Source organism: Nuphar pumila, chromosome 3 (genome assembly GCF_984573655.1).
Source record: "Nuphar pumila chromosome 3, dmNupPumi1.hap1.1, whole genome shotgun sequence".
NCBI lineage: Eukaryota > Viridiplantae > Streptophyta > Magnoliopsida > Nymphaeales > Nymphaeaceae > Nuphar > Nuphar pumila.
The window spans coordinates 112,045,484-112,189,662 of record NC_143251.1 but is presented as its reverse complement, the minus strand read 5'-3'; the positions used below and the strand labels follow the sequence as shown (position 1 = coordinate 112,189,662).

Below are 144,179 nucleotides of genomic sequence, written 5' to 3'. Positions count from 1 at the left end.
TTTTGGAGATTTTTCTTTTATGGGTACATTCAGATGGTTGTGTTAGAGATAAACCAAATTAGTTAGAGATCTTATCAAGATCTCACTGTATTTGTTAAGATTGATAGATAAATCAAATACTCAACTATGTGGTTGCTGCTTTGAATGTGGATAAACCAAATGCACAACTACATGGTTGCCATTTTGATAAAGATCCTTATCTAAACCACATTTGGAAGTGGTTGAGTTTGTTTATTGTAAAAAGTCACTGAATGAGTGCTATTCAAAATGTTCATAGTTTTTTTTTATAAAGCATTGTACGTAATAAGTGAATATCATTCCTCTCACTAAAATTTCATCCATTTTTATCCCAATTTTACAATCATTATTTAACATGGTTTTTCTATTTATCTTGATATCCCACTGTCACATTGTGCACTCCATTGAACATTTTGTTTGCTCGACTGAGTATCAGTCTATTGATGTTATTCACTTTAATAATCGTGTAAAGATTGATCAAGTACCATTTGTAAAACTGCATTTCGTGATAACAACTGATCCAATTGCAATGATGGAGCATATTTAATGCAAAATTACCTAAAGAAAAATGGATGGAAAATTGTGAATTAAACCAACATCGAAGGGGATTCATCAATGGAGTCAGCCGTTAGCCCATATTTTTGTATCACTCAGACAATCTAGGTACATTGTTGGTATCCCAAGTTTTAAGCGGGGATAATTATTCGACATGGAAACAAGCAATGTGTATGGATCTAAGTGCCAAAAACAAGCTTGATTTCATCGATGGATCGATCTCAAGATCGAATACTTATTCTACTTCATTTGCGGCATGGCAAAGGTGTAATGATATGATGCTTTCATGGATTTTGAACTCAATTTATAAGGATCTATCTTCAAGTATTATATATTCAGAAATTGCATTTGATGTCTGGAATGAACTTCATAAGCGATTTTCTCAATCAAATACACTGCCTATCTATCAAATTTAGTTTGATATAATTAACTACAAACAACATCAATCATCCGTTGCCATTTATTTTATGAAACTCAAAGTAATGTGGGATGAATTAGCTTCACATGTCTCATATCTGACTTGCTCTTGTGGAGCAATGAAGGCAGTACAAGACATGTATCAAAGAGATCAATTGAGGCAATTTTTGATAGGGCTTAATGATAGCTACAACTCTATTTGAAGCCAGATTATCTTAATGGAATCGATTCCATCTGTCTCGAAGGCATATGCCCTCATCATTCAAGAAGAGAGGTAAAGAGAGATGCAAGTTGTTATATTCTTGCTCTTGCTCTTCTTGTTGGATAGTAGACACTCGAGCCACCGATTATATAGTTTCTAGTTTAGATTTGTTATATTCTCCATGACCCATTATTTGCCCACCAATAGGATTACCTACCGGATTGTCTGCTCCAATCACCTATATTGGTAGTATAACCATCAATTCACAAATATGCCTAACCAATGTCTTATGTGTCCCTAGCTTCAAATACAACTTGATATCTATTAGCAAATTGACAAAAGATTTACAATGTAATATTTTCACCAATAAGTCTTGTATTTTTCAGGACTGTCACTTGAAGTAGACGATTAGAGTGGGTAAAATGCAAAATGACCTTTATATGTTTGAAATCAAGACTGGAGTCACACTCTCTAATTTTAGTTTTGCTCATCTTTGACATTATCATCTTAGGCATATTTTGCATTCTCGTTTTTACTATCTTGTTTATTCTAATAAAATAAATTCTTACAAGTTTGATGAAATATGTTCAATATGTCCTGTGGCTAAACAATCGTGTCTTCTATTTCCAAATGGTGTTATTGAATTTACATCAGTTTTTGAACTCATTTACATTGATTTATGGGGAGAATATCAAACTCCATCAGTATCTGGTGCACATTACTTTTTAACCATTGTAGATGATTGCTCTCACTCAACTTGGGTTTACCTAATGCGTTATAAATCCGAAACCTTTTTTCTTATCCAAGATTTTTTTGCCATGATTAAAGGCCAATTCAAATTCAAAAAGTTAGGAGTGATAATGGGAGTGAATTTTTTTCCAATAAAATGCATACATTTTTTTGCAGCCAGGGTATTTTTCATCAACATAGCTATATATACCCCAACAAAATGGAGTGGTCGAACGCAAGCATCGAGACCTTCTCAATATGGCTCTGGCCTAGCATTTTCAAGCAAATCTTCCTATCAAATTTTTGGGGGAATGTATCATGACTGCCGCCTATTTCATAAACTGTGTCCCTAGCAAAACTCTAAATGAACAAACTCCTTATGATATCTTGTTCCACAAAAGTCTTAATTATAAACACCTCAAAGTTTTCGAATGTATATGCTATGCTCACAATATAAACCACTTCCACAAATTTGATAGTAGAGAGGAAATGTATTTTCATTGGATATCTATATGGCCAAGCTACATATCATTTGTATGATCTTGAGTCTCATGTTACCTTCACCAGCAAAGATGTGATCTTTCGTGAACATATTTTTCTATTTCAATCTGATACATGTGCACCACCTACTGATGGAGATGTTGTCCTACCCATTACTTTCTTTGATTCCACACCAGATGGTCCATTTTCAATCCAAGAAACTGATACTACCACTCATGATGACATTATGCCAAATTCTCTAAATCAAAGCATGCCGAGTTCACAATATTATACTAATCTATCTGAATCTATTTCTCCATTTCCAATCAATCCAACTCCTTCTAGTTTGTCCTAGTCAGAACCACCTATTTTTGTTCTAATCAGACGATCCTCTAGGGAGAGAACTCAATCTACTCATTTCAAGGATTATAAATGCTACATTGCATTTTGCTTGCCCACATCTATGAAAATTTCTCTCCATCTCACCGTACTTTTCTGGTAGCCATTAACAAAAACCCCGAACCTTAGACCTTTGCCCAAGCTGTAGGGTGTGCTCATTAGCAGGAAGCAATGTCAACCGAAATTAGAGTCCTAGAAGACAACCAAACTTGGAAGGTTACACATGTTCCACCAGGTAAATGTTCTATTGATTGTAAATGGGTTTACAAAGTGAAGTATAAATATGATGGGACCATTGAGCATTATAAAGCATGTCTTATTGCCAAAGGATATACACAGATAAAGGGCATTGACTACCATGAAATATTTGCTCCTATGGCTAAGCTACTCACTATTTGGTGCCTATTGGCAATAGCTATTGTAAAAAATTGGCTTCTTCATCAATTTGATGTCAATAATATTTTTTTACATGGCAACCTTGATAAAGAAATTTATATAAATAGCTAACAGGGGAACAATGAGTTTATCGGCTCAACAAATCTCTTTATGGCTTTAAACAATCATCTCAAAATTGGTTTGCAAAATTTTTGAGTTTTCTTAAAGGAATTGGTTTTACTTAATTTAGAGTTGACTATTCATTGCTTTCTTATTTCATAAAGCATGGTTGTATTTTTGCTATCGTATATGACGATGATATTATCATTGTTGGAGATGATACTTGTGAAAATTGATCAACTAAAGGTCCTAAACAATGCATTTCGTATTAAGGACCTAGAACTACTCAAATATTTTTTTGGGAATCAAAGTGACAAAATCTAGCAAGGGCATTTTTTATCATAAAATAAATACACATCCGACATAATCGGAGATCATGGCTACTTGGGGGCTAAGCCGTCGGTTTTTTTCATAGAGAAATATATGAAACTTAATTCAAAAGGAGAGCCATTGAATGACCCGAGCATCGACTAGTGGGTCGGCTAATATATCTTACTATGATATGACCTAATATAGCCTATTCTGTCAATATCTTAAGCCAGTTTATGCATACATCAAGGAGGCCACATCTTGAAGTAGCACAAAGGCTTTTGCGATATCTCAAGTCCACGTCTGGCCAAGGCATACTGTTGTCATCCAACAACGAGCTCTAATTATCTATTTATTGTGATTCATATTAGCCATCATGCTCATGCTCAGAGATCTACCTCATGTTATTGCATTACGTTGGAAAAGAGTCCAACATCTTGGAAAACAAAGAATCAGACAACCGTGTCAAGATCGTGAGCTAAGGCAAAATACAAATCGATGACTCTTATTGCAGCAAATCCGGTGTACCGTGAGACATAGACATTGACTGCCATGTCGTCATAAGAAAAAAATTGAAAATGGCTCCAGTTTGTTCTCGTAAATTTAAGCTTTAAGTGCAAGTTGGGCGTCATTAATCCCAACTCTCTAACTTGAGGGAGAGCATGCTAGAGATAAACCAAATCAACTAGAAATCTTAAATTTTATCCCAAATTTGCAATCGTTTGTTTTTGGGTGCCTTCGTTTAATTTTTTGGGATTTTTCTTTTGTGGGTGCCTTCGTTTTTGTTCCGTCTTTGTTGTTGTTGTTGTTGTTGTCTTCATTGATTGAGCACCATGGTTGTTTGTGATTTTGTGGAACCCGAGTTTTTTATTCCGTTTGGTGGGACAACTGGTGCTGTCACTGTAACATACATAATTCTTCTTCTTCGTTTATTTTGTTTTTAATTTTTGGGGAATTTGGTCAAAGATTTTTTTTTTCTGTTTTCTTTTGTGAGAACAAAGCCCCAATTTTGTTCCCTGTTCCCTGGTCCCGGATGTGATTATAAAGGCAAATCATGTTCTGAAATTTGTTAAATTGGTGGAACGTGGTAACTTTCATGGCTCGTGTTGGATGTTATCAAGTTGCATGTTCACATCATATCTGCACCTATTTCTTTCTATAGTTCCTGCCAGATAGCTATTCTGTTCTGATGATGCAGTGGTGAGAAAACAACTCCGGAAGATTGGCCTAGCTTTCTTGAGATCAAGGGAAGAGTTCGAGTGGATGCCTTAGAAAAGTTTCTACAGGAACTTTCTCATTCAAGGAGTCGTGCTATCATGGTATTTTGAAAGATTTTCCTTCTTTATTAAGTTCAGGATTGCATTCTAATTTTATTGTCAACAAGACATGCTGTTTGTCTGTTGAGTTTTTGTCTTTTCTTTTGTTTTCTCCTCCAAAGGAATTGCTAGCGATGCTTGTTAATTGTGGCTCAGTCCTCCCAAGCAGTTTTATATATGGCATTTTGGACGATCATTTCTTATTTTCATATTTCCTTTACCATGTCAACTACTATCATAATTCTATTTTCTCTTGGATAACATAAATTTTCTTAGTAACAACTTCATGCATTTTCTAAATGATTTAATTTTAAGATGGTTTCTGTTGGTTCTATTATTTGCTCGTTTGCAGTTAATCTTCAAGCTTCCAGTTTATTTTTTTTTCTTTCTGTCCTTTTCTTTTTCATTGCAGCATTTTTGTCAGAGACTGAAGTTATGTCCCCCGACGTCATGGATAGGGATGATTTTACTACACTTGTTTCAGAACAATGGAATACAAAACCAGTTAGCAACAATTGGGTCCTGTTGTCTGTTTGGTGTTATCTGCCAGAAAGCACTTCAGGACCATTTTGAGAAGAAATGTGTGTAAGAAATCTTGTAATTACTCTAATGTGTGTAAGATGTACAAATTACTTAGATTATTTTAAATAGCATAAATTTTCAAATGGGTCATCTATAAAAGAGCACAATGATAGGATAAGGGAACTTATTGTGCATTGCAATATAAGGTTAAGGACGAATTTGAATTATAATGCGTTTAGTTTATCACTAAGTCAATTTCTGCAACAAATTGTTGCTAGTGGTGCACTAAGAATTGCAATTGAATGTGTGGAAAATGAATGATGTTTATCAATTATATGTGATTATTATTTCATGTCTGCATGATGCATTGCCCTTACTAGTTCCTATATCTATATCTAAGGTTATATAGATCTTGGTTGGGCAGGTTCCAATCCCAAATCTGATCAGTGGACAGCTAAACTGGGTAGTCAATTCATTAGGATGATTAGAATTGTGTTAGATTACTCACATGCCAAATGCTAATTGTATGTTTGTGATTGATGGTTTGATCTTTGTTTTGTGGGTTCTTGCTTGTGTGTGTTGTGAGAGAACGTGGATGTTGAGATTGATGTGGTGTGTCAAACTAACCTTATGCCTTCTACCCTGTTACCGCAGATGTGGTGCATCTTGCCTTCAGTCTCTGGTCTCTCTCTCTCTGCTTGGGAATATTGCTCAACAGAACGTGCTTGTTGCAATTGATGTGGTGAAGAAAATGTACTTTGCACAGGTAGACTAAGAGCTAGGTGGTTCAATTCATGGGATATTAGATGAGATCACTACGTTGTTATTAGTATCTGTATGTTGTTTATTGGTGATTCATGATAATATATGGGTATATCAGAAACAATGTGTTGTCTGAACTCCTTGAAGAGCATATCAAGCCATTGCAACGACCACAAAGTTCCTAATTGGTACTTCTCTTTCTATAGGCAGTAGGGATGTCAATGAATCAGATTTTATCCCGAATTTGATTTGGTTTAATTGCATTTGGTAAGCCAAAACTGTATCCGATTATAACCAGATGCGATTATGGTTTTGTTTTTTTTGCTACCAAATCTGACAAATATCAGAATTTGACTGATATCTGAATCGGTTCATGTATAAAAGCAAGGACCGTTATCTTGTAGATAATGTGTTTATTCAGGTTAATGAGTTCAGTTTTGGTTGGTGTCCAAGGTCAGCAACACCTATGCCTGGAGGTAGCTTGACCTGATATCAATTCACCTGAGTTGGTTGGCACTAGCTAGTTCGGATCGAGCCAATCTGGCGGGTCATTGATCCTATATCAATTCACCTAAGTTGATTGACACTAGCTAGTATTCAACAGCCATGCTTGAAGCTGACATATGCTATAGGCTGCATGGTCCCATGCAAAAGAACTTCACCTAAGTTGTTCTCAATGTGTTTGGATAAACATGAGAATTCTCACATGGATTCCATGATATAACGCACTGACATGAAAATTCTCAATGGAATTCAAACAAGAGAATTAATTCTCTTTCTTAACATTTCTCTAGAATGAGAATTCTCTTCAAGTGTATCCAAATGTAACCTTAAGATACGTTTGAATTCCCTCCACTTGCCACTAGGGATGCTAGCATATCAGGTTTTGGGCTATTGGTGCCTGTTGTAAGAAAGGTATCATTGTTGAAAAAGCAAAAATTTTCAAAGAGTTAGGCCGAATCACCATCTTATTATCAGATAGTGGTAATAACTTACAAGTTTGATTAATTCATTAACTAACTAAATCTGAATCCAATTAGGCAAACACAGTAGCATTCAGTTAATAATTAGATTCACACGATTATCATAAATCTTTGAATCCAAATCTGAACTTGAACACAAACTCAATCCCAATTCAATGTATAGACCGGCCCATTTGCAGGGAAAACATGTTTGATTCGCTAATCAGGTCTGGATTCTATTCAATGGGGGTAACGCTTTGCAAAAGAATTGTGGTGTCCTCCGGAGGGATAGAGCCTTCTAGGCATGGAATCGATTTTCCGGCGTGTTTTTACCTTGATATTTCATGATCTCCTATAATTTTGAACCTGAATTTGGATCCATTTGGGAAAGATCCGATTAGATCAGATTCAGCAATGCCTGGATCAGAACTGTGTCCGCGTCTGACCCGTTTGCATCCGATTAGCCACAACAGGGCTGTTATGAAGACCTGTTAAAAGCCACTGGTCCCTGTCCGTGTGCGGACCACCTGAGCCTGACGCCAACCAAACTAAGAACAGCCCAATTTTGAAAATGGTGGTAAGGACCAATTTAAATTCGGTGCAGACTGCAGACATTGTGGGCAAGTCTATATATATCCACCGCTGACCAAGCAAAGGGTGAAGATAACTCTCATGGATTAGGCAAGTACCTCACATGTACCATACATAAGAATCAACCTTTGGGGAAGACATAACCGAATGTTTTCTCTCTCTCTCTCTCTCTCTCTCTCTCTCTCTCTCTCTCTAGGTTGTATTATGTGCAAAGGAAAACGATTTGGCATTTTCTCATAGTTGGTCTCTGTCTCTCTGCTTTGTATTACGTGGACCACATGCACATACCCTGAAAATATTGTGAATTTTAAATTTGAAAAGCCTATACAATCCAGGATAATTCTTGATATTTTTGAAATTTTTCATATTTTAAAAAAAAAATCACGATTTTACTATGGAGTCAGCATGATATTAAACCTTTAAAGTTTTTATACAATTTTAGATTTTTATTTATATGTTTTATAGTTCCTTAAGTCTTTAGATTTTTTATTTTTCATGATGTCACTGTGATATTATCGTGATAATAAGACCTTTTATTTTGTATAAGTTTTAATATGCTTTACAGTTACTTACGTTTTTAGATTTTTTTTTTATATGCAGTTATTTTCCTGAGATTCTTCAAGAGAAGAAAAAACTTTCTAAATTTATGGCGAGACTTTTCCTCGCCAAATTTGTGACATTGCTGTGTACTGCAAAATTAAATGGCATACTTTACAACCCTTATTGAGATTTAATTTTCCAACTTTTCACTTTTCGTTTTTTAATTTTTTAAAATTCTAAGTGGATCAGTTTCTTGGGATAATGGCCACCCGTTGGCAAAACCCTTTAGGTTTTCCTTGCCCACCCGAGAGTACACCCAGCTTCGACCTTGCAGTAAGTTGTGACCTCTGATCAAGTGGGTTTTGAACTTGTGACCTCTAGGGGTGACAATCGGGTCGGGTTGGCGGGTCAGCATACCTCAACCCGAACCCGACCCATTTATTAAACGGGTCGGCTGTGGCAAACACGAACCTGACCCATTTATTAAATGGGTAACCCGACACGACCCATCAACCCGCTTAATAAACTGGTTGGGTCGGGTTGGCGGGTTGGCATACCCCTAACACGAACCCAACCCATTTAATAAACGGGTTAGGCGGGTTGACCCGTTTATTAAACGGGTTTGTTTTTTCCCAACCCGAATGCGCCTAAGAGGCGGGTTGGCAGGTCGTGTCAGGTTTTGCCACCCCTACCTCTGATCAACTTGGTTACATTCACCAGTCGCCCCTACCCGATGAGCGTAACCCTATCAATGCCTTTACATCTCTTTGGCTGTACTTCTTGTCTTGTATGGTAGGGAAGGGAGGAGGCCATATTTTCTTCGTCATTAACCCCTCAAAGGTAGGTAGGTAGGCTGCTCATGGGTTCGAGTCAAGGAAGGTGGCCAAGATTGGGAAAGGTGGTAACTCGTCAACTACTTTGGGTGAGACCCACTAGACTTTTTTTAAAACCCTCAGGATCAGAGACCTAGCTGCGCTGGCTCAGCCTGCCGTATTTACAGTCGCTATCCAGCTGACAGTAAAACTCTGTGGGCTTACCCCTTGCCCTCAGGGAATAGACACACTTCTGCTTGCGTATAGAGTGACACCCATTGGATTTGAACCTAGACCCCACCCTGCCTAGCAGCTTAGGTCCCATCCCACTATGCTAAACCCCTTTGGGGCAGCATTTTAGTCCACTTGGTGCAACTTCTTAGTCATATTGGATCTCATAAAATACTTTGGGTTAGTTAACATTTATAATCCTTAAAAGGGTTATACTTCAAAGAAACCCACCATTCTATTGATGCATTTTTTTTTCATGTGCACATTTTTAGAGCATTCCACTCTCATATCCATCAGGTTATTTAGTCCTTTTTTTTTTCTTATTAGCTTATCCAACCTTGAAGGTCTAAGCCAGGTCATAAGCAATTCATCATGATCATTATCATCAAGTTTTATCCCGACTACATGGAGAATCACAAGCAGTGAATCCAGCTTTATATAAGGCTATACACATAAACAAACAGGTTTCACACATAACTAAATGTCCATCATCTCCTCCCGGGAGAAAAGTTTAATTGTTTTTATCTGTATAAAACATTATGATATCATTAAACTATCATATTCTGAACCTTGGCCCCTATAAGGTATCCAGGAACTCTATATAAAACAAGAAAGTTATTCAAGACCCATGGAGTCTTTTATACAACATTTTCATGCTGAGTTAACAAGTTTAGATCCTTATGTCTCATTGAGATTATGCAGGATCTTATTTTCCCATCACATTATTTCACACATTCCATCGACATCTGTTCCAATGATCCACTCTGTCCAAGATGGTCCAACAAGCCCAACCGAGTCCAATCATGCTTGGTTAGATTTGTCCTACTTTATTAGATCTGATCCACATATCATCAGATCACATGAAGCTTGATTTGGTTCAATTAGGTGGCCCCAAGATTATGACTCCAATTTTGTTGTGATCTAGTTGATTAGATCACTACAATGATGAGGGTCAATAGCGGAGACTTTTTAACGGTGAGCAAAAAAACTCATCGCTGTTGATCAAGCAATAACGGTGAGAGTTTTGTCCCCACTAATTGATAGGTAATAACGACAACATAGATATCACATTGCTACTACTCTACTAAGGTCATGAATGTCGCCGTTATTGCTTCATCCATGTAATAGCCTACAACGGCGAGTTAATGCTCACCGTGATAGGCTATAACGGCGAGACAAGAATGTTATAACCTATAAATAGCCTATAATGATGAGCCAGAGATATTGCCGTTACAAGGTATCTAGCTGTTAAAACAACCTCACCATTATAGGCTACCTCGCCACTATTAGTGTTCTTAGTTCTCGTGACCTATCTCACTGGTGTTGGGTCACCCTTTAATGATGACCTATAAATGTTGCCGTTATTGGTAAACAAAGATCATTTCTTAGTAGTCTATTCATGGGTTTCATACATAGCTTTAGCTCCAAGTTAGTTCAACTAGGTTGAATCAGGCTAATTAAGGTTGAATCGGGCTTATTAAGCCTAATTGGGTCCAATCTGGTTTATCTGGGTCAAATGGAGTCCATAGTGTGCAATCTGATCCAACTTTAGTGGATCCGATTCAATCTACCTGATTAGATTCTCTAATATGTTCAGATTGACATGAAATGCTGGATGATCCATTCTAGTTAAGTTGACCCGATCTGAACATACCTGGTCTGGTGCAATTAGATCTTAGATCTTAGCTTATATCATGTGCCAAAATTTAAGATATCATGATATGAAGCAGGACAAATTACATTCATCATTTTGATATGACATTTGAAAACCATGAAAATTTGGGACTAACGTAAACATCGTCCTTCCATTTTAAATGTAAACCAACTTTTCTTGTAATTTTAAATTATGAGGGAATATTCAAAAAAAAAATTATGGCAATTATATACTCATTTTCAAGTTTGAACACCTTTTCTATGAAAGTTGCAATGTCTAAATATAACTCTAAAATAGCCAATATGCAAATTTAACAAGCTTCACCTGCTAAATAACAAATATTTGCAAGATATTGCACCAAACTGTAAAAGCCGCAACTCGAGACCCTTATGTTTAGGCAGTGTGTGCACAATTTCTTAAAACAGAAAATGAGGTACTATAAGGAAAAAATGATATGTTTTTTGAAATACTTCATAATTTTTGAAATCCATCCCATGTAAACATTTGCAAATATTTGACTTTTATAGGACTTTTTTACCCTTCGCACAAGCATACTTCTTGAGGTTTACAGGCTATATTGATACTCTCCTGGTATCACAAACTCTTACTAATTAAAAAGTAGATTCACATTTTTTTTGCGTACCTCACAAAGTTCGTATAACCAAATTTGCGAACCTCTTGTTCAATTAAAACCTGGTAACTTCACAAATACCATATTAAATTCACATATATAATATAAAAGTCATGAGATATAGTCTAAACTTTCTATTACTAAAACCTCATACTTCTCAAATACCATACTAAATTCGCTTATATAGTATGAAATTTGTGAGATACCGTGCAAACCTCCTGTTTCTGAAATCTCATAACTTCGTAAATATTAGACTAAATTCACATATATAATACAAAATTCATGAGATACAGTACAAACCTTATATTATTGAAACCTCGTAACTTCGCAAACACTGTAATCAATTGGCTTATATAGTACAAAATTTGTGAGATACCCTATGAATCATTACTAAAACCTTGTAACTTCACAAATACCATACTAAATTTGCTTATATAGTACAAAATTCATGTGATATCATGCAAATCTTCTTTAGTAATTGATCCTTATGGAGATCTGCACAAATTTTTGTATGTGAATTTTCATATATTCGCATTCTTGCTTAATCCTATAAAGATATTTTTGTTTATTTTATTATTTTTTATTTGTTTTATAGAAAGAGCCCTAATCCTTTTTTCTCTAGAACCCTCAATATTTTTTTTCTCTCTTTTTGGCGATTCTTATAAATTTTTTTTGTTGCATTTTGATGAGGTTGTGGTATCCTTCACATCGACTTTTTTGGCTAAGTTGAAAGGTGAGTTTTATAAAAATAATATCATTTTATTTTAAACTTTTTTCACTTTTTCAATATTTTTGTATTGGTGTAATAAGGATAGGGTTGACTGTGTACATACATTGAATAGGGGTTAAAGAGTTATTGTAGGTAGTTATATTAATTAAATGTATGAAGTGTATACGAATGACCTTTTGTCATATAATATTTTCATTAGATGAATGATATGTTTGTGGTTGGTGTAGGCGGTTAATGATGGCTTCCGAAAGGATTAAACTATACTACCATAACACTGATCACACTAATTTGATATCTAAATTGATCTCTAAAAACAATAGATTTAATGAATTTGTGTCTTTGATGTCTCATAAAACTGGTTATGCGGAAGAGTTATTAAGCCTTCAATATAGTTTATTCTTCAAACATAGATAGCCAACAGTTATGAGGAGAAGTTTTGAATTATGAAGATATAGAATCAATGTTATTTAGTGATGAAGTTTGCTTAGTTGCTTGCAAAACTGAACAAGAAGCTATTGGTTGTGAAGTTAAACAAATAGTTAAAAGTGATGTACAAGAAGCAGGTCATGAATGAAATGATGAGAATCCTATAGAGAATGTGTATATATCTCATGAGTCATTTATCGAGCTCAGTCTTTTGGCGAACATTCAATTGTCCCAAACAATGAACAATATTGATGTCCCAAGCATTGAGCTCAGGCATGTGGAGGCCATACAATTGCTAGAACCGATTAGGGATATAGATTATTGGTGTGCAAAAAATAAAAAAAAATCATGAACAATTGATGTTGTAAATGATAAGAGGATCACTATAAAAGATGTTGAACCACGTGGGAAAACTTGTACTAGTGATCTTGATCACAGTTATGTGAATGATATTCAGCAGATGGTAAAGCTAGGTACAAGTTGTTCAATTTGTAATTTATGCTTGAAATGTAGGTTTAATGATGGATGATATATTTTTATGGTTAATCTTAAAAGTTTGAATTAGTGGTAGCAACAATGATGTGGATAATGGAGAATCAGATGACATCGATGATGATGACTACACCATGTTTGTTGAGTCAGACTTATAAATGATAAAAGAGGAGCAAGACACTGCTGGCATTGAACAAATAATGGTGGTTAAAAACATTGCACAAATGGCAATTAAGAAGTTGAACCCTTGGTATGTTGTATAAGCCGTATGAGCATATTTTGGGTAGTAAATCTGTTTTATGTTTTTATACTAATGAGACATGATTGGATAGATTCTCATTCAATTGATTCTCATACAATTAAGAGCGATTGAAAATCAATGAAGCGGAGGCATCTCAGTTGTATGATGAGTTATGTAACAAAAAACTTAATGATTGTGAACATTTTCAATGGCTAACAACATGCTCTGCAAAAGGTTATAATCTTTAGTACTATCATGAGTTTTTGAAAGATCATGTAATCAGGAGTAACTATAAAGCAAAATTCATGAACAATTACAATAACAAAATCACTATTATATGCATGAGAAGGAACTCACAAACTATGGTTAATTGCCCCCTAAAGATCCATTGCACAAAGGTGTACAAAGCAACGTTCTTTCAAGTGAAGAAGTATGAGCGAGAATATACATGATAGATAATTAAGCAACCTTGTAGTAGAAAAAGTGCATTCCAAGTATTATTCACAAACACATGCACGATAACCTGAAGATGACTCTAAGAAAAATAATGAATAACTTAGTCGCAAGAAAGGTGTAGAGGTTACTTGTAAACAAGTATGGTGTGGATGGAAACGGATGAGGCAAGTACTATATGGCTCATTCAAAGAGTTATTCAAGATGATTTTTTCTTATTTGAATCATTTGATGAAAGCTAACCGAGGATTGCTAGAATACATTTTGACCGATCGAAAAGATCCATTTAAGTACCTATTTTTATCCTTCCATCCATGCATTGATGAGTTTTTGAAAGGATTTTCTCTAGTTCTTATGGTAGATGATACATTCTTAAAACAAAGATATATGGGTATATTATTGTTGGCTTATAGTATTGATCCTTGAGGTGAGATGTTTCTAATAGCATTTGCAGTTGTGGATAAGAAATCAAAGGATTCATAAGCATAGTTTTTGGAGCATGTAAAAAAAGAATTCATTATCTTCAACAAATATAAGAAAGATTATAATTTACAGTTATCTCAAATAGGCATGAAGGTCTAAAATATGGTGTCCTTATACATGGCTTACATGTCATATTAGATATTGATAGAAAACTTTTTTAAGAAATTTGATTTACCACTCAGTGCACTTTAGTGGAGTACAATTCAAACTGTCATGAGACAACAATGCACTTATTTTTTTTTTAAATTTAAGAGCAAGACTTAACCGTATACAATTATGTTGCCACTGACATAAAAACAAAACATTGGGATAACAACCACTTTTTAGCAAAAAATATGGGTGTTTAATGTCTAATATAATAGAGAGCTCCAATGTGTGAATTCTCACCATACATGACAAGCTCTTAATTCTTTTTATCAAAATGCTTCGTCTCATGTTGATGAATTTTTTTTGAGAAAATAAATAATATCAGGTGTTGTTGTCTCTAAGGTCAAAGAAAAGGTATAGGCACTTAAGAGAAAGACACAAGAACTATGTGTGCATGTAGTGCATTGCCACTGACGTCGGTACAAAGCTTATGAACAATCTCACTATTAAAGTGGTGATCTTGAGAAGCAGTTATGCTCCTATCAAGAGTGGCGGGTTAACGAGATTCCATGCAAACATGTCATCACATGCTTTTTGCATAAGGGCAAGCTACCAAAGGATTACTGCAACAAGTTTTTCAAAATTAAATTGTATTAAGCTGCATATAATGCATATTCATTCCTTCCAATGGCAAATAATATCTCACGCATCGCTCCATCAACTTTTATTCTTGTCTATCCACCAAAAGTAGTTCATAGAGCATGATGACTTTATTAGACAAGACAAATATAGTATGCTTGTATTTGTAATTTAGTTTGGACCCGGATCCGGATCCGGATCCAAACTCCCTTTGAGTAACATATGTCCAGCATATATTGGATTGACATACTTGTAAATACCTGTAACTTATTAAGGTTACTTGTAAAAGTCATGTATTAGGTTTTGTTTTATATACTAAAAGGAAGAGGTCACGTATTTTCCTTTATGAAAAATGTGACCCGTTGCAGCCTCTCTCTCCCTTTCATCTCTATAGCTTCTTGATTATAGATTTTGGGAAAAACTAACAGACCTAAGGTGAATAAATGAACATAACATAAGGATATTGTACCATACTAATACATATAAGAACGTCAAAAAACTAGTACAATAACATTACTTATTCAATAATATGCTTATTGCTTTCACATACTTAGTAGGCTGAATGTTATGTTGCAAGTTCATTTTTTATAGGGTGGTTTGGCTTCAACTGTTATACCCATTGGATGGTCTGGCCCATAGAGGGTATTCCTCAACAAGAAAATGAGTAATTACTTTGCATATGTTTGTTAACTCAATTTGTACATGTACATGTTCTTGATTTGCTATATGATTGTTACATATATAACTATGGTATATTTGTCCTACTGTACATGCAATACTTAGGCAGAAAGAAAGAATTAAACTTTATGTAGGTATGTATTTATATGTTCTATTTTATTGTGGTTTTGGTATATAAGCTTTAGTTAATTGTTAGATAATAACTATTTATTTATAATGATGTAAGAGTCTACACGAAGCGTATGAACAAATTCTATAAACACATTATGGAAAAGATGACTTTGGAGGGTGCCAATGAGATGATTGAGGAGGAGACAAAAGCCAAACAAAAGGGAGAGGATGAGGAGACATTAGATAATGAGGTGTTGAATGAAAATATATTAGAAGCTGAGTTGTGGACAATTTTGAGGAGTATAAGTTGATTACTGTCGTAAAAACATTGGACATGAATTTAACAAAATTATCAAATATTGTATGTAAATTTAATGAAATTGTTCTGTGAATATACTTTATATCTAGGTTTAATGTTTCTATAAATTTGTATGTTTAATTTCATTATATGGAAGATGTGCATATTTTGTATGTTTAATTTTATTTTATATTTAATGCTCAGTAACAAAGGGCATGCCCAATGTTTGCGATATTTCTGAAATCTTTAAATTTGTCAAAAAAACTGCATTTAAAGAACATATTCGCAATGACCTTATTTACAAAGATAGTACCTTATTTGATATACTCATTTCAGAGTATCAACTTCAAAAAACTTCGCAATGTGTCACCACATATTTGCAGATCTCCTTAAGGATCAGTTACTTAAAGGAGATCCACACAATTCTATATGAACTTCATACTATATATGCAAATTTAGTGAAATATTTAAAAAGTTTTGACATGTTTCAGTTACAGAAAGTTCATAGATTTGGTTATGCAAACTCCGTACTATATATGTGAATTTAGTAGAATATTTATGAAATTTTAACATGTTTCAGTTATAGAAAGTTCATAGATTTAGTTATGCAAACTTTATACTATACATGTAAATTTAATGAAATATTTGTGAAGTTTTGACAGGTTTCAGTTATAAGAAGTTCGCAGATTTGATTATGTGAATTTTGTACTATATATGCAAATTTCAAAGGATATTTGCAAAGTTTTGATAAGTTTCAGTTATAAAAAGTTTGTGCATACACAATTCACCTGTAATATTTAAATTTATTTGTAATAACTAAAAATTTACAACAAATACACAATTCACTTATAACATTCAAATTCATCTGTAATATTCAAATTTACTGCAGATACATAATTCTCTTGTAATATTCAAAATTTTCATAGATACACAATTCACCTATAATATTCAAATTTACGTCGAGTAATCATCAAATTTATAGGTATATACATTTAAAACCTATAACATAATTCACAAAACTATATACATTCATTCACAATTCAAAGTTAATTTGTTACATTTAAAGTAGGTATATACAATTCAAACTAGTTAAACTGTTAAATAAAAATTCAATTTATAACTATATTTATGATTATTTATAAAATACTATTTAATTAATTACAATAATTTATAAAACAATCAAAGGTAGAAGTCACTGATGTGGATGCGTATGATTCCCTTGTAGCTCCTCAAGTGTTACGACCCGAATTTTAGAAGATGGGGTAAATTCGAGCTCCATGATCCACACACCTTTCCCTATAAGTAGTGAGGGTCGTCCAAGCCTAGGTAGAACCCATAAGGGTGATGTGACAATTGAGGTGGTTTCAACACATGTTGAAGAGTCAAAGGTCATATGCTAATATGAAGGCAGAATAACCTGACATGTGTCACAACCAGTGTCAGTACGCAAGGCCCATATAGGGGGCGTGAACCAAAAGACCAGCATTGGTCATCCCCTATTTTTAGAGGCTTCCTGATCCTTCTTGAAATTAATTAGTTATAGTCTTAATTATTTAAGAGTTTTAATTAATGTAGGAGTCCTGATAGAGATGAGCTTCTAGGATCCTCTCTTATTAAGTTTTATGTTTTTGGTAGGATTCTTTGTGAAGTTACAGTTAGTTTATAATTTGACTTTAGACCTCCACTCTATAAATAGAGGGCTGGGGATACCCTTTTATGTAATAAAATAATATTAAAGTTTTCTTAGAACATCTCTCTCTCTCTCTCTCTCTCTCTCTCTCTCTCTCTCACACACACACACACACATTTTACTCTCTCCTCTCTATGATTCACGTGAGGCCAGACCTCTCTAGGCCGGTCCTTAATTCTTTTTAAGGGCCCAAGCCTTTCTTGTACCCTTGTCTTGCAGTGGAGTGTTTCCTTGCCTGTGAAAGCTAATGTTGGAGTCCTGTCAATTATGGTTCTACTAACCAGTCATCCTCCTAGTTTTGTCTTAGGTATTTATATACTCTTTAGACCCCTAATATATCTTGGAACAAGTTTCTAACCTTCTCTAAAACCGCTTAAGCGGTTTACACCAAGACCACACCTGAAGGAGCAATGCAGTTCCATCCTGCAGACTATTTTACCTTTTCTAATCTCCTATACATACTCAGACTAGATCTTAATACATAGACTCCTTTAGGACCTCCCTAGACCTACTACACAACCTCTGAAACTGATCCTAGCCTTAGCTATGACCCTACCCGCATCCTGAACCTGAAATACCAAAACTACACCTTGCTAATTCGTTTGAATTTGTAGTTTCACCTATTTGACCTCATCAGCCTCCCCAATGACCCAACTTGACCTCTCTGACCCCTATCATCTATATCAGACCCATACACATATTTCTAGATTCCTCTAAAAGCCCTAAATCACATCCTTTCAGATCTGGATCAATTTTTTTTTTCTATTCTCGTATAGAGCAAAGTTTTGACCTACCCGATTTAGCCATTTCACCTTATTTTTCTTGTACTTCCCAAACCGCTGAGATGTTTCATGGCATAAATCCTAGGGTTGCAAAAAGCGACCACAACATCAAGGGCCTTATTATTGTTAGAGACAAGGTCAACTTGAGTCTGTATAATGGACTCCTTTGCTTCAAGCAATTCCTTCAACATATAGATTTCATCCAGTACCAAAGCCAATTCACTTTTCGCTCCACTAAGAGTCCTTATGTGCTTTAGACTACTCTCTCTAAGTTCCTTTTCCTCAATGGCCTCTTTGCTGAGGGACTACTTGAAAACTACAGGTTATCAACAACTATCTCATCATCATAGGCACTTACCATGGATGACAAGCTGATGTTTTTGCCATCGTTGTCTCAACCTTCAAGCTTGGAGAGGAACATCGTGGGGTAATCCTTCGTCTGATCCTTCATTGTCATCGTGACGGTTCTGCTAAATGTGCTTCTTCTGTTAGTTTTAGGAACTACTCATGTGCTTGAAATAAGTAAAACTGGTATATGCAGCTTATTTGATCCTCTAAATCTTCTTACTACGAATACTGCAATCACAATTCATTTTGCTGGAATAAGTCAAACTAATCATTAAATTACACAAAAAAATATGATTACTTAATTATAATGATTTCTAAAAACATGTTTTACATATGCACATATATATGACAAATTAATGAATGTATATATTCAAACTAATTATCCTAAAAATATGTTTCACACATGTATGTATGACAAATTAATGAATGCATATATTAAAAGTAGTTATCTTATAAACATGTTGCAAACATACACCTTAAATTAGCCAATGAATTACAATACTCAACATAGTTATCTTAGAAACATGCTTCACACACACACACACGATGAATTAATGAATGCTTATATTCAAACTAATTATCCTATAAACATGTTGCAAACATATATCTTAAATTAATCAATGAATTACAATACTCAATGTAGTTATCTTGCAAACATGTTTCTCTCTCTCTCACACACACACACATATGTGTGTGTGTAACATTTTAAACATTGAATTACAAAAATCAAACTAGTTATCATAAAAATATGATTTACACACACATAAATATATAACAATTTAATCAATGATTGAATGTCAATTTGATAATGACCGCAAAAATCTTGCAAACATGTATATACAAAATAACACCCGTGTGCAAAGTACTTGTCCATGAGCGCCAGACCTTGTTCTCTGTTGTGACCTCTTGCTCAGACTCCTCATGTCCAACCTGGACATCAACCTCAAACTCCTAAGGATGATTCTCTGATCCCTTCACATCCTCATGTTCACTCTCCACTGCAGCCTCAACCGTTAGCTGAGCATCTGATCTTGCCAAAGGACCCTCACTCACCTTCACTTCCTCAGGACCTTCGACATTAACCACAACCATAGAGTTTACATCCTCCCCTTGTTGAGGTACCTTCTTCGACGTTGTAAAATATCATTTCTCTCTATTCTCCACACTCTATATCTACATCTCATCACTGTCATTGCAAGTGACATCATCTCTAGCTTCCTCTATTCAAGCATTGAGGTTAGCAACAACTTCAGAGTGAGCCAATGGGTCAAACTTCTTTACCACTGAGTCTCCCTTCCCCTCCTTAGATACTTTTAGGATGGGAGACATGATTATAACCACAAACTCTTCTACATTTTATGCAGGTATTAGTTGTTGTTTGGCCAATATTGAAGGTGTTAGCTATTGCTTCTTGTTATTTTTAGATTTATGACTCGAAGAAACTGCACCCGACACGAAGACCTGGTCACGCTGGCACATCCGGCCATACCCATAGTCGTCGTGATGGCAACGTAAAACTCTGAGGCTAGGACCCCTGCCCCCAAGGCCTATGTTATGTGTTGGCTTGTGCAGAGAGGAGATGCCCGTGAGAATCAAACCATGACTGCCTGTTTAGCAGCCAAGGCCCCACCCCACTATGCCAACCCCCCTTGGGGATGTTGCTTCTTGTTTGATCATAGTTTTTTTATTAGTGGCACTGCATTTTTTTTTTGAAAAATATCATGCACCGAGGATTTTGGCCACGACGCAGAATCCCTCTTTACCCCCACGTATCAACCCTAATTCGTACTTCATAGTAAGAAGTATCATCCAGGTTATAAATTTTCTCCTTTGGCATTTTCTGTTGTATTCCAACACTATCAGATGATGTGGGTGTGGACCCCTTTGAGACACTCTTCTCAATAGCCATAATGTAACAAACAAATTCAGAATCTTCTACAATATTGAATTAAGAAATATAGGTAAGCAGACAAACAACAAAGACAAGACATAAGCTATTGAAAAAATATTTCAAGAAACAAACAGAATAGCCTATTGACAATACAAAAACTTGAATTGTTAAGAACAAAAACAAACAAACAAACAATGTTTCCTAATCATGTTTATAATACAAGATACACAAACAACCAAACTGGAGACTAGAGGCGTATGACTGGTTAAGAAACTAGTTAGACAAACAAACACTTATATGCAAATGAGTTAGGGCTATTAAACATGGAAAGATAACATGAAAACTATGCAATTTTTTCACAAAAATAACTAACTCATGCCAATGTTTCAAAAAAATAATTCATTCAAGTCGTTTCAAAAAACAATTGCTTCAGCTGTTAAACATGCACTTGCCGAAAAAACTCACCGTTGATAATTCTAAAATTCTCAACGATGAACTGCCATCGATGACTCACCAGAAAAAACCACCAAAAAATTAGTCGCCGATAATAGTGGCAAAAATTTGTTGTCAGGAAAAGTACATTGGGGACTAAAAAAAACTCTAATTTATGTGAAAATGGCCCTGGGTTGTGGACAATTAGTTGTTAGATAATCAAAAGGTCACATTTAATGATCGTATGAGCTTTTAAAAGAGAAGAAAATTCACATTTTATTAATTCTCGATATTTGTGCTATTTTTTAAAATTCACAAATGTCATAAAATTCACATATAAGAATATATTTGTAATGACCTTATTTGTGAAGTTAGTGCCTTATTTGCGAGTCATTTCAAAGTACCAACTTTGTGAAACTTCATAATGTGTAATATGCACATATCTCCTTGATGACAGTTATTTAGAAGATTTGCATGGTTCTATACCAACCGACCCTATTGTCTGGACAATTTTCTTAGTTCATGAAGAGCTTCTATCAAACTTAATTATTTCGGGTCTGTACCATGAATATATATATATATATATATATATATATATATATATATATATATATATATATATATATATATATATATATATATATATATATATATATATATATATAGAGAGAGAGAGAGAGAGAGAGAGAGAGAGAGAGAGAGAGAGAGAAGTTGGACATCGGTTCTGGTAGCTGATGGGTAATCGAGTACCTGACCTGGAATGGACTGCATTTTGGTTGCCATGGAATTTGAAGCCGGGTACAACTCGGCACTAGCCTGGCCTGAGTAGTAAACGGGCATGGTTCAGGACCAGAGGCCGATATGACCTGAATCAAGTAGGGATTTCAGTAGGTCAAGGTTGGGATGCAAACAGATCTGTCCGGATCAGATAAATACATTGGAAAGTTGGATATCGATCGGGTCGGGATAGCCAAAAAATCATAAAAGTGTCATACTAGATCCAGTCTGTTTGCATCACTAGCTAGGAACAGGCCTGTGTGGCACTAATGGACTTCGGTTCTGGTTGGATTGGGCTGGTCCCCATAGAGATCAAATTTTGAGATGAAAGGGTCAGGCGCAGATCTGGGCCAATATGGATACAGCTCCAAGTTCGCATCTGACTAGTGACTAGTATCCGGATTCTGCCTATTTGCATCTAATAGATTAGGGTGGATATGTGGCCAAATTGGACTAAGCCAGGCCCAGTTAGATTGTGGGCGGATTCTGACTGGGCTCATGCGTAGGTTGTGTCCCAATCAAGGTGACCAATAGTGTGATGTACTAAAAAATATCTCTGAAATGAATATTTTGATATCATGATATTTCAAACAAATTGCAAAATCATCATTTTAATTAATAATATCAATTTTTATCTTGATATTCGTCTTTTTCTTGACAAAATCTTTAAAATATCTATTTTATCTCACATATCCCCAATTTTTTATTTTTTATTTTTAAAATTGTTCGTTACTTAGATTTTTCCTGTTTGAAAAACGTGCCGAATAATTGTCGATTTTCACTTGTGTCGCTATGATCTTAATTGTCTCAAGGTCAAGCACTTCTATTATATAATTAGTGATGATAGGGTGCTTCGGGGGCACCTACTCCCTAATTACAACCGTCAGATCAGTTAAGATCCAACGGTTATAATGAATAGTTAAATAGTACATGTTTTTCAATTATTATTCAAAACCAAGTGTTTAATTATAGGAAGGTTGGTCATCTCCAACGCTTAAATGCCTCTCTATTATTATTAGTAACTGTCTTTCTCTCCAGCTCATTCGTATAGGGATGAATGATGCTTTATCATGCATTTTTTTTTCAGGACCATCATGCATGCCTATGTCATGGATGAACTGAATCAATTATATAATTAGTGATGATAGGGTGCTCCCAGAACACCTACTCTGATTACAATAGTCTACTAAGATCCAACGGTTATGATGAATAGTTAAATAATGCATGTCTTTCAATTATTATTCAAAAACCAAGTGTTTAATTAGAGGGAAGGTGGTCATTTCCAAAACTAAAAATAAATGCCTCTCCATTTTTATAACTCTCTCTCCATCTCATTCTTGTAGGGATGAATGATGCTTTGTCATACATTCTTTTTTTTTTGTTTTTGCTGGACCATCATTCATGCCTATATTATGGATGAACTGGATTCATTAATTATGCTCTGTCATTACAACCTCTATGTTTTTGTTTATGAATGATACTCTATCATGCATGTTCTTTTTAATTTTTTTTTTCATGGACCATCGCACATACCAATATCATGGATTAACTGAATGGATAATGCCATGTAACACATGAAGATGGCATGCAAGATAGACCATTATTCATGATATAAGCATGCATGATGGTGCAGTAAAAAACAAGTTAACAGAGCATTATCAATTCAGTTAATCCATGATATTGGTATGTGCGATGGTCCATGAAAAAAAGAAGAAAGAAAGACGCACGCATGATAGAGCATCATTCATGCAGCTCATCCATGATATAGGCATGCAAGATGGTTGAGCAAAAAAAAAAAGAGGATGACAGAGCATAAATGATCCACTTCACCCATGATATGGGCATGCATGATCGATGGTCCAGCAAAAAACAAAAAAAAAGGAATGCATGACAAAACTTCATTCGTTCCCTATACGAAAGTGACAGATAGAGTTATCAATAATAATGGAGATGTATTTATTTCTAGCTTTTGAAATGGGCACCCTTCATCTGATTAAACACGGTTTTTTAATAATAATTGAAAGATATCCACTATTTAACTATTCATCATAACCGTTGATCTTATCATATCTAATGGTTGTAATTAGGGAGTAGGTGCCTATCATATATTTTAAATTGGGATAGCATTTGCTACCCGCGTGGTTAAGAAACCTCAACTCTGACCTTATGGATGCGTTCATGTAATTCACACATTAGTTTATATATATATATATATATATATATATATATATATATATATATATATATATATATATAGAGAGAGAGAGAGAGAGAGAGAGAGAGAGAGAGCATATTAAGTCCCATTTATCATTCTGCCCCCATAGGTTTTAAGTGTTTTATGATAGATCTGAACCATGTTTAGCATGCTCAATTTACTGGGAATGGACTCTTAAATCATGTTTTTTTTTTTACAAAAAACATGTTTTTCTGAACAGAAAAAAACTAGAACCTTCATAAACATTGATTTTGGATCACCAGCCGGTTCTCACTAAACAAAACCTATAGATCACATCTAGGTGTTAGATGTGAGAAAAAAATATTTAAAACTATGATTTTTGAAGGGGATGAAAAAGAGGCCTAAAGAAGGCATTTCTCTCTCTCTCTCTCTCTCTCTCTCTCTCAGAAGCAGTGGCGTAGCTAGGATTCATGTGAAGGGGGGAGGGGGGGCCAAACAGGGGTGTAGCAAAAAAAAAAATTGGTGTGATAGTCAGGGGTTCGGGGGTAGCGCCCCCAAAATTTTTTTTTTGAGATAAAAAAAATGGCTACAATTATTAATAAAAATCTATTTCATATGAACAAATCAAACTATTTGCTGCAGTCAGGGCTGCGCTAGGACTGGACTGGGCTAAGAAAATGGATAAAAATGGCTGGAATAGGACGGCTTTTTAAAAAAAAAAAAAATTAACTGTTTTAGCTCTCTCTCTCATATATATATATATATATATATATATATATAAAAGGAGCAGTTGTGGAGTTGTGGTCTATACAGGAGACTTTTGTGACATAAGCTGTGTCCTAAGCAAGTATATATATATATATATATATATATATATATATATATATATATATATATATATATATATATATATATATACTTGCTTAGGACACAGCTTATGTCACAAAAGTCTCCTGTATAGACCACAACTGCCCCTTATATATATAAGGGGCAGTTGTGGTCTATACAGAAGACTTTTGTGACCTAAGCTGTGTCCTAAGCTAGCAAGTCCCTTTCCACCAACCAACACTAGCTAGAGCTGGTGACGTCCAATGAGATTAGCTGGATGGTTAGGTTTATGGGTGTTCAACAGTTCGGGTTTACTCGGACCAAACCCTATAGAGTCCCATTGGGTCGGGGTATGGTTTCTTTTATAGTAGACCTGATTAGACTTGGGTCTGAACTCGATGCCATACCCAAAAATCTGATCTAAGTCTGATTCCACCTGGGTCCGAACCAAACCCGCCCCGTTGACACCCCTAGTTAGGTTGCACTATCATAACCGAGGCATCTCGAGTTCGAATCCTAAGAGGTTATCTCTTAGCTTGCCTATCTGTCAAAAAGAAGAGGTCTGGACTTGGGTCCAATCGACCCACAAGAAGAGAAACATGGACTGTACACGGCAAAATAACATTTTTTAAATCTTTTTTCCATTGAACATTTATGGATCCTAATCAGAACTTGGGTCATGCCCACGTTTGGTATGAAATTTCACAAACTATACCCAGCTTCATATATTAATTGGACCCTCTGGGTCTGACCCTGTTTGTATGCGTTGGTGTCAATGGGTCCAGTATGCCCAATCCAACACGTACCAGATCCAATTGGATCCAGTTTTGGTAATTAAGAAAGTGGATTGGTTGCCAATCCATGTCTGGACCACAAGGTCTCTGATTAGCATATGGAGCTGGATATCGGTTCATGAAATTTCATACCGAACCCGAGTGCCCCTAAGTTCAAGATCTCTAATTTTTAATGTAAGAGCATAAAAAGATTACTTTACTGGGTAAGACCGAGTTTTAGTTTATGTTATCCTGTTTGGTTTTACCTATGGAAGGTCCATTTGGATCTGGATCTAGATCTAGACCCAGTACCTGGGGATGAAGAACCAAACCAATGACGCGCCTACTTGCATGTAGGTCAACGGTGGGGTTAGATCCATTTCGGTTTAAGTGATATCCAGATCGGGAATGAAACAATTTACCTTAGTCTGTGGTGACTTAATTAGTTTCCACTTTACGGATCCAAGTCCAAATTGGGTTCTGACCGGGAAAAATCGAACCAAGACAAGCTGTTAGGTTGTTAGGTTTTGATACTGCCCGGCGGCACTTTTCAGTAGGGAAAATGTATGCCATAATTGTTTGTACATACAAACGTCTCTGGATCAGTATGGCGCAGGTTTTTTTGATCCAATATTAGCTTTTTAGTCTCATTTGACCAAAAAAGTAAAAGAAGCGTTTGTACCTGCAAATGACTGTAGGAAATATGGTCCCTTTTCAAAAGAGCTTGAACCTTGAATCCAACCTACCCATAGAAAGTCACAAACAGATTCGAGTCAGGTTAGATCTCAACCGTTGATAGATCTCCAACCATTGATAATTTTATCCCATATACGACCAAATTCGAATCTGTTTAGTTACATTTGTTAAGCCAAAACAATATCAAATCACAATTGGATGCATATATGGTTTTGATTTATTGCTACAAAATCTGAATGTGATGGATGTCCGAATCCGTTTACATGTAAAAATTCGGATCCGAGCTTGTCACCAATCTATTCTGAATCCATTTAGCCAGCATCCGATTTAGGGGTGTCAATGAGTCGGGTTTGTTTCGGATTCAAGTGGAACCAGACTTGGCCCCAACTTTCGGGTATAGTATCAGGTCCAAACTCGTGTTTAATTGAACCCACCATAAGAGAAACCATACCCAAACCTAATAAGAACTACACAAACCATACCGGGGTCATACTCAATAAAATATTATTTTTATCATTTTTACATTAAAAAAATGCAGGTCTTAATAGGAACTTGGGTCGGGCCCGGTTCTGGTATAAAATTTCACAAACTATACCCGGATCCATGTATTAATCAGGCCTTTGGATCCAGACCCGGATATTAATCGGGTCTTCTTATTTATCATCATACCCTGACCTTATAAGGTTTGGTATGGGTCGGGTCTGAATAAATCTAACCCGTTGACACCTCTTATCCGGTTAATCGATCCGAATCCCAACCGTTTACATCCCTAGGTTTGGCGGGTGTAGGTCCACGCGCCTTCACACGTGAATTCAAAAGGAGTGTGCAAACGAAAAAAAATAATGCTTGTCCAAGGAGTTTTCCAAAGCCCAAGTGGGTGAGTCCCGACAGGTGCTTAATGCACAAATATTTTTGCAATTATATTGCACCTGATCTTTTCACTAACCACCCCACCAACCCACACCTTATCAGCTGCTTTCACCAACCCACACCTTATTTCAATCACAACCCACGAAATAATGGATAATTTCTTGATACAGACCTACCTTTATCTGAAATTTCATTCTCGAACATTTCTTTTTCTAAAATTCCTGATATTAAATATTTTAAAATACTAAAAAAAATACCCTTCAACTTTATTATCCCCAATTAGTTAAGCAGAGGTAAATGGTTTTAAATAATATATTTACCCTGGATCCTACTCCGAATTTCTCTGTATGCCATCCAAAACCAAAAACATGGGTAAGATCTCTTTCAGATCTCGTCCGAACTCTGATCCCTTTTGGTTGATAAGTTTGTGATATTTAGGGGGGCGTTTGAATCGCAGACGGGGGAGGACCAGGACAGCGCATCCTATCTGCGGGACAGAACAGCTATGGAGACCCAAAAGCGTCCACGGGACACACTGCCGTGTGTGTCCGGGTGCGGGCTTTTAAGGGTGGGTGGATGTCATGTATTTTAGTTAACAAGGGTAAAATAAGAATTTTAAAACACTTTAAAAATGTTTTCACGATTGTGTGAGGGAGGAGAGCAGTTCAAGTGATCAGCCAAATCACTTTTAGAAAAATGATTTGGCATCCTCACCGTCCAAAAATGAGGTCCTTGTGGGATTGAGCAATGGACGGTGAAGATGTCAAATCACTTTCTTAAAGTGATTTTTACAGATAACCTGATCTGCTGTAACACTATATCAGTAATTTCAGACAAGGTGGTCATGACATGGAATTCCGGGTAAAAGGTGGGTCTGTATTAGGATATTACCCTAAAATAGTGAAACCAGCAAACCCTAATTCATGATATTAATTTCCACTTTGTGGGGCACCAGTTAAGGGACTGTAGAATTAAAAATAACCATTGGGATTTAAAAAAATCCTGGGTGTTGGACCTTCATGAATCATGAGCTGTCCACCATCCATCTCCAACTTGCAAGTTGCAATCTAGATGGACCTTACATGTGGATTCTCAATTTGATTACAGTTGGCTTCTGAACTCATTCTCCCGTGTTTGAATCAGATATACGTTCCAATTTTGTGATCCAAGTCGATAGTAAGAGTAGGAACGTACCAAATGGATCCAAATATTGCTTTAATTGGTTTCAATCCATTCACTTGGATGAGGGAACAGAATAACTAGGTGAATTTGAATCTGGACCAAGAAATATGTGATTAGAATTATTTTGGTTCTGAAATATTCAGTGTCATCTCTTGTTTGTTGGGGCCAATGTGGTTAGTGTGAATCACTTTAGTTTTAAGTTGGAACAAGTAGAGGTGGGCCATCTGTTGGGCATCCAACCTAGTTAGTTGCTGCTTTTTATAAGGAAAAAGTTCGTATATTTTCACTTCACTATATTGAATAAAGATAGGGGTGGCAATTTATGACAAGACCCGCCAACCCGACCCGCCAACCCGCTTCTTAGGCGGGTTCGGGTTTGGCTTAAATGGGTTTGTGTCGTAAACGGGTCGACCCGCCTAACCCATTTATTAAACGGGTCGGGTTCGTGTTAGGGGTATGCCAACCCGCCAACCCGGCTGACCCGTTTAATAAACGGGTTAGGTGGGCGGGTCAACCCGTTTACCCGAACCCGACCACCCGCAACCCGTATATATTTAATTATCTAACCCTATAACCCTAAAGTGTAAAGACTTCCCTTCCTTCCTACCCAACCGCAACCGACGGAGACCTCTCGTCTGAGTCCTCTCCACCTTGTTGCCATCACGATTCACCGCACAGGCGCACGCCGCACACCACCACCCTCTTTTGTCCACCTCTACACGTCGTCGAACGTTGGTTGCCACCCTCCAATTGGTCACCCCCGACCCCGAGTATCCTCCTCTCTCTCCTTCTCTCCGTCGTTCTCTCTTTCACAAAACCCTGAACCAACCTCTGTTGGCCACCCTCTTTTGTTGACATAGGCACCTGACCTCCATCACTAGACGCCATCCACCGACATCCCTCCATGTCGGTTCTCCCCCTTCCTTCTCTCTTTTCTCTCCCTACGGTCGGCACCGACCTTTCCCCCTTTTGCTTCCTTGTTTCAGGTATACTAGGGAACTAACAGGACCCACCAACCGGTTGGCGTTCACCGGTCATCGGCGTTGGCAACCGCCGATGCCCTGTTCCCCTTCCATCCGCCTTAATCCTGATCTCTCTTCTCTGTTTTGATTCAGGTTTCACTAAACCCTAAACCCGACCCGCCAACCCGTTTACCCGACCTGACCCGTTTATTAAACGGGTTAGGTGGGTCATGTCGGGTTACACGTTTAATAAATGGGTTGGGTTTGTGTTTGCCACAGCCAACCCGTTTAATAAACAGGTCAGGTTCGTGTTGAGGTATGTTGACCAGCCAACCCGACCCGATTACCACCCCTAAATAAAGAGTGAACTTGTTTCATCGCTAGTGGCTTTTGTAGAAAATTGACAGTATTTTGATTTAGAAACTGTTGGATTGTATATAAGGATTTAAGAAGGAAAAAGAAAAAAGGAGATAATTAGGGATCTTAGTTTTCTTACTGTATCTGCAAAATTCTTGTATCTGAAAACATTGTTCAGTTTTTTGTTGAAATATTTTCTCCATTTAAACAAAAGCTAAATGGGTTAGCTTCTTTGATAATTAATTTCAAATGCTTTCTGATAGTTTCTATGTTAATCTACATATATACATCAAGATGGATAACTGTCTCTCCCTTTTGATCTAAGCTAAACATTACTATTTCTGTTTCTGTGAACGACATATGGACATTGGCAACTTGTGAACCACAGACCAATCTTTTCTTTTCTTTTTTCATCCAAACAAATGCATTTAATCTGACAAAAGCCTGGGAAGATTAGATTTTTACGTGTTTAAAATTTGTATATTTTTTTTTTTTTGCATTTTCATTCTCATGTTATTGTCATTTGCCATTTTGATGACCTATCAGTTGTTTTGAATTTCGGTTGCAATTCCATTTATATCTGTTACATTACCAGGCCAAAATGATATGGCTATACATAGCACCAATATGATATAAAAACAACGTAAAGTAGCTTATTGCACCACCAAGCTAAAGGAAGCTGCAAAATATGAGTTTTTTGGATTTGGTGATTAGTTTGCCCAAATTTCTTGGAACCCACTGCTAAATTATCAATCTTAGACTTATTTGGGTGTCTTACTCGTCAATTGGCATTTTCTTCACCAACCATGAGATTGACTTGAAAAGAGCGGCTCCTACCGTGTTTCTCCGCCCACTGTTTTTGTCTTGAAACCATCTTCCACTATCCTCTTAAAATATAAAAAACACAAAGTGTTCCATAATCCCACCAACACCCACCTACCAACATATATAAGTTCCACCATCCTCTCTCCTTTGGCTTCAGGGCCAGCCTCTCTGTCTCTCTATATATATACCAACCCCAATCCATTGACATATCATCATTTCTCTCACCCCAGTACATCTTTTCATAAGACATAGTCACCACCCTTCTTTTGCTTCATTCCTAACAACCTCTCTCTCTCTCACATGGCCACCATGGCCATGAGAACCAGCTCTCTCATCCTTCCCTTACTGCTTTCATTGGCCCTCTACTATGCAGCACCCCAATTCAGTGTCCTTTCTTCTCTCCCAGTTTCCTCCTCCACTCTGGCTCTCTCTCTCTTCTTCTCCCTCTCTCTCATCTCTTTCTTGCTCGTCTCTGGTGAGGGCAACGTACCCCCGGGCCCACTTGCCCTCCCAATCTTTGGCAATTGGCTACAAGTAGGCAATGACCTCAACCACAGGTTCCTAGCCAGCATGGCCAAGAAGTATGGTGACGTTTTCCTGCTCAAACTGGGTGTAAGGAACCTGGTTGTGGTCTCGAACTCAGACATGGCTAAGGAGGTCCTGCACAGCCAAGGCGTCGAGTTCGGGTCACGCCCGCGAAACGTCGTGTTCGACATATTCACCGGCAATGGCCAGGACATGGTGTTCACCATCTACGGCGAACACTGGCGAAAGATGCGCCGGATCATGACGCTGCCCTTCTTCACCAACAAGGTGGTGCAGCAGTACAGGGAAGGCTGGGAGAGTGAGATTGAGGAGGTGGTCAAGGACCTGATGAAGGACGAGAGGGTCAAGGAGGAGGGGCTGTTGATCAGGAAGAGGCTGCAGCTCATGCTGTACAACATCATGTACAGGATGATGTTTGATGCAAGGTTTGAGTCAATGGATGACCCACTTTTCCAGCAAGCCACAAAGTTCAATGCTGAGAGGAGCCGTCTGGCACAGAGCTTTGAGTACAATTATGGGGACTTCATCCCCATCTTGAGGCCATTATTGAGGGGGTACCTCAACAAGTGTAGGGACTTGCAAAACAAGAGGCTGGCCTTCTTCAACAATCATTATGTGCAACACAGAAGGTAAGTTTGCTCATTGGTCTTTTTATTTTCCATTTTTTTTATGACAATGAACCCATTAGGATCGAAACTTAATTGGCGTCATTCGTTTTATATATGTTTATTTGTTTTTTTTTCAGGAAAGTGATGACTGCTAATGGAGCTAAGCATATCATAAAGTGTGCGATGGATCAGATCATTGAAGCAGAGATGAAGGGAGAAATATCAGAGGCCAATACCATATACATCGTGGAGAACATAAATGTGGCAGGTGAGAACAGTCTTCTTATGAGTGCCCCCACAACCTAAGGTGATTGGAATGCTCTTGAAAACGAAAAATGATTACTGACCCATTGTGAGCCTGAAAAACAAGTCTAGATAGTTATCTGCTGCCACCTGTAAAGTTAAAAGCTTTCTCCTTAAAATTTCCTTCATCTTTTCTTGAAACCCTTTGTCGGCAGCATGACATAATGGAATTTGACTTAAGATCCTACAAAGGGTCCACATATTGACCAATCAAAAGAAAATCCCCAAATAGCTCTATAGGTATAGCATTTGCAAGAGGTTTCTAGCCATTCTTGAACTTAATTAGGCTTCAAAGATGTAGTCATTATGTACCACATTTGGTGCAGCCATTGAGTAGGGATGGCAGTGGACCGGGGGAAAGCTGGGCCCGGCCCCGTTTGGACCGGGGATGAAGGGTATGAAACGGGGATGGAGGCGGGGATGAAGGTTAAAATCCATCCCCGTTCGGGGATGGACTTACACTTTTCCCAGCCCTGCCCCATCCCTGCCTAGCCCTGCCTCGCCCCATCCCCAGTCCTTCTAAAGGATGGCAATAGACTATGGGGAAACGGGGCCCCGCCCCGCCTCATCCCCATTTGAACCGGGCCGATGAAGGACATGAAACGGGGATGAAGGCGGAGGTGGAGGTTAAAATACATCCCTGTGCGGGGATGAAGGCGGGGTGGGCGTTAAAATCCATCCCCGTGCGGGGATGGAGGTTCTAATCTTGAGACGGGGTGGGGGTGGAGACCCTGTCCCCCGCCCTCACCTCGGTCCATTGCCATCCCTACCACTGAGACAACATTGTGGCCAATTGCACCAGATCTGCCAGTACTGGATCTGCTCACTTATATGTACCCACAACCTAATGGATAGGAAGGCTCTTGAAAACTGAGAATGACAACTGATCCATTGTGAGCCTTAAAAACAAGTTTACATTGTTATCTGCTGCCACATGTAAAGTTAGAAGCTTTCTCCTCAAAATCTCCAACTTTTTTTGCAAACAAAAGTACCCTTGGTGGGTAGCATGAAGAATTTGACTTGTGATTCTACAAAGGGTCAACGCTTACATAATCTATTGGCCAATCAAAAGAAAATCTCCAAATAGCTCCATAGATTTAGCATTTGCAAGAGGTTGCTAGCCATTCTTGAACTTGGGCCTTAAAGAATTAGCCATTATACCAAAGACTGAAATTTTTCTACATTTGGTGCAGCCATTGAGACAACATTGTGGTCAATGGAGTGGGCAATTGCTGAGGTAGTCAACCACCCAAGGGTCCAAAACAAGCTCAGGGAAGAGATCTCATCTGTCCTCCAAGGAAGTCCAGTGACAGAAGGTGACCTGCAGAGGCTGCCTTACCTACAAGCAGTTGTGAAGGAGGCTCTAAGGCTACACACACCTATCCCACTGCTAGTGCCACACATGAACTTAGAGGATGCTAAGCTTGGAGGCTACAACATCCCCAAGGACACCAAGGTTGTTGTGAATGCATGGTGGTTGGCAAACAACCCTGAGTGGTGGAAGGATCCCTCCGAGTTCCGACCTGAGCGCTTCCTAGAGGAGGAACAGAGTACCGATGCTATCGTAGGCGGCAAGGTCGATTTCCGATATGTTCCGTTCGGCATGGGACGCAGAAGCTGCCCTGGGATCATCTTGGCACTGCCTATCTTGAGCCTAGTAGTTGGAAGGTTGGTTGCAAATTTTGAAATGTTGCCCCCTCCCGGCATGGACAAGTTAGATGTTTCCGAGAAAGGAGGCCAGTTCAGTCTGCACATTGCTAATCACTCAACGGTCGTCTTCAAGACAATCTGAGGATCTATTCAGATCTGTTCTACATTGAATTTGAGAAGTAGTTCCTAACAATTATGGGGCATACCAAACAGGAACTCTTCTTCTACACACGACTTTGTTCTTGGATGATCTGATTTGTTGTGCTCAATTACGTTATCATTGTTTTTGTCATTTTGAGAATTTGTGTATTTGGTTATAAGCTTAAGTTAAAACAGTTTTCCTTTAAAGATTATATGTAAACAACATTTACTACATTTCAGCCATCTTAATGATTCTCTCTCTCTCTCCGGGAGGCATCCGGAAGTGTTTGTTAAGGAGGAGTCCTTTGCGCTTGATCTGATCTTGGGCCCGGTTTGTATTAGGCATAGCATGAGGTGGAGGTTGATCTGTCGGACATGGTTGCTTACCTCTTGGTGGTTTGTTTGGATGGTGCAAAACGATGCTCATTTTTGTCAAATTTCGGTTAACATTCATAACCTGGTGCATAAAATCTTGGTAGATGTTTATGTGATCCTGCGTATGCATCTTAGAGATCTTTCACCCTCTTGCTGACGCTCCCTGTCTTATGACGCCCTCTGGGCCAGCAGCTCGTGCGTGAGCCCTTTTGTCAGTCTGATGTTCTTTTTCTCTTCTGATTTCTTTTAATTGTTTTGGCTTTTGCTCTTGTTCAATTCATGGGTTAAACATTTTGTTGATCTTCATGAGTGGTGGTAATGTTGAATTTCTTCTCTCTCTCTCTCTCTCTCTCTCTCTCTCTCTCTCTCTCTCTCTCTCATGCATGGGTTTCAGACCATGGTTGGATCTTGGGTCTAAATCCATATTTGGATTAGAAGGATCCCAACCCAGTCTAGGTCTAAGCTGATTTTTTTTGTCACTACCAATCATACCAATATTGCGCCTCATTCCATGGTTGGATCTTGGGTCTAAATCCATATTTAGATCAGAAGGATCCCAACCCAGTCTAGGTTTGAGCTGATTTTTTTGTCACTACCAATCATACCAATATTGTGCGTCATTTCCAGCCATAGCTGGCTGGGTCTCGTTGGCATGACTGACATAAACCAAGAGCCCACAAAGCCCACTTTGATAAGTGGGCTGGTTGTCCACTTATAGCCTCGAGTGAAGGTCAAGCTGATTAAGAGTGGTAAGCTTAGTGCTTTTTGATACTCTATTTGGTCATAGTTGATAAAAAAATATTCTAGAACAATAATACTTTTGTCTTCATAAAAAAACAAAAAAAATTGGGTTGTGTCTAAAAAATTGGATCTGATTAATAATCAGATTCGGATTCAATATCAAGTTTTGTATCCAAATTTGTCTGAGAAAAAATCCCATTCTCTCATGTAAATGTTGGATTTTAAGCAAGTCCTGTCTAGATTTGGTTTTGGCTAATTTCCTTCTAGCTTTGATTTTGAATTTACCAAGACAACCCCATACTTTAAAATAGCTAAGTTTAGTGAGTGATTTTTAATATGTAACATGCGGTAAATAAAACTTTTCCCTGCAAATCAAAAGGAACACATGAAAGTAGAATTAATGCATTCCACATTTTCATTAAAGTCCTATTTTTAGGTTATGCAACTCTATTTTGTTGGGGTGCACTAGGTGCGGTGATTGGGTGAATTATTCCATGAATGTGACAAAATTCTATAAAATTATTAGCTGTATATTTTCTTCTATTACTTCCAATTAAGGGTGTCAACGGGTTATACATCTACTAAAATGGGTAGGTCCAGACCCAATTATGATTAGGAGGTGTCAGAATCAGATCCGGATGTGGATTTGAATGAATCTTTATTAAGAAAAACCATACTTGGATATGATAAAAATTACATAAACTAGACATAGTTCATACTCACTAAAATAATGTTTCCCAAGTTTTTTTTATATTGAAAAATTATAGATCTTAATCGAAACATAGGTCTCATCCTGGTTTGGCATAAAATTTCATAAACTATACCCGACCCATTTAATAATCACATGTCATGAGTTTGACCTGAAAAGTTAATCCAACCCCTTTGTTACCAAACCCTGACCCTACTAGATTCAATACAAGTTGGGATTGGGTCATATCCGATCCCTTACACTCCTGCTTCTAATATGAATAATCTTTCTACTTAATAAATTTTTAATATTGTTTTTTAAAGATATATATTTGCCTAGTGTTTTTATATTTTTGTTTGATAAGTAGACATATGTATATCTAGAATAATCATCTATAAAAGTAATAAAATAATTATTCTATCTTCATGCTAACCTATTCTTAAGATTACATATGTTATAATGAACAATATATAGAAAAATATTATTTCTTCTAGATTTAAGAAAAGGATGCTTAACAAAATTAGAATTTAGAATGAATAATTACACGACATTTCTCATAATTATCATTGACAACATTAGGCAACAAACCATTATGCACATTTTTTACAATAGAAACACAATGAACGTTTCCTAATCTATCATGCCATAAAGTCACAATGCAAAGTCTGTCATCATTTCTTTTAATGGGGATCATGATGCAGCTAGAGTATCTCGTCCTTGTTGATTGGCAGCTGCGTGAGCTTCCTCTAAAATATTTGGGGTTGCTCCTTTGCATTTGCATTGGAAATCTAAATTTTGTTTTATGTCAACAAGTTGTTGGGAAAGTGCAGCAGAGGATTGAGTCTTGGAAAGCTAAATTATTATCTTATGCAGCAAGGGTGCTTTTCTCTTGAGGATTCTGGTTTTGTTGTTGTATCTTTAAATTGCCTTAAAAAAATTATATGTCAATTGGAGACCTTGTTCAAGAACTTTTTAGGGTAGGATGATGACTATAGGAGGCAGCCTATCTCATTGCTTGGGAGGTGTTTTGTAAGACTAATGAGGAAAGAGGGCATTGATTTGAGTAGGATTGAGTTGAATGCAACTTGTTTAGCCAAATTGGCTATGGACAGTGTCTTATGTGATTTTTTAGGGTATGTTTGATGGCTTGACCCTATAGTCATACTTAGTAACAACTGTTTCTAAGTTCAACATTTGTTTAGACTGTACTCAAATGTTATGTTCCAAATGTCTGTTGTTTGATAACGATGAGAGGACAACTTGGACATGGATAATTTTGGCCGATTTTGTACATGACAAAACTCTGATGAAAACACTCGGCCGCCGACGACCAGCATGAACATCCTCGATAATGCCATAACAACAAAACCCTTCTTCTCCAAGTAGTGTTTTTCATCTCCGTCTACAATCGCATCGATGACACTGTCGACCGTGCTCAGCAGGAGGGTGAGGGTGAGGGCGAGGGCGAGGGCCTCTCCCTCACTGGGCACTACTCCCCCGTGCGACTTCGTCCTCTCCATCCGACGGCCCTGGTCCATCATCATCCTCGTCAAGGCCGGCTCCCCGGTCGATCACACCATTGCCTCCTTCTCCCCCTTCCTCGAGCCCGATGACCAAATCATTGATGACGAAAATGAGTGGTACGAGAACACCGAGCGTTGTGCCTCATAGGCCGCTGGCGTCAGCCTCCTCTACCTCGGCATGGGCATCTCCGACGAAAATGAGTGTTTGATTTCGGAGAGTTTTCAAAGTTGGGCAACAATTGCCCGATCTGCAGCCTTCATATTTTTGACATCAAACGGCGTGTGCGCCATTTGCAACTGAAGGTAAGCAGATTCGAAGGTAAAAATGTTCGTGAAAATGCAAGAAACCAGAGAATCAAGAGGTAGGGAGGTACCAATTTGGGGGGTTTTCGACGAGTCGCAAAGATGGTCGGGCTTGATGACGATCACCTTTTGGTCCTTGATGAGCTCCTCCTTGGAGTCGAAATCGTCGTCACCCATCACCAGAATCTGCTCGTATTCGTCTTCCGCAACGAAGAACTCCATGGTTTTTGACTTGCAAATGTTGGCGAACTGCTGGAACAGCTCCGCTCCTGGCCGACGAAGATAAGCACCTGACTTGGTGGCGCTTTTGAAGGAGGAAGAAGAGGACGAAGGGAAGAATCTGCCCTTGAACACCATCCCCTCTTCCCCTTACTTTTATCTTTGATTTTTCCATTGGACTCTACTCTAAAAAATCGGAGAGAGAGAGAGAGTCCATCGATGGGCGCAGTGCGCTTGTCGATGCATTTTTTTTTTTCGTTCCTTCCGTTCTTGTACTTTTTGTAACAGGGAAGAGGTGGATCAAAAATAATGCAAGGGAAAGGACGCGGAGGATGCGTGGAATGCCGTCCACCGCGTCCAATGTTTGTTACAAAAATTGTTCTGGATGTCTTTTTCGTCTCGTGCGACGTACGGGACGAGCCATCAAACATACCCTTATCTGCGCAGTTTGCGAGAGCTAAATGCCTACATAATAAAAGTCTTGGGGGAGCAACTCCGAAGTGGGGTTTCAGTGCTTGGAAATGGATTTTATGGGGACTGGAAAAAAATTGAAATCTTCATATCATGTAAGGCCATTAGCAGTAGTTCTGTGCGCTTTTGGACTGATCCATGGAACGGTCCTCCTCCCCTTTTATCTGGTTGTTTATCATACGTGAAGAAATTAATGGTAAGGGATGATGGCCCTCCTTTCCCTAAACTGGATATTGTCTGGAGGATGGGAGAGACCAGCTATGGTGGAAGGGGTCTTGCAATCCGAAAAGAAAGTGTGTTCCACATCAATGGCACTGTTATGTGTGGACAAAAAAGGTGCCTCCAATGGCTGCATGAGGACCGGTTGAAAGGGTTTAGGGTGTCTCTCCCTAATGGGTGTCCTCTACGCACCAAGCTCGAGGAATTAAAATGTACAATTATTTTTTTCTTGCAAAGAATTTGAAAGTACATATGTACAATATTTGGTAAACACAGAGTGCCACGTTCTGATTTTGTTCAGGAGCTGAAGTGGTGGATGAACACTCAGTTTGACATGTCATGGCGATGGTGACAAATATTAATATCGCGAGAAATTGCCTGAAAGTTTTGCGAGATTTTTTTTTCAAAATATTGCTACATTTTATGAAAAGACATAAATACTGTGATCTAAACGGTATATTTTAAACGGCTATTTATCATGAAAAAACCATGTATTTTTATTTTAAAATAAATTTTATTAATATTTTCTTATAAAAATATTTTTCATATTTTTAAAATTTATTTTTTTAATGCCAAGATTTTGTCTAAAAAACACAAGATTTATGAAATTTTTTTAATTTCTCGCAAGTTTTTGAAAAACGAGATTTTGCGGAAAAAAACTTTTGTCACTATCATTAGGGATGGCAGTGGACCGGGACCGGGTTTGGAGCGGGGGATAGATAGGGTCTCCACCCCCGCCCTGTTTCAAAATCCGAACCTTCATCCCCACACGGGGATGGATTTCAACCTCCACCACCGCCTCCATCCCCGGTCCAAACGGGGGCGAGGCGGGGGGCATTTCTCCTTAGTCTATAGTCATCCCTTAAAGGATTGGGGACGGGGCGGGGCGGGGAAAAGCTTAAGTCCATCCCCGCCTCCATCCCTGTTTCATGCCCTCCATCCCTGGTCCAAACAGGGCGAGGTGGGGCGGAGCCCCGTTGTTCCCCGGTCCACTACCATCCCTAACTATCATGGCTTAAAAGTTGGGATTTGGTGTTCCATACTGTTGGATGGCAGATTTGGAAGATCTAAAATGATGCGAGTGCTCCCCCCAATCGTGATTTTGTTGCAAAGAGCGTCTGGACCGGGCTACCCATTTGGCTAAACCGGTGCAGCTCTTTGCTGTTAGTGGAATCATAGACGATCATATACTGGATGGGAGAATAACAAAACTGCTGTATGTTAGCAAATTTAGTTTTTCTCCTTTTTTTTCTTTTTTATACCATGAAACTAGGGTTGTCAACGGGGATCCAGTTGGAACCAGACTTGGACCCAATTTTCGAGTATGGTATCCGGTTCAGACCCAGGTCTAATAAGTCCACTATAAGAAAAAACATACCCAAACTATAACTTTTTATCATTTTTACATTGAAAATTTATGGGTCTTAATCGTAACTCAGGTAGGTCGGGTATAAAATTTCACAATCTATACCTGGGTCCATGTATTAGTCAGACCTTCAAGTCTGGACCTGGGTCTTATTATTTATCATCATACCCGGGCCCTATAGGGTTTGGTTAGGGTCAGTTCCTGGTAAACCCAACCCGTTGACACCCCTACGTGAAACACATCAATCTAAAACGGCAAAAAAAAAAAAGAGTGAATAATACAAGGACATTCGAAGGTCAGGTATTTTATGCTAATAACAAACTCTAATTTTATCACTAATCATAGAACCTAGACAAATCGGCTATGCTACCATATGGAAAATAAAATAGCAGCATACATATAACATATAGGAAAATAAAAGAACATGAAAAACAATTGTTTGATGCTGTTTTTCTGGAGACATGCATCAATTAAAAGCAACATGGGATGGTTCTTCGATGGTCACCTTGCCTCCAGATAGGGCTGCACATGAGCCAAGTTCGAGAAGCGCTTAGGCCGGCTCAGCTTGGTTCACTGTCCAAACTCGGCTCGAGCTTGAGCTAGGATTGAACAGCTTTTGCCCAAACTTAGCTTGAGTTGAACTCAAGCTTGGCTCGGCTAAACCAAGCATTTTTATTTTAAAAATTATTTACATGAATAGCGAGGGAGGTGCGATTTGAACTCCTCACTTCCTTAAATGGTTAACGTCTGTTATACCATCTTGGCAATAACCTCTCTTTTTTCATTTTTTGAAAGGCAAGCTGGACTTAGGCAGATCCATATCAGTTGTACAACTATATCATTGGGTTTTGAACCTGCAACGTCCCAACACAAGGTGACTTGCACTAGCTATTCCTACCAGGCAATACCTTCTTTTGTAAGTTACAGGTTCAAAACCCAATTGTGCATAACCCCAGCTTGCCTTAAAAAAGAAGAAGAAGCCAACATAATTTACTAGTGTACTAATATTTGGGGACTTACATAACTACACAAAACGAGCTTAATCAAGCTCGGCTAGTTTGTGTATTTTTAAAATTCGCCCTTCACCAAGCCTCATCATTAGCACTTCCTTTTTTTATGTAACCCCTCTCCAGGTGCTCTCCCGAAGACGGCTGTTAGCCACCGTGCGTGTTTGGGGGTCCCAATGAGCGCCATGTATATAAGCACATGGGGCTCGTATTTCCGTGTGTATCGGCATCACTTAGCATCGGAGTCTGGTGCGGTTGCAAAGACTTAAGTACCCTTTCTTACTATTCTCGCCACGAAACGACTGTTCGAGAAAAGAACAAAAATGTCCTTCATTCAAAAAAGAAAGAAAACGATAGTTCGAGAAAAGAATAAAAATGTCCTCCATCTAGAAAGTCGAGGATGATGTTAACTCTTCAAAGTCCAAACGTTCTGTTTTCGCCCTAAGCAGTAAATTTTTGCACCATCTGCTGTAACAGGAGCTCCCTTTGATGATGCAAACTTTGCCACCGAAGTAGCAGCCTTTGTTGTCGTCTCTAGTCAAGGTTTCCGCCTTGTTTTTAGCTTGTGTTACAACACATTGTCACCTTCTCGTTCCTGCCTTGTGTTACAAAACATTCCTGAGTTCGCGATCGACTGGTTCGATCATTGGTGGGCGTCATAGGGCATTTGTCGGCCATCTCTTTTTGCAATCTTCTCTTCTTTTCGTTGTCGTTAGGCATTATGGAAGAAAGCAATGATGCGCAAACATTCCAATAAGTGCCATTAAGGCGTCGTGAGTACCTTTCCATGCCATCATGCTATCGTTGAAGAACGTATGTCATTGTGAGTGCCATTAAAGCATTGTTTTGTTATTGCAGGTGGATCTTGTCCTTTTGATGGTTGGAAACTTAACGATATTTGTAAGACGCTGGGACCTGTTGACAAGAATGCTTGTTTACAGATGCGAGGAAGGGCCTCTACCCCATCCGGTATCCTTCATTCACTCAGTATATGCAATGTATCTCAAATCGCAGTTGTAGTAACATACTACCGATTTGTGAGATATTGTTTTATTTGTTAATATCGATTTGTAAGCTATTATGTTGAATTTCTGTATCGATTTGTAATAAATTTTGCGATATGAGTATCGATTTGTAAGATATTTTGTGTTTTGTAGTGTCAATTTGTAAGCTATTATGATGAATTGCCATATCGATTTGTAATATATTATGTGATATGTATATCGATTTGTAAGATATTTTGTGTTTTGTAGTGTCAATTTGTAAGCTATTATGATGAATTGTCATATCGATTTGTAATATATTATGTGATATGTATATCGATTTGTAAGATATTATATGTTTTCTAATATCAATTTGTAAGATATTTGTAGAAAGACTTTTAAAACATGTGTGTACATAAATACATTGTTACATGTTTGCGGTGGCAATTTTCGTATTCAAATCACTGCTCATTTAACGATTTCTATTGAAATCACTTCACAACATCATAAATATAATTAAATCGATATTGTTAACGTACATATACGACAAATCATTTCTTTTATTGGCATGGTAAGTAACAACTCAATGCAGAATATAAGCAAATAATAAATTGATGTTGCTTTTATATTGTGATTCATTCAATCGTTTCTTTGACTTGCTTAACCTTATCGGTATTCGTTGTTATATGCATTTTGAATAAATTATAGTAAACATATACACTTGCTAATGCAAATTGATATCTTGCTCATAACAGTGGTGAGTTTATCATCTGGTTATAATAAAGATGATCTATCTCAATCATTTGAAAGATATGGAGAAGTGAACATTTGTACTAATGACGCACCTGAAGAAGTGAACATGTGCACTAATTATGCACATGATAACAAGAGTGCACGCATTGGATTCACTCTTGACTTGAATGTTTCAGCAGAAGAAATGCAATTCGATAATGAGGTAGACGATCGTGACAGTACACTTGATAAAGGTGCAGGCACTGGGAATGTACATGATAGTACACCTGACTCTGTTCTCGTAGAAGGAATGCAGTTTAATAATAAGGATGCTGCATATAAATTTTACAATGATTATGCCTTAAAATTTGGTCAACCACTCAAAGCTTTCCTTGGTCTGATCATACAAAAAAGTGCCACCTAATATACAACTCTGTGAGTGATGGTTCACTCTGACAAATTGCGCAAATAGCCATTGTTCAGTATTAATCTTCACTGTCGTATAAAAAACAAGCACATCATTGAAGCATTCATAATCTACTCCTGACTTTGAATCTACCCAAAAAATATTCATAGCATATCCATCTTCATCTAGTTGTATTGTACTAAAGAAACTGAGGTCAATACTTGATTTCTTTTGTAAGTAATCAACTAAAGAACATATTTTTTCATTCTTCATGTTATTTGTCATCTTCCTTCTCAAGTGGTTTTTTAGATCCATAGGTGTGAATGGCACATTCTCCCATATAAATTGTATGTCTTCCTTGGTGCAATGTCGGCGCTATCAGCTATTTCAGCAATTACAGCATGCACTTCAGTTACTTTACGATGTGACCTTAACATAGGAGTCATAAATGAAGCTGCTAAATCATGGTTATGATAATTGATTAAAGTATGAACTACATATTTCTCATTCGGAAGCCTTCTTAACATCATTCTCGTTGGACATCCATATCTTGAATCTGGCTTGCTCCTTGTTGGATTTCCACTTGACTTCTTTCAACCTTCATTAGAACAAACATATGTCTTTCTCACCATGATACATTGTGCATTTTTTGACCAAGAATACCTACTAACACTAAAGCCAAGTTTTAAGGCATAATCATTATAAAATTTATATGTAGCTTCCTCATTATTAAATTGCATTTCTTCTACCAAAACAGAGTCAAGTGTACTATCATGTACATTCCCAGTGCCTGCACCTTTATCAAGTGTATTGTCATGATTGTCTACCTCATTATTGAATTGCATTTCTCTTGCTGGAACATTCAAGTTAAGAGTGAATCCAATGCATGCACCCTTCTTATCATGTGCATCATTAGTGCACATGTTCAATTCTTTAGGTGCATCATTAGTATAGATGTTCACTTCTCCATAACTTTCCAATGATTGAGATAGATCATCTTCACTGCAACCAAATGATAAGCTCACCATTATCATAAGCAAGATATCAATTTGCGTTAGCCAGCGCATATGTTTACTACGATTTATTCAAGATGCATATAACAATGGATACCGATAAGGTTAAGCAAGTCAAAGAAACGATTGAATGAATCACAGTATAAAAGCAATAGCGATTTGTTATTTGTTTATACTATGCATCAAGTTGTTATTTATCATGCCAATAAAAGAAACGATTTGTCGTATATGTGTGTTGATGATAGTGATTCACGTGACAACAATTTAATTATATCTATGACGTTGTGAAGCGATTTCAATAGAAATCGCTAAATGAGCAATGATTTGAATACAAAAATCACCACTGCAAGCGCGCAACAATGTATTTCAGCGCGCACATGTTTTAAAATTCTTTCTATAAATATCTTAAAAATCGATACTAGAAAACTCATAATATCTTACAAATCGATATACATATCGCATAATATATTACAAATCGATATGGCAATTCAGCATAATAGCTTACAAATCGACACTACAAAACACATAATATCTTATAAATTGATATACATATCGCAAAATATATTATAAATCGATACATAAATTCAGCATAATAGCTTACAAATCGATATTAACAAATAAAACAATATCTCACAAATCGGTAGTATGTTACAACAACCACGATTTGCGATACATTGCATATACTGAGTGAATGGACAATAACGGATGGGGTAGAGGCCATTTCTCACATCTGTAAACAAGCATTCTTTTCAACAGGTCCTAGCGTCTTACAAATATCTTTAATTTTCCAACCGTCGAAAAGATAAGATCCACCTGTTGAGAAACTCTGTTTTGATGTCACATAATATGATACACTATCTTATTTGATTTCATATGATATGATAATATGTCTTCTTGAAAAATGTTATATTATGACTGGATATGTTTTGCCATATATCTAACGAGTATTTGATGCAAGGATAAATCACTAAAAAAGGATGGAGACCTCCTGTTCAAGTACAACTATGGTGCAATCATACTCCTTGAAGAAAAAGCTTGATGAGCCATGCATTTATAAAGACCATCTAAAGAGATCGGCTACCTCAAGTTGAAGATTTTTTTCTTCTTTAGAGTCATATGTAACGGAACCTTCAGAAGCATGCATATTGCATATTACATACTCATTCATAAAAGGTATTTCATAAAAGTATACAATAGTTTCAAAAAGCTCCTTTTTTGAAAAACAATAATTGTACCTTCTTACAAACCTTTATGGAAAAGGTATTTTGACATGATATAATTCATGATTTCAAAAAGCAATAATTGTACATTCTATCATATACAAGACAACTTGAAAAGTAATGATTTCAAAAGTAGGAAAAAGACAAAACATGGAAATCGGCTACACAAAGAAAAACAAATATAATACTTGTTGAAAAGACTTTAGTTACCTTTTTAAAGAAATGATTTCAAATGTGTAGGAAAAAGACAAAACATGGAAATCGGCTATACAAAGAAAAACAAATATAATACTTGGTGAAAAGACTCTAGTTACCTTTTTAAAGAAATGATTTCAAATGTGTAGGAAAAAGACAAAACATGAAAATCGGCTACACAAAGAAAAACAAATATAATACTTGGTGAAAAGACTCTAGTTACCTTTTTACAAACCCATAGAATATTGACTTACTTGAAGTCATCATTCTCTTTGTATAGCAGTAAATACCTCCTGTAAGAAATCCTTGTTAATATCCTTCTCAAGAATGTCGACTTGTTTAAAGTCTTCATTCTCTCTGTAGACATTGAAAAACACATCATAAAGAAAACTCTTGATATGACTATGTACAAATAAATATCTGAAAGCATTTATTGTACTTACACTCATTTAAAGTAAAGAAGTACTTATGTACCACAAATCATTAATTAGGATAAAGACAAAACTACATGACAGCCTACAATCCAACGTTCAATGTACTATTATAAGAAATAGACTTTTTACATAAAATATATAATACCTAAAATATTACAAACGACTATTGTACCCCATATTTTACTTTTATGGAAAGAAGACTTTCTCGAATTTCTCTAAAGATGTTTTTTGAAATGACATGACATTTCACATCTCAAAAAAACTACGATTTTAAAAGGTAACGACTACTTTTTTTAAGCTATATAAACACACTCAAATAAACTATTCAGACAAAATGAATGAATATGTGAGCTTACAACGAGAAAAATTCCTATTCGATATCTGAAAGAGAGCCTAGAAAAAGAAAGAGAAAAAGTCAAGAATAGCTTTTTGACAAAGAGTATCTTCTGAGTGAAAAGAACAGAACATTCTGAGAATCCTTCATTCGTGCATTCATATCATTCTGAAGGTTCTATAGGAAGTATTGTAACTTTTTGTTATTCACTGTATTCCTTCTTTGTTGAAAGAAGTAGACCTCTGAGAAAGAGGGTGTTGCCCTTCTCTGTTGAGAGAAGAAGACCTCTGTGAAAGAGGGTGTTGTCCTTCTCTGTTGAGAGAAGAAGACCTCTGTGGAAGAGGGTGTGCCCCTTCTCTGTTGAGAGAATAAGACCTCTGAGGAAGAGGGTGTTGTACTATTTATCCGGTGACTCGGATGTTATAGTGGAAAGCTCAAGTGGTTTGCTTGGGGACTGGATGTAAGTCAGGGTTTTGACCGAACCAGTATAAATTCGGTGTTTATGTGTTGCGCCTTTATTGTATTATATTTTTAATTTATCAATCTATATACTATTTCACTATTCACCCCCCCCCCCTCTCTAGTGGAATTTCACCACCTACAATAACAAAACAACGCTTTAATGGCACTCACGATGACATACGTTCTTCAACAATAGCATGATGACATGGAAAGGTATTCACGATGCCTTAATGGCACTTGTTGGAATGTTTGTGTGTTATTGCTTTTTTCCATACTGCCTAACAAAAATGAAAAAAAAGAGAAGACTGTAAAAAGAGATGGCCGAGAAATACCCCTATGACACCCACCAATGATCGAACCAGTTGATCAATTTATAGTTATTTCCATGAGATAGGAACAAACTCTGGAATGTTTTGTAACACAAGGCAGGAACGAGAAGGCTGCAATGTGTTGTAACACAAGCTAAAAACCAAGGCAGAAACCTGGACTCGAGACGACGGCAAAAGGTGCTCCGATGGCAGCAGACAATGGTAAAAGGTGTGTCATCAAAGAAAGCTCATGTTACAGATGGTGAGTCATCAAAGGGTGATCCACTGGCAGCATAAGATTTTACTGCTTAGGGTAAAAATAAAACATTTGGACTTTTTGAAGAGTTAAGATCATCCTCCCTTTTCTGGATGGAGGACATTTTTATCCTTTTCTCGATCAGTCATTTTATGGTGAGAATGGCAGGAAAGGGTACTTAAGTCTTTGCAATCGCACCGAACTCTGATGCTAAGTGATGCTGACACACGCGGGGATACGAGCCCCACGTGCTTATATATGTGGTGCTCATTCGAACCCCCAAACACACACTATAGCAAAGAGTGCATCTTCGGGGGAGAACACGCAACACCCTCCCCTACGTGTAGGCTACACATGAAATGTTGTAAGGTGATTGGTTGTGTCAAATATCCATGGCAATTAGCGACTCTCTGGATCTGTGTTATAAATGACCGCCCACAAACTACTTTTAAATTGTCAAAAAACAAGAGCAATCCACAAACCTAACAACCCCCACCTACCAAAATATATAAATTCCCCCACCCACCACGCCAATTTCTCTCTCTCTCTCTCTCTCTCTCTCTCTCTCTCTCTCTCTCTCTCTCTCTCTCTCTCTCTCTCTCTCTCTCTCTCTCTCTCAAGCTTTCACCAGCCCCATTCAACTGACATATCCCCATTTCTCTCCCTAACTCTAATCACCATACATATATAAGAGTCACCACCTTTCTTTTGCTTCATTGTTAAGTGGAATTTAGATACACGATATTATGGTACTTTGTTCTTTGGAATGAAAGTATTTTTAATGGGATATGCTATTTGCTTTTAAATTCAGTATAATCATTGTTGAGTGGAATGTAACACGCTTGAAGTTTTGAATCCAAGTTTAAAGTTTTTCGCTAACAATTTTGATAAAAAAAGTTTTAAATTTTCATGTATTTTCAAGAATTAAAAATCTTGGCGTGTTACACTTACATGACCCTCTTCATGAGAAGTGTGGCTAAACACCACAAAAATGATAGTCGCATGATCGATTAGTTTCTCAAAAGTTTGGAGGAAGAGGCATTGGATTGGTTCATCACTCTGAACCTCCAAAATGTCAAGGAGTTCAAACAGATTATCAACCACTTCATAGAGTGATTTCAATTTAATGTAGTATCCCTTCCCACCAAGTCATTAACAAATGAAAGTACATAACTAATAGAATGAAGGAGTCAATCTCAAACTCTTATGCCCTGATCATAATTATAAACAACTTCTTCTAACTTTTGATGAGCCTAATCAGCATGGCTCAGATTGAAACATATGCCAAACTCATAAAAAAGTTACTACCTTTGAGGTAGGCATTAAAAAAGCAGTATATCCTAAAGCATGAGAAGAACGACAATATCTACAAGAAGTCATACTCGTCCAAAGATCAAGTCAATATTGTTCAAACCTTGGCACAAACCTCTCAGATGAATGGTAATTAAGGCCAAAAGGCAAGCAACCAGAGAACCGCCTCAAAGAAATCAAACTCAAATGAGAATGAGTATGGAGGAAACCCAAAATGGACCAAGGATCGGAGGTTCATAAAGTTTAAGCAAACTTGACTGCAAGTCCTAGATCTTCTGTTGCAAGATGGTTTGCTAAAGTTGACTGAGGTGCTAGACTCACCATAGATGAAGAATAAGGACCCATCCAAATATTGTTATCATAGGGCAGTGGGCCATCATACCGAAAAATGTATCATTCTCAAGCACATCATAAAAGATAATATCAAAAGTGGTGAATTGTTTGTCGATAAAGAACAACAAAATCTGGGCAACAATGAAATTGACATTTTAAAAAAGTCATTCTCAGATCATAAAACAAAAGAAAAGTCAAAGCTTGCAAACCTAAGAAGAATTGGCTTCCAGAAAAAAGTCATTAAGCAAGGACCACCTATCAACGTGATATGTATTCCCTAAGTCCTCACTTGTAACATTATTCCTCATCAACCGCTTGTGGCTCCTCAAATGTATTACCAAGAAGAAAGGAGGGTATAATGAAAATAGATTTCACAGAAAATTAAAGATATGTTACGGGAGACCCCTCAGATAAGTATAACTCGCCTAGACCTTTCAAACAATAATTACACCAAGGTTTCTCCCTCAATGTCCTATGATAGAGACACAATTATAAAAAATGATGGTCTTCCTATACTCTCTTAAAAAGAACTGACCAAAAAGTGATGTGAGTCAGGTTACACATTCAGGAAAGGTTTACTAACTGAAAGTCTTGAAAAAGTCTCACCCTTGATGACTTACCAAATCACCTCTTAACACAAGACCAACAAGAAAACCTTAGAGAAATCCAAAGAGGTAGAAAAAGGAAAATACATTACCAGTTGGCCAAGACTCCTGCTAACAACTCAATATTGGAACTAATTAGGAGTAGCAAAAAAATTGAGAAATGTCAAAGTTCCCCCCAACACCCAGCCGTAAGGATTGGTAATCTTAATCTCTCAAGTGATGACTCAGATGACATTTACTTTCTCAGATGATGATGTGCTGAAGCCCGTAGCACCCCACACTAAGGCACTATACATTATCGTACAAATAAAGGGCATGTTGGTCACCAATTATTTGGTGGACGGTGGTGGAGGAATGAACATATGTTCAATCATTACTACTAAAAGAGTGGATATTTTAAAAGAAGAGTTGGGAAAGCATGTGACCAAATCAGCGAATACGATGGCAACACTACAACCACCATAGGAACCGTAATATTGGATATGGCAATAAGTCTTATTGTTCAAAAGATGTTATTTCATGTGGTGGATGTGTCAGCCTCATACAACATGTTGTTAGGGAGGCCCTAGATCCATGACTTTAAGGTTATTTCTTTCATATTTCATTAATGCATTAAGATATTGTAACAAGATCAAAGTGTGACAGTGTATGGTGATTACCCTACCATTAGGATGATACAACCCATGTTTTCCAGACCCGAGGGGTAAACTAACATGCCAACTGTTTGGTCAAAGAAATAAATGGTCCCCTCATCGAGCTCAGCCGTGAGTGTGATATTATCCAGTTTGGGCCAAGTGTTAATTATAAACCTCTACAAGACCTAAGGTCTTCAGGCTCAAAGAAAGGATAAATGATTTCCACATCAGATGTCACCCCAAATAGTGATAGATTTTAAAAATATATTAATAGGTGAATACTTGCCTTGTACATGGGGTATGAGCCTTTTAAGGGACTAACAAAAAAACAACAGCATATAAGAGTATTTTTCATAGCAATACCTAAGGTAGGAACCTAGAGCCTTGGTTATAAGAGCCCTAGAGGGAAGGAAGACTAAGAAAAGCTTGCATAGGTCCTAAGAGATCATTTTAAAAAGAGGGCCACCATCATCAACTAAGTAGGAGGTTTGGTTATGTCAGATGACACATGATTTGCTCTCCCTTTGCATGAACTTGGCATTGACTCTTAAAAGTTTAGCAATAATATGAACTCTATTGTCTCTCCTCATGTAGAGAATTATCACGCTTAGAGCAAGACACTGACAAGTTAGGGCAAAATTGTGGCAGTATGGAGGAAAAGAGACATCCTGAATGGTTCATCATCTCACGGACCCCAGGTGATCCGTCAGAGCCTAAATTCTATATGAATATTCTTTTGAAAATAAAAAAATTTAAAAATTCTAAAATAAATTAAATTTTTTTAAAATAAAAATATTTCAAAAATCTAAAAAAAACAAGAAAATAAAAGAGATTTTTCTGTTCGAGGGTCAAAGCTATCATCTTCGTTGTAAGAGCATACTATTCATGTTTACATTACTAAATAAGTTTTTGTAGGCCTCATGTTTTTGTTTTCTCTAACATGTCTAATGATGCCTTTCTATCAAAATTATATGTAGACGAGTCAAAAAAGTCTAGACCTAAAGGTGAAATCGAGGGAGAGGACACCACAGAGTTACCTGAATTCAAGTCTCTCTTTGAAAGACAGAAAAACCCTTCTTCATTAGTTGAAAATGACAACCTTGAGATAAATTTTAAAACTTTTGAGAACCCCAAGATGATCAAGATAGAAAGTTGTTTGACAGAAGAATGAAAGAAATGATTTGTTAACGCTAGTCAAACCTTTACTTGTTTATGCATTCAATCATGGTCATGAAGAATTTTGACTATAGTCCAAATCCATGTTATTGGCATACTCATTCTAATGGATTCATATGGGTCATAAAATTCACTTAAGATGTTATCATCAAGTAAAATTGAATCTTCATGCAAGGCTAAATTGCTCAAGTAAAACTATGGGTTATATAGGATTTGACTATAGTCCAAATCCATTATATATGTGGATCTAAATATATTCAACATTTTCCTTCCTTTTGTCACATTTCGCTCAAAGAGTTGAAGGGAGATAGTGCATCTGTTCTCAAGGGACAACTTGATCCTCTTCCCCAAGAATCCCAGATGAGGTAACCCTAGGAGAGTCGCCGACTCCAACTATCATCCATGTACGATCCATACTAGATCTGACCAACTGCCCATCCTACCTCCTCTACGTTCTTGACAGCCCATCTTTGTCTCAGTAGAGTCTTTCAATGGCATGTTTCGGTCCTCCTCCCCATTACTTAGAAAAAGTAAGCCACTGGTTAGACCTATCACATAATTTTATACCAAAACTTAGACTTAAAACATATTTAAATCCATCATAAAGTCTGAACTAAATTGAATTCATGTATCAATAGGATTTAAGCATGGATCACCAATGAAACAAATCAAACAAAATATGTAGTGTCATAAAGCAGTCCTGGATCTCATACTATCAATATGGATCCATACTCTTTTGATCATAAATTTTGGGTTGAGACTATCTAAAGCACATAGGTAAGTAAAAATATTTATTAAGTCAATTTTTTTATTTTTTAATTAACATAGACAAACACATGAGATATAACTCATTTAATCAAGATTAATTATCATTGAATTGAACCAACTAATATAATCAAGATTAATTATCATTGATTTGAATCAACTAACATGTACCAACTTGTTCAAGCCAAGAAGATCTAATCCTCAATGATTGGATTATATCTAGTTCAACTTGACCAAACTGACTCAACCAGAACAAATTGCCTCCACTGGGTCTATTCAAATCTAATCTGATTTGACTAAATCTGATCCAACTCATACAATCTCGAGCAATCCATTAAGCCCCATCCAAATTGAGTGATAAGAACTAATCCAAGTAGACTTTCTCTGATTATGATCCAATCACAATAAGCATGACTAGGCCCCATTCAAACCAAATATTCATCAAATTCGAATAAATATCCTAAATCCAAACTGATTCAGTATATGTTGAATGACTCAAATAAGTACGATTAGATCTTATAAGTCCAACTACATTCCTATAGATCCAATTTAATGAAGTAGATCCAAACAATGTTACCTGATATGATCTAACCTTTGACTAACTAAACCAAAATTGAATCTGTCATATTCAAAATTGAATCATCAATTCTCTTAGTTGTGCACGAATGGATCTAAATATATCTAAGGCAATTCATAAGGTCTAATTAGTCCAGATCATTTTATCGATCTAAACTACATCACCATGACATAATTTGAAATAGTTTCACGTGATAGATCCAATTCAGTTATTAATACAATCCAATGGATTTGATTATGTCTAATTTTGGATCAATACATACAATCCAATCCAATCCAAAATGCATAATTTGATCTAAAATAACTGAATCAATCCAACCCCAATAAGGTGATTAAATTTTATTAGAAAATTATCCAAGTTATTCATTATGACAAACCCAATTACACATTCGTTGTATCCATAGTATATCTTATCAATCCATTCATCTCATTTTGGGTTAAGATACTTAAGCATATAAAAAAAAATTATTATGCCATTGCAAAATCTTATACCTTATTACTCATTTTCGTCATAATTCATTAAGATACCTGAATAAATGTTTTTAAAATAATATGGTCGCAATCATGTCAAGACCAATCTCATTTTCATAACATGATATAAAAAAAAAACTTTTAGCACATAATCTTGCATAAGAATCCATCAATTAAACCTATTAAAATATTGAACTGACCTATGTTGTATCATATACAACATAATATAGATTTAATTATAATAGATCTCACTAATTGTTTCGAATTTGGTTAATCACATATATGAACCCAAATCTGACCAAATTTATACTCGAAACCAATTATATTCTAGTTCAATATTGATAGCCTTACTAAAGCTATGATTATTTTGTTTATCTTTTACTTGAACATAGAAAAATATTATGATTAATTAAAATATTTTGTCAATTAGCATTTTTTAATAATATTTCTCACAAAAATAAATAATTTAGACTTTTGTGTGTGTGTTCTAGTTTACCAACAATCTCTAAATATATCAAAGTATGCAGAAAGTATCAAATTTCATGCAATTTCGATAAAAATAAAGCTTTGTGAGGCTTTCAATAAAACAAAACCCCTTTTTTATAATTTTAGAAAAGTCAAACAGCTTGTTTTGTAACAATAGAAAAGAATAACTGCTTTTTAGCAATATTAGAAAAGCCAAATGTCTGTTTTGAGCAAAATAATAAATCAGAACCCTTGTCATAACAATTCTTTTCCAGTTAAATATAAAAGTTTAGATACTTTTCTAGAATTTCAGAAAAGTTATAGAGTCTGTTTCTAGAAAATCGTGAGGCAAAAAACCCTGTCTCAAAATTTTTCAGCAAACAAGTCTATTTCTAAAAAATTCTAACATTGTTATGGATTTAAAATGAAATGTTTCCACTTGTACTAATAAAATAATAAATAAAAGTTTTTAAAGGAAACGAAGGCCCTTCTTCATCCTTAAAGCGAAATCTAAAAACCCTTATTTGCACGGCCTTCTCTCTTTCGTCGATGAGTGTTCGGCAGAGCACCACGTTCGGTAGCGTTGCTCAGCCTCCAGTGGTGGGGATCAACGCTCTCCGGCAATGAAAAAGGGGATGACAAACCCCCTACATTTTGTAAGGATTGAGAAAAAACATGAGAAAGGGGGTTTTCTCGGTGAGAGAAGGATCTCCGGTAGCTTAGGCCGGATGGCGGTCTCTATCGAGGGATTTGACCACCCCTGACACGCCGAATTTTTGTGTTGGACCTGTTACCTGTTTTTCGATATCGTTCCTCTCAGAGGGTTTTCCTTCTTTCTCTCTTGGGGGCAGTCAAACACCTCACCTAAATCAGTGATGTTCATGTCCCCATATGCTACTCTATGGAGGTTTTGCCTGTCAAACGACCTTCGGCGTTTGACTGTTTTTGGCAAACCCTTCGAAGAAAAAAAAAAACTTCATATTTAGTCACATCCTTCTAATTTTTGTCACCGAAAAAACTCCAACAAGCCCTTATTAGTATCCTATGCAGTTTTGTTTCCACAAACACGAAATTATTCATTGTTTGTTAAACAAAATGATCTAGTTTTAACCGACCTTTTTCGTTAAAAAAAAACCCTTTTGGAGGCTGATTTTCACTGCAAACTCGCACACACTGGGCATTGATAGGAGCACTGATAAGGGGAATTGCCTTGCTCTGATACCACGTGAACCCCAGTCTAATCGCCAAGGACATACAATCTTTTTCCAGCCTATTGCCTTTTACTGTTAGAAGAGTTTTATAAATTTTCTATTTTTGTTATTTCAATCAGTTAAACAATTCTAACACTTAAAAGGTTTAATTAAAGTTAAACAAAAACCCATATGTTTTTAAGAGGAGAGAGAAAATGTTGGAAGAATGTTGATCACGGAGACCCCCCAGGGGGTCAGGTACATGGCTAGTGGACGTGGTGATAAGCCAGAGCACACCTCCCACTTATGTTTCAAACAGAGGTATGCACGCCCCTCCCATAAGGTGAAGCTGTAAGCTCCTTGGGGGTTCAGGCACAGGCAGGGGGAGGGGTTGTTGCCCTAAAAGTTTAAAGTGTTGAGGTAGGTCACCAGAGGAAAATAGTGGCTACCCTCTACAGGATCTAGCTGAATCTCATAGGTGCGTGCTTTATTTGGTCAATTTGACCCCACGAATACATTCGGCTTGGTCCATTTACTAGGAAATACTTTAGGTTGGGTAGTTTCAACATAAAAATATAATCTTTTTAATGTTGAAATTTCGAGGCATTATAGACCATTGAATTTCGTAGCCCTGGGTCTACTTATACAATACGACCAGATGATTTAAAACGTGTTTTTGACTTCATAGGCTTGATCTACACACACACAAAAAAAAGTGAAATTCTACTAGAGGGTACAGTACACTCGAGGGTAACCAATATTTTGCCAAGCCACCGTAAGCATGAAAGATACATACAACGTTGCTAGATCACCTGACCAAGACGACATGACATACTAAGATAAAAAGCACCAACCAAGTTGGTTAACTGAGGTAGGCCAAGAAGGATTGTGGGTGGTTCAATCAGGCACATGGGTGAAGTTCATCTCACTGCAGCTACCGAGACAGAACAAGGATTCACCTTATTTCACACAGGCCTATTACCAACTCAAAGCATGGTGGACCCTACTTGGGTCAAGATCCACATAGAGGCTCCTTTCAAAGGGAGCATCTTGGGAATTTTATAGCAGAACCTACGGAGGTGGTCCTTTACATGCGAGGCTTGTGATTGCAATTTACAAGCGCAACTCTGTGAATTGCAATCACATACATATTTTCATCTTCTACATATTTCAAAAGGCAAGCGAGCTGCCCCAGATGAAGCTACCTGTGCGGCCCTGCAGTTAGATTAGATCTAGTGGGTGTAGATATGTTTCATACCAAGCATGGGATGCATGTCTCCCCTGCTCATGGTGGGGCAAAGAAACAAGGTCTGACAAGTTCACTGAATGGGTAAAAGTTGTCAATTCCATAAAGTACTAGACTTAATTATTTTTAAACCATAGATGTTATATTTGACTCAGTAGTACAGCACAGAAGATCTAGAGGCATAATGCAAAGAGTTTAAATATCATGAGCAATGGTTTTCGGCCTACTTAGTCTCAAGAGCTGATCTTGTGAAACTACATGCAACCAAAAAACAGTGTTTCCAAAGGTCACGGAGCAAATGACCTTCTGCAATGTGGTGACCAGAAAGATGAATTGATGCAGAACAGTGTTTTGCCATGTCCAACCTTAGCAGCAAATCTAGCTGTGGCCGGCTGCTATGAAGAAACTGATGGATAGCAATGCATAACATTCTAGACATGGCATAAAAACACAAGCATGACCCATTCTGCTCAATTTTAAATGTGAATTCAGATTTACTATCAGACGTTGCTCATAAAATATGCATTTCCCGGATAGGAGTGGTAACCTTTACCTCCCGCCCCGACAAGGTATGGTTACCGCCCAGTGGCAGTCCGCCTTTGTGGTCTACCTATTCAGGTCTTACATGATTCACGTCCAAATACAAAATGGTATTTAACCAACTACATGAATTGTGAAGCCAAGCAACTTGTGTCAACATTTTCTTGGAGAGGAGCCATATCCTACCCCTACTGCTGCAAAGAGGGGAATGCATGTGTGTGTGTGTGTGTGTGTGTGTGTGTGTGTGTGAGAGAGAGAGAGAGAGACTTCTGAAACTGAAAAAGAAAAGTAAAAAGACATACAAATATGATTTCAATGAGAAGTCTAATTGTTAGCGATCTATTAGAAGTAAAAAGTTGTCTCGCCAGCCCTACATCCTGAGCTTTTCTGTAGTTCACCTTAATACATGTCATGCTGCTACACCATAAGACCCAATACAAAGTAGAAACCAGAAACCCAGCATCTAGCATAAGGAATCCTAACAGCAATAAATGAACAATTAAAGGAACAGCATAAACTCCTAAAGCTAAAAAGATTATAAAAAAAGACAAAAGTAAACATCTTCCATCAGTCCCGCCACCTAATATCCCAACCAATATCATCATCCCCTTAGCTACATCATTTGTAGAATGGGTAAAAGGTTAAAAAGACTTTGGTAATGTACATACAAACACTACCATCAAAACTGGTAAGACGAGTTAAAAAGTGTCCACTTACATGAGTAAAATGTACAGATACCCACTAGGGAAAATGGACAGAAGTCTCTTTTGTGAGTGAGGGGAGGTGAAAAGGAAGGTCTGGTAATGGGAAGCTCAGGCGTTAGAGTTGCTTCCACCACCAGCCCCTCCCTGGGGAGGGAATGCCAGAGGTGGAAAATCCTCTTCTTTCAGTGAGTAATTCCTCTGGGCTGTCAATCTGACAAAATAATCAAATCCCCCTGTTAAGATGATACACTAAAATCATCACAAGTGATCCGGACAAAGATGGTGCAAATGTTGACATTAAAATTCCATGCCATGATTATACATTAAAAAAAGTATCACAAGCAATGTAAAGAAAATGGTGCAAACATAAATATATTAAATTTTCAGCAGTATTATACGACTAATAAAAACTGACGGCATCTTATAAAAACTTGTGGTCTGGTGCCTGGTCTCAAGTTGCTCAACATCAGAGAATTTAGCACTAGCATGTTACTGATGCAATCATGTTTTATGGAAAAAACACTTGTTAGTTCTTATAAATTTGTAATTAAGCAACTTCACCAGGCAAAGTGTCTAAAAACTAAGAAATCATAGCTTTCAAGTAGATGAAAACCTTTTTCTTCAAAAAATACCACAAACTATACAAATAAAGCTGTACAACATCAACATTAACAAGAGAACAGCAATTAAGCCAATCATCAACCATTAAAACATCAGCAGTTCCTCAGGTCTTGAGACTACAAAGATGTCCCAATTTTTCTTCCGAAAAAACACCACTGAAAAAACCAGGTGAAAATATACACCACCTACAACAACAAAACAATACAATGCCAAGCATCAAGCTAGTAGATCAAATTCAAGTCAACACTTATATCATCGATCAAATAAAAAATGTTGAACTAACGTATAAGTTGAGGATGTTTTATCACACATCTCTTTGAATCATATATGCTCAGGAATATCCCAATCTTGTATTTTTTTTTTCATAAAAGAGCTGGGGGATAAAGGCCTCATCCTTTTCACATGGAGAATTCTTAGTCAGTCCAGTTTGGAGGTCGACACATACAGATAAGCAGGGTTTACAACCCGTGATTGAACATCTATCATAAAACTGATTCAACCTCCTAAAACTGTTGAGGAATTCTGTGACGACCTTCCAATAGGTTCCTTATCCGAGATCAGAGTTACCTCAAGCTTCTTAGATAGGTGAGAAGCCCGCTTCCCGGAAACTCGCTTCGGAAGCGCGATACTCCTCGCTTTCAAAACTTAATGGGAATCTTGATTCTCCCACACTTCTCTTATGCTTTTCACATGCTTCACATATTCTTATATGTTTTCTCACTCTACTTTTCATGTTTTTTATGTGTTTCCTCTCACATGTCTCACTCACTTCCACGTGCAAGCATCATTTTAATATTTTGTTAAAAAATTAATTCTTACATTAAAAAATCATGAAATTTAAGAATAATCACTTTTATTTTAGTTTTTATTTGCATTCCATTTTTATTATCATTCAATTCTTACATTGTTTTTTTTTATTCCTCGCTTCCCGCTTCCTATACATTTTTAAATGTATGGCTTCTCGCTTCCGCTTCCCGTATCGTTTCTCGCTTCCGCTTCCTAGTCTAGCAACCTTGGCCGATATGTCCAACATCTATTGTTACTAAAAAGTGATATTGAACTGGCATCAGGCTCAATATATTAGAAAACTCTTTCCAGCAGTTCAAATTCCGGCTTGACAAGCTCAGAGACACAAAATTGGGCACCAGCTACCGGGCATTCACCAGACCCAGTTATCACAGCAAAGGATGATTTGAATCCATGAACACCACATACTGAGGCTAGTTGAATATTAACAAATTTAACAATTTGTGGGGGGGTAGGGATGGGGAAGAATGTTGTACCTTGTCCATGCAGACAAGGATAACATGTCCATCTTGTAATGAAGTGGATCGAATCTGATGAATATGCAACACACACCTCAATCAAGTGGGAACACTTGATTGAATGATCACACTACCCACACAAGGGTCAAATGAGAAAGTATATTGCATACGAAACTCTCTTGAAAAAGAGATGAAATAATACAAAAGCCATGAGGCCTATTTATAATACAAGAGGCTAAAGGGACAGCCAATATGGCTGTTGGGCTGCTCCCAACGGTCATATTTATGACTGTTGGGAGCAGCTCCAACAGCTATATTGGAGTTGACCCAACAGTCAAAAACAAAAAATTATAAAAAACAAAAAATAAAAAGGTGAAAAAGGGTTGTCAGCCCCTAATGGGCTGACACCTATTACAGTGAAAAGACTGAAATAGCATTGTTGGGTATTTCAGTTACAATATATGTATATTTATATATTTTAACACCCCCCTCAAACTCATGGTGGAACAATCGAGAGTTTGCCAAGTAAGAAGTAAAAATCTTGGAGATGGAAGTGTTTTGGTGAAGTCTGCTAATTGATATTCAGACGGAACATAGGGTAATGTGACGGTCTTTCTCAGAAATTTTTCACGAACGTAGTGGCAATCCATCTCAATGTTTTTCGTCCACTCATAAAATGTATGATTACTTGCAATGTATACAGTGCTCTTGTTGTCACAACATAATCTTGAAGGTTCTGCAATATGAACCCTCAAGTCTTCGAGAAGTTGTCTTAGCCACAGTAACTCAGATGTAGTCGTCATGGCATGATACTCAGCTTCAGTGGAGGAGAGTGACACCTTATGCTGCTTTTTGCATCGCCATGAAATTAGGGAGTCACCTACAAATACACATAAACCAGTGGTTGAGCGTTTATCATTGGCATCCCCTCTCCAATCAGAATCAGAATATGCAATGACTTTTAGTGAGGAGGAAGAGGATAAAAACAAGCCAAGATTAATAGATTTTTTAATATATCTAACAATTCTCATTACAGCGCTCATATGCACTGTAGTGGAAGCATGCTGAAATTGACTAGTAGAATGAATAACATGAGATATATCAAGACAAGTAATAGAAAGATAAGACAAAGCCCCAACCATTTGTCTGTAGGGTGTTGGATCTTGCAAGGGATTTCCATCATCTTTCTTCATTTTGGCATTTATGACTTTCGGAGTATCGACCAATTTTTCATCTGAGAGTCCTGATCTTTCAATGATCTCCGTTGCGTATTTAGTCTGTGACAAAAAATAACCACGATGTGAGTAAGCAACTTCTATTCCAAGAAAGTATCGTAAAAAACCAATATTTGTCATATCAAAGTTGGCTTTAAGCACATCTTTGATATGGTTAACTTTCTACTTATCATCTCCTGTGATTATCATATCATCTACGTAAAGAAGTAGGATCAGCATTCCTACATTAAAAGACTTAACAAACAATGCAGTGTCAGTAAAGCAAGAGTTAAAATGAAGTTATGTCATCACATTACTAAACCTATCATATCAAGCTTTGGGGGCTTGTTTCAAGCCATATAAGGCCTTACGTAACCGAAGAGTTTTTTCATGTGTTAAAACCAAGCCTGGTGGAAGATCTTGTTAAAATATATGTAATATATATATTTATATATATATATATATATATATAAATATATTTATCATACACTACCCGATAAGGGGTAGTTCTGTAAACTCGTCCAATAGGGGCATTTTAGTCTTTTTCTTTTTCTTCTATTTTTCCTTTTTCTTTTTTTCTTTTCCTTATTTCTTTTTTCTGTTTTTTTATTGTACTTTTTGTGCATTTAATGCACAGCCATTGGGGCCCCAACAAAGAGTCGTTGGGAGCCCAACGACTCCTTGTTGGGACTCCCAATGATCCCTCTCTCTTGCTTTTCTCTAACTCTCCCTCACTCCTCTCTTGCCTATAAATAAGTGGGGTCTCCCCCTTTGTAAGGAGTGGCTTCTTCAAGCCCTTTAGTGCATTTATAAGATTTTATGCTTTCTAGCCATTCTTGGCTTTTGTGTATGTCCTTTTTTGGACTTGTTCTTTGATTTCTATGTGTGAATGTCCATTGTAGGACATACTTTTCTTTTCCGCATATTTCATTACATGGTATCAGAGCCTTGGTTGAGCTCTTGATTCATATAGCTAGTTGTCTTGTTTTATCTCTCTCTTTGTTTGTCCTTGATTCTTGATTACATAATGGAAGGAGAACAAAAGATTGATCTCTCCTTCAAGCTTAATGGTACTAACTACATGATGTGGGCCGCCGCCATGGAGAACAACCTCAAAGGTAAAAAGCTTTGGGGATATGTTATGGGCAGTGTTGTTAAAAGCGTTGAGGCGTAGCGAGGCGCTCCACCAAAATCTGAGGCGAGGCGTAAGCCTCGAGGCGCAAAGCGTAAGCCTCAAAAAAAAAATTTAACTTAAAAAAAACTATAAAAATGATCTAAAATTATAAATAAATAAGAAATGCTTTATTGATGAAGCGCCAACCAACACGAAATAAAAAATCTCAAATAAATACGAAAAAAATATGAGATTAACATGTAAAAGTAGCATTAATGCAACAACTTGATCTATATAAGTATCTAATTGCATAAATATGAGCATTCATTCAATAAAAAACTAACATTAACAACAAAATGCATATTAGCACTAACAACATCATGTCATAATTAAAAAATGCATGTTAACATTAACAACCAAATGTTAATGTATTTGTCCAGAATTCTTCAAAATGAGAGTGTTAACATTCACAATTACAACTGAAAGTCCCAAAAAACATATAAATGGCCAATAGCTCTATGATATGAATTAGGGCCTAGGCTCTTGTTGTGTCTCGTCATCATCAATATTTAAGTCTTCAATATCATCATCTGAAGAATCCATATAAATAGGTTCTTCTTCATCTTCATTCTTTGACTCTTCATCATCTACACTTTCTTCATCCACGTCCTCAATTACTTCTTTTGCTTTTTTTTTCCTTCAATAAAAAAACATGTATTAAATATTTAGGTTATGTAATTAAAAAAATACATTTATATTCATAGCTAGGTAAAAGGAATATAACTTTACCTCGATCTCTTGAAGACATGTTTTGCCTAGAACCACTTTGTGAAACATGAGGTGAAGTGACTTTTTCAATAGGAACATGCTCAATGGCATTTATGTCGAAGTTCGGATCCAACCATGAATCCTCCAACCAATTGGGATCACTTGGCAACACTGGATCTTCCTTCTCCACAATCCACTCATCGTCTGAGTCTATATGATCTAGACATATAGGGTCTTTGGTAGCCCTCCTCTTCATATTTCTCTCTCTTAATTTCATATTGTACATTACAAAAACCAATGCATTCATCTTCTCTTGTTCAAGTCTATTCCTTCGTTTTGTATGCACCTATAATTTCAAATCATTGATAATCAAATATAAGATAATTAAAATATAAAAATGTATTTCAAAAATAAAATACAAAGTCACAAACCAATGAGAAAGTACTCCAATTCCTCTCACAGCCCGATGCACTGCATGTCAAACTTAAAATTCGAATTGCAAAATTCATCAACTCAGGATTTTCGTGCCCAAATGAACTCCACCAATCAGCTGCATTCAAATAAAATAATAAAAAATTGATAAAAACATTAAGAATGTCATAATTAACAAAAACATAAAAAAATATTGACAAATAACAACATAATTGCAAACTTACCAGGACTTTTTAATTTTCTTGTTGTAACAGCTGCCTCTCTGCCAAACAAGCTATTTGCCTTTTTAAATGCATCGATTTGTGTTGTAATTTTCAACCGAATATTTGCATCAGAAACTAATTTTTCAACACAATCATAAAAGTCACCCATAACTTCTCCATCAGGGTTGAAGTTGTCAGCATAATGAAAATGTGGATTTAAATAATAGGCAGCTGCATGCAAAGGCTTATGAAGTTGCAAGTCCCATCGTCTATCAATGATATCCCAAATAGGTTTATATTTTCTTTGGACATTGTCAAGGTTTGAAGCAATTTCCTCCTTCGCTCTATCCATTGCCTCATACAAAAATCCCATAGCAGGTTCGTCTGCATCAACGAGTCGCAACACTTTGACGAGAGGTAGTGTAGCTTTAATTGCATATGATATGGCAGCCCAAAACTTATGATTATTAAGAACAATACAAGAAATGTTCTTAGCATCAGATTTCTTATAGTAATTAGATGTTCTAAAATTTGAAGATAAGAACATCGACTTTAACTCTTTCTTATAACATCCAATACTATGAAGTGTAAGATATGTTGTGGCAAAACGAGTGACGGCTGGACGCAGAAGTTCTTTCTTCTTTGTGAATTTTCTCATTAAATTTAATACCCATGCATGACTATAAATGTATCTTGTAATTTTTTTTGCCTTTTCCACTGTATCTTTAAAAATTGATATCTTTCCAATATCTTCTAACATAAGATCCAAGCAGTGGGCTGCACATGGTGTCCAAAAACATGTTTTTCCTGATGTTAACATATTTCCAGCTGCCACATAATTTGGTGCATTATCTGTAATGAATTGCACCACATTACTTTCACCAACTTCTTTAACAACTTCTTCAAACAACTGACACAAATTTGCACCAGTTTTTTCCATGTCGCTGATGTCAACGGACTTCAAAAATACTGTCCCAGATGAGCTGTTCACAAGAAAATTAATTAAGTTTCTTCCTTTCCCATCTGTCCAACCATCTGCCATAATACTGCAACCAACCTTTGGTCACTCTTTTTTGAACTCTTTCAAAATTTCATGAGTACAATCTACCTCGTCCTTCAAAATCCACGTTCTGATCTCATGATAAGAAGGTGGTTTGAACCCTCGTCCATAATTTGCAATAGCTTCTACCATTGCACCAAAATATGGACTGTTGCAAAGATTAAATGATAAGGCATTTGCATAAAAAAATCTACCAATGGCACGACATGCATTTTTTCTTTCATCCCTTTTGAAAGCAGTGTTTATTGTGGTTTGCCGTGCTTCTTTGTTCACAAAAAGGTCCATAGGACCAGCTGCACTTGTTTTTGCATCACTACCTGATCCACTAGCTTCTTTATTCACATTATCGCCGGTTGATGATCCAAAATAAATACTTCTCCCGATATCCAACTTGGTTTGCTCTAACTATTCTTTCTTTAGCCTCTGATCCTTTAGATGATTCTGAAAAAATCTTTTCACGTCAGGTGGAACCGCTTCGCACATGCTTACACCATGCTTTGTGCCAGCTAAGTGATGTTTTAGCCTATAGATGTCTCATGTAGTCTGTTTATGACAGTAATTGCAAATTACATGTCCTACAAGTTTGGGATCTTTAGTAGGATTTGGAACTTTAACTCCATGATCCCATCCTACATCTTTTGCCATTTTTCAACTGCAAAAATACATAACACAAAATATATATTAACATCATGCATTTTGCTGACCACATTACATGAAAACAAATGCAAAATAGACAATCTTGGTGTATAAGCTATATACGAATCCTAGAAAAAAACATAATTGACGAGAAAAAAATAATAAATATAATTAGCTCAGTTTTTTAATTGGGTCTCAAAGTTCATTCAATAATGCACACTTATAGCCACACACACACATAGTAGAGATAGAGTGGAGGTGGTTTGGATCCCAGATTTCTTCTCAAAAACAAAAAGAAAACACCAACCAACTCCAGAGATCAACCCCAAGAAATTGTGAAAATGCCGGGAAAAAAAAACATATATTGAATATGCTAAACAGAGGTCACCATTATGTTTGAATATTTCAATTGTGTGTTCTATCTCAGTTTACACAGTAGTGAAAAGAAACCTACAACCCCACAATCTGTTTTAGTTTGCTTGATTATCCTATTGTAAAAGCACTCAAAACTGAGACTGTTTTCATACTCAAAGATGTGAGCCAATAAAAATCACAAATTAATTCAATTAAAATGGGTTATAGTGTAAAATATCCTATGGATCAACATCTAGATAGACCTAATAGCATCTTGAGAGATCCTTAAATAGTCAGTTTGAAGAAAAAGTTGCTTTTTATTGTTTCATTCAACAAATTTATTTCCAAAATGTAGGTCGGGTGGGCTCCTATACATCAGAAACTGATTGAAATAACCATACAACTGCTCCTTTATGTCCAACTTTTATCTTCAAGAGAAGTTGCGATGAAGTGACCACCAACATGACAAGGGATACAAGTTCCATAAGAGCCTTTTCAGTTCCTTTCTTTTCAAAGCAGATTGATATTCGCCACCATGAAAAGCAAATGATGCTTTCCAAAAGAATAATAAAATATGCAAATTTAGCAGCAAGGAATTAATTTCTGGACTCTATTCTGCACAAGATGTCCAGGCTCTCTCTCTCTCTCTCTCATATGCCTCAAGTAAGCAAGCATTATTGACGAAAAACCAAATCAATGCATGCTTAAACAAATCAAGACTTCGCATATTTGATTGCACACCAAGAAATCATCATCGCTACAGTTATATGGACAAAAAAGGAAAACAAGGGACCGCAGTCATATGGACAAAAAATGGCTACAATTATTAATAAAAATCTATTTCATATGGACAAATCAAACTATTTGCTGCAGTCAGGGTTGGGCTAGGACTGGGCTGAGCTACAAAAATGGATAAAAATCTATTTCATATGGAATCAGGGTTGGGGTAAGACTGGGCTTTAAAAAAAAAAAAATTAACTGTTTCGGGAGGCAGGACTGGGCTACAGCCCAGTCCTGCCCCCCCCCCCCCTAGCTACGCCCCTGGTTAGTAAAAAAAAATGAAAAAGCCATACCTGAAGGAAAACGATGATCGGCGACGGGTGGTGGCCGGCGGCGAGTGGTGGCCGGCGACAGCAGTGGCGGCGGCGAGTGGTCGCACGGCGAGTGGTCGCACTGCGAGTGATCCCTTCTCAGCAGAGGCGGTGATCGGCGAGTGGTGGCCGGCGGCGAGCAGTGGCCGGCGGCGAGCAATGGCGGTGGACGAAAGGGGACGGAGTGGAGAGAGAAGGGGCGAGGGCTTTCCCTCACCCCGAAGCGCCTGTGTCTTTTTTAAAGACACAGGTTCTCGATCTTTCGAGAATACGGGCCCGGATCCGGGTCGAACTCGGGTCCGGGCCATCCGATGTTTAATGCGCGCCTCGCCTAAAGGCGTACGCCTCAAGGCGCATGAGGCGTACGCCTTGAGGCTGTTGCGCTTTTTACGTGCGCCTCAAGGCGAAAAGGGCCTCGCCTCGAGGCGAGGCGCGCTTTTTGTGCCTTGAGGCGCGCTTTTAACAACACTGGTTATGGGCATCATTAGGGAACCTCAACTTCAACTTACAAAAATTGATGGTGATCAAGAAAAAGCTCTAGAAGGAAATGCTCGCATGAAGGCTATTGAAGATCACAAAAATTCTTGCATGGTTCATGAACAACGTGGAGCTAAAGATTTGCGCCAACATTGCTAAATTCCGCCTAGCAAATGAAGCATGGTTCTTTATGAAAGGTATGTATACCCAAAAAGACCTTGCTCGTCAATTTTTTATCCAAGAAAAAAATTTGTACCATTAAGCAAGGTGAAATGAGTGTAAGAGATTACTATAGCACTCTTTGACCTTTATGGGATGAGCTATCCCTTCTTGAATCCAAATGGGTATCTAGTGAAGATGTGGAGATGCGAAGAGAACAAATGGAAAAAGAACACTTTTTCCAATTTTTACATGGGCTTAGGCCCGAATATGAACAAGTTAGGTCCTCCCTTCTTCATGGGTCAAAACCGCTTCCATTGGAAGATGCCATAGCCGAAATATGCCAAGAAGAAACACGTCTTGGCATGATTAAAGGAGATGAAGTTCTTGCCGTATCTAAACCCGGCAATCATATGAAAGCATATAAGCCTCCACACTTTGGGAGGCAAAACAACTATAATGGCAATTATAGGAAAGCCATTTGCCATCATTGTCAAGAACCGGGTCATATAAGACCTAATTGTCCAAAGATAAATGAACCTCCAAAAGGGAAAGTTGCTATTATTGAAGAAATCCCACAAAAGAAGGAGGAGCCAATGAAAGGGAAAGAGTCCTTTTCTCTTGCTCAACTATCCGAAGCACTTCAAATTCTACTCAAATTGCCATCAACTTCGGGAGCCGCCATTGCCTCTTCTTCTCCTCCAGGTACGCCCTCTTGGATTCTTGATTCTGGAGCATCTTTTCATATGACCCCTATTGAAAATGGACTATCCAATGTATGTAGCAACTCCAAAAATTCTTTTGTTTCAACCACCGATGGTAACTCTTTACAAGTTAAAAGTTTTGGAACCTTAGACTTTTCAAAAGATTTTTTTTTGCCAAATGTAAAAGTAGTACCTCAACTTAATTTAAATCTTTTATCCGTCTCAAATATGTGATCATGGATGTGAAATCTCCTTCTCAACCAAGGGTTGCTCTATACAGGATCTCCGGTCTGGGAAGCGGATTGGGCAAGGCCATAGGAGGGGAGATCTCTACTACATGAACCATTTGAAACTTCCCATCAACTCATTTTATAATCATGTCCAAGATAAAAATATAGAAACTTGGCATCAAAGACTTGGACATCCAAGCTTCTCAAAAATGTACTCCTTTCCTTTTGGAAAGAAATTTTGTAATGAGAAACATTTTGTTTGCAAGAGTTGTATTTTTGGAAAAATGAAATCCACCCATTTTCCAAAGAGAACATTTGTATCCAAAAGACCCTTTGAATTAGTTCATTCGGATGTTTGGGGTCCTTCTCCGGTCATATCAAAAGGAGGATATTCTTACTATGTTACGTTCATTGATGATTTCACTCGATATGTGTGGATCTATTTTCTCAACCTAAAATCCGAAGTTTTTAATTTCTTTAAGAAATTTCATATGATTGTCAAAAATCAATTTTCAACTAATATTTCTATTCTTCGATCCGATTCCGGTGGAGAATATCTATCAAATGAATTTCAAGAATACTTAGAAACCAATGGCATTTGTCATCAAAGGTCATGTCCTAGGACTCCCCAACAAAACGGTCTAGCCGAAAGGAAGCATAGACACATCTTGGAAACCACTAGGACTCTTCTCATTTCCAAAGAAATTCCAAAATGCTATTGGGCCGAAGCCGCCTTAACTTCCACTTATTTTATAAATAGAATGATATCCTCATCCTTACAAAATATATCTCCATATGAAAAACTCTTTGAAAGAACACCCGATTTTAATAGATTAAGAATTTTTGGGTGTAAGTGTTTTGTCCTCACACATAAAAGAGATAAGTTGTCTCCCAAAGCTATCGAATGTGTGTTTTTAGGATACGGAGAAAATAAAAAAGGTTTTAGGTGCTTCGACCCCAAAAGCAACAAACTATATGTATCCAAAGATGTTACCTTTTTAGAAAATGAGAATGGTTTTGAGAAAAATAAAGATATTGATAAAAGCGAATATGCTTTCTTATTTGATCTTCTCTCTCAAGAAGATGTGACTCCTCACATAGAGGATGTTCCTAATGATTTAGAGGATACTCCTCTTAATGTTGAAAATGAAAGTAATTGCTTTGAAAATAGGTCAATTCAAACCTATGCTAGGCGTGGTCAAGAAACTCCCATAAGCGCTTTAGAAAAATATTCTCAAAATTCCAACATAGAAGAAACCTCTTTAAGGAGATCTAGCCGAATCTCCAATCCTCCTAATAGGTTTGTTTCCTATGAGTCACTAACACCTAAATATAGGGCATGCCTAATTGCATTACACTCTTATCATGAACCATCACACTATAATGAAGCCAAAAACATTCCTCAATGGGTTGAGGCCATGAAACTAGAACTTAGTGCCCTTGAAAAGGCTAAAACTTGGGAAATAACTTCATTACCCACTGGGAAGAAGTCTATTGGATGTAGATGGGTCTTCAAGATTAAAACTAAAAGTGATGGGTCATTAGAACGTTATAAAGTTAGGTTGGTAGCCAAAGGATATGCTCAAGAGTACGGAATAGACTATGAAGAAACCTTTGCTCCCGTAGACAGAATGACTAGTGTTAGGACTCTTATTGCGGTTGCATCTGTTAAAAAATGGCCTATCTATCAATTGGATGTTAAAAATGCATTTCTTAATGGCGAACTAAGTGAAGAGGTCTATATGGATCCTCCGCCAGGAGTATCTATTGGAGAAAACAAAATTCTTAAACTAAAAAAAGGCTCTATATGGGTTAAAACAAGCTCCAAAGGCTTGGCATGACAGATTTAGCAATGTAATGACTAGCTTAAATTTTCGTTCATGTTATACTGACACTGCGTTATTTGTGAAAAGTGCAGGGTCTTCTGTAGTTATTCTACTACTATATGTTGATGATATGATCATCACTGGAAGTGATGAGCAAGGAATCCATGATATTAAGAAAATTTTGACATGTCTAACCTTGGTTTCTTAAGATATTTTCTAGGTATTGAAGTTGCATATTCTCCCCGAGGATATATTCTCTCTCAGATGAAACTTGCTGCTGACATTTGCTCCAAGTCTGGAATTTCGGATGATAAGAAGACAGAAACCCCTGAGGTTATCAATGCAAAGCTAAGGCTGGAAGATGGGACACTTCTAGAGAACCCTACTCCCTACCGTCAACTCGTTGGGTCTCTGACATACTTATCCATCACTCGGCCAGACATAGCTCATGCAGTACACTCCGTCAGTCAGTTTCAACATGCACCTACAACTGTGCACATGAGTGCAGTCTTAAGGATTGTCAGATATATTAAAAACACCATAACTAAGGGAGTTTTTCTTTCCTCTTCATCATCCCTTGATTTAATTGCTTATACAGATGCTGATTGGGGAGGAAATCCCAATGATAGAGTCTCAACTACTGGTTTTTGTGTTTTCTTAGGTGACTATGATTTCTTGGAGATGCAAGAAGCAGCATAAAGTATCATTATCCTCAACTGAAGCGGAATAGCGTGCAATGGCCACTACAACCATGGAGCTTGTGTGGCTTAGAAGTCTCCTTTGGGATATGGGCATCGTCATCTCAAATCCTTCGAAGATGTGTTGCGATAACAAGAGTGCTATCTATATTGCAAGCAACCACACCTTCCATGAGCGTACTAAACACATTGAGATGGATTGTCACTATGTTCGAGATGAGTACCTAAAAGGAACCATAGCACTACCCTATGTCACATCCGAGTACCAGTTGGCGGATTTCTTCACCAAAGCTCTTGCTGCTCCTCGCTTCATGTTTCTTCTCAACAAGCTTTCCGTTGTATCCCCGTAAAGCTTGAGGGAGGGTGTTAAAATATATGTAATATATATTTATATTTATATATATATATATATATATATATATCATACACTACCTGATAAGGGGTAGTTTTGTAAACTCGCCCAATAGGGGCATTTTAGTCTTTTTCTTTTTCTTCTATTTTTCCTTTTTCTTTTTTTCTTTTCCTTATTTCTTTTTTCTATTTTTTTTGTACTTTTTGTGCATTTAATGCACAGCCATTGGGGGGCCCAACAAAGAGTCGTTGGGCCCCCAACGGTCATAATTGTGACCGTTGGGAGCCCAACGACTCCTTGTTGGGACTCCCAATGGTCCCTCTCTCTTGCTTTTCTCTAACTCTCCCTCACTCCTCTCTTGCCTATAAATAAGTGGGGTCTCCCCCTTTGTAAGGAGTGGCTTCTTCAAGCCCTTTAGTGCATTTATAAGATTTTATGCTTTCTAGCCATTCTTGGCTTTTGTGTATGTCCTCTTTTGGACTTGTTCTTTGATTTCTATGTGTGAATGTCCATTGTAGGACATACTTTTCTTTTCCGCATATTTCATTACAGATCTATGTAGACCTCTTCATCCAGATTACCATTTAAAAATGCATTTTTAACATCTATTTGAAATATAGGTCATTTCCTAATCAATGTTATAGCAATGAGAGTTCTAACAGTAGTCATTCGAGCGACTAGGGAAAACGTCTCATCATAGTCTATCCCATATTCTTGATTGTATCCTTTGGCCACTAACTTAGCTTTATATCTTTCTAATGTTCTATCGTACTTGGTTTTTACCTTGTATACCCATCTGCATCCTATAGTTTTTCTTCCTTTAGGTAATGTTTGGATTTCCCAAGTTTTTGCTCTTTCTAATGCTTCTAACTCATCGTTCATGGCCTTAACCCATTCTTGCTGATGTTTAGCCTCATGATATGATTGAGGTTCAAAATACGAGTGAATGGCCATTAGACACGATCTATACCTTGGTTCAAAAGAATCATATGATACAAATCTACTAGGAGCTTTTGAAATTCTTATAGATTTTCTAAGGCTAGAATAATCTTCTTCTTGGTTTTGAGAGTATCTTTCTAGGGCACATGGTGGGTGACCTTCGGTACGTCAAGCATAGGTTTGTAAATTATTGTGAGATAGGTCTATATCATCAAGATTTCTTCTCACATTCTCATTTGCCTCATGCATATCTTCACTTTCATGAATATTTTCACACTTATCATTGACTAGATCAAAGAGGAACAAATAATCACAACGCTCTTGGATTTTTTCTTTGCTAAAATTGTTTTCATTTTCAAGGAATGTAACATTTCGAGAAACATACAATTTGTTTCTTTCAATGTCATAACACCTATATCCTTTTTGGTTTTTGGCATAGCCTAAAAACACACAAGGAATTGCTTTAGGAGAGAGTTTATCATTCTTGTTGGTAAGAACAAAACACTTGCACCCAAAGACCCTCAACCTTTTGTAATCAGGATACATTTTACAAAGTTTTTCAATAGAGGAGACATTTTCAAATATTTTTTGAAGGCATTCTATTTATCAAATAGACCGCCGTAAGGGCGGCTTCGGCCCAAAAATCTTTTGAAACATTTCTAGATACTAGAAGTGTTATAGTGGACTCAATAATGTGTCTCTGCTTTCTTTCGGCAAGTCCATTTTGTTGAGGAGTGTATGAACACGATTTTTGATGAACAATCTCATTTAGGTCAAGATAATTTTCAAACTCTTTTGACACAAATTCTCCCCCGGAATCAGTTCTAAAGATCTGAATATTGGTTTTAAATTGATTCTTTATATAACTATGAAATTTTTTAAAACAATCAAATACTTCTTATTTGTGTTTTAGAAATAATATCCAAGAGTGTCTACTATAATCGTCTACAAACACAACATAATAGGAAACACCTCCTTTGGACACGACCGAAGCCAGTCCCCATACATCCGAATGCACTAATTTAAATGGATTCTTAGTTATAAGGTGTCTTGGTCCAAAAGGTAAAGACTTAATTTTGCCAAGAATGCAATCTTCACATACAATTTTTTTTTCTTTACAATTCGAAAGAAATGAAAACAATTGTAATTTGGTCACACTAGGGTGTCATAGTCTTTTTTGCCAAATTTATATATTTTTCTTTTCCACAAAATTACAAAAAAGTTGTTTTGGTAATTCAAGATTGTCCATGACATAGAGATCTTGTATTAGACAATCATTAGATGAAAAAACTATTTTGTAACCATAATCCGTAATTTGAGAAACCGATAAAAGATTTAAATTTAATTTTGGTACTACTATAATGTTTGGTATGTGAAAGATAGGTATTTTTTGATAAATACCAAAACTTTTAATTTTCAAAGATGTGCCATCGGCAGTTGAAACACAAGAATCATTTGGATTAAACTTGCATTCGGTCAATATAGACTCATTATGGGTCATATGAAATGAAGCACCAGAGTCAAGGATCCAAGAGGTCTTACCATGGTTGTCACTTGTAGATATGGTCGCTGCCGAATAAGAAGTAGCTTGAGCTTTAAACATAGGTTGCAGTGCCTCCATTAGTTGAGCTAAAGAGAGCGAGCCGATGCATTTGGAACTGTCCATTTCACTCCTTTCAATCGAAGTCACTCTTTTGTCTTCTTTATGATCCTCTTTCTTTCTTTTGAGACAAAAAGGTTTGATGTGTCCCAGTTCATAACAATGATAACAAATAATTTTTCCACTCCTTTTAAAATCATGATCACCTCTCTTTTCATAGTTGGGATTTCTACCATTCTCATTTCTTAAAAAATGAGGTGGTTTATAGCTCTTGGTATGATTTTCGGGCTTTGACATAGCAAGCACGGATTCTTCATCTTAAGTGGATGACTTTTTCAATCTATTTTCTTCCATCGTTAATTCTTCAATAGTTTCAACTATGGAAGGGACCCTTCCTCTATGAAGAAGAACGGATTTAGTTCCTTCAAATTCGGGTCTAAGCTCATTTATGAATTGATAGAAATACTCCGCTTTGATTTGATTTTTGCGGAGTTCAACATCTTATGGGCGATGCCACTTTGGTTCAAGAAGAGTCAATTTATCCCAAAGGAGAGAGAGCATTGTAGTATTCCCTTATGCTCATCTCTTCTTGAGTCATGGTCCTTACTTTGTTTTGGACGTTACATATATGTGCGATATCCTTAAGACTATACATGTCTTTAAGGTATTTTCATGCATCACTAGCGAAGTCAAACTTCGCCAAACTAGAACACTTGTGGATGTTCACACTATTGATGAGTCATCCAATAATTTTGGAATGACTCATCCTTCATTCCTTCTATCTTTTCTCATAATCGAAAACGACTTTAGCCATTTCCTCTCCTTGAAGCACTTCTTTCCATTCTCGATTTTTGTAAGAATGAGTTTAGGCTCCTTTTCGGTGCCGTCAACCAATCCCCAAAGTCCCTTTTCACATATTTTATATTTTACTATGGATGCTCACACCACATAGTTTATGTCATTTAGGTGTATGGGAACGAGGACTATTACCTCCCTCTCATTCTCCATTTACAACAAGTGGATAGAGAGAAAAAGAAAAAGAAAGAAAGAACAAGGAAGAAAATACAAGACTTTTTTTCGAAGTGGTTCACTTCCCGATGCAACAATTCGTGATTTGTTGTATTTTGCCAAGCTCACGATCCTCCTCTTGATATTGTCACGATCTTCTCTAAAAACGGCTTTTGGAACACCCAAGCGCTGATACCATGTAATGAAGTGGATCGAATCCGATGAATATGCAAGAACACACACCTCAATCAAGTGGGAACACTTGATTTGAATAATCACACAAGGGTCAAATGAGAAAGTATATTGCATACAATACTCTCTTGAAAAAGAGATGAAATAATACAAAGGCCATGAGGCCTATTTATAATACAAGAGGCTAAAGGGGGCAGCCAATATGGCTGTTGAGCTGCTCCCAACTGTCATATTCATGACTGTTGGGAGCAGCTCCAACAGCTATATTGGAGCTGGCCAAATAGTCAAAAACAAAAAATAAAAAGGTGAAAAAGGGTTGTCAGCCCCTAATGGGCTGACACCTACTACAGTGAAATGACTGAAATCCCCTTGCTGGGTATTTCAGTTACAATACATGTATATTTATATATTTTAACACATCTCTGTCCAGAACAATTTGCAAAAAATTTCACAGCACAGGGACCAAATCTCATGCTTCATACGAGGGTTTGTGAGCCAATCCTTGTCATGACGGATTTGGTTCCTGAAAACCCAAATATGCCATATGACTATATGAAAGACTTGCTGCCAATATCGGCGCAACCATGGATAACGAAAGGACTTTGCAAACCACCAAGTGAGTTCAAAAGAAGGCATTTGGCAGGGGGGCATCTACAAGCAAACTTGCCCACAATAAAATGCCAAATTGAAGCGTAGATGAGCATGTCAAAAATAGATGATCAATTGTCTCTGCACTGTTACAGACATAGCATCGGTTCACCCAAGGAATGCCCATGTGTTGTAATCTGTCTTGGGTGGAAAGCCAAGTAAACAGTCCATGTAGTGTGTGGTATGTGATGTTTGAACCAAATAAATGCTCTCCAAGCCTCTCAAGTAACTTTAAGACGAATCTCATTCCATAAAAAAAATCCTGGTGATCTGGCAAGGAGCATTAAGCCAAACAATATGATCATGCTGATCTGATAAGCGAAGGTGAGTCATGTTGCAAAAACTAGGTATTAGATCATGCTGATGACCGCCACTGAGATAAATCTCTTGCCTCAGCTGCATTGATGTACAACTGAAAATATATCTTGCCATACTCAACCGGGGAAAGATCTGTCATTAAGGGACTCGAACACCATGGCTCTGATAAGAATTTTGTCCAACGTCCATTGCTTACTTGCCAAGATAACTGCAAGGCAATTGATCTCCAGCTAGTAACAATTCCCTTCCCGGCCAACGAAACTCTAGAGATATAACTTTGTGACCACAAACTACGAATGTACAAGTACTTATCCTTCATGAACCGTGACCATAATGTTTCCTTTGTTAGAAGCATCACTCCAAGAAACACCAAATTGGCTTTTTATTGATGTCTTCTAGACGTCTCAATCCCACACCTCCCTCCATTTTGGGCTGGCACAGTAAATCCCAGCGAACCAGATGCAAATGATGTTTGTGGTCACTCCCATCTCAAAGGAATTGACAAAGCTAGGCAAGATCTGGAATATTTAGGTAGAATTTCATTTTCAGAACTGATTCAGACTCTCAGAGTACTGGTTGACCATTTTCTTCTTTCAGTTGAAAAACAGATTTCAACCTACCACTGGTTCTAAAAAAGTCATAATTGCACTTGTGTCATTTTCATGTTCAACAGATCCACCATAATGGAGAATAAAGTTCTTCCTATGGATAAAATTCCTCTCATTTGAAGGCACAGGACAAGCCTTGTGTACAAAGCTTTGCTTCTGCATACTTTCTAGGTCAAGAGAGATAGAAGAAGAGACCTGTCAGACAGCTTTTAACTGACATTGTACATTGTCAATAACCAACCACAGTGATCTTGATTCTAATTAGATCTGTGGGTAACAACCTTCCAGGTGGTCAAGGTGCAGTTTTTTCACCTGATGTGCACTAGAACGATCAGGTTTAACCTGTGTGGAAGGTATCATCCCTGTTAAGGGATGTAAAGCTCATATTACGTGTGTATATGCTACCCCCCTTGTATTGTGTACATATATGTATTCTAGAGGGTGCATTTCTGTAATATAGTCATAGGGTCCATAGTAAAAAAAAAATTTCTTGTGCAAGCTGAAGGGGACGTCCCTTGTATGTTGTCTCTATTCTTTCTTTTGAAGTTAACGAAGTTCTTCTTCTATTTGCTTCTATTCCTCTTCTCCTTGTTTCTTCTTGCTGAACATGGTATCAGAGCCATGGATGCAAGCTAAAGAGGAGATTTGATTATGCTGGTGTGAGGAAGGACTTTGCTGGAACTCAGTCTCTGCTGACATCATCTTTGAAGGCCCGGATTGTACCGTCGGTTGAGATTTGGGGGCTGTAACTTAGGCATTTGTTAGTTTATGATTTTAGAAGATGCATAAATCAAAAATCGTGTTCATCCTTAGAATTTCTGGATATTGTGATGAATAGTGTCCAGATTCTAGAAAATTGTTGATTCTGCCTTTGTTAATGGTTTTTGTTGCTTGGGTTTATTCCTAATCTGGTCGGTTTTACCTTAGAGAGGGATTGGAATCAGTGTGGGTGCATATTTTGTGATTTTCCCTGAGTTTTGATGTCATTTTGGGTGGTTCCTCTCTAGCAGTAACATGTCCTATGCTTGGAACACAAGTTTTGGACTGTGGGTTCTCTGATTTTGCTGCATATAGTGTTGTGCATGTGCTAGTTCAAGAATCGTGTTACCTGTCCTTGTTATGTAGTATTTTTTGGATGCTTTGTTTGACAATTACTTGGTGATTTCACCTTGGCTGTGGTGTTTCATATTGAGGCTTGTGTGGGTACTTCGTCTTGTATACAGCACATTAGACTAAACTTTGCTGTAGTTGCTTGCTTCTGCAGGGATTGTATATTGTGTAGTTTGGGGGTTGTGGTGAGTATGGAGAATGGAGATCTGATTCAGCTTATTCCTGTAAAGCTGGATGGGACCAATTATGCCTACTGGTCCGATTTTATGGAGGCAGTGATTGATAGAAAGGGGTTAGGAGGATGTCTTGATGGGGCGATTGATGGAAAGGGGTTAGGAGGATATCTTGATGGGACTGTAGTGAAACCTAAAACTGGTATTATGGATTAGGAGTTGGTGATGAAGGAATGGAAGATGAATAATGCAAGGGTAAAGTCATGGATTCTTGGCTCAGTAGAGCAAAAGATTGTCACGAACATTTCTAAGTTTCAAGAAGCCAAGGATGCATGAGGCTACTTGAAACAAGTGTACATGCAAGAGAATTGGGCAAGTCAGTACCATTTAATGCAAGACTTGAGCTTTTTGAGGCAAGGAACTAAGTCTACTCAAGACTTTTATTCTGAGATGCAACAATTGTGGAATTGACTTGCATTAATTGAAAGTGACAAGAAGTTTGACAAATGAAAGGATTGCAAGACTTGTATGGACACAAAAAACCAAGCGGAGGAGACTGTAAAGGTGATGGAGTTTCTTATGGGGCTTCACCCAGAGTTAGACAATGTGAGAAGTGCTATCATTCACAAGACCTCTCTGCCCCCATCATCCAAGCTCTATCTGAGCTCATTGCAGAGGAGATTAAGATGAAGTCTCTTCATACCTATCCTATTGGTGATTATGTTATGGTGGCATCCAAGCCAATAGGAAGTGTTGGGGGTGCAAAGTCTGCAACACCCAAATTTGATGTGAGTAGGGTTAGGTGTCACTAATGTAGGGAGATGGGGCACATGAAAAGTTGTCCGGTGTTGAAGAAGAAAGTCTAAGAATGGGAGGAAATGCCTCTATGTCTAATGCGACTCAAGGTGAGAAGAGTTGCAGAAAGGATGGAGTGGTAGCAGCAGTGCCTTCTACATCTGATACTCAACCATATGTGCATTCAAGGTTAGATCTGCTTCAACAGCAAGTTCAGCAACTTATCTCCTTATCTGCTTCATCTGTTGCCACTTCTTCCTTGGGTGCATCTGGCTGTGCCTTGGCAAGTATCCCCAGTATTAGTTTTGGTTGGTTAATAGATTCAAGAGCGTCATGTCACATGATGGCAAATGAATCTATATTAACCAATTGGAAATCATTTTGTGGTGCCTTTCGCACTGCAGATGGTTCTCTCATGAATATTTCTAAAGGTGGGCTAGTTACCTTTGCCTCTAATACTAGTGAAAAACTTAATCGTCCTGAAGTTTTCTTTGTTTCATCTCTAGCCATGAATTTGTTTTCTGTTGACCAAATTATCCAGTACAATCGTGATGTTGTATTCACCCTTGATTGTTGCTTTATGCAGGATCAGTTGTCGGGGAAGAAGATTGGGGCATAGCATAGGGGAATCCATCTCTATTTTCTCAATCAGTTGGCATAGTGTCGATATTGCAATTTTGGAGTCCTCAATCTTGTGGCATCAGCGGTTGGGTCATGTGTCTAGTTCTAGGTTGCATTTTATGTTGTCCTCTGGTGTTCTGGGAGAAAGTTATGCTTCAAGTGTCGTGAGAGTTATAGGTTGTCCAAGGGTCATGCTCTCATGTTCAATCTTAAAGAAGTTAGTCTACTTGTCCTTTTGACCTTGTCTATTATGATGTTTGGGGTCTATCACCTGTGATGTCAAAAAGAGGGTCCATGTATTTTTCACTAATGATTTTACTAGATATACATGTATTTTCCATATGAAAAACAAGAGTGAATTGTTTGATATCTTTAAGAAATTTTATGTTTATGTTGAGACTCAATTTGCAGCTAAGATGAAGTCCTTGGTCCTTCGCTCATATTCAGGGGGAGAGTATGTAGGGCACAATTTGCAGGATTTCTTAATAGAGAAAGGAATGGTGAATCGGAGGTCATGTCTCTATACACCAGAACAAAATGGAGTTGTTGAAAGGAGGAAACGACATACTTCAAACTATGAGAGCCTTGTTTAACAGCGAAGTGCCTAAGGAGTTGTGGGTTGAGACTATTGGAGTTGCAGCGCACTTGATAAATAGGATGTCATCAAGAATTATTGGAAAGATGTCACCATATAAGTAGAGAGAACCTAACTATGATATGTTGAGAGTATTTGGTAGTACCTGATTTGTTCTTATCCCTCCAAATTATAGAGATAAGATGTCATCAAGAACAATTAAGTGTTGCTTTATTGGGTATTCAGAGGGGCAAAAAGGATATAGATGTTTTGATCATGCGGGAAAGAAAGTTTGGACTTCTATGCATGTAGAGTTCTTGGAGCACATGTCATATTATAAGGGTGAACATCAAGATGAAAGTCATGAGTTTGTTTTCTCCTTTCCTGTCCCTTTTCCAGAAAATCTTGAAAAAGATGAGAAAGAGTGGATTACCTATAGTAGAAGGTTTTTAGATGTCCCTAACTAGTCTTTTCTTGAGCCATTGATTAGGAGGCTGATGTCTTATATGAGCCAAGTCCCAATGTTCTCTAGGCCGATCCTGAAAAGGAAGCACCTGAATCTTTCTCCGTTCCTCCTATTCCTCAAGTGCATAGAAGCTCTAGTCCTTCGGTTCCTCCTCATTTTGTTTTTTATGAGTCATTTTCTGCTACTCACCAAGCATTCTTAGCTATGATTCAATCATATTATGAACCCAAGTCTTATGCTGAAGTTATGTTTGATCTTAAGAGGCAGAAAGCTACCTGTGAAGAGTTAGAGGCACTAGAAAGAATGAATACTTGAAAGTTAGTAAAGTTGCCACATGGAAAAACGTAGTCAAATGCAAATAGCAAGGCAGACAGATCAATTGAAAGATACAAGGCTCGCCTAGTGACAAAGGGATATAGTCAGTGATTTAGGATAGACTTTGTTGAGACTTTTGCACCAGATGCCCATATGACCACTATCAGAACCTTATTGGCGGTGACTGCAGTTAGAAGGTGGGACTTGTGGCAATTAGATATCAAGAATGTCTTTCTGAATGGGGATTTCCACAAAAAAATATACCTGGAGTTGCCTCCAGGAGCGATCGACAAGGAGGGCAGAGTGTGCAAGTTGAAGAGAGCTTTGTATGGTTTAAAGCTATGTCACAGGGATTCGGCCAGACAGGTGCCACAGCCACATCGACGCGATGCGGGTGCAGGTGCGGCACCCGGTGTGGTCAACCCGACCCTGGGTGCGATCAACCTGACCCTGGGTGCGATCAACCTGACCCTGGGTGCGGTCAACGCACCCAAGGTCATTTTGGTCCATTTTTGAATTTTTTTTATTTGCCCTATGAAATGGGTTGCGGAATTTAAAAAAAAATCTTGGGGGGGGGGGGGCTGCCCCCCTATAACCCCCGCACCCGCACCCATGTGACATAGGTTTAAAGTGAGCTCCAAGAGCTTGGTTTGACAAGTTCAATACTGCAGTTAAATGATTGAGATTCAAACAAAGCTTTCATGACCCTGTATTGTTCATTGCATCTTCTACTCGACGGTAGTGTATACTTTTGTTGCATGTGAATGATATGATAATTGTGGGGGATGATAGGACTATGATTAAGAATGTGAAAGCTCGATTGGCAGAGAGTTTTGAAATGAAAGACTTGGGAAAATTAAAGTATTTCTTGGGGCTTGAGGTTGCATAATCCCAGAGAGGTTATTTGTTGACTTAGAACAAGTATGAAGCTGAGTCTAATGGGAAAGCAAGGTTAAGTGAAGACAAGAAGCAAGTGTATACTCCTATGGAAGCCAACTACAAGCTAAATCATTCAGATGGTGAACTTATGGATGATCTTACTGTATATAGGCAGTTAGTAGGAAGTTAGTAGTTGTACGGAGGATATCCAAACCAGATATTACCTTTGCTATGCATGTGGTGAGCCAATTCATGAGTGCACCTAGATCTTCTCACTTGGTAGTTATACTGAGGATTATTAGATATATTAAGAGCATGATGCATTATGCCCTATTCCTATTTGCTTCATCTGCGGTATAAATGAAAGCATATTATGAAGTAGTCTTTGGAGGAGTATCTCACAACCACCATTCCACAATTGGGTTTAGCATATTTTTAGGAGATTGCTTGATATCATGGAAGAGCAAAAAGCAGCAGTGAGTTTCTCTGTCCATGGCAAAAGCAAAGTATTGTGCTATGGTTTAGGTCACTGCAAAGATCACTTGGTTGAAATGGTTATTGCAGGAAATGGGAATTATTGTTGAGGGTGTGACTACGTTGTATTGTGACAATCAGAGCGACTCACATAGCCAAAAATCCAGAATTTCATGAGGACCGAACACAATGAGATAGATTGTCACTTCACTCGTAGGGCCTACTTGGAAGGGATCATATCATTGTCGTAGATTGGGACCGCTAGTCAGATAGCGGATTGTTTCACCAAGAGCCCACATTTGAAGGCATTTCAAACCTTTCTTTTCAAATGTGGAATGATAGTGTTCTCATCATCTCAAGTTTGAGTGGGAGTGTTATAGGGCTATTGTAACGCCCCAAAAACTTAACCCGGAAACAACGGGATTTTTTTTTTTTAATTTACATACAGCGGAATCATTTTATAACTCATGGTTAACTGAATGGAGCGGTACAGGTAAAAGATCTTCAAACAATCCACACATCCTTTATTCCACTTTAGTTTATGAAACTTTACAAAAGTACATTTACAAAGAACGAATCCATGATGGCATATCAGTTACAAGTTTGTCAGGGAACCAGTAGATCAAACAGATATCGAAACCTCTCCTGTAATCGCTTGTGGTGACTACTCATGACCTGAGAATGTTAAAAAAAATAGGAATTAGACTACCACGTCTAAGCAAGAATTTTGTATTGATAGTGCAAGTATATCGCGAATCGAGTGTGTGGTATGAGTGTCATGGTTGAGCTTTAGTGTATATCAAGACAGGTAAGCACTATGTAACAAAGATCTAAATTCATGTACATGAGCAAGTGAGCAGTTATATACCAATAACAATTATGTCACATCAATAAGCAGGTGAGATATGTTACAGTCAATGTAATAACATGTACACTTTCAGATAACAATTTAATTACCTCATATCCACAAAGTAAGAATTTTACTATTTTACAAGTTGAAAATATAAAGCATCAGAAATTAAAACTTACATATATCTCTCTAGTGTCTCCACTGGTTGTAACGCTTGCTCTTCTAAGTGATGTTTAATTATCTTATCCCGTAGGTACACACGGGCACAGGTGACCATCTGAGAAGAGAACGTTCGGGAGTATATTATTTCAGGTATTTTATTAACCCGAACATTCTAACACAGACTGAATCCCCAAGGGAGCGACCAATAGCCAAGAGAATCTCCCAAGGGCTCAACTCAAAACAGGATGCATCTCTAACTTCTGCAGAAGACGTGGGACTACCACCTAGGACATATAGGTAGTCCTGGTCCCTAACTCCGAGGACGAAGACCCGCGAGACGCTTCACGCTCGACACCAAACACAAGTCCGCGAAGTCTTGTACCACCCACCTTCTCCAAGGTAGGTCTCAACTGAGTAATTGGGTTTCATTAATTTAGTTATTTTCCCGAAGTTTAGAATATTTCCATAACTTCTAATCACTGTCATAGCATTAAACCTCATTCTTAGTAATACACACACACTCAAACATTGAGTCCCTAACTTTCCTTTGTCACATGTTATGTTCATTGTTCACATTATACTAAACATGAATACCCATCATAGGTATCTATCTGTTAAATATAACTCAGCTGCTCTGTTAATAAAAATATCACATACTCCCACATATTGTTCTAACCAAATTGTCCCAACTAGATATTTTTTCATGAAAAAAATAACAAATCAGCTATCCTGAAATTTGTGTTAAACCATTATTAACAGACAATCGTCCAATATAGATTGCAGTTAGTCAAAAAAAATGTATCGATATGGTTTAAAAGAAACAGGACAATTCATCCACAAAGAGGCAATATACCATTGACAACGCTAGTGGAAATCAAACATGAACAGAAACCACTACTCCTAAATGTGTTCTTTATAATGTGAGATATGTTGTATGGATCACCCAGTATAAGATACGTAAGACTGTTCAAGCAAGACATAATCCCTCAATGAAGGTATGTTTACTATTGTTTCTCTTTCATAATACATTATTTCAAAAGAGAAATCACAATCTACAACAACCCACGAAATTCTGGGCTTATAAAACAAAATGGAATCTAATACAGCATATACAGATTTTAGTTAATCTGGAATCCGACGCAGGCATCAAGAACCCATGTTATTTCAAGAAGTTAAAGAAATTAAAGGAATCTATGTTAGGCTGTCCTGATTGAATGGAAATCATCAGCTGACAGATTGAAGACACCCTGCTTCACATATTATTTAGAATCCAACGCAATAGGTGAAAAGAAATCAATCTAACCAAGAATAATCAATCTGACCAACATCATATATGATCAAGAAACCATTAAGCTTAAGAGAAGGAAACAAATCCGAAAACCCATCTGATTAAAAGCATATACGATCAAGAAAATCAATGTTTTCCAGAGAATGAATCAAATCAGTAAAAGAAATGACCCCCCACCGTTCAGACTTGAAGATTTAGGGCTTGGCCAGCCATACCCCTTTTTCCTCATGACCATCGCGACCCTTGTCGGAAATCTCCAGCCCTTGGGATGGTTTTTTCGTCAAACAGGGTAAAAATAAACCCTAAAATATGGACAGCCATCAGGTGTCCCTTTGCCGACCCGACCTCACCTTGAATCAATCGATACCCTACAATATTAGAGCAGAATTCTACCTTTTCTTTTCCGGCGACGGACGAAGAAGAACGAGGCTGACGACCGAGCTCAGGTACCCCCCCCCCCCCAACACTGTGCTTCTTGCTGCCGACTCTGAAATAGTCAAGAGAAGAGGGATGAGAGGCGAGAGACGAGAGAAGAAATTTGAAAGGAGAGAAACGCGATGGCACAACCTCCTCTACGTTCCCCCCTTTTATCGTGGCGATCCCCCATCTCCAATGGACCCCTCCCCTCCCCCGATTTGCCTCCCCTCCCCCGATTACCTCCTGTAACCCCTCCCCTCCCCCGATTTGCCATTTCCACTTCTTGAGTAAGAATCATGCCCTAAGCACGATTCTGAAACTCGAGTTTTAATAAAACTCAAAACGGGTCCAGGTCCGAACCCGATAACCTACAGTGTCGGATCCATTTTACCGTGGATCCGGATCTATAACAAATTATTAACCCACTCCACCCCTTGGATCCTCCATGATGTGGGTTCGAAAAGACACCACTTGGGCAAATCCTTAAATGGATCCATTTGGGTCCACAGGGATTCGACCCAACCCATATAGTTTGTACCCTATTGCCTACTCCATTTGGATCCAGTGAAGGGATTCAAGACCCAAATCTCCCTATTTTTTCATAGTTATTACAGCCATAGTAAAAAAAATTGTGTTCTTGTGCAAGCTAAGGGGAGGTATCCCATATATGTTGCAACTACTCTTTCTTTTGAAGTTAATGAAGTTCATCTTCTCTTTGCTTCTATTCCTCCTCTTTGTCTCTTCTTGCTGAACAATCCCCAACAAAGGACAGAAGCAGTTTGCAGTGAGTGTATGTCTATCTGACAAAAAGATGCCTCTTCCAATGTGTCTCAGTGCACTTCATGGTGCTTATTCATTCTACCTTTCATTTGTTCAATTTTCCATTATTTTCACAGTACGCCTATTATTGAAAAATAAATGATTCTATAGCAAAGGTCTAATGGAATATAATTTGCTAAAATGTATTCCCCAAAGCTGATTTCTCTTTCCTCATTTCAGTTACCATCTCCACATTAACTATTTCAAATTATCTATTAATCATTATCTCCATTTATTGACTGATAGATAGAGGAACCTCCAAGTGACTCCATACCAACCATCACTTTGCCATTTGAGTCGGCTAACCCTGCCATTGATATCTATCTGCTATGAAGCAATCATAATACATTATTCCTTCAAGTGATTCATATAAATCCATCAGGTTGCCATTTGAGTTGGCTAACCCTGCCATTGACATCTATGTGCAACCAAGCAATGTGCCAATGTCATAATACATTATTCTTTCACTCGGTTAATATAAATCATTTTCACCTCAACATCATCACTTCATAAACTCAGTTTACTCTTAGGTAAAACAACAAAACCAACAAGGTGTACTCAGTTTGCATGCCAGCAAGACTGGTTGCACTCAAGAAAGGTGCACGATCAGGATCTTGTCCCTCAAGGAGAAACGGTCTTAGTAAGTTTACCCAGTTAAGACCCTGCTAATGGATCAGTCCAAATTGCAAATCATTTATTGTCCCCTAGGTTTTTTACTAAAATATTAAATAGACTTTCCGGAAAACTGTACCGCTAGGAGCCATATGGGAATGCAAAGAAATTAATGGTCCATATTGTCTCAACTGATCAATGCCTATTTTATAGACTTGACATAAAAAATGCCCTTAGGCTGGTGTTCTAAGAAATTCAACTATGAATCCTACATAGAGCTGGGCCAACAAGCTGGCATACTTCTATCATTAATAAGGGCATTTAGAAAGAGTGCCTCCATGAATAAAGAACAGTGTGTTGATGAAAGAGGGGTGGTGTCATTGAGAACCCCCTTTAGTATGGAGACAAAAGAATCATTTTTCTCATATGGATTGTGCATCCATACCATCATCCCCAAAGGGGGTGACACTTGACTCACTCAGAGCCTGAATTGGCAATCAAAACAACAACAGATATACTTCCATCTGCACATTTATTCAAAAACTAAAACTGAAAATGGTATAAAGAACAAGTACTCAACCATGTAATTAACTTCTCTATTAAAAGGAACCAAAGTGATTACCTCTGGAGCTAGGGTGAAGACGACTGATCTGGAGATGACTGAGAAGGTGACCCACCCTTGAATAGGCCATGTCGCTGCTCATACAAACCTGGTGACACACCTCCATCACCAATCTGTGTTGCCTCATTTACACAGCCAAAATGGACAGGGGCCAAGGAGCCAAACTCAAGCTGCTCCTGTGATTGAGCATAGCCAATATTATGCTCATAAGGGTACAACATTACCACTGATGGAACATTGGGGCCTGCCCCACTCAATGATGACCCAACAGCATTATAGTTGACAGTCTGAAGAGGGTACATGCCATATGCTACATTGCCCGTGCCATGAACAGGATTGACAGATGTAAAAGAGCCACTTTGTGTAGGAAACAAAGTGTCGGCTTCATGCTTGTATGAATCCCATAATCGATCTGTACGGGTATCGCCCCCCCCTGGACGATCAGACCTCAAACTTAGTTTATCAGCCTGACCACGGGCATCATATTTGCTGTGGTTTCGTCCTGAGCCACGTGTTTTTGAGTTGGCGTTCCAGCCTCTGTCATTATCACCACGGTTATTTCTGTCATAGTTGTAGCTCCCTCGGTGGCTTCGATTGTTTGCTGAATGCCTATCCCGGAATGGAACTGGTTTCTGAAATACCCAACAATGATAGTTTCATTAATTGACTATTCCTATTTACAGACCATGCATAATACTTATGCATATTATATCGATTTTATGTATGATTATATGTGAAACAAGGCTAAATACCCATGTTTAATAGAGTTTTGGCATGACACTTCATATAGTTCAAAAGGAGAAAAAAGTTGTGCAAAGTGAACCCATTTGAGTGTTTTTGTAAAATTAATCTTTCTTAACCGTCTTTTTTAAAATAGCTTTTGAAAATAGAGTCTTCTTGAATAGAGTGTTTTAGAAAAGTTTCTTAAAACCCCTCTAACCCTAGATTTAGTCTATAAATAAGAGGGATTAAGAGATGAGGGGTGTCTTCTTCTTGGGATTCACGCCCCTCTTCTCCTCTCTCTCTCTCTTCTCTCTCCCTCTCAGTCACAGCCGACTCACCCCATTTTTTTCTTCTCCTTTCTTCCCCCTTATAACTCTTTATTTCTTTCCCCGTCTCTCACCGGCGACTTTTCCCATTCATCGGAATGCGCATGCAAGCTCAGAGAAAGGCCATCTCTTCTTCTCAACCTCTCTATCGGAAGCGACCGAAGACGCTTCTTCTCCCTCATTTCACATTAAATTAATGTCCATGATTGATTCTTTATCTGTCATTTAGTTTAAATCTGCTGAAATAAAACTTAGTGATTAACTTTCATTCACGCATAGATCAATTGTTTTTTTTTTGGGTTTATGGAAAACAGAAAATAATTTGTTTACATCAGGCTATTGATCGTCGTTTATCTAAATCGATCAGATCTGACCAGATCCGATCAAATATTATTTTTGGGGGGCCTGATCGGCCAAGGAAGTGTCACGACTGTCCAGGTTCGAACTGCAGACCAGATCTGATCAGATTTACAGTTTGTATCAGATCGACAGGGATAGTCTAATGCTGATCTTGTCAGATCAAATGACGCATCCTGCGATTTGCGTCAATCTGATCTGCCCAGGCCATTGCTATTTCTTTCTTTTTTTTGCTGAGGGTTATGCAGATCAGGCAAGCCGAGCTGGACCGAAGACGACCGGATCTGCCAGAGCAGCACTACTTCTTAAGTCTGGTCGCAATATCTTTGTGGTTTGCAGATCTGATTCGTTCTCAAATCTGCTTGTGTTTTCGTGCAGAACTTGCTATTAGTTTCATTCACTCAGCAAAAAATATTTTGAGCGTCTAGTCGTGCTTATCCTCGTTGGGTCCAGCTCGACTAAGGCCAATCCTGCTTAGCAGTAGATCTAGATGACTGCCAGACTGTTGATTGGTGTCAAAAGTGAATCAGACTGAATCTGATCTGCATTGGTGTGTAGGTTAGGTTAATGCTTAGCTGACCCACGGGTTGGAATTGTCTCAAAACCAGAAGCCTGATTAATTTCTAATTGATTTCTGTTTTCCACGTGTAATGTGTTGAATTCTTTTCTTCATTCTTTTAGTAATTAGATTGCATCATAGGTTAGATCTTAATTTCTTAAGTATCAAAGGTAATTAGTTTATTTCCTAAAATTTTTGTAACTCTTGATAGTTTTCCCTGCAAACTAACATTTGTTATTCTAGGAATCCAGTGTGCGCTTTTGTTTTGTGTGTTTTGTGTTTGGGGTGTTTTGCAAGTAGGTTCACTTTGAAAATAAAGCGCGATAATGAAGGGTCGTGCACGTTTTACGAAAAAAGGCTAGATCGCAAAAAAAACACTACAGATTTTAATTTTTCTTATTTTTATTTTTTTAGGGCCAGAGAGTCATTTATTTTAAGTTGGATTTTGGATTGTAATAAGGCCTCTTTGTTTTTTGAACCCTCTGCATAGGATAGTACATTTCATTTATTTAATTATTTTTATTTAAGGCAAAAAAGATTGTAATTGTGTAGGGTATAAAAGTTGTTAAACATATTCCCTGTGTTCAACTCGAACTTCACCACTAGTGTGAGCCGAAAACTGAAAATTGATGTAGGATTTACACAAACGATTTTCAATGAAAAACCTCTTTTAAAAATACTTTTGTAAAAAGTTGCATCAAATTTTTGGCATCATTGCTGGAGAATGACGATTTAAAAACTGAGTACCCACTTTATTATTTTTTTTTTCACGTTTATCTTGGATTGCTAGTTTGTTTTCACATTTTATTTAAGGTTGTTTAGTTTACTTTCCTGTTGATATTTAGGATTGCCTAGTTTGCTTTTGTTATTTATTTAAGATTGTTAGAATCACGTTGAATGCAAAACATAGATCCAGTTTATTTTTATTGCATGTGCTCTATAATTGCATTGAGTGGTGTTTGTTTATTTCCTACTTTTAGTTCTTTATTTTATTTTTGTTTGCTTTCGTGGTGTGGTTTGATCGCGATTGTGTGCTAGGTAGTTAAAAAATCAATCCCTAAGAAGGTTGATACACCTGTCTCTACCTAAGGTGTATGCAACGGCGACGCTCGCTTGACCCCGAACTTGTTTTACCTGTAAAGGACTCTGAGTTCATCATTAGGAGAGCCCGCAGATCTGGCCCCATGGCTAAGGATCAGCAGATTCCTCGTTTCTTGAGGGAGTATTTCATTTACAATGAATATACTCTCGCCTCCTACATCGCGAGACCTGATGTAGGAGCGAACCAATTTGAAATTAAGGTCAGTGTCATACAGATGTTACATTCCTTCTACGACCTTAGCAATGAGGACCCCTACCGTCATCTCGACGAATTCCTCAAGATCCGCTCTACGGTGCGGATCAATAATTTGGAGATGATGCGTTGAAGCATACCTTGTTTCACTGGCTAAAGTCTTTAGATACGGTTTAGATTATCACTTGAGACCAGGTAGAAAGAATTTCTGAAGAAGTATTTCTCAATTGGTAAGACGAATCAATTTCGTAAGGTCATAACCAGTTTTTCACAAATTGAGGGAGAATAGTTTCATAAAACGTGGGAGAAGATGAAAGATCTTCTCTGAAAGTGTCCTCACCACCAGGTGCTCCGATGACAACTGGTGTTGTACTTTTACGATGGCCTGACTGAGAAAGATAGGCAAATGGTTGATTATTCGTGTGGGGGCACGTTCATGCTCAAGAGCGAGGATGAGGCATGGGTCTTATTCAAAACATTAAGTAAAAAGTCTATGCACCATGCTTTGTCCTCGAGATTTGATAGGACCACATATGCTCCAAGTATCCCTAAAAAGAAAGATTTTTTAAATTGGGTCCAACCAAGAATTGCAAATCAAAATGGACCAGTTGACTAGAAAAGTGGAGTAACTGCTAGCTAACCCAACTTCAATAAATCAAGTGAATAAAGTGTGTGAGCTATGCGCTAGCCCTGCACACTATGTTTCTGACTGTCCGATAGCACCACTCTATCCTGAATTCGTTCAGGAGCAGGTGAATATTGCTCAAAGTTTCACCGGACCGGTGCATGATCCATATGCACCTACCTATAACCAGGGATGGCAAAACCACCTTAACTTTAAATGGACAAATCCACATGACCCATCCTCCATTCCTTCCCAGACACAGGTTAGACCGGATAACTTCCCATAATGTTACTCAAAACCTACATTCCCACAGGTCTCTTCCCAGTTTAGCGGCCTTTTCTGACATAAAGATCAACCTCAACTCCAACACGCAATCAATAGCCAAACTAGAGACTTACATGGGACAGTTGGCTAAGGCCTTAAGCAGACGCCACGAAGAGAACCTTCCCAGTCAGCCTGTCATCAACCCGAAGGGCAAGGAACCCATACATTATGGCTTGCACATGACTGACTCACACCATGAGCAGGTTCATATTATTACTACCCTTAGAAGTGGGAAGGAATTTCATGGCACCACGAAAACGACTGAAGAGTTTCAGAGGCAGAAGAGTGATCAGTCGGTCCATGTAGATTTACCCCAAGAAAGTGAGAGGGCTCCACCACCTAAGCCTTTCGGATCATATATACCCAGAGCCCCCTTTTAGGAAGCTCTTGAGAAACCAAAATTTTTTTGGCAAGCAGGGAGCCAAAATGCAAGAGATGCTTGAGATATTGAAGCATGTTCACATAAACCTTCCCATGCTCAATGTCGTCCAGCAAGTGTCTGCTTATGTAAAGTTTCTTAAAGAACTTTGCACGCAGAAGAGAAAATCAAGATCATTTCTCAAAAAGATCTTCCTGACTGAGCAAGTGAGCTCCGTGTTTCAGCACCAAGCTGTTAAAAGTTGTAATCTCATAGACAATCTCATATGTAAATACCCCATCATATGTAAGCTTTTATTTGTTTTCTAGTTTAGTTACATTAGGACAACTAGTTAGTTTTATTTTTTTGGTTTTTGGACTGGTGTAAGCTTATGCTTTTTGACCAAGTCAAAAAGCAAAAAGCAAATAACTTTGAACATCCTTTAGACTTTTGTTTTTTGAGCTTTTTGACTAAGTCAAAAAGCAAAAGCATGTAAGAGTTGTTGGACCCTCCAACGGCTCTATTAGAGTCGTTGGAGAGGACAACGACTCTTTTTAGCCCCTTCCTTTCATGTATAAATATGGGGTCATACCCCATGCATTATGTATTCTTTTTGGAGTGGGTTTTCCCCACTTGAGTGATTTATTTATCCTCTTTTCCTTCTTGGTGTATATACTCTTTTGAGTATTTTTTTGTGGTTCTTGTTAGTGTATTGAATGAACTCTTGTGCTCATTAAGAGATCCTTTGTGAGCTTGACTTCGGAGTTGCTTTTGAAGTTCTATTTCCTTACATGGTATCAGAGCTTGGTTGGATCAAGTTCTTTCGGTGCATTGGGAAGCGTGCCACACAAGTTTCCTGCAAGAAAGTGATCTTCCTTGAAGGGGTGATCATGTGGAAGCATAAAAAGCTTGGAGAAGTATTTTTTACTCACTTTTGTGGTAGAGTATCCTTTCACTTATTTTTCTCTTTCTACTCTTACCTACTTCACCAAAAATTGTAAAATGGATGACAATGATAATGTCACCATTAAGCCCATCAAACTAAATGATTTCAACTATGTCACATGGGCTTCAATCATGAAGATCTTATATGAGGGAAGGGTTTATGGGGATTAGTAGATGAAACCGATGAGGAACCTACTCTAATCCTTACAAAGGTTGAAGGAGAAAGGGAAATACTCTTACGGAGGTAGAAAAAGTTAAGGCCATAGCTACTTACGAGAAAAATAATGGCGTATGGGATATGCCAAGATCATGTCTTGGCTTATTTCGAGTGTTGATATAAAGAAATGCTCAAGTTTAACAAAATTTGAGCAAGAATGTAATCTCTTAAAGATATTGCACATGTGTGTAACCTTCAAAATAAAGTAAGAAATATGGTTTAAGGTGACAAGAATATTAGGGAGTATTATAATGGCCTGTCAGGATTATGGAAAGAATTAGCTCTTCTTGAACCAAAATAGCATTGTCCACATGATATTGAACTCCGCCAAAACCAAATCAATGTGGAGTATTTCTTTTAGTTTATTAGTGGATTGAGACTGGAATTTGAATCCACTAAGTTTATTCTTCTTCATCATGGAAAAGTATCATCAATTGAAGATACAATAGAGGAATTGAGTATGGAATAAAATAGACTAAAAGGTAGAATTGCTAAAAGCGATGACGACTCAGTTCTAGCCGTTTCGAAACCTGAAAACTTTGTAAAGACTTATAGACCTCCTAACTACGGAAGAGGAAATGATGATTTTGAGAAAAAGAAAATCATTTGCTATTATTGACGTGAACCTGGACATGTGAAAACTCACTGTCCAAAATTAAAGACGCCCTATGAGAAGAAAGCAGCATATGTCGGACCACCACAAGAATCGAATAAAACTTTCATTGGAAGTATGTCTCTCGCTCAATTGGTAGAAGCACTTGGACCTCTACTCAAAGGAGCATCTTCATCTACGGGAGTTGCAGCCTCTTCTGTGAGCACTTCTGATTCAGGTAAAACTCTATGGCTTCTTGATTCAGGTGCTTCTTTCCACGTGACTCCAAATATTGATATATTATCTGAATGTCATAACTCAAAATGATCAAATGTTTTTAGTGTCGATGGAACATCACTAGAAATTGAAGCAATAGGGAATTTTGAAAAGGTTTCTCAAAATTCAAAAGGATTTCATGTTCCACAAATTAGATATACTCCCAAATTAAATCTCAATCTCATGTTTGTTTCTCAACTATGTGACCATGGATATAATGTTTCCTTCTCTTCTCGTGATTGTCGAGTGCAGGATCGTCAGTCAAAGAAGTTGATTGGGGAAAGCCATAGAGGAGGCTTATACTACATGGATTTTTTGGAAATTCTCAAAAATACTTTTTGTTTTAATATTCAGAAAATGAACTTAAATATATGGCACAGGAGACTTGGTCATCCTAGCATATCCAAGCTTCATCTGTTTCCAAATATAGAAAACTTTTGTAATTCTGAAACATTCAAGTGTGAAGAATGTATCTTGAGAAAAATGAAGAGATTACCTTTTCAAGAAAGAAATTTTGTTTCATCTCGGCCTTTTGAGTTAGTGCATTTAGATATATGGGGTCATGCACCAATTATGTCCGAAGAAAGTTTTTCGTATTATGTCATTTTTGTAGATGATTTTACAAGGCATACCTGGATTTACTTTCTCAAAAATAAATCTGAAGTATTTTTTCATTTCCAAATATTTCATAAACTAGTCAAGAATCAATTCAAGAATGATATCTCTATCTTTCGCACTGATTAAGGGAAGAGTTTTTATCAAAAGAATTTAACGATTACCTAAAATTACATGGAATCTCACATCAAAAATCATGTTCATATACCCCTCAACAAAATGGTCTATCAGAAAGAAAACATAGGCATATCATAGAAACAACAAGAACCCTACTCATTACTTATATAGTACCTAAAAAAAATTGGGTCGAAGCTGCTCCAACTGCAGTATATCTCATTAATAGAATGTCATCATCTTTATTAAACAACATTTCACCTGTTGAAAAACTCTTCAAACAAACCCCAGATTACTCAAGGCTAAGGATATTTGGTTGTAAATGTTTTTTTTTTTTAACAAAAATGACAAACTCTCACATCGTGCTATTTCATGTGTATTTCTTTGTTATGCAAGCGATCAGAAAGGCTATAGATAACTTGATCTTAAAACTAGAAAATTATATGTGTCACGAAATGTATCCTTAAAAAATGAAAGTTTTTTTGAAATTAAAAACTCTACAGAAGGTGATGAATACTCTTTTCTACTTGACCTAGTTCCAAAGATAAATGAGGAAGAAGCTGATCAAGAAGATCAAAATGTGGTAAGTACTGAATTGTCTCACTCAGAATGCATTCAATGTTTCGAACAAAGTAATCTGGAGCAACCTTGTGCTCTAGAAAAATATACTAAAGCACAAGATCATATGGAAACTAGAAGATCATCGAGAATGTCAAAAGTACCTAAAAAAATTGTATCTTATGAGTCCTTTTCACCAAAGTACCAAGCATATATTGCCCTATTACATTCCTACATAGAACCTTCTAACTATGATATTGCAAAAGAACATCCCGAATGGGTTGAAGCCATGTCAGCAGAGTTAAGCGCTTTAGAAAAGGCAAACACGTGGACTATTCAAGATATTCCACTAGGGAAGAAACCTATAGGATGTCGCTGGGTATATAAAATCAAAACCAAGAGTGATGGCACCCTGGAACGATTTAAGACTCGTCTAATGGCTAAAGGATATTCTCAAGAATATGAAATTAGACTATGATGAGATTTTCACACCAGTAGCAAGAATGACCATTGTAATAACTTTAATTGTTGTTGCCTCTGTAAAGAAATGGCATATCTTTCAGATGGATGTCAAGAATGTGTTTCTTAATGGTAGTTTAGCTGAAGAAGTTTACATGGAACAACCCCCTAGCATCAAGATTCCTCAAGGAAAAGCTTTTCGTTTACATAAGGCCTTATATGGACTTAAATAAGCCCCAAAGGCCTGGTATGATAAATTTAATCAAGTTATGCTTACTTTTGATTTTCGATTTTGTCTTACTGACACTGTTTTGTCCATTAAGAAATCTAATGCAGGTATTATTATTCTTCTACTTTATATGGACGACATGATTATCACAGGAAGTGATAAACAAGGATTTGACGACATCAAAAAATTTCTCAAGACCAATTTTGAAATGAGTGACTTGGGTTTCTTAACATTTTTTCTTGGAATTGAAGTAGTCTATTCTCCTAAAGGTTATTTACTAACTCAATCAAAATTTGCTCTTGATATGTATTGTAAATTATTAGATATCTTAAAACCTCTATTTGTAGAGGACTTTTTTTGTTTGTTTCTTCCTCATTAAAACTAACTGCTTACGTTGATGCAGATTGAGGAGGTGATCCAAATGATCGAGACTCAACTACGAGGCTTTGTGTGTTTTTAGAAAAATCATTGATTACATGGATATGCAAGAAGCAGCAGAAGGTCTCTCTTTCATCAACAGAAGCAGAGTACAGAGTCATGGCTACAACCACCATGAAAGTAGTCTGGTTGAGGCGACTGCTTCAAGATATAGGTATTGAGAGCACAAAAGTATCACGGTTATGTTGTGACAATAAAAGTTTTATTTACATTGTCAGCAATCGAACATTTCACGAACGGACAAAGCATATCGAAATGGACTGCCACTACGTGCGTGAGGAATTTCTACAAGGCACCATTGAGCTTCCATATGTTTTCTTTTAATATCAACTGACGGACTTCTTTACCAAACCTCTTGTTGCTCTACGGTTCCACTTTCTTTTGGACAAACTTTCGGTTGTTCAACCATAAGTTTGAGGGGGAGTGTTAAAAGTTGTAATCTCATAGACAATCTCATGTGTAAATACCCCATCATATGTAATATTTTATTTGTTTTCTAGTTTAGTTACATTAGGACAACTAGTTAGTTTTATTTTTTTGGTTTTTGGACTAGTGTAAGCTTATGCTTTTGACCAAATAACTTTGGACATCATTTAGACTTTTACTTTTTGACCAAGTCAAAAAGCAAAAGCATGTAAGAGCTGTTGGACCCTCCAACGGCTCTATTAGAGTCATTGGAGAGTCCAACGACTCTTTCTAGCCCCTTCCTTTCATGTATAAATATGGGGTCATACCCCATGCATTATGTATTATTTTTGGAGTGGGTTTTCCCCACTTGAGTGATTTATTTATCCTCTTTTCCTTCTTGGTGTATATACTCTTTTGAGTATTTTTTTGTGGTTCCTGTGAGTGTATTGAATGAACTCTTGTGTTCATTAAGAGATCCTTTGTGAGCTTGTCTTCGGAGTTGCTTTTGAAGTTCTATTTCCTTACACAAGCTCCACTTAAACTTAAGGATCCGAGGGCATCGATCATCTCTTGTGTCATCGAGAACATGACCATCGAGTGTGCTTTGCTCGATCTTGGGGCCAGTGTAAACATATTGTCGAGTTCTCTGTATGATATTTTTGATATTAGGGATATAAAACCCACCACGACCATCTTATAGTTAGTCGACAGGTCTACTAAGCTTCCCCAAGAAATCTTGGAAGATGTGTTAGTCAAGGTCGAGGACTTTTATTTTCCTTTTGATTTTCTTGTTCTAGATATGGAAAGCACTGATGTCTCTCACCGGACCCCTATCATTCTCAGCAGACCATTCTTGACCACTGCCAATGCTTGTATTAATTGTCGTACTGGAGAGATGGATGCTTCTTTTGGCAATAAGCGATTATGGATAAACATATTTTATATTGTCATGAGAGCGACAGAAAATGACAAATGCTTTCATGTGAAAGACGTTAAATGAAAGCAAACCGATCTGCAGTTAGATACTTGCATGGATAGATATTTGGTTTATGGCTCACCATCATATGAGAATCGTCTCCACGAGATTCACCATGATTTTCAATCGAACGTGGAGACTAAGCTCATTCCTAACAGGAAAAAGAGTCGTCGCGGGATCTAAAGGAATAGAGCTGGAAGAAATGCAGTGGAAAGAGCAGAAGACGAAATCATATACCTTAGACCTCCCGATTGAGCATGACCTTGAGTCCATTGATCTCATGGACAATGAAGGGTAACTAGAGATCCATCTAGCTGAAGACGTAAAACTTAGCGCTTTTGGGGAGGCAACCCATATTGTTGTTGTAATTTTAGTTGCCAAATAGTTCTTTTTGCTTATTTCTTTCTTTCTTTTGTTCTTAGAGCATGTATGACAGATCATGTATGTATGACATTTTTTTGAGTTGTGATGAGTTGCAAGTAATCAGACAGGTGAAATCTCTTCAGGAGCGAGTATAGTGCCTTAACAAGTGAGGTTCCATAGCGCGGATTAGGTGACATCTATCCCTTCCCTTGTGTCTTGTTTTTTAGTGTGCATTCACTTAGTTGCATATAAGCATGGAAGAGTACCACTGAGGACAGTGTCATTCAAGCATGGAGGAGGGTCTAAGTGCATCCAATTTTTTTTTCCTGTCCATGTATTTACACTTGATGAAAATTCATAAAAAATAGGCTTTTAAAGAATGAGTTTTAATCTTACATGAATGATTTACATAATCAAACATTTTTGAGATTTTTTTAAGCCCCACAAAAATTAAAGAAATGATGGTAGATGCATGTTAGAGATTGTTTTTTAATCACAAGTATGAATACGCACGGCTTTATTTTTGAAAAACTAAGCAAATGAATAACATAAAAAACAAGAGCTTAAAAAGGGAAAAGAGCATACGTTTAGTCGTTTGAGGTCTTCATTATTCCCTAGTAGTAGGACTTAGACACAAGTTGAAGTGTTTGATTCCTATGTCGAAAAGCATAATGAAGAAAATCACTTCTTTGTCTAAGTCAATGTCTGTGGCCTATTTGGTTCGAGCAAGTAGAGTCTAAGGGGTGTTTACACCTGGTGCCCTAAAGCCATCTGGTTTGGGAGTCACCGGCCCGAAAGCCCGTTATATGGACTTTATAGAGAGCCTAATAGATGTTGACATTGCATATGACAAGAAGAAAGTTATACGTAAAACTATAAAAATAGAAGGTCTAGTGACTCAAGCAATTAAGTCTGAGGGATACTTTGTATTTGGTGCCCTAAGATCGTCTGGCCTGGGAGTCACTAACCCAAAGCTCGTTACACGGGTTACAAAAACCTGAAAATTTAATATAGTGTTCAACGAAAAAAAAAAGAAAAAAGTGTGAAAATTTTGAAAAATGAAAAAAAAAATCAAGAACATAAAGACAAAGTTCACTGCTTAGACATAATTATGAAAACCTGTGCAGAAAACATATAAGTGAGGATAAATAAGCAATGACATATGTGTATTTGATTTTCTAAGAATAAAGCATAAATGATTACGATATTTAGAAAAGTAAAGGAAAAAACTTTTATTCTGTGGTGGCATGTAAAAAACTCTAAATATGTTTTGAGAGTGTAATGGCATGAAATATTTGTTAACTGCCTAATGATTCTTGAATTTGAATCTTGATATATACATGACAGAGATGTTTGTGGGTAGCATCACTGCAAACCCTCACGAGACCTTACTCGTCTATTATGGTAACCAAGGGGTTTAAAGGGCTTGTTGCATATGCTAAATTCAATTGTGATTCCTACGAAAGTGAGTTAGGTTTTTATTTGCATGTTTTGTTTTGTTTTGTTTTGTTTTTGTTAGAGGCTAGTTTGCTCGACGACTAGCAAACGATAAACATGGGAAAATTTGATCATGCATAATCCTTATGCATATTATATCTATTTCATGTGCATGATTATATGTGAAACAAGGCTAAATACCCATGTTTAATCGAGTTTTGACATGATATTTAGTATAGTTCAAAAAGAGAAAAAATTTGTACAAAGTGAACCCATTTGAGTGTTTTTGTAAAATTAATCTTTTCTTAACCGTCTTTTTTAAAATAGCTTTTGAAAATAGAATCTTCTTGAATTTAGAAAAAAATAAAGAGTGTTTAGAAAAGTTTCTTAAAACCCCTCTAACCCTAGATTTAGTCTATAAATAAGAGCGATTAAGAGGTGAGGGGCATCTTCCTCTTGGGATTCATGCCCCTCTTCTGCTCTCTCCCTCTCGATCCCAGCTGGCTCTCCCCTTTTTTTTTCTTCCCCCTTATTCCTCTTTCTTTTTTTCTCCGTCTCTTGCCGGCAACTTTTCCCGTTCATCGGAGTGCACGTGCAAGATCGGACAAAGGCCATCTATTCTTCTCAACCTCTCCGTCGGAAGCGACCGAAGGTACGCTTCTTCTCCCTCATTTCACATTAAATTAATATCCATGATTGATTCTTTATTTTTGTCATTTAGTTTAAATCTGTTGAAATAAAACTTAGTGATTAACTTTCATTCACGCATAGATCAATTGTTTTTTTTTTTATGGAAAACAGAAAATAATTTGTTTACATCAGGCTATTGATCGTCGTTTATCTAAATCGATCAGATCTTACCAGATCCGATCAGATATTATTTTTTGGGGGCCTGATCGGCCAAGGAAGTGTCACGACTGTCCAGGTTCGAACTGCAGACCAGATCTGATCGGATTTACAGTTTGTATCAGATCGGCAGGGATAGTCTAACGCTGATCTTGTGAGATCAGATCACGCATCCTGCGATTTGTGTCAATCTGATCGGACCAGGCCATTGCTATTTCTTTCTTTCTTTTTTGTTGAGGGTTACGCAAATTAGGCAAGCCGAGCTGGACCGAAGACGACCGGATCTGCCAAAGCTGCGCAACTTCTTAAGTCTGGTCGCAATATCTTTGTGGTTTGCATATCTGATTGATTCTCAAATCTGCTTGCGTTTTCGTGCAGTGCTTGTTAGTTTCATTCACTCAGCAGGAAATATTTTTAGCATCTAGTCGTGCTTATCCTCGCTGGGTCTAGCTTGACTAAGGCCAATCCTGCTTAGCAGTAGATCTGTGTGACTGCCAGCCTGTTGATTGTTGTCGAAAGTGAATCAGACTGAATCTGATAGGCATTGGTGTGTAGGTTAGGTTAACGCTTAGCTGACCCACGGGTTGGGATTAATTTCTGATTGATTTCTGTTTTCCACGTGTAACGTGTTGAATTCTTCTCTTCATTCTTTTAGTAATTAGATTGCATCATAGGTTAGATTTTAATTTCTTAAGTACCAAAGGTAATTAGTTTATTTCCTAAAATTTTTGTAACTCTGATAGTTTTCCCTGCAAACTAACATTTGTTATTCTAGGAATCCAGTTGTGTGTGCACTTTTGTTTTGTGTTTAGGGTGTTTTGCAGATGGGTTCACTTTGAAAATAAAGCGCGATAGAGAAGAGCCATGCATGTTTTACGAGAAGGCTAGATCATGAGGAAAAGAAGCCCTACAATTTTACTTTTTTTTATTTTTATTTTTTTAGGACCAGAGGATCATTTATTTTAAGTTTTATTGTAACAAAGCCTCTTTCTTTTTTGAGCCCGCTGTAGAAGGTAGTACATTTTATTTATTTAATTATTTTTATTTAAGACAATAAAGATTGTAATTGTGTGGAGTACAAAAGTTGTTAAACACGTTCTTTATGTTTGACCCGGACTTCACCACTAGTGTGAGCCGAAAATTGAAATTTGATACACGGTTTAGACAAATGATTTTCATTGAAAAACTTCTTTTAAAAATACTTTTTTAAAAAGTTGCATCATTGCCCCTAGAACATAAATCAGCTTTAAATTATGGAGCATAGAAGAAAATGTCCTCATGAAAGAGTAAAGGTATAAGAGTGAATCAAAACGTCATGCTCCAACCACACGTGCAAATGCCAAGTGACAATCAAGAGATCAAAAAGATTGTATTGACTATTGGCAAAACTACATTACAACTTTATAGGTGGCAGTAAAACATGGTTGGCATGTTTCCTCAACCTGACTTTGTAGTTAGGCAATCATTTTCCATGAACTACGCTGGAAAATCCCCCACGATTGAATCACCAAAACCAACTAGAGTGTTTTGTCCAAGAGGCACTTGACAACAAATATTTGGAACATAGACTGGTCTTAACCAATCAGCTTTTTTTTTTTATAGGCAAGCTGGGGTTAGGCAGACCCTCAAACTAGAAATTTTTTCTAGGGGTGGGAAGCCTTCAAAAGTTTATTGACTACAATGATATTGAACTCCTGGCATCACCCTTAACCAATCAGCTTGATAGGGAAAAATCACTAATTTTGTGCAAAGTAAATTCCAAAAGGAAAATAATCAATACAAAGATGATGAAAAACTCTCAAATTGTCTGGAAAGATATAAGATGGAAATGAAAAATAAAATTCAGCAATTTATTCTTTATTTTCCACAAAAAATAAGGAAAAGAATCAATTTTTTATTTTCCAAAGGATACCATTACTAAATATTGAAACAAATAAACCTAAAGAACCAAAATTGACCGCAATGCATTAGTAACTTTCTTAAAGATCATTATGACAAAGCAACATCAATTGCACATGATCTCTGAAAGGATTACAAATCATTCAGAAAATCTGCTGAGTCAAAAGAAAAAGGAAAAAAGTGCATGACTAACAAAAGGTTGACTTAAAATTTTCAAATAGTCTACAAGTGAAAAAAAAACATGCTGAATAGGAGTAACAAATATAGACCAACTCAACTCAGTATGAAGGAAGATGACAGAAATATTCTCGTTCTGACCCACAAGCTATGTCTAATGGATATCCCATTTTCACTTCTGTACTGTATCCCCTTATTTATTAATTATACTGGAAAACTTCAAAAAAATGGCCATATTACTGTATCCATGTGACATAGGTCCACAGGATATCCATAACAAGTGAAAAAAAATTATAAAAGTGGCCAACTGTTTTACTTTTCATCATTCAGCAACAGCACCCCAAGGGTTGCCATATCTCATGAATCCTAGTCAGCAGCTTGACCAATATCATTTCACATTATAGACTAACATTTGACTCCTATAACAATGACAATATTCAAAATATTGAAAGATACTCTTCATAATCATTTTTTCATTTTATAAACCCAAACTTTTTTTATCCATATAAAGCACAAGTTTTAGGCAAAAGCACCTAACTCAAAGAACAATACATTCCAGAATTCAGCTTTGATCCCTCATGCATATTTCAAGCTCGTAAAGACTTTGTATTTAGAAGAAAACAAAGAACTTCAGTATATGGGTTAAGTCAATCATTTTGGATAGCAAGGGTAGGCATCCCAAAATAAGATTTCAGGGTTCACACGTTCACAAAACAACCTCTGATTAAGAAAAGCAGAAAAAAGACCAAAATGGCAAAACCAAATATTGAAATGCTTAGCCCTTCAAAAGTCTTTCAACTTCTAGGAGCCAGGCAGATTTAGCAAGTAGAACTGGTGTCACAACTGAAAGGTTCACACATAATATATATATATATATATATATATATATATATATATTCTTGTATATCTTTTTCTTATGTAAATATTTTTCTAGTTTCTTATTTTTAATTTTTATTGACTGTAGCTAGGTCTACTAGCCGTTAGTTAGACTAGCCTAACAGCTAGTTGGGGTTTCTTCTTGTATATAATGGGGCCTCTCATCCCTTCTTATGTATGCATTTTTGTGCATTTGTTTCATTAATAAAAATAATATTTTCTAATTCTTGTGAGTGCTCTTTTGTGATTTCCCTTTGGTGCCTTAGTGGCCTATGTGTGTGAGCCCTTAGTGGCTTATGTGAGTGCACTTGTTCCTTGTGATCATGCTCTTGAAGCTCGTGGATTCACATTTTGTCGCTGGACATCTGATTACACATATATGAGGACCAACCATCAAAAAGAAGCATGGAACTTACGGGATTTGGTAAATAAGTGCCTGTGCCACTCCGATATCTTGGCACCTCTTCACCATAGCGTTGATAAACTCCAGCAGGTCTGCTGGAACCTGGTTGCAGAGGAGTAACAGGCATAAAACGTGGTCCATAACCCATGACCTGTGTAAAAAGACCCATGTTTGCTGCTGATAATGGTCTTCCCGGTCCATCCCAAGGAAAATGACCCTGTAGGTAAACAGGTGGCACAACCAATTGTGGTGAATAAATTATTGGTGTACGAGGACTCTGACATATCCGCCCAAACTGTAGGTTATGCCAGTGGCTTTCGAAATCACTGTTTAGAATATCTACATTGAGCTCATCCCTTGGCTCCATAGCTGGAATATCCACAGAACTTGGGTTCAAAAAATCCCCAGACTGCTCCAGATTCTCTGAAGCATCAAAACTGGAAGTGGCAACACTATGTTCAGATACGTTTGTGTGACCGTTCTCCAGCAAACTATCATCTCTGTCAAAGTGTCTAGGTGATTCAGTAGAGTTCCCTACATCAGGTGGGAAATTGTAGACTGGAATCGCCAAAAAAGGAACCGGAGGTCCTGTAGGATAGAATGTAATCTGCCGAGAGCCAGAACCTACAAGCATTGGTCCAGGAATCATGGGATCTGATCCACTGGAACCTGCTTCATAGCCAACAGGCAACGGAGGAGGGACTGCAGAAGCAGAGCCCCCATTCCTCAAGGATGTCATATGCCGATCCTTATCACCTGCTTCATCCACTACTGTTGGCACATCATTCTCATATTGCCAACCAGCCTTGGATTTGTCAGGTGTAGTGGGGAGCCCTCCTGGAGCCATTTTTCTTCCCCACTTATCTCTGGCAGACTTGGGAAGCTTTGACGAATTCGCCTCATTTACAGATAAAGGTCTCATGCTTGCAGACTTTTCTGGTGCATAGATATCACTGTCTCGGCTGTTTTGAAATTTCTGATGCTGACCTCTCACGGAAGTACCATTCAACCGTGGAGATGATACAAATTCCAACTCACTAGAGGAGGCATTTCCATTTTCAGTCCAGATTGCAGCATCACTGTCATCCTGGTTTGATTCAGTCAAAGTGGAATTTTCATTACTAGAGTCAATGATCTCCTCTGAACTGGAAGCCAATGCAAGCCCAGAAAAATAATGTGACAATGGAGAAGAAACAAGACCAGGTGGGAATGGAATGCCAGATCCCCAAGCAGGGTCAATCAAGGAGAGATTAGTAGGCATCACCCCTCCTAGATTTCTCTGTGCATAGCCCAAGAGAGATGGTTGTAATGGAACAGGTATGTGTGAAGACGCTAGACTCATGGGTCCAGGAAATCCATGTGCTCTAGTAGCTGCGATCATGTTAACCAGATCTTGCTCTTCCTGTTGCAAGTCTTGATGGGCCTCGCTCCCATCATCATCAGCATTACTATTCAGGCCACCTGGCATATTAGTGGCAGCACTAGCATCTAAACTTTGCTGTGAAGAGTTGTGCCTGAGTGACAAAGGATCATCGGAAGAAGCATGCAGACCATGGTGACCAACGAAAGTTTCAGAGGGCATGTTCTTTCTTCTATTGTTGTATCCAGGCCTTGCAGTGATATAATGGTTCCTTCCAATATCCAATGCCTTGCTACCCCGTCTTCCTCTGGTTGATGCCTCACTAGATGTCTCAGTAAGTTCTGGGCTAGATCGTGTCCTTGCAAACTGATGCCTGGTTTGGGCTTCTTGGTTATTAGGAGGGCAATATGGCTTCAAAACTTTATGGGTCTTCTCAGCATTTACAAGTTGATTACCATAACTTTTCTGACTCAAGCTGCGATAAACTCCAGAAATATTGTTTGTCCTTGGCACATTTTCTGATGAGGCACCATAGATGTTCGGAGCACCGTTAGAGAGAGAAGCATGACCAATCTCTATAACACCATGATTATCCCCTTTTTTCTTTGCTGAGCGGTTTCTGAAATTATCAGATCCATTTGTTGGCTCTGTATTAGGAGGCTTCAACTGCCAAAGATCTGGACCAGGGGCATCTGGACGGTGCCTGCAGCCATGCCTGTCCCAAGTGTTCATGAAGAATTGATTGACCTCCGCAATAAGGTTCTCCTTGGGACACTCCAGTAACCTGGCTAGCTTCTTAGCACCAAATGCAAAGGCACTTCGTATCCTAAAGAAATTACCTGGGACCACAAAATCATATCATTAGGATAAAAATAACGAAATAGAACAGTAGTTCACAAGTTATATACAAGATTTAATGGCTGGTTTTCATCTTTGTTTTCAAATTATTTTTCCATCGCCCATTATATAAATGCAGCTTCCTGATCAACAAAGATAATAATCACATGGAAAATTGCAAGCTACTAAGAAATAGGCACTTGAAGACACACCAAAATAATGAGCTAGGATACAAAAACTTGCACACAATTGGGAAGCAAACATCATATCTCCAGCATACCCAGTGTGCTTGCGAACAACAATGCAGTTTCAGACTTTCATATTGTGAGACAGCATAAAGGCATATAATCAAACCTCAGAAATTACAAGAAAACCCGCCATGGTACAACTTCAATAACTGATATTATAAGATAAATTGAAAAAACAGAGAATCCAGTGGGTCACGGTAATGCTAGTCATCAAGTCCTAAAAGAAAACAAGAGTGAGGGGGGAAAATCTAAAAAATAGGGTAGATCACATATAGAAAGAGAGTTGAAGAGAAAATATATATAAGGGCATGACCCTGAATTGACAAATGTCAGATTAACATGCACCAATGTGCAAGATGATATTAGGAGATAGTTAATTTTGTCTCAGATACATTTCACATGTAAAGATCATTTTGTGAAGAACTTCATAACGATTATTGAGTTGGTATGAAAAGATATTACATGATGATATCATGACATCTTGGCTATGTAACGTGCGCCCAGACATGCCATTCTTGTGTAATTTTCTATTAAGAATTGTACGCAGGGGGACAGGGCATGAGGGTAATTTGGAGTGTCCCTTTGATGTAGCATCTTTCTGATGCATTTCTGAAATGTCCCAGAGCATATAAACTATGAAATATTCAAAGTTTGATATACACATAGATTACACATTCATGTCAGATGGTAAAGTCCCTCCCCCACTCAGTGATTCTTGCCTGTGCCAGTTCCACCTTCTCTACATTAATAGCTTTTACTTTTGGGTCAGGATCACTGCATTCAATCCTTTTACCCATGATGAACAAGGACAAAGCAGAGCCTATTGGTGACACAAGTTGGACAGGCTCATTTGTTTGCAATCAAGATCAATCTTTCCATCATTTATCTCTCTTGTTGTTCAATGTCTCGAAAGACAATCAAGTAGAATCATACAGATACATTCAAAGATTGGAAATGGCTGCCAGATGCGCCTATTTCCTCTGAAAATAGGTTTTGTTATACAGCCCAATGGATGCTTATGGTTCAGATTGATAGAGGGATCTTGAAAAATTCAACAGTACCTAAAGCAAAGAAATTTTGGAGATTATGTCGCATAACTTGGTCTTTTCTTACAAAACTTACTTTTGACATCTTCCATATTCGATGTATTTGATTACACTGACCAGTCGTATAGAAATTAAGGTTAGGTTGCAACAGAATCACAAAGGCATTATGATGGCCTCTCAAAAAAACTCTTTCCATATGATAGTTTCAGGATTAAGAAGGTTACCGACTGTCAAGTCTTTAGTTGTGAGGACGCAACTTTTTCAATTCTCAACCCAGCTTGACTTTGTATTTTATCCCTGTTGTGTTCATAATAAATAGTCTTATTCTAAATACCATCCAAGTTCTGAGACTAGTGCTCTTTTGTCTCCTTTTCATAGACAACCTTGTTGAACAACTATAGAATCACCCGCTCCTTGAAACTTAAGCTGGCAAACAAAACATAGATATAAGTGTACCATTACACAGTGAAGCTTTACAGATTTGTCAAAAAAACAGCCACAGCAACCACAAACTTCCAAGAATGATTATTTCTATTAGTTTTGAGCTTAAAGCATCTTTCAAATTCAGATAATCAGTGCAAACAATAACAGAATAATGAACCAACAAGACGGTGTTGAGCATGTTTATGCATAACTTGCATCCTGACCCATGTTGAAACCAGAGTTACTGGAAGCTTCATAGATAGGTCGGAAGTGCGCTTCCTCGAAACTCACTTCGGAAGTGTGAAACTCCTCACTTCCGAAACTTAATAGGAATCTCGACTCTCTCATGCTTCCCTCATGTTTCTTCCTTGCTTCCCTGCATGATTCCTATACACTTCTCTCATGTTTCTTTTTATGTTTTTCATGTGCTTTTACGCTTCCCGCTCACTTCTCATGTATTTTCTTTAAATTGGCAACCATCATTTTTAGATTTTAAGAAGAATTTTCTTAGACTAGAAATCACAAAAATTAAGAATAATCATTTTTATTTTAGATTTTGTTTCTTTCTCCTTGGTTTGTATTTTGCTTCCCATTTGATCTCATATCACTTCCTCTTTTATTCCTATTTCGCTTTTAAATTGATTCCTCGCTTCCCGCTTCTTATAAATTTTAAAATATCTTGCTTCTCACTTTCGCTTCTCATTTCATTTCCCGCTTCGGCTTCCTAGTTTGGTAACCTTGGTTGAAACTCCAGATTAGAGATCATTAATACCTTTAAGTGCACTTTAAAACTTGACAAACTAAGCCATCATGAAAGCAGCAATTCCATGGCCAGATCATTTCAATCAATATGGAGTTGAAACATAAAAATCATAAAGCACATAATTTTATCAAGAAACAAAAAGGAGAACACATGGTGAGCCTTAATCTCTCACCAATTCTCTTGCCTAAAAACTCAGTCCAAAGAAGATAACAGGTCTGGAAAAGCCAATGAGAATTGAAACATGGATAAAACTGCCAACCAATGGCAACACGTGATCCTTGCTAGCTAAAAGGTAATACAGAGCATACACTAATTCAGCATATGCTATCAATAGGAAAGAAAACACGGCAACCATCCAACTAATCAGGGTTAAGGCCAGATCATAAGATTCAATAAATCAAAAATGGCATAAATCCCAGACCTTTACTGACACTTCGTCCTAGATTGTTATTTGTACGTAACGGATCAATGACATTGAAATGCTTTGACACAAAAGGCTGCCCTTGATTTTCTTGCGCTCCAGGGTAAACATTATATACTGTGCTACAAGCGTCAAGAAAGTGCTTGCCGAGTAATAACTCTCCACCATCTTTCCGAGGAGGTTCCGCAGCATCATACTTCAAGTCTGTGAGTATGAGAATATGGGCTTCAAGATACCATTTATTTAATGCAAATTAGTATACAGAAAAACTCAAATAGAAATCTCGACTACCTGTTATGTCAGGAAGTTGACTAATAGGGACAGGGCCCCAAAGACTAATGCAAAAGTTTTCCCAGTCAAAGTTACTAAAGAACTCCAAGAAGCGATAAAGAACCTAAGAGAGTAGTAGAGAAAACCATCCAACTGCAGGATTAGTAAATAAAGCATCTACTACACATATGGCTGCAGAAAAACAGGGAAATTCAATTACCTCCAGTGGTCCAGCGAAGGAATTGTTAAACACATGAAATATATACAGAACCAAGGTCTCTAAAGCATATGTAGAAATAAGTCCATGGTGGGCGCCCAAGATGCGGCTCTCATAGTAACACCAAGCCTTTATCAATATGATACTGCGCTTGAATAAATGATTTTGATTTATCAAAATGTCAACCTACAAGAATGGAAAATCTATCTCAAAATACAACTACTAACAGCTAATGAATTTATGCTTCTCCTTGATGTCAATTTAAATTTGCACGCAAATCTTAAGAACATCAGCACCTCACCTCCTCAAGAAAACAAAGTGTACATAACCCACCAAGCTGATTAAAAGATATATCCACCACAATGTTTTCTACAAGGCACTTGATTATCTTCACCTAAACAATAAATAGAAAAGGAAACTCAGGATTAAAAAATATATATTAAAATCCTACAATGAATAGCCTAAGAATCAGAGCACAATCATAGATAGAAGCACATATTACCAGACATATACAAGATCCCAAGGCTGTTACATACTGATGGTGGATTTTTCAAATGAAACATGAAAGGAAGTAGGAACTAGGAAAAAAAGAATTTAATGGACATGGAAAGAAATGTGTAACAAAATCTGAAAAGAAAAAAAAGCAGTACAAGGAAATGCAAGAATAAGTTAAAACATAGGAGCCCAAAACTTCTTACATAAAACTTAATATGCATATATAAAAAAGGTGCACACGTGTGCTATTTCTCATCAGAAATCCTCATATCATGTGCCTTTGTTAATTCCATAAAGTTCTCTTTCTAGAAGTATGGACAGCGGGGTTCAATATCAGATAGTCAAGCAACACAGGAAACTCATTGGCAGCATGTGCAATGCCTGACTATCCTGACCTTACCTGTTCTCAGTTACTTTAACCTTCTACTTCTAACATACTCATACAGAGACTTCATCATGCTTGGACCTTCGGTCAGCTTTCCTTTTTCGATGACTTCGCCATAGTCAACCTCTGGTTCAGTTTTCAATTATACAATCCAAACTGGGAACAATTCCCTATGTAGTCAAATGCAGTGGCCAATTCCTATACATTGGACTTTGCCTAGGGCTGAACAACAGGCCAGGTGATCTGTGGGTGGCTCGTGGCCTGGCCCAAATGGGTTGGGCCTGGGTTTAGATTTTGGAAGACCCAACCCGGACCAAGCTTAAACCCGACCCGACAAATTTTCGGGTTGGGCCGGGGAGCCCTGTAAGGAAATAGCCAGAAGTGTAACCCAAGAATGCGCAAGCATTCACAAAGTCCAATAATGGATAAGCACTACAGCAATCAAACAAGAAGTCCACAAAGGGACAATATAAAATCCTAAAAAGGCTACACAAGCATGAAAAATATAATGGAATATTTATTGAAATGAGCCTTGAAAAAGGCTTACAAATACAAGGGGGATAACCTCACATTTATACAAAAGAGAGGACCCAAGGAGGGGTTCCCATATAGGCGTTGGACCCCTTCCAACGGTCATATTTATGACCGTTGGAGGGGCCCAACATCTATATGGTGGCCCCCCTCAATGCCTAAAAGACAAAATAAATAAATAAAAAAGAAAAGTAAAAATACAAAAATAAACAAAAACATATTCAAAAAAATAAATATGCAAGAAATGGTGAAAAGACTATTTTACCCCTATCAGGTATTACAAATGAATTACATAATTTTTATACATATAGACATATATATATATATATACATATGTATATATATTTTTAACACTCCCCCTCAAACTTAACAGGGAAAGTTATCCCGAAGGTTTGGAAATACAAAAAGTATCTTGGGAAGAAGTCCAAATCTTCAAGAGTCTTCAAGAAAAATCTCCATCTTTATGGCATCTTAGAAAATTCTTGCAAATATAAATCTTCAAAACGCATCCCCAAGCACCTTCATTGGTTATCTCCATGATATATCAAAGATATCACATCTTAAAGATCCTACATAAAAAGAACAAACCAAGAGAAGACTCCAAGTACACACAAAAAATATTCTAGCCCAAGAGTTGCAAAATTTTTAACAACAATATATTGTAAAGCAAGAATAAAATGGTTTAAACAAAATAGTAATAACTTTTCGAATCATTAGATATTAAAAGACAAGAGGAGCATCCCTCAAAGATGAAATTAAATCATAATCAACTTATTTTTCAAGAAACCATAACATTGATCATAAGAAGATTTGATTATTTAAAGGACATATGATTCATTAAGAAGAGATAAACAATTATACATAAAAATTATCTTAAATGAAATGGTGGTCTTCCAAAAAGCATATGAATCTCTCAAAAGAGTGTCTATTAGAGACACTTCAAACAAAACCCATAAAAGGGTATAAATGAAAGAACACAAATAAAGTAAATAAATCTTTATTTATCACAAAAATGCTTCAGAAGCATTGATCATGCACCATGTGAAAATGCCTTCAAGACTAAAGCTATGTGCTCAAAAGCACTAGATTCTCAATACAACAAAATGCGCACAAAGGCAAGATGAACACTCTCAAAGGAGTACACATGCACAAAGGCATGAAAAATAAAGAACAAGTTTATTGAATGAGTAAGAGAACTTTTACAAAACGGATTAAAAAAAAGCTAATTAACTTCATGCTAATACACACATAATTAAAGCATGTTCAATGCACATGAAACAATAATGAAGAGACAACTAATTGTATCAATAAAAGATGAGTTAACTAATTTTATGCATACCACAATGTAGGCACGATAATCAATTAGAAACATAACTCACACATCTTAGAGTAATTTTAATTATAGAGGTCCAAATATACATATATATATTATCAATGAAATGCATGAACTTTTATCGATAAATATTTTTCCATACAAGAAAAAAACTAGTAAAGATTTAAAAAATTCATTGCAAAATTAAAAAATCTCACATGATAAACAGAATGATATATGCAAATCAAAACCAATTTGCGGAAGATGATAAATTTAAAAAATTTTATAAATATGAAATTTTGCAAATCTCAACAATTGTTCATCCAGTACAAGCAATCACCTCATTAGACCTCCAAAACCCATAAATCAAGTGTATAAGCGACTAAAACAAGAACATAGATATAATGTCACTAAAGGGCCAAAGACACACACAAAGGTGTGTATAAACACCTCTTATCTACATATAACGATACTTAAAACTAGTGTATCAGCGACTATAATAAGAGCATAATGCCAACAAAGAGATGAAAATCACACACAAAATTGTGAATAAACAACTCTTGTCTACATGTAATGACACTAAGGATCAAGTGTATCAACGACTAGAACAAGAATACAAAGCCAACAATAGGCTAAAAAACACACACGAAGGTGTGAACAAACATCTCTTGTCTACATATGATGACACTTAAATAAGAGGCATAAAAAAGGATAAGACACTCGAGGTAAGAAGGTTTGTAATAAAAACACTAATGCAATTAAAAAATATCAATTTTGATCATATTTCGAAACACCATGGTTTCAAAAAATTAGATATTCATCACAGATACACATAATTAAAAGCATTCATAATAAAAACAATAGCCAAAAAACAAATGAGTGATTCAATACACTCGCAATCAGAGATTACATAACTGTCAGTTAGAGGCAAACTACAAGTTGACAATCTAAAATGACATAAAACAAGGTGCACACAACTCACTCCAACAAACATCTATGATTCAACAATAATAAAGTCAAGAAGATAGATGCATCATATAAAAGTATGTGACAGACAACACAAATACCATAAGAAGGCAATAAATACTCATGAAAATCATTTTTCAAATAGGTGAGTTCATAAAAAGAACCGATATGAAAAGACAATTTCAAATCGAAAAAACCAATAATGGTAGAAGACTAATCTTAGAAAAAATGCAATCATATGCATAACAATATGTCTCATGACAACCTTTTGAATAAACAAGAATCATGCTTAACATAATCAATTCTTAAAGACGAAGTCATAAATTCACCGATCAAGGAATAGATGCACTAGGGCACGTTACATACAAAAGATCCAATAATTTTTAAAGAGAAGACAAGAACATATTGTCTTAAAAAAAAGTCTTTTAAAAACAAAAGTCTATTATGAGACAAACAAAACATGTAATATTAAGGAAATAATACATATAAAGTTTTTAGAAGAACTTTTTACAATCCCAAAAGTAAGCATAATTACTACCAATCATGAAAATAATCTAATAACTCATAGTTATATAAAAGCTATGAAATTGTACCAAACATTATTCATAATGCAATCTATTTTGTGTGACTATGACACAATTTTAGAGAAAAACGAGTTAACATTATAAAATGCATTCAAAGTATCCAATGCAAGATTTATTTTCTATATAAAAGTCGAATAGAGATGAACACAAATATCTAAACATAATCAATCGAGAATGTTTGTCAAAGAATTAGTTTTGCATAATGAGAAAAACATCTTAAAGTTAACCATTGTAATGAGATATGCAGAAATACAAATTACAAAGGATAACACAAGAAGGTTCAATAAAGAACCAAACATCACAAGCACATAAAGTGCAAAATACACAAAACCCACTAAGGGGTAAATACCAAAAGGCAAAAGAAGAATATTATTGAGGGGAGAAGGTGAGAGAACCATTGAAATCACATAAAATATAAATATATCAATATACAAAAATATCCACGATATTACCAAAGAGTTGAGAAAAACATGATGACATAAGATGTATATCATACAAGTTTCTAAAATTTTCATAAAATTCATATAATATACCTAAAATCATATTTTAACATATGCCTAGAACTATCAATAATTATTACGATAAAAATTAAATGCATACAACAAAGGAATTAGCCATATGAAAAGCACAATATTTAAGGTTTTAAAGGAAAATCGTCTATTCTTATAAAATATAATTTTTATGATGATATGCATAATTAAAACAAATATTTTATGAAAATATGCTTACTCACGAGATTTAATAATTACTTTAAAAAACCCATTCATTTTTAACATATTTAATAAGAGACTACTATTTAAAAAAATAAGATACATATACGTAAATGAGATACATAAAGACATAGACACTTTAAAAATATGAGATACATATCGGGTAAGAACTTTTCTTGAATCCAAGCCACATAACTTTGAGTGGCACATTTTTCGAGACGACCATCATGATGACACAATACACGATCTATTCTCCTAGAGACCTCGCTCTGATACCATGTAAGGAAATAGGTGGAAGTGTAACCCAAGAATGTGCAAGCATTCACAAAGTCCAATAATGGACAAGCACTACAATCAAATAAGAAGTCCACAAAGGGACAATATAAAAGCCTAAAAAGGCTACACAAGCATGAAAAATATAATGGAATATTTATTGAAATGAGCCTTGGAAAAGGCTTACAAATACAAGGGGGATAACCCCATATTTATACAAGAGAGAGGACCCAAGGAGGGGCTCCCATATAGGCGTTGGAGCAGAGTTACCGAAAGCGCTTAGGTAAAAGGGGAAGCGTGCTTCGAAAGCGCGAAACGTCTCGCTTCCGAAGCGTGCGAGGAAGCGCCACTTTTAAATGGGAAGCGTGCTTCCCTTTTATGGGAAGCGCACTTCCCCCGCGCTTCCCCAATTTTTTTCAATTTTTTTGTATTTTTTATTTTTATTTTTTTCGCTTCCCCCTCGCTTCCGATTCGCTTCCTAGGTCGCTTCCGAGATGATTCCCGACTCACTCCTAAGTGGTCCCATGCTTCCCGCTTCCTATGCCTCGCTTCCCGCTCCCGCTTCCCATATCGCTTCCCGCTTCCTCAACTGGCAACCATGTGTTAGAGCCCCTCCAACGGTCAACGTCTATATGGTGGGCCCCTCAATGCCTAAAAGGCAAAATAAATAAAAAGAAAAAGAAAAGTAAAAATACAACAAGAAATAAAAACATATTCAAAAAACTGAATATGTGAGAAATGGTGAAAAGACTATTTTACCCCTATCGGGTATAACAAATGAATTACATAATATATATATAATGCTACGGTGCCCAGGGAGCACCTACTCCTACCTAATAGAAATCATAGTTGTAGGTTGCATCTTCTCAATCGGACCTAAACACAGTTTATTTGATAGGATTCAAGGAATCATGTTCGGGTTGGGCAGGGGCAGCCCACGGGCTAACCATGCGCTTATATATATATATATATATATATATATATATATATATATATATATATATATATATATATATATATATATATATATATATATATATATATATATATGATCTATCTTGGATCCCATCTACTCTTTTGCATTTTCTAAATTTTTGTTAAAAGAACCTATGAATTCAAGGAAATGAACAAGAAATATTGTGAATATACGATGACTTGCAACCCGGTCCGAATGAGGCACATGGGCCTAATGGGCAGGATGTGGGTTTTGTATTAGACCCGAGCTCGACCCGGTTGGTCAATGGGTCGGACTTCACCAGGCCCGGCCCACCAACAAACCGGTCAAGCCCGTCCACCAAACGGGCCACCTAGCCCTGCCCGCCCACTATCCAGCCCCAGCTTTTCCCAGGCACTGCCTGAAACCATGATGCAGCACAAAGGGGGAAAAAACACTGCATAGGTGCTTAGGCCCTCATGTATTAGACCCAGGCCCGACCCGGTTGGTCAATGTGTCGGGCTTGACCTGGCCCGGTCAAGCCTGTCCACCAAATGGGCCAGGCTAGCCCGGCCGCACATTATCCAACCCTAGCTTTGCCTAGGCACTGCCTGAAACCATGATGCAGCACAAAGGGGGAAAAAACACTGCACAGGTGCTTGGGCCCTCATGTAAATTTTGGTGATTAGGGAAGCATCACCTAGTCACTAGCCAGCGCCACCTAGGCCAACAAGGTGAGGCCTAGTCATGCTTTTTACTATATAGGCAGTTCCTTCTCCTGAAAATGCAATATGCACACCTTGATGGCATGCCAATCAACTTCACTCTATGCCTTCTCACTCAAGATTTTGAATTATCTTAATTCTTTCTTCAAACCATCTTTTACAATCATTGGCTTTTCTACATAAGAAAAGCAGCTGTTTTCCCCATTTTTCCATCTAATGAACACCCTGTCATAGTTAAGTAGAGCCCACGTTATGACCACTCACATGACTCGGGAGGGTCAATCAACCTACCCCCTGCAATCTTCCTATTTTTTCCTTTAAGAGTTTCTGACATGAATAGATGAACTAGATTTTAATTTTTACATATTTTCAAGGGATATATGCAACAGTGGGCAGGTTGAAAATATCCCTATAAGAGTTTATTCTTGCCCACCCTTGCTCCAGAAGGGATTAAAAGCACATGCTTCACCTCAAATCACATGAAAGGGAACTCATAGTTCCCATATACAATCAAAGTTTTAAACCATTAGAGCCTTCTAATCAAGGAAATTGTCAAAGTCAATCCTCCTAACAGATTGAAGAGCAATCAAAGATTAAAGGCTGATCATTGATCTAGATGCATTATTCTAAGCTTCTAACCAGCTAAAAATATTCAAATTTTTTCTTCAGTAAAAAATCTGCATCTTTGAAATCCATGGTGGTGATTCTATATAAAGAAAAAGATCTAGATGAAGATATATATGGTAGCAAAAGTTCTACAAACCTTCGCTCATCTTACAGAAGAATAAACTATAATTTGCTGGCCGATATAGATACTTTTGCGACGTCTGTTTTTGCAACTCAAGCAATTTGGGACTTTTGTCAGTGAAGTTCAGAAAATGCTCGGGCAAATAAATGATTATGTGATGTACATTGTTTGGTTAATGAGCTACATAAAGAACAATGAGACATTTAAATTTGGTTGAGCAGCAAGCACACATGCACATCATGAATGTACCCACATTTCATCATATGCAAGGAAATTGTGAACTAATGGAACAGACAAGAAAAAACTGTCAGTCTTTTTTAAATAGGACAAAGCAAGACATGGAATAAGTAACATAGACTGAATTTTCTCCAGGATATCGAAATGTAACATCTGTCTGTTAAAATATATGTACTCACATATATATATATATATATATATATATATATATATATATATATATGTGTGTGTGAAATACCCAATAGGGGTATTTTAGTCATTCCACATAGTTGTTTTAGAAACAACTATTTTCATTAAATAAGTTATTTCTCTTTATTTATTTTTTATTATTTCCTTTTTATAATTGCTTTTTTATCAAGGCATTGGGGGTCCCACATGTCGTTGGACCCGCAACGGTCATAAATATGACCGTTGGGGGCTCCAACGACCATATGTGGGAGCCCCCAATGGCTCTTACTTCCCCTCCTTTTTGTATAAATAGGGGTTCCCCCTCTCTTGTATTTTATGGCTTTTCAAGCCCTTATTCAATAAATCTCATATATTTTTATGTGTTGCCTCTTTGAAGGCTTTTTGTGTTGTCCCTTAGTGGACTATTTCTATATTCCCCATCGTGGGTTTGTGCTTGTCCATTCATTGGACCGTGTGAATGCATTAAGCATTCTTGTTATATATTTCCGCATACTTTCTTACATGGTATCAGAGCCACGGATTTTTTTGGATTTTGAAAAGTTTCTGCCTCGATTTCCATGCTTCATTTGCAAAGGTGTGTTATCACCTTGTTCTTGCGAGGAGTGTTTCCTTACTTGGCTAGGTGTGTTTCATCACTTGCCAAAAGAGTGTTTTATCACGTCTCTATCAGCTACAAGAGGATTTGGTTGGAAAGAAGGACTTGAGCAACATCGTTGTATTGTATTCTCTCTCTTCTCCTTGGAGTTACTTGGCATGTACTTTTACATTTTTCAAGTATTTAGCCCATGCATTAAGCATGAGAAAAACACTTGTTTTTCTTTATCATTGTATATATATATGTAATCATATATATATAATCATATATATATATATTGTATGATTAAAATAAAAAACAAAATGTATGTTTTTTTTTTTGAAATTTGTAGTATTTTTATCATCGTTGAACTTGTTTTAAGGAAACGAAATATATGTATCATGTTTGAATCTCGAAGCTTTTTTTAAAATAACTTTAATATATATATATACATATATATGTATATATATACATATATATGTATATATATACATATATATGTATATATATACATATATATATAATCATGAATTATTAATTCTAGATGGTTCGTCAATCATATTCTTATCTTAAAATAATTTGATAATGATGTCTTATTTCATAAAATATATTCTTGCTTAAACTTGCATATATACTTAAACTTGATTGGAAGCATGTCTTTTGTATGAGACGTGTGGCTTTAATTTTTGCATGAGTGTTTTTTATCTCTATGAGAATGTATGCATTTGGTCTCTCATATGTCTTCTTTTATCTATTCATATGCTTCGGTTAAACTCTCTTGTGTTATCTTTTGTAATGAGTATTTTTGTATATTTCATTACAATTGATAACTTTAACATGTTTTTTCATAATACAAAACTAATTCTTAGATTAATAGTGCTTGAGAATGATCTTAGATTTTTGTTCATCTCTAGTTTGATTTTTGGATGTCTTGAACACATTTTACAATATTAACTCAATTTTCTCTAAAAATGTGTCATAATCACACAAAGTAGATTGTATTATGAATAAATGATTAGCATAATTTCATAGCCTCTATATAAATTGTTGGATTATCTTTCAAGTATTCATGATTAGAAACAATTGTGTTATAAGAGGTCCTTCTAAAAACTTCATATGCATTATTTGCTTAATATTTCATGTTGTGTTTGTCTCATAATATATTTTTTTAATTTCATTTTGAAGAATTGATTATGTTAAGCATGATCCGTGTTTATTCAAAATTGTTGTCATAAGGCATATTGTTGTGCATATGATTGCGCTTTATCTAAAATTGATTATCTATCATTATTGGATCTTTGATTTGACTTTTTCAAATTGGCTCTGTTTATAAATCACCTATTTGAAAAAGGATTTTCATAAGTGCTTATTGCCTTCTTATGGCATTTGTATTGGCCATCACAAACTTTATATAATGCATCAATTTTCTTGGCCTTGTTATTATTACAAAGATGTTTGTTGGGGTGAGTTATGTGCACCTCGTGTTATGTCTTTTTAGATTGTCAACTTATAGTTTGACTCTAAAAGACATGTTATGTAATCTCTTATTGTGAGTGTGTGGTATCACTCGTTTGTTCTTTGGCCATTGATTTTATTATTGATGTTTTAAATTATATATACCTGTGATCTATGTCACATGGGTGCGGGTGCGGGTGCGGGTGCGGGTGCAGGGATTCGGCACTTCCAAAAAACCCAGGTGTGGGGGTGCGGCAGGGGCAAAAATGTAAAATATATATATACCGTAGGTTCCCCCGGAGCGGGTCGGGGTCCAGTTATCGACCCAGCCTGCTGCGTTCTGCTGACTGTCATGATTCAATCATGTCTGAAATTCCCTGGTCTTCACGAAAAAAAATATTAGCAAAGGTTTGATGTGGTTTGTTGGAGAGAGTCTTTACGAGGCCTACGGCTCCACTGCCACGCCACTGCATAGGGTTCTTCAAATTTCATTTTATATACAGTTGCACACAGATGACAGCTAAAAGAAATTTATTGGATTTGACATGTGGAAAAGAGAGGTCTACACAAGGCTACAACATCTCGTCAGGAGAAAAGTGAATACTAATAGCCACCAAGGCTACCACCATCATTATCATTTATTATGGAGAGAGAAAATCCTTGACGAAGAAGGAGCTGGATCGTTGAAGCCTTGAAGGATAAAGACTTCAAAAGGCTCTTGAATTTTGGTTTTAATTTTTTAGGAAGATGGATCATTATTTCCAAGTTAACAGTGTGTTTTCCAATGCTGCGAATTAATTGTTTGGAGGCAGGAATAGCATGGGAATCTGGGATGCCAACAAAGCTCGTGAGATGTTGTGGACACAAGTGCCCCTTTATAAAACAAGAGCAGCATCAAGCAGCTGTCAGCAGATTTTTTTTTTAAATTCCGCAGCCCATTTCGTAGGGCAATTTTAAAAAAAAAAAAAACCAAAAAAATGGACCGAAATGACCCAGGGTGCGGTCAACGCACCCAGAATCGGGTTGACCGCACCCAGGATCGGGTTGACCGCACCCGGTGCCGCACCCGAACCCGCGTCGAGTCGCGTTGACGCGGGTGCGGCACCCTGCTAGCCGAATTCCTGTGACATAGCCTGTGATGGATATCTAACTTTTGAAACCATAGTGTTTCTTGATATATTGAAAATTTGATATTTTTTACACTCCTTTTATGCCCCTCATCTAAGTGTCATCATATGTAGACAAGAATTGTTTGTACACACCTTTGTGTGTGTTTTTAGCCCCTTGTTGGTTGTTTGCTCTTGGTATAGTAGTTGATACACTTGTTTTAAGTGTCATTATATGTAGACAAAAGATGTTTAGTCACACATTCGTGTGTGCTTTTAGCCCATGGTTGGCTTTGAACTCTTGTTCGAGTAGCTGAACATACTTGATTTTGAGTGTCATTATACGTAGACAAGAGATGTTTATTCACACTTTCATATGTGATTTTTAGCCCAAGGTTGGCTTTTGTATTCTTGTTCTAGTAGCTGATACACTCATTTCAAGTATCATTATATGTAGACAAGAGGTGTTTATCTACACCTTTGTTGTGCCTTTGGCCCTTTAGTGGCATTATATTTATATTCTTGTTCTAGTCGCTTATACACTTGATTTGTGGGTTTTGGAGGTCTAACGAGGTGATTGCTTGTAGTAGGATGAACCATTGTTGAGATTTGCAAAATTCTATATTTATGAGAATTCTTAACCTGGTCTTGATTTGCATGTATCATTTTATTTATCATATGGGATTTCTTCCTAAAGTTTAATCCTTACTACTTGTTTCTTCCTTGCATAGAAAAATATTTATCGATAAGAGTTCATATCATTGATATGCATATTTGGAAATCACTTTTACATTTTGGTATTTACCTTATAAGGAATTTGGGTATGTTGCACATTAAGTGCTTGTGGTTTTTCGGCCTTCTACTGGGCCTTTTGTATTTTCCCAATATTTCATTCTAAGATATGTGAGTCATTATTAACTCATCTTTTATTGATAAAATTAATTCTCTCTTCATTATTGATTTATGTGTATTAAACATGCTTTAACTATATAATGTGTGGTCTCTTTTGTGCCCTTGTGCATAAGGTCTCTTTGAAGACTTCCTTATATTTGTGAGTATTTTTTGTGCCTTTATGCACTTAGCCGCCTTGTGATTCTTGTGGGTTAATCAAGTCATCTTTGGACTTTATCCTATTAAAGATATTTTCACATTAATGTCATCTTTCGAACTTGATGTTCTTTTAGTCTTGATGACATTTTCATAATTATGCATAAAAGGTATGTATAATGTATGTATTTAAGTTAAGTAGCTCTTTCTTATGCATGGAGTTTTTTGCTCTTCTTCTTTTAATAAGGATTCATTGTTTTATGCCTTTATGCACTTAGCCGCCTTGTGATTCTTGTGGGTTAATCAAGTCATCTTTGGACTTTATCCTATTAAAGATATTTTCACATTAATGTCATCTTTCGAACTTGATGTTCTTTTAGTCTTGATGACATTTTCATAATTATGCATAAAAGGTATGTATAATGTATGTATTTAAGTTAAGTAGCTCTTTCTTATGCATGGAGTTTTTTGCTCTTCTTCTTTTAATAAGGATTCATTGTTTTATGCCTTTGTGCACATATCCCTTTGTGGAAGATTGGTGCTCTTCGTATGCATTGTCTCTTTGTAGACATTATGCATTGCTTTTTTTGAAGACTTTTTCGCATAGTATTGAAATGCTTAAGTAGTTTTTGATAAATAAAGATCCATTATCCTATTATGATCTTCCATTCAGATATCCTTTTTATGGGATTTGTTTGAAATATCTCTTAATAGACACTTTTTTGAGAAATTAGTATGTTTATTTCATCTTAGTGGATCATGTCCTTTAAAATAAGATAATTATGATTTACCGTCGTCCTTGAGGAATGTTGCCTTTTATCTAATGATTGAAAAAGTTGTTACTATCTTGTTTAAACCACTCTTGCTTTTCAATATATTATTGTTGCAACTCTTGGGTTAGAATATTTTTTTCTTGTATACTTTGTGTCTTCCTTTGGTTTGTTCTTTCTGTGCAGGATCTTTAAGATGTGATACCCTCATCATAGAGATAACCAATGAAGAGACTTGGGGATGATCACCAATAAAGGCTTTTTTGAAGACTTAGAGTTGCACGAAATTTCCGAAATACCATAAAGATGCAGTTTTTCTTTGAAGATTGGGAATTCTTCGCTAAAGCTCTCCGTCTTATTTTCCTACTTCGCAAACTTTCGGTCATCTCCCCGTAAAGTTTCAGGGGGGTTGTTAAAATATATGTACTCATATATATATATATATATATATATATATATATATATATATATATATATATATACATGTGAAATACCCGATAGGGGTATTTTAGTCATTCCACATAATTGTTTTAGAAACAACTATTTTCATTAAATAAGTTATTTCTCTTTATTTATTTTTTCCTTTTTATAATTGTTTTTTTATCAAGGCATTGGGGGTCCCACATGTAGTCGTTGGACCCCCAACGGTCATAAATATGACTGTTGGGGGCTCCAACGACCATATGTGGGAGCCCCCAATGGCTCTCACTTCCCCTCCTTTTTGTATAAATAGGGGTTCCCCCTCTCTTGTATTTTATGGCTTTTCAGGCCCTTATTCAATAAATCTCATATATTTTTATTTGTTGCCTCTTTGAAGGCTTCTTGTGTTGTCCCTTAGTGGACTATTTCTATATTCTCCATCGTGGGTTTGTGCTTGTTCATTCATTGGACCGTGTGAATGCATTAAGCATTCTTGTTATATCTTTCCGCATACTTTCTTACACTGTCATGAAATGGTTTAGTGTTCAAAGTAGAGATCCTAGTTGGAGTAACCACAAAGATTACAATTTGGAGATTTAACTAAACAAAACTACAGAAAGACTACCAAAGCAAGACCAAAACTCAAGACCTCAAAAATGTCAATGCCAGCACAAAAAAGATAAAAAGGAAAAACAGATCTTTAACGAACATATGGATACCTATTCACTAGCATGTACATGATTTCTTTCACATTTAAAACAAAAGAACAATCAGAAGTAGTTCCACAAGTGTGAAAACAGTGCTTGCAAAGACCCTCAACATGACCAGGTTTTTACCACTCAAAAAGTAGCAAAGTCTCCAAAATGAAAAACATAAGTAAGACTGAGCATACACAAAGCACATTAGCAAAAGAGAAAAAAGGTAGCTTTCAAAACTACCCCAAAAAAATGAAGAAAAATATGCAGCAGGTAAAATAACCCTCGCATATACATATGGGAGCGAAAATGAGAAAGAGATACAGAATATATACTTCAGCTTGAATGTACTGAACCTCCTTTACATGATACTCTGCATTCTCACTCGTCTCCTCATTTTCAAGCATATCTCGGACATCATTTGCCCATGTATCCTTTAGATTCTGGTTCTTGCTGAAGGCCGTCAAATCAATATCTCCATCAGGCAAATAGGTCTTTAGAGGAACAGAACCAAAGGTGAAGACCTACAGATTTCTTAGAATGTTAGTAATACTCTTCAGGAGGACAAAATAAATTCAAAAGAATATGCTCAAGAAGGTATAAAATGAATGTGAAATGTAAAAGTAAAATGCAAGTTAATCACAATAACAAATATTATGAGACAAGCGAAGAATAAAAGGCAAATCAAGCTACATAAGCAAGCAATACGGTTTTAGAGGAACAGCATGATCATTTACTTCATGCATGTATGTTAGATGGTTCCAGAAACAAAGAAAAAATGAATTTTATGGCACCACAAAAGAGAAGCATTTTGTTACTGTAAATAAACCATTTGAGAGAGAGAGGGAGCTGCATATTGACTTCAGACCATGGAACTAAAATCAAATGGGCTCTCCTACTACATGACATCTGTAATACAACTTCTTCTGTCCACAGGATACCTTATCATCAGTTCTCAATATCCAATATAATCCCTTTATGAATGTTTGACAGAATTTACAATGTCAACAATAGCCATAGTCTTTTTCCCCAATAAGCAAGCCAGAGAGCCCCAGTTCAGTTGGAGCCCAGACCCATTTGGTTAACATAGATAAATATCACAATATTTCCAAAATATTGCCAATGTTTGTTACACAGGATCATAGATAACATAGACCACACAAAATGCATTCATGGCCCTGAGGAGAAACACTTCCTAATGCCGTTCAGTAATCATACAAAGACTTGTGTCCAGAAAAGGAAATTTCTCACAAATAATCAAGCAAATAGGCTTTTCTTGGAAAAAATAGCTAAAGATGGCTAATAATGAAACCTATTATAATAATATCTGCAAGGGGCTACATATAGCTACTGCTGATTATCTATACAAACCAAGAGCATACTGCCATAAGGTATTGTGGCTCAATACCATAAGACACACACATGTGCACATACCCACCCACACCCACACTCCTACTCGTGCATGTGCACATACACATGACACATGCACTTTTCACACGTGTCAAAGCTTGGGGAATAATCATGTTCTCAATTCTCTCAGAACTATGCCATAAGAAGGTGCTCATTGCACCACTTTTAACAAGCATATTCAAAAGTAATATGAAAGTGACTAATTAACCACAGTGTGGCCCTACCAGCTAATGAGAAAGATTTGTTCTTCCACATACAGGCCTTACAGTAAATTTGAGCACAATCAATAGTCGAGTTACAGTGAGCCATGGAAGAACTAAGAGTCCAAGATGACTGGGAAGTGCCTACACATATGAGCAGCAGCAGTCGTGAACGAGAGCTTTCATTTTCCACAAGACAGCTCTTCCTGTTCTACTGTTTTAAACATTTTCTTTCTTCTCTTTTTCCTTTTCTTGGATGGAGAGCTTTATTTAAGGTAGGCAAAGCAAAGTAGAGGTAGGACAAGGAACAGAAGAGATACTCCATGAACAAAGCAAAAAAAACAGGAATGAATAGCAAAAAAAAAAATCATTTCAAAGGCACTATTCATTCAGAGTTTCAAGTTTCATGACAAACAGAACAAGCACTATAATGATGATGTCTTAAGAACAAACGAAGATAATTCAGGCCTTTTCGATCATTAAGTTTCATGTACCATGCTTCCACAAAGAGAGAAACAAAAACATTGCAAAAGTCATAGTTGCATGAAGTAGAACCTTTACCTGACAAGAAAAGCACTTCATAATTAGCCGCTGCACATAAATGGCAACCGCATTCCTTCGCTCTTCAGAAGGTTGATTTGGCTGGATGCATGCAATCAATTCTGCAGTCCTCTCTTCTGCTTTTAACCATCTCTCTCTGTCCAGCTTTCGTGTTACACTTGCTGCAACATTTGGTAAAAGGCCATTGGGCAAGAGGCCGTTTGGTTGAACCCAGCCTTCATTGTTGCCCATGCAACTTCCTGTAACTAACCCGTGCGGTGTCTACTTGTCCCTCCCTCTAATGAGAGAGCACCGTCAAAGTCCCCCTGAGAGCTATGAAAAATGTATACCTCAATGAAGTGAAAAATGACTCAACCATAAGATTTTCCTCTAGTAAGAGCCTCTGTCCAGAATTTCAGGTAATGTTCAACAACAATTGAGCCCATCCATCATATTACTCATATGTAGACAGTTGTCATTACAACCATCATTAACATATAGCGTACAGGAATCCATCAGAATGATAGCTACAAGAATACACAAATTACAGACCAAAATCATCAATCCAAATCAGTCACAATAGCCCCCTTCCCAACATGCATTAACTAAGCCAAATACATACTGCAACATGAAACAAAGAGAAACCCACTTTTCCCTTCAAGCTCAACGACAGAAAACGAATTACAGACACCAAAAGAAGTTACAAATTTCCAAGAATTTCGCTCCTCCCAGAACTCAAATCAGTAAATCCCTGCAACCTCAAAAACAAACTATCCTGCAACAATAAACAGCAGAAAAGAAATTATTCAAACTCTTGAGAACACAATTAAAAACACAAAATTTGATTAAGCTGTCGAACAAAATCACAAAAACACTAACATAGGTCATAAAAACGATAACTTTCTTGGCCTCTCCCCACTTAAAACAACAAAGGGGCCGCACATTGAAACTCGCGAATGAATAAACCTTCCACTCAATCAAAAGTACGCCCAATTCACCCCTTAGAAATTTAACAACCCCACGATGAGAAATCCAATGAAGGCAGAGACCAAGAAGTAGAAGTAGGACCCGAGAAATCAAGAGGGAGAGAAGACGAAAAAGGGATCAGAAAACCGAAAAGAGAATTAATGGATACCATCAAACCACAGAGACACCACCAATCGGAATCGAACCCTAATTTTCCCAAATACTCAACGGATCGCCAAAAAACGGAAAATGGGGCACCCCAAAATTCGAGCACACGCCTTCAGAAGCAGCACAACCCACACTAACAGAGGCGAAAACCAGTACGAAAAGCGATGACCGATCTCTAAATCGGTATCGATAGGGCCAGAATAATCCGAAGAAAATCGACGTAAATGGAAGGAAAGCAAACACCAAAAACTCACATTTGCTTCTTCTTTTCTCTGGTAGGGCCAATCGATGAGAATAAAAATATGGGGTTACAGTGGTAGAGATCGGTTTATATTAGCGGTTATACAAGAACTCCTCAAGGGTTTGCTCTCTCTCTCTCTCTCTCTCCCTTTTTCTTGTGGGTGTTTTTTTTTTTTTGGTTGAGTTGAGGGGGGGAGATGGAAAATGAGAAGCAAAGGAAAGAAAATTGATACTGTTACTATTTTGTGAATCTATATAAACATATTTTGGGCCAGCATATATTTTGGTATTTTTGTTTTGAAGTTGAGGCAAATTTGGATACTCTTTGTTTCTTTGCCTTTGTCCTCTCCCTCGTTTGATGATCCAATTATTTTTAGGGAAAATAAGCTCACACTTAAGCCCCCCCCCCCCCCCCCCCTTCCTCCTCCCTCATTATAGTTTTCTTGGTGACTCTTTTCTTTTTTTTTCATTTTTAGGGCCTGATTGGATTTGTGGAATTGTGGAGAATTTGAATACAATTTCCCACAATTCCACATTCCCCTGTTTGGTTTCACTGTATAGCAGTGGAATGGTATTCCCATTCCCCTCAAGTTCTAAGAATTAGATTCTCTGATTAATCAAGGTAATTAGATTCTCTGATTAATCAAGGGCCATGGTTGAAGGGAAAGTGGTAGTGTGTTTATGTCCATACACACACGTGATTTTGGGTGCATCTCATACAAAAATTTCTCTCTCTAGTTTTTGCAATTCGGTTTAAATGTCATATAGCAGTTGTGGGCTGAACCTTTTTTTTTTGTCGTGTTCCCCCCATCTTCGTATTGCTTGACAATGAAAAACCAAGCCTTCCAAGTGTGAATTGAAGTAATTAAAAAAAGAAAAAACAATTCCCACGATTTTTTGTTGCAGCCGAAGTCATGCTTGTTTTATGATAAATGAATGAACTGTATTCTTCATTTTACTGTCAGGTGCTTTAGGGCTTTGGTCGGTTGGTGGTTCTCGTAGTCATAAGGGACACATAAAATCAGGTTACTTGCAATATTATTTCTCAACTCTTGAGGTGCAATTGTCTTTTTGTACTTTTCATTCACGTTTGTAGATTTTTAGAGTGACCATAGTCCTTTTTCTGAATGTAGTTTTGAATTTATTGTTGGGATTTCTGATATATCTTTTCTGCAAGAATCGATGGGACTGATGCTTGAAGGCGTGCAGCAAAAACGCCTCATTGAAAGCCAAAATTGCTTTTGGGATACTACCAAGCTTGTACCTCGCCTGCACTACGGGTCACTCCTTAAACGGAATAGACAGGTCACCACTACACTGGGACCCTTGAACAGATTCGTAATAGAAAACAGAGATAACAAGAAGTGAAAGTTCACATATGGTCCGACTTGTGGCAAGTGAAGTTTATATAAATCCAGTTTGCATGAGTCCATTAAGGTTCAAACGGGTTGCACCCATTATGATCCAAACAGGTAACATGCACTCATATTAGACCAAACGGACACGCTCAATAGGTTGTCTGCGCCCACCAACAAGCAACTAATGCCATTGATATCCCAATATTCCTGGACACGTTGGGGCTAGCCATTAAGGCTAGTTATCGCCCTCCAAAAAGGTCACAAATGACTATTGACCTCCTTAGAAAAAATAAATATCATTAAGTGATATTATGAGGTACAAATTTATTCAAAAAAGTGATAAAGAGTTTAGTCAAAGTCAAACCATGACCAAGACTAATCAAATCGGACTGAAATAAGTCAGGCCAAATCCGAATTTGAGTTCAAAACCAAAACCAAATCCAAATATAAATCCAAGTTCAATGTCTAATGTCCAAAGTTTAAAGTTTAATTGACAAGCCCAAAAAACAAAGCCCCCTTGAGGGCCTTGTCATCTAAGCCAACTCTTCATATTTTAAATTCAAAGTATTTTACAAGGATGATCAATGTTGGACTAAACATTTTTCATAAAGTGAGTTTTTTCTATTACAACCCAAATTTATATTGAAAAATTTTTGAATCTTTTTTTTTTAAACAAGTGAAAAGGGTTATACAAGCCATTTGCAAACTCGAATAAACTTGGGCGGGTAACAATCCAACTACAACGCATACACATGATTGAAATAAAGTTCGAAACAAATCATTCATTAATTTAAATCATTCAATCGTAATGAAATCAGAGTATTAATGCATTATTAAAATATCTCAAATGCCCAAGAGCCAAAACGTAGGCCAAGTATTCTGGAAGAGAGCGATGATATCCATCCTCACACTACCACAAGCATACTGCATCATCAGCTTACTTATTGCCTGGAAAATGATAAAAGTAAGGGGTCAAACTGTGACCCAGTAGGTAACATTTTACCATATAAACCCAAAAATAAATTTCAAATACACAAAGTATGCAATGAACATATCAAGCATATATCATAAATCCTTATTACATTCGAATACAAATAAGCACACAAAGTAAATACACAACATTAACTTACTCTTAACATTATACTTGCATTCAAACTCGTCAGTAGGCAAGATTATGCACTAATTCATACAATCGTTTCATACATCTCAATATGTGAAACAGGTGAACCTTTTTTTATTGCATTGTTTCTCTTTTCTCACCCTGTAAGGGTACACTTTCAAGGACTCAACTTCGATCTAACCAATTCGATGGAGGGTTTGTTATGCCATGTATTTTATTAAACTTATCAACTCAAAAAGATTTGCAAATACCCACTAAATCGGCCAAAAGTCGAGAGACACTTCAGTGGTCAAAGGAATTGATTCCTACTATATAAAGTCGTAGATTTACCAACCTAGGACTTATTAGGTAAACCTATTTCCCTATGTCTAGGATGGGGAACCAGGGAGATGCCTCACTATTTAAATTAATCATTTCTTACTTCGATCGTGTGTACCGCCTACCCTCTCTAAGGTAAACATAGGTTTGAACAGATTACTTAGTGTTAATTAATTAAATTCACAAGTCAACTCACGTGCCTCAGCACCAAGGGCCTCCAGCCTCCCTCAAGATGCTCTTATAGCAACATAAAAAAAATATCAACCCATTCAAATCGAGCCCTTGGTAACATATCCTTATTTTGGGATATTCTCAAGCCAGACTCGCGGTAACATACTCTTCTCGAGAATACTCTTGAGCCACACCTCCCTTGAGGTTAAAGAGTATATGTGCATGTATTACAATTATTCATCACAAGATGTACACAAACACTATAATAGTTTTATCAAACTCAGGTTCATTCTTGAGCCATGTGCACGTAGGGTCCCTCATAACCCATATCACATCTCATATGCTTTATATACATCTTTCAACATAATGCATGGTGCCTATGACTATACATAAACATTTATGCATCATTTATGCAATTTATCATCATACATGGCTTATCTCATCATGATTCATCACATCAAGTAACATGACATTCAACATAATCATCATGCATACACTCATTATGTTGTTACATATCAATTTTGTTTATTTCATAGATTGTATACAAATTCATACATTGACTATGTGTGTATGAGCATGATAGGCATTAAATCACATAGGTTCACAAGCATTACTTAAAAACAGTAATTGGCAAAAATCTTGTTATTGTCACAGGCTCATATAGAGCTCTGACACTCAATCAAAAAATTTGGGTAACACCTATAAGTGTTTCTAACATCTTCAATTTACATATCTAGAAAACTTCTTATATTTTTACTATAGTAATTCTCGGACTGAAACTGTTTTTCCTATCAATAGACATAGGTGTGAAATTTTGCTCTCTAAAGAAGTAGTGATTCAATACCCTATCCGATGGCCTATAATTTTACCTTTCAACCTCATCCATTCATGCTGTAAAAATCCTTGCCAATATTTTTAAACTTATTCTGGACCGAACCCCGTTTAGAGAATTGCACACTACCTGATTTCCTGTAAGTAATAGATTCTTGCCAACTTGAATGAAGTTTTGGTACTTATTGGCAAGAGTTATAATTTTTTCCTTATTTTTTGTGTAATGTTCAATATGTTCAATGACATATATCTAAAAATCAGCCAAATAATTTATAAAACAAATTTATTGAGTTTTTTTGTGGTAAGACATACCATATTTGGTTCAGTACATATACCAAATTTTCTAGTTGGTATCATGGAAACTATAACCCTCAAACAATGGACCTTCTAGCCAAACGCTATTTACTGAAACTTTGTGTATATGTCTATAAAACCCTCAGAAGAGGATTTTGTCAAAATCCAATTCGTTTGAGTGCTAAAAGTTTCTCACCGATGTTGTTTAGTTAGGAAAATCCCAACAACATATAGTTATTTTCTGAATTTAACAATCTACAAGAAAACACACATGTAAATACATCTAACATGGATTTCTAAGCATGGTATACACATAATCAAATAATCATGATGCTATAACATAGAATAGAAATTGATTCATGCGTTAACACAACCAAAATCATATTTTTATCAAGATTTAAAGCATATATTTGAAAAACATTCTTTTCATAATCCATTATGAAATTTAATAAAACAAGTTTTATTTCATATTTAATAAAACCCTATACACATCAAATTTAACATCTTAACTCATTAAATCAAGAACATGCAAATTAAAATCTGATTTGCATCTAACTACCTGACTACATGATTTTTCCCAAAATTATTTTTGGTAAAACACTAAATCAGATCTTGTTTTCAAAGAAATCAATATTTTTGAAGCATATCAACATAATTAAAGTATGTCATATATAGACATTTAAAACCTCTCTAACGCAAGATCTATGGTTGATCCACTATGGATCTCCATGGATATTGATTTTGCATTCTCTATGTACCCAAAATCCATTTTCAAGCCTATATGATAGAGGTACCTACCTCAAATGCAAGTTCCAATGAATTAGATGTCTCCTCCACTCTAAGAATCCTTCAATTACAACACTAATTGATGATAGAACCTCCTTCAAAAATTAGAGAAGAAGAGAGGAGAAGATAGAGAAAAAAATAGAAAGAAAGAGAGAGATATTGGGTGGGACTCCCCCCCCGTTTGCTCCCCCCTTTTTAATGAAGTTTGGGACTTGCTAAGGCAAGTCCTTGGGCTTGTCTTAACAGCCCAAAAGTCTAGAGAAGGAGGGCTGGTTGACGCTCCCTTCCTTGCATCTTTCTTCTTTCCAAAAAAACTCAAAAAAGCTTTTTCAAAAGTTGCCTTTTTGTTTATTTTTTTTCTTCCTTCTTCTATTTTTTTTTCTTTTTTTTCTTTTTCTTTGTTTTTTGAAAACTAAGGTCCAACCAAGTGGGTATGGGCCCACCTAAGGGGCGTCCCACCCTCCTTGGTTAACTTGCTTAATTAAATTAATTAATATATTTACTTTTTTTTTTGAGAAAAATCTAGTATTTTTAAATTGGATCTTGGATCCACATTAAGTCTTGGATTTCATCCGAATCCAATTTTTTTTTACCTAACTAAGATCCAAACTCACATACTAAATCCAAATTTAAGTGAAATTAATTTCAAACCCAAATTCAATTTGAATTCTATTTAAATCCCAATTTACACAATTTTAACTTTGGATTAAATTTGAAATCCATTTTAACTTTGGATAAAATTCTAATTCACTTGGAATTTCATTTCAAATCAATATACCACATAAATTATAATTCACAAGCATAGTTAAATAAATAAATGTCATATTTTAGATAATAAATCATCTTTATTTATTTAAATAATTATCAAAAAAATTGTGGGTATTACATTTTCCCGCTAAAATATTTTCTTAAAAAACTACGCAAAAAAGTGATATTAATTTTGCCAAAGACTTTGGTTTAAAAAATGGTGTAATTTTGATCCAAATACTAACAATCTTTTATGTGGATTAAAATTAAAAAAAAAATTATGAAGTTGTTCTTGAAAGTCATGCATAAATGAATGTACATTTTGGGTTCCTTCATTTAGTGTAAGCAAGATTCAGACAATCTCAGAAATTAAGTAGTTAAGCTTTCAACATAATCCCTATTGCGGACTTATTAGGCTTATTCACACACATTTTTTTGGTCACCATATGTGTCATCAATATATATATATATATATATATATATATATATATATATATATATATATATATATAAAAAGGATAAATATGTTTAGGGTCCTATGCAGTATCCCACTTCATGAGTGCTCTAGAGACGACCTCAATCTCATAGAAAGTGACTCACACCTTCATACTCATATAGGTGAGTCTATCAAAAGTGAAAACTTGTTTAGACATCTTTAGTCAATCTAACCCTGCAGATCTTATTAAGAGTCATGAGCCTCATCCTCATATCATAGGTTTTTTGAGCACTTACATCAGAATGAGATTTGAAGATATTCTTCATCTTTATATATTCTTTAGTACTTACCCAATTACTCCAGTGACTTATTTTTTTCATTGAATAAAGAACTCAGTCGACCCAAATCACTTGGTTGGGTTTTCATCATGCCTAATTTTTTTAGTAGGTTTTAATGTCATTCCATCAGATGTATTTTTAATGTTTTTTTATGAAAGGCCTTTTATAAGTGCATATTTTGGGCAAGATTTTACATATTCCAGTGAAATTCCTTCTTTCTTATTTAAATTATTCACAGTATTATGCTTTAGAGTGATATGTCTAGATTTCTCATTGTATATGTTGCTTTATTCTTTATATATAGTAGCTTGGATATCACAATGAATTGCTATAAGAGTCAAGGGTTTGTTACCCAATGAAATCTTAATCAAGAGATTCCTCAACCATTCGACTTCGTACTAGCATATGTTAGTGCTATAAGCTTATCCTCTATAGTGGATTGGGTTATGATAGTTTGATTCTTGAATGCCTAGGATATTGTCTAGGATCCATGGGTAAAGACCCATTCTCTTGTGGATATGGAATCATCCTTAACAGAATTTCAATTCTCATTGCTATATCCCTCAAGGTTAGCGGTCATAATTTCATATTCCTTTAAGGCACTTCATGACCCTTAAGATTACATCACAATGCTCAAGTCTTAGATTGCTAGTATATCTACTTAGTTTGTTCATGCAAAATGTTATGTCTAATTTAATTTCATTCATAGCATACATAAGACTACCAATAATCCTAACATACTCAAGTTGAGAAATAATTATTTCAGTGTATTTAGATAATTTAACATTGAGATCAAACAGAGCGTCAATAACCTTGCTATCAAAACAATTATATATTCTAAGCAATTTTCCAATGTAATGTGATTGAGTTAAACCATATATATGTTCATGTCTAATAAGTTTGATTCCAGGAATCACGTCAACACAATCCATATCTTTCATATCAAAATTAAATGACAAGAATTTCTTAGTGTCATTTATGCATTCTATATTATTTCTAAGTATCAACATGTCATCTACATATAAGCAAATTATGACTATGATTTCATGATTAACCTTAGTAAAAACTAATTTTTTAGATTTAAGAGTATCAAATCCATAACTCAAAATCACTTGGTCAAAATTTTTAGGACACTATTTTGGCGCTTGTTTTAAATGGTATAAGAAATTAAACAGTTTGCAAACTTTGTTTTCTTGACCAAGTTCTACAAAACCTTCAGGTTGTTCCATGTAATTTTTTTTAAAATTACCATTTAAAAATGTAGTTTTAACTAGGGGTGGCAAAACCTGACACGACCCACCAACCTGACCCGCCTCTTAGGCGGGTTCGAGTTTGGCTTAAACTAACCCGTTTAATAAACGGGTCGACCCGCCTAACCTGTTTATTAAACGGGTCGGGTTTGTGTTAGGGGTATGCCAACCCGCCAACCCGGCTGACCCGTTTAATAAACGGGTTAGGCGGGCGGGTCAACCCGTTTACTCGAACCCAACCCGACTCGCCAACCCGCTCGCTAACCCGCCAACCCATTTACTCGACCCAACCCATTTATTAAACGGGTTGGCGGGTCATGTCGGGTTACCCGTTTAATAAACGGGTCGGGTTCATGTTTGCCACAGTCGACCCATTTATTAAACGAGTTGGGTTCGTGTTGAGATATGCTGACCCGCCAACCCGTCGGGTCGACCCGCCAACCCGACCTGATTGCCACCCCTAGTTTTAACATCTATTTGATGAATTTTGAGCTTGAAAAATGAAACTAAGGCCATAAGAACTCTTATTGAAGTGATTCTAGAGACTGGAGCATACATGTCAAAATAATCAATCTCAGATTTTTGTTTAAAGTCTTTTGCTAAATTTGTAAATTGACCCATCTAATCTAAATTTTCTTTTGAAAATCCATTTACAACCAAATGGTTTATAACGAGGTGATAATCAAGTTAAAACTCATGTTTTATTTTTAAGAATAAAATCAATTTTACTTTGAATAATTTCTTTCCAAGATACAACATCAGGTGAGGACATAGCTTCAAAAAAAGTTAATGGATCCCTGTCAATTATGTCGAGATGAAATTTTGTTCCAAAATCCTTTAGTTTTTTATTTTTTCATAATTCATAAGGAGTAACTTTTAATTTCGAGTAAGTTACATGATTTAAGATATAACATGCACTAAGTAAAGATTCTCTCCACAAATTAAAATCAAGATCAGAACTAATATGCATTATATTCACCATATCAATTAAAGTTCTATTTTTCTGTTCTGCAACACCATTATGCTTGAGAGTGTATGGTGTAATGTTTTGTTTGTATATGCCATGTTTTTCATAAAATTTAATAAAATCATTATATAAATATTCTTCACTTCTATTTGAACTAAATAAAATAATTTTGCAGTTGTGAAAAATTCAAAACTTCAACTTTAAAAATCTTAAATTTTTCAAAGGACATATTTGCTTTTCATAAGATAAACATAAGCAAATTTGGAGAACTCATTAATGAAAGTTATGAAGTACAAATTACCCCCACGAGTTGGAGTGTTTTTAAAATCACAAACATCACTATGTATGACTTCAAAAAATTTAGAACTTCTTTCCAGTCCATGAAAAGGTTTTTTCGAAAACTTTGCTTGAATGCACTCATGATATTTATTATAATGGTAATGTTTGCAAACAAAAATTCATCCTAGTTTACTTATTTTTTTATTGGATCCCAAATGGACATGACCAAGTCTAGCATGTCATACTTCAAGTGAGTCAAGCAAATAAACAAATCAAAAGCATTATTATTGATCATATTTAGTTTGAACATGACATAAAAAACAAAGCCTTTTCCAATAAAACACATGTTTTTTTAGCAATATTAAATTGTTGGATTCAAACACAAGTTTAAAACCACGTGTTGATAGTAGGAAGGCAAATATGAGGTTCTTAGTCACAATTGGTACATGATACACATTTAAGGATGGCAGTGGACCAGGGCGGGGGAGGGGGAAAATGTCTCCACCCCCACCCCATTTCAAAATCTGAATCTCCATCCCCGCACGGGGATGAATTTTAACCTCCACCCCTATTTCATGTCCTCTATCCCTGGTCCAAACGGGGGCGAGGCGGGGCCCCGTTTCCCCTTTGTCTATAGTCATCCCTTAAAGGATTGAGGATGGGGCGGGGCGGGGATTGAGACAAGGATGGGGTGGGGTGGGGGAAAGCGTAAGTCCATCATAGCCTCCATCCCCCTTTCATGCCCTTCATCCCCGATCCAAACGGGGCGAGGCGGGGTGGGGCCCCATTGTCCCCCGGTCCACTGCCATCCCTATACACATTTGTGAGGGTAAGACTTTTCTCAAATGTGAATTTGAGTTTCACAGTCCATTTTCCTTCAACCATTGTAAGATGAGAGTCTCCCATATATACTCGATTGTATTCTGCCATTACATCATATGTTTGAAATATACTTCGGTTATTACAAATGTGAATTGTAGACCCTGAATCAACATGCCACCCTCTGTCTATTTGAACTATAAAAATCAAGCTTACTATAATCACTAGGTTCTCTTCGAGAGCTTCTACCTTAGTGCTCTATCTTTTGCGATGATGGCACTATCTCGCATAGTGCCCCGGTCTGCCACATACATAGAAAGAAACAATTCTCATTTGGATTTCTGAAAAAAACTAGGTTTCTTGTTTTAAACTTAAAACCGAGCTTGAACCCGGGCTTATGATCCACCATATTCACTTTGGTACCTACTTCTTTAACTTCTTCCATTTTATCTCTGTAACAAGTTTCTTCTTCATTCTGAATATGAGAAAAAAGTTGTTCCAAAGTAAAATCTTCATTTTTATGTTTTAACATATTAAGATAGTCTTTTCATGAACTCAATAATTTTTCAATTATCATCACCACTTCATCAAAGTTCATGCCTTCTACCTTAAGTTGATGAGCCAATAATTGCAGTTGATCAACTTGAGGTAGAAGAGGTTTGTCATAAAAAAACTTGAAATCCATATATTTGCTAACAAAGAACTTTCAGTTTCTTGTATCTTCTATGCTATATTTATTCTGAAGAGCTTCCTAGAGCTTTTGTGTAGAGTGTACTTCATAGTAAAGATCAAACAATGGGTTGGACAAGGCATTCAAAATATGCCCTTGGCATACATAGTCATCTTCCTTCCTCTTGCGATGCTTCCTGTTCTCAGCAATAGTTTTTTTTTTCTCATTCTGGAAGGCAGTGTTTATTTAGCACATCTGCCACTTTGGTCATGGTAAAAAAGATCATGACTTTATTCTGTCAGCACTTGAAGTTTGTCCCATCGAACAAAGACAACTTTTGAATCTTCTATTTCCCAACCTTCACAGTGGACACCATGGAGCTAGGATGTTACTTTTAAATTGTTGGAACTTTTGGTATATTTTTTTTGTAAAAATCTATGAGATTGATGCTTGAAGGCATGCAAAAATGACACTTTCTTAAAAGCGATTGTTGCCCCACCGGGGTTGAACTCGGGTGCAGAGGGGTAGTTATCAACCTTACTTCTCGGATTCAACCAAGCTTGCACCTCACGTGCACAACCGATCACTCCTTGCATTGAGTAGACAAGCCACCACGACACGACAACCCTTGAACAACTTTGTAAGATAAAACAATGAGAGAGAGAGAGAGAGAGAGAGAGAGAGAGAGAGAGAGAGAGAGAGAGAGAGAGATTGCACGTGAAGAGGAAGTTCACAATCTGTGGCAGTTGGGTTATATATAAACCCAGTTTGCATGGGTCCATATCCAAATGGGTAGCATGTCCTCCAAAAAAATTGTAAATGACCTTTGACTGCCTTAGTCAACCATCAAAATGTCTAAGAAAAATAAATCATATTAAGTGATATTATGAGGTATAACTTTGTTCAAAAAAGTGATAAAGATATTAGTCAAGTCAAACCATGACCAAACCAGATCAAATTGAATCAGATCGAACCGGGCGCATTCCAAGTTCAAGTCCAAAGCCAAATCTGTAACATCTGTGATTTTGTTATAGTTTTAACTTTTAAATTTGGGTTAAAATCAATTTTACATTCAGGTAAAATTTGGGAGTCTAAGTTGACCAAGCTATGTTTTGGACTCAAACTAAGTTTCATGAGAGACTCAGAGGGGTCACGCCCAGCCCAGTGGGGTGACAGGTACGATCAGTATGGCCGTGGGAGTTCACGAGACTCAGGATTTTGGATCTTAGATGAGTTAAGTTTGGATCCAAACCTGAGTTTAGATCCGATGTGAATTTGGATATAATCTCATTGGATTGGACCCATAGGGTCAGATGCTTTGAATATTGTCATTATTGTTTTATCAAAAATTTTGACCGATTGATGGCTCACCTATTAGATTGGAGTTGACCTTGATGTTCCTCATTTTGAGGGCATTAAAATTGACTATCTACATGCTCAAATTGGTGTTGATTTGAGAATTTTATCATCGACCAAAGTTTATGCCTAATTGTAGGTCAAAAATTAAAAATTTTTACCATTGACTATTTTTTTTTACGATCCATGTATGTATGATTAAATCTAAGACTACTATGATGATCTACATTTTGAAGGCTATCAAATCAATTATTTAGATGTCAAATTCTATTGAGTCTTTGAGTCTGTAGGCTTCTCGAAAGGTTAACGTGTCACTAGAGCCCAAGCCAGGGTAAGAAGTTTTCATTTTTCTTTTATAGCTTAAGTAATTTTAAAATCTAATGAATTAGGACCCATAATTTATTTACTTATTTCATTAATAAATAAAATTAATAGATATTAGCCTCTTATATTAGAGATGAGACTCTTGTCTAAGCTCATCTATAAATATAGGCTCTCATACAAAGGATTAATAAGGTTAATTATCTCTCCCTTTCCTCTTCTCATTAGAATTCTTTATCTTCTTTTTTTAATTTTTTCTTCTTCCTTAGAGCTTTTCTCAATAGCCATTGAAGCTGCTCCAAGGTGCTGGGATGGGAGGCAAAGGTCTTGGTAGTTGCAAAAACATGTTTCAGGTATAATTCATCCTATGTGTAGCATATATCGAATGCAAATTTATAAAAGTGTGTCTTGTCGATTCTACGGGCTGATCCATGGTGGATCAGATCTGGAATAGGTTTGAAAAAGAGTTTTAAAGTATTTTTAATTCAATATTATGCATTAAAATAGATCTACAAAATCATGATTGTATGAATTTTTACCTTGAATATTGTTCTTGCTCCTTTGATCTTGCATGAGATTGAATCTTGGTTATTTTGTCCTTATTTTTTTATCCTAGACTGTTTTCAAAAAAAATTGCTATCTCTATAAAAATGAAGTTAATAAATAAAACTAAAAATATTGAAGTATTCTACACATCCAGGGCTTGAATTTAGTCTTGTTTCACTTAGTTTAGATCTGTTTTGAGGCCAAAAAGTCTGTTGCAACAAAACACATGTTTTCTGCCCTTTCTGCAGGACTATTCTGACCAACGCTTTTAATCATTATAAAAACCCAACCAAAATTGATCAAAATAAATTGAGAAAAATCTGGGTGAAAGATGATCATGTAAAAAGAGTTTTGTTAAAAGATTTTTTTGCAGGTCTAGAGAAATTTCCCAAACCGGGATAAATTTCTATAGTTGACAGGATCTGTCTTATATTTTTTCTAAACAGGGTTTAGTCCCAAAATTTTCCTAAATTTATTATAAAGATTTTTTTGGTTCTATTTTTTAGACTATTTTTCTGAGACATTGAGGCTTTTTGAGTAAAATTGAAAGAGTGTAATTCGATAGGTTTTTCCAAAAATGGGTCAACAGGGATCCAAATTTACACATTATGACATGTATGGATGCTTAAATGTATTTTTTATTATGCAGTATGATTAAACAATATGTTACTGCATAAAGAAACCATGTTTTAATGATTTTTTAGGGTTTCTTATGATTCTTGTATAGATGAAATCATATTTGCGATATTTCTTAGAGGTTTTATGATTCTTGGATAATGTATATTATTATTTTAGCAAGATTACAATGAATTTGATTAAATATGCATTGTATGATGATGTAACAATGTTTAGAGCATAAAAAAATCATGATTTATTTTGATAGTTTAGATTGCAAAGGATATATTATGATCATATGACATCTCGTTATAACTGTACATGATGTTTAGATATTGTCCATGGGCTGGTGCATGATAAAAACTTGATATTCCAAGTTTATGCTTGAGTTTTCTTACTTTTCTCATGATTTATATTATACTTTCTATGTTGTCTTGATTTTCTTAACTAATGCATTACGGTAAAATAATTATACCTTTCAAATCGGATCACCAATAGCCAAACCCTTTCATGGAGATTGTTTAGACATCTGGGAGGTGACTTAAAAAAAGATTGGGCTTTATTGGTGGTACAAAAGTGAGGGTTATAACTGCTGCAACCCAAGATGGAAATTCTATCATGCGTGCAAAGCGATTCTTAATAGTCAATTTTGTAGAAAACTAATAAATTAATGATTTTGAGATAATGACTTATTTTTGAATACATCATTCACATCATATAAATATATCTAAACAAAATAAAAAAATATTTTATTTTCTATAAATCTTGAAGGCTCACATAATTCGTGAAAGATTCAAGATTTTGCAGAAAACCTGGATCTGGAACTATCTTAGGTAGGGTCTGGTTCAGAAAACCTCAAAAATTCATATGATGGAGTTTTTCCACAAATCAAATGATTCTGAAAGTTAACAAGCATGCCTTTCACCAAAAAATTTAAGAGCACGAAATCCCTCTCGGATTGGGCCAGGTGACTACTTTGGGAAGCAAGATTATGGCAGGTTATGTCAAGAACAAAAAAATAGTTTCGGGTATGTGAATTTTCATGGGCAATCAAAATTGATTTTTTTAGATCTACCACTTAGAATTGAAAGCTAATATCCTCTGACATGATGGTAAATTTTTATAGAGTTATATATGTTTGTTTTGATGGTCTGTCAGACCCATGAACAATATGTAAATTTTGATATTATACAGTTCTTGATTTTAGATAATATCTTGACTTGTGAAATTATGTTTCTAAAATCATGTGTTTGATTTTGATATGAAATGTTAATCATGTATATGTTAATGTGAAATTTGTCATGAATATGTTGTATATATACATATGAATTATTTGGGCATGATGCCATATTAGACTTCATATTAAACATGAGAATTAAGCATGATAATTAGACCAAAGGATATGCATGATCATGCATGTGTTATTCTATGAAATTTATGGATCATGTTAAATTGAAATGAGTCTAATGCATTATGAAGTGTGGTATATGGCATGCAATATGTTGTAAGTCATGTGAAGCATGCATACATGGGGCTTGAATACGAGTCAGGTTGGATAGAATCAATAGGGTGTTTGTCAGTACCTGGTTTGACTTTACTATACATGCTCATATGCACACACTCTAACTGGACTCTTGGGTATTCTTTAAGTTAAGTACGTACTTTGAGATATTCTTGGGTACTCCTTAATGTGAGTATGTACCTTGAGATACTCTTGGGTGCTCCTTAAGTTGAATATGTACCTTGAGTTGGGTTCAAATGAGCTACGTTAAGATACCTCAGTAACTATAAGAAGTGTGCATTCGTGCCTTATGCGGCCATGGTTTGTTGAGTTGCCCTTAGTGGAGCTTGGGGCTGTTGAGCCTGGTACTGGGCGCACCCAGTGTTGTAGTTGTACCCAATATAAATAACACCTAATAGCTCATTTATTCCAGTGGCTTACCTTGGTGAGGGTAGCAGGTATACTCACCAACTAATGCATTTTGAGGGCATTGACACTTCTTGCCCCCCCAGTCATCGGTGTAAGGGGCTGAGACTGTATATTTATCCTAAGTAGACAGTCATGCTCTGCAGAATAAGAATCGATTCTGTAGACCACTATAAGTTTCTCTCTCGGTTAAAGACCACTTAAGTGGATGTTTGGCCTAGCTCTTCGAATCAAAGAGTTAATTTAAATACATAGCATAATAAACCCTCATCTGATTGTTGAGTCAGGATTAGGTCCTGAGTTTACCCTTCAGGAAAGAAAAAAAATAATGCATTAGATTAGGTATACCAGTGGTTAAATGGTTCATTAAATGTTGACATAAATTTTTATGCATGTCTTGTAAAATTTCTAGTTTTTGCATATGTTGGCATACTTGAACCCTTTGATTATTGTTTATTGACTAATGATTATGCAAATATATCACTTTATGGTAAGATTGAATTATTATGAAATCTTACATGATTAAATTATTAGCATCGTAATCATTAACTATGCTAGGTTTATATGCTATGACATGCTATGATTGAGTGTATTAGGAAATATGTATATTTTATGAACTTGTATTCTTTCTATGCCTGTGTGTAGGATATTTTTCTACTGGGGTTATGTTATCATCGCAAAATTTTTCCCCTCCCTTGCGAGAGAGAAACGAATTTCGCGAGTCAAACTCGACCAAAGTTTTGAAATTGGTTTTAAAAATTACTCGCCTCCGTTTTGAAAATTTGCGGGAAAATTCCGTAGAATGGGATCCGCCTGTCGGTACGAGGTTCAACCGTTCCTGGCGCCTTTACCAGGGGTAATTAAACCAAGGATCAATTATGTGCTTTAACTTGACTCAAATATCTAAATGATGCTCTATTTTTCCTAGAATGCACAAAGAATCAGGCTTGTGCTATGGAATTTTAAAAAAATGCAAGTTTGAAAAAAATATGATGTTTGCTTTGGAAAATTGAAATATGCTGGAAAAATGATTGGAAAAGTACTTGAAATTGGGATTCCTGGGAAAATCATTGAAGTTCATTGAAAATCAGAAATTTGCATTGGAAAGTGATTTCTCAGGAAAACTTGAACTTTGGAAAATCAATTTTGAAATTTGGAATTGCTTTGCTGAGAAAATGGATTTGAGAATTCTAAGAAAATCTAAGAAATTCATTGGAAAATGACTTTTGAAATGGAAAATAAATTCTCAGGAAAACTGGAAAATATGAGAAAATAGATTTCTGAAAACTTGAGATTTTGAAATTTGAGAATTTGAAAACATAGGAAAATCTTGGTTTGAAATTGGGAAATGCTTTGAAATCTCTTTTGAAAACTCAGGATTTTGAGAAAATCAGATCCTGAGAAAAACTTGGAAATTTTTGAGAAAGCTGAATTTTCTGAAATTGAAATTGGAAAATGAATTTGAGAATAATGCAATTTGAATGATATGAATGAATGAATGAATATGAATTTGAAAAAGGAATTTCAATTGAGAAATTGGGAAATCCTTTTAAAACTTTGAAAAATGCAGTGCATTTTTGAAGTTAGCCTAAGAGTGTAGGCTGAATGTGGTTGATATAAAGATCATAAATCTTGGTTTTCTTCGTATTCTGACTATGGCCATAAATACGAATCCCACCGAGTTTATAAACTCCATAAAAGCTTGTGCACGTGCCATTCGTGTAAACCATAGTGGATTTGAAATAAATGCACATGAATCATACATCACATATTAAAATTTGCATAAATTAAACTATATGCAATGCAGCCCTATTCTAAGCAGAAATGTAACTATTATTCCAAATATTACATTGATTTTTACATTGAATTGAATAAAATAAATAAATAAAATGGCTAAGTCTTCTTCTTGAATATTCCTGCAAAACTAGAAAACAAGGTTAGCACAAAAATGTAGGTTATTCTGAATTTATCCGAAAATATGAGAAATTATCGGATATTATTCAGATATAAACCCAAATTCATACCCCCCCTTTGATATAAACATAATAAATAATGAATAAATTTTGAAAATAAACTTGAAAATTCGAAATTGGGGTTCAAAATGACCAAAATACCCCTGATGACCTTGAAATCAGGGTTTTATGAAAGAATTTTTGTAAATTTTAGAATTTTGAAAATCAAATGAAATAAATCAAACATAATATGATAAAATATGATGATATGCATGAAATTTTGTAGAATTAGAAATTGAAATTTCGAAATTTAGGTCAAAATGACCAAAATACCCCTGATAACAAGACTATGGCCTTGAAACCAGGGTTTTCTGAAATAAATTTTGCAAAATTGAAAAATATGAAATGCAAATGAGATTAAAATTAACCCTAATATGATTCTACATGCTTATGTACATGATACAAACCCTAACATGGCAAAAATATCACAAAATATCGAATTTAACTTGATTTTCGCTTCTGAATTTAAAGATAAACTAACACATGGAGCAAATGAACTTGGAATTAAACCAAATTTGGCATGGACAACTAAAATAACCCTAGAAACATAATGGATCTATAAAATATAATTTTTTTGTATTTTTAAATATGGAAATTCAAATAAAAACCCTAAATTTTGTGATTTTTGCCTAAAATGTTGATTCTAAAGGGGATTTAGGATATCAAATTTCCATAAAAATTTCCCAAATTTCACGGGGTGACAGAGGACCGTAAGGCAAGGATTTTTGCTTTTAACACTTTCTGGTTTTGACCTACGGTCGGAGCTGTACTACTCCGGCAAGTCGGATCGGAATCCGGCGACCCTAGGATTTAGGGGAAACAGACAGGTTTCGGTAGAAAACATGGGAAAAATAGTAGACAGATGGGAGAAAGGCTGAAATTGTGGGAAAATTTCCCTGACAAACATAGGAAGATTTTATCTTTTGACACTATTGGGATTCGGGTTACGGTGTGGAAAAGACCACACTGTTATCAGAGACCTAAATCTCTGGAATTTCTGGATATTGGAATCTGTCAGACAGAAAATAAAATTTCGGGAAAAATACTGAAACAGTTCCAAAAATCCCCAAATTTTGGAAAATGACAGTAAAACATGTTAGGAACAACTTTCATGTTGAAAGTTTTTGTAGATGAGTTACGGATTGGGTGGACTTGATGCATTAGGGTCTGTCTATACCCTGACAAAGGAAAATTGAGATTTTCCCAGGGAGCTGGGAAATCCGATTTTTTACAGAGGCCAAAACTAACTAGACAAACTTCAAAATTTCCAGATCATTAGTAAATTTGATTATG

At 36.7% G+C, this 144,179-nt stretch overlaps 3 protein-coding genes across 5 annotated transcripts; 1 reads left to right on the top strand and 2 right to left on the bottom strand.

Annotated features, from left to right (window-relative positions):
* The first annotated feature begins 31,089 nt into the window (after positions 1 to 31,089).
* Positions 31,090 to 34,362, top strand: LOC149843322 (taxane 2'-alpha-hydroxylase-like). Its single transcript, XM_089999718.1, has 3 exons — positions 31,090 to 32,027; positions 32,144 to 32,274; positions 33,503 to 34,362. The coding sequence occupies exons 1-3, from the start codon at positions 31,153 to 31,155 to the stop codon at positions 34,099 to 34,101; spliced, it is 1,605 nt and encodes a 534-aa protein (XP_089855844.1). The 5' UTR covers positions 31,090 to 31,152; the 3' UTR covers positions 34,102 to 34,362.
* Positions 34,363 to 56,975: 22,613 nt separating this feature from the next.
* On the bottom strand, positions 56,976 to 125,873 carry LOC149843320 (uncharacterized). 3 transcript variants are annotated; one of them, XM_089999720.1, is made up of 11 exons: positions 125,231 to 125,349; positions 124,974 to 125,126; positions 124,373 to 124,878; positions 122,537 to 122,725; positions 108,347 to 108,439; positions 108,049 to 108,231; positions 107,850 to 107,952; positions 107,559 to 107,762; positions 102,474 to 104,659; positions 86,067 to 86,698; positions 56,976 to 57,605 (listed from the first exon to the last, which is right to left on the bottom strand). In XM_089999720.1, the coding sequence occupies exons 3-10, from the start codon at positions 124,601 to 124,603 to the stop codon at positions 86,075 to 86,077; spliced, it is 3,813 nt and encodes a 1,270-aa protein (XP_089855846.1). In that variant the 5' UTR covers positions 124,604 to 124,878; positions 124,974 to 125,126; positions 125,231 to 125,349; the 3' UTR covers positions 56,976 to 57,605; positions 86,067 to 86,074. The 3 variants fall into 3 exon arrangements, with proteins under 3 accessions (XP_089855846.1, XP_089855845.1, XP_089855847.1); XM_089999719.1 differs by lacking the exon at positions 125,231 to 125,349 and adding an exon at positions 125,740 to 125,873 and having other exon boundaries at positions 124,373 to 125,126; XM_089999721.1 differs by lacking the exon at positions 125,231 to 125,349 and adding an exon at positions 125,740 to 125,873 and having other exon boundaries at positions 56,976 to 57,583; positions 124,373 to 125,126.
* On the bottom strand, positions 57,481 to 64,066 carry LOC149843321 (uncharacterized). Its single transcript, XM_090000884.1, has 4 exons — positions 63,011 to 64,066; positions 62,786 to 62,904; positions 62,337 to 62,700; positions 57,481 to 57,605 (listed from the first exon to the last, which is right to left on the bottom strand). The coding sequence occupies exons 1-4, from the start codon at positions 64,029 to 64,031 to the stop codon at positions 57,481 to 57,483; spliced, it is 1,629 nt and encodes a 542-aa protein (XP_089857010.1). The 5' UTR covers positions 64,032 to 64,066.
* Positions 125,874 to 144,179: the final 18,306 nt, after the last annotated feature.

What these genes read in the sequence shown, in the direction of transcription:
- LOC149843322 (XM_089999718.1), top strand. Translation starts at nt 31,153, where the DNA reads ATGGCCACCATGGCCATGAGAACCAGCTCTCTCATCCTTCCCTTACTG. An exon ending in CATTATGTGCAACACAGAAG is followed by an intron (nt 32,028 to 32,143) that starts GTAAGTTTGCTC and finishes TTTTTTTTTCAG; the next exon opens with GAAAGTGATGACTGCTAATG. An exon ending in GGAGAACATAAATGTGGCAG is followed by an intron (nt 32,275 to 33,502) that starts GTGAGAACAGTC and finishes CATTTGGTGCAG; the next exon opens with CCATTGAGACAACATTGTGG.
- LOC149843321 (XM_090000884.1), bottom strand. Translation starts at nt 64,031, where the DNA reads ATGGCAGATGGTTGGACAGATGGGAAAGGAAGAAACTTAATTAATTTT. An exon ending in AAGAAAATTAAAAAGTCCTG is followed by an intron (nt 62,905 to 63,010) that starts GTAAGTTTGCAA and finishes ATTTGAATGCAG; the next exon opens with CTGATTGGTGGAGTTCATTT. An exon ending in ACCTAGCTATGAATATAAAT is followed by an intron (nt 57,606 to 62,336) that starts GTATTTTTTTAA and finishes TCATCTTAACAG; the next exon opens with GGGGATTTGATTATTTTGTC.
- LOC149843320 (XM_089999719.1), bottom strand. Translation starts at nt 124,603, where the DNA reads ATGGGCAACAATGAAGGCTGGGTTCAACCAAACGGCCTCTTGCCCAAT. An exon ending in TGAAGTGCTTTTCTTGTCAG is followed by an intron (nt 122,726 to 124,372) that starts GTAAAGGTTCTA and finishes AGAAATCTGTAG; the next exon opens with GTCTTCACCTTTGGTTCTGT. An exon ending in AGGACGAAGTGTCAGTAAAG is followed by an intron (nt 104,660 to 107,558) that starts GTCTGGGATTTA and finishes TTGTGGTCCCAG; the next exon opens with GTAATTTCTTTAGGATACGA.